The sequence below is a fragment of the Empidonax traillii genome, unplaced genomic scaffold, assembly GCF_003031625.1.
Source record: "Empidonax traillii isolate 1590-97213 ecotype Southwest subspecies unplaced genomic scaffold, ASM303162v1 scaffold325:size649781, whole genome shotgun sequence".
Lineage (NCBI taxonomy): Eukaryota > Metazoa > Chordata > Aves > Passeriformes > Tyrannidae > Empidonax > Empidonax traillii.
The window spans coordinates 181,269-305,781 of NW_020955518.1; the positions used below are offsets into that span (position 1 = coordinate 181,269).

The 124,513-nt window shown below is 43.7% G+C and overlaps 4 protein-coding genes across 10 annotated transcripts; 3 read left to right on the forward strand and 1 right to left on the reverse strand.

Annotated features, from left to right (window-relative positions):
- Positions 1–8,095: 8,095 nt before the first annotated feature.
- FBXO32 (F-box protein 32) lies at positions 8,096–32,758 on the forward strand. The gene is made up of 9 exons (XM_027891660.1): positions 8,096–8,265; positions 11,291–11,403; positions 13,123–13,172; positions 13,834–13,926; positions 20,924–21,017; positions 21,870–22,054; positions 25,511–25,693; positions 26,816–26,959; positions 27,640–32,758. The coding sequence occupies exons 1-9, from the start codon at positions 8,150–8,152 to the stop codon at positions 27,727–27,729; spliced, it is 1,068 nt and encodes a 355-aa protein (XP_027747461.1). The 5' UTR covers positions 8,096–8,149; the 3' UTR covers positions 27,730–32,758.
- A 13,059-nt stretch (positions 32,759–45,817) lies between these two features.
- Positions 45,818–58,504, reverse strand: WDYHV1 (WDYHV motif containing 1). The gene is made up of 6 exons (XM_027891689.1): positions 58,402–58,504; positions 58,115–58,214; positions 57,359–57,409; positions 55,216–55,364; positions 54,767–54,891; positions 45,818–46,124 (listed from the first exon to the last, which is right to left on the reverse strand). Exons 1-6 carry the CDS (start codon positions 58,473–58,475, stop codon positions 45,991–45,993), a joined length of 633 nt encoding a protein of 210 aa, XP_027747490.1. The 5' UTR covers positions 58,476–58,504; the 3' UTR covers positions 45,818–45,990.
- Positions 58,505–58,836: 332 nt separating this feature from the next.
- ATAD2 (ATPase family AAA domain containing 2) lies at positions 58,837–88,889 on the forward strand. Its single transcript, XM_027891677.1, has 28 exons — positions 58,837–59,046; positions 62,603–62,742; positions 63,260–63,309; positions 64,656–64,809; positions 65,850–65,946; positions 66,726–66,774; positions 67,112–67,222; positions 67,707–67,785; positions 68,645–68,740; positions 69,638–69,746; positions 69,965–70,080; positions 70,841–71,015; positions 71,630–71,718; positions 71,960–72,119; positions 73,532–73,622; positions 74,021–74,335; positions 74,982–75,087; positions 76,458–76,641; positions 78,151–78,336; positions 79,544–79,679; positions 79,818–80,014; positions 81,613–81,772; positions 81,991–82,113; positions 82,210–82,350; positions 83,498–83,845; positions 84,531–84,655; positions 86,366–86,494; positions 87,984–88,889. Exons 1-28 carry the CDS (start codon positions 58,849–58,851, stop codon positions 88,020–88,022), a joined length of 3,903 nt encoding a protein of 1,300 aa, XP_027747478.1. The 5' UTR covers positions 58,837–58,848; the 3' UTR covers positions 88,023–88,889.
- Positions 88,890–90,090: 1,201 nt separating this feature from the next.
- Positions 90,091–118,311, forward strand: ZHX1 (zinc fingers and homeoboxes 1). Of its 7 annotated transcripts, none has more exons than XM_027891667.1 (4): positions 90,091–90,324; positions 91,116–91,221; positions 107,632–109,979; positions 117,449–118,311. In XM_027891667.1, exons 3-4 carry the CDS (start codon positions 107,859–107,861, stop codon positions 117,503–117,505), a joined length of 2,178 nt encoding a protein of 725 aa, XP_027747468.1. In that variant the 5' UTR covers positions 90,091–90,324; positions 91,116–91,221; positions 107,632–107,858; the 3' UTR covers positions 117,506–118,311. The 7 variants fall into 7 exon arrangements, with proteins under 7 accessions (XP_027747468.1, XP_027747469.1, XP_027747466.1 ...); XM_027891668.1 differs by lacking the exon at positions 117,449–118,311 and adding an exon at positions 114,478–114,802; XM_027891665.1 differs by having other exon boundaries at positions 90,092–90,324; positions 117,944–118,311.
- The last annotated feature ends 6,202 nt before the right edge of the window (positions 118,312–124,513 follow it).

Below are 124,513 nucleotides of genomic sequence, written 5' to 3' on the forward strand. Positions count from 1 at the left end.
GAAAACAAAGCTGAAAGAGTGGTGATGCTTTTAAGTCACAGATGCGAGGGATAAGGAATGGATTGCATTGGGTAGAAAATGGCAAAAAGACCAATAGTTATGATACTTCTCTCCTGGTCTGAGTTCAAACACATGGGCCAAGTGGACCTATTCAATTAAAGATGTATTTGGGAGAGGTCCCACACGAAGTTGCAGCGCTATTCCTGGCCACGCTCTGGGTGAGCTACGCTGGCAAGGAATGTGTGCTTCAGGAATGCAGCTGGACAGGCTGTGTTTAGGAAAAGTTGTGTATCCTACCAACAGGGTGGAGGATCGGAACTCTCTAATAACCACGCTCCTCTCTCCACAGGAGGTTTCACACAGCAGATCACTCTGCTGCCCTTTGCAACAAGCTCCTGTCGCTGCACTGAGCACTGGCCACCCACAAGGTCTGGACACCTCACAGCAGCTTTATACAATCCCCCCTGTCAGGCAGGGATGCTCAGTGTGTCTCATTGATGTTGCCAGGGTGGTGTTGAGGCAAGAAAACTGTAGAGTGACCCAGGATGGACTGGCAGACTCTGCAGACACAGAGGTGAGCATCCTGAGAAACTCCTGTGGGCCCTTCACTGAGACTGAGCATGAAAGCTCTGGCTTTCATGGAAAGCAGCTGCTGGTGCAGGAGAGGGTTTTCTCACGTATGAAAAAACAAGCTGTTCTGTAAAACAGGTAGTTCTGGGTTAGAAACTTGTAATGGTCAGCTAAGGGGCACCTTCAAATCTAGCCAGGAATAACTTCTCAGGCTCCTTCCCCTGCAGTGTGTCCTACACCATGAAATGTGCATTTGCACAATGAGAAAAACTGCTCCTTTCAGAGCCCACGAGTGAGGGTAGATGTGCTGTGTGGTCGAACAGCAAGGGATTACCTTCAGATTTTCTCCCTCAACATGTTGAACGGAGGCCTGGAGGGGGCAGCATGCCTGATGGGCAGGGCTGTAACCCCCTGGCACCTTCCCAGACCTCGCCTGGGGCCACCTCTCACCTTTGGAAACTGCCCTGCCCAGGGATGGCTCTTCACACTGTGGAAACAGCTGCTTTCTGCAGGCTGCTGAAGGGACAGAAGGGTGGAAATTTCACACTCCATTCCCTCCATCTGTGTTCATACCTTCTCTTCCAGGGACATCCGTCCTCTGCAGCAGGCTTGCCCTTGGACTGCACCATCCTTCTACCTCTGAAGGCTCTAAATCACTTTAGGAGACAGGAAAATGAAGATGAAACAAGGCTGCAAAATGGAGTGCCTGGCATTAACTATCTCCCTGCAACAGGCATCCAGAGAACAAGAGGAGTGGGGGGAAAAATGGAAAATTTGGGTCAACAAACTGGGTCCCAAGACTGTAGGCTACCAGGCAGTGATGCTTGTTACACAGGGGCCACAAAAACCACAGATAACACTGCAGCCCCAGGAACAAACTTCAGACTTATTCTAAAAGCCATAACTGTGATGTGCCACAAGGAGGATGGAAGAGATGAAAGGCAAGGCTACATGATGTCCCAGGATAACTACAGGAGCTCACTGATTATTCTGGGAGGTCAGCCATGACCTGCAGTACAAAGCCAGGCCAAGACAGCGCCACTGCTGACTTGATCTTTGCAGGTGTGATACCCTCAGAGCTCAGTGGCATTCAGAGCCTTCTGCTTTCCCCAGCACTGGCAACACACGGCTGTGGACCTCAGGGAGGCCCTGACAGTGATCCAGCTCTTGGCTTGGTTTATTGCTGTCCCACAGAGAAACCTGTGTCCTGCGGGACTGTTGCCACAGCCGGTTCAGGCGCCGCTGGCTTCATGCCCACTGTAGCTCTGTACTCCAGCTCTTCTCCGCTGTGGAACTGAATGTCCAGCACTAACGCCTGACTGCAAATGCCTGTGCTTAATGCAGTGGGCAGGAGGTGGAGACACCCTTTGACATGGAAAATATATATTTTCTATGAAATCATATCCCCAAGTCTGTTGTCAGCTACACTGTGCACAGTTTATTTACTAGAAGCAAGAAATAATTTCCAGATATACTTCCAATTTGACAAGATACAACTCCCTCAGGCTTCTCCCCTTCTCAGTTGGTTTGCTGCCATTAGTTTGCTGCCAGCCTCCTGCCTTCTTTAGATCTACCTATGGCACAAGGATGAGGGAGGATGGGCTGGCCCATTGCGTGCGATGTATGTGGAAGTTGGCTCGCAGACAACATCCTGCTGTTTGTCTTTTGTGCACAGGGAACTGCCAGTACTATTGTGGCTTTCTCATCTCTGTTATCTGTCCTAAGCACATCACCTCACATTTAGGAGTGTGTTTCTGTGAACTGAGGTAAATCCAAGGGCATCATTTTACTTTTCCTAAATATTTTTTATTTTTACACTAAACCCATTTGCAGGTATTTGCCCAGGAAACTATATTCCTCTCCCTCCGGTTCCCAAGAAGCCACTGATCTGCACTGCTCCCATTTCTGTGTGGAGAAGGCTTCTCCCTGCTGAGATCAAGTAACTCATCCAAGGTACAGCATCAGCTGGCAAGACCAAATGACCTTAGGGGCCAATCTCCTGGCTCCAGTCCCCACTAGTGATTAAGGCAAATGGCCCTCTTACCCCAACATCAGCAGCCAAAATCCCATCCAGAGGGTTAAAAACTTAAGTTCAGACTGTCAGAGCAACCAGGAAGAAGTCTGGTATCCCAAACCTGCCCACAGCTGCTTCCCTCAGCCTTTCAGCGTCATTTACTGGGTGCCCTCGTACTGCCAGACCCTGAGACTGAGTCATTAGAGGATGCACCCTGCAACTCTTTGACCTCATGCAGCACTAGAACCTGCTTCCAAAGGTGAGTCATGGCCCAGCATCTTCCCGTGGGCTGCATAACTTGCCTCCAGAGCAGAGGCTGGCTCCTGCACCTCCCTGCATGCCAGCTGCCTCCTTGATGAGTACATAAGGTCTAATGGTCACGGGATGGGCAGGCAGGAACTGCTGTGATTTCATCGCAGCTGTGACCTGATTGACCCTTCATCACATCATTTACTCTGCTTCTCTGTGGAGCGAGAGTCATGAGACTTGCCTGCCCGGTATGAGGATTAATTCCCACCAGCTAATGCTTTGAAGATGAGAACAGCATACATCGCCAAGTGCTGCTGCTCTTGCTGTTAGACCTGTGCTCTGCCCAGGCTGCAGTAATGCACAGGTCAGGAGTCCACAGTGAGAGTCATTTATGTCATTGGTGTCTGTGTGACATCCTTCTCCTAGGATCCCTTTGGGATCCACTGTTGGCTGCCTGGAGGGACCCATATCTACCTTGTAGTCACCAGGAAGCTGATGGGCATGGGCTGGAGGGTCCCTTCCCATGCCTATGGCCCATAGAAGGCCTGATCCAGGGTAAAGCTACTGAATTTTTTGAAAGAAGGCTTTAGAGAACACCTATGAGCATCCAGAGAGTCCCAGAGTAAACCAGTTCCCCTAAAGCATCCCTGGAACGCATGGGCCAGTGAGTCAAATTTATTTCTGGTATTTGCTCTTGTTCAGCAAGTTGCTGCTTTCAGGGAACAGAGGGGTAGAAAAATAAAGCTTGGGACACATCACAACTCCCTGTTCCTGAAGTTGCTTTTCATCATCATTGTGTGGTTTTTACAGATGGCAAACCCTCCTGCAGTGGCATGAGCCACAGCACACTAACTCTACTGCTGGCATGTCTAGCTGGGGATGACGGGGGCATGGAGGCTACCAGATCTGTCTCCCTAAGAAATATCTATCATCTGGATCATTTTTTAGATAAAAAGAAAATGTTTGCTTCTGAGGTTTGAAAGCACCTGCTGCCACTGCCAAACACGAGCTGCTTGCCTCTTCCCATCAGATGGACATCTGGGATGGCCTGAGTCCGTGGCACAGGCAGGATCCTGTAAGATGTGCCAAATGAGGGTTTGCTGCTCAGATCTGGTCTGAGAGAGTGTTTGTCTTTATCCTCATGTGGGAAATGCGTCCTTTAATGCAGACATTGACAATGCAATGACCACATCAATAATTCTCCAGATGACCTGCGCGAACCCAAGAGGGTCACAACATCACGCATTGCCTTTCTGTAAATCAACACTGCCACTTTTGCCCAGTGCAGCACCTTTCATGCACAGCATCAGGGCCCATTTTCACTACCAGAGCTGATTTTCAGTGTTAGCTTTTACCTGCAGTATCTGTATGTACTGACTGTAAATGTCCACAGATTGAAGTCGAGACATTGCTGGAATAAAGTCCTCACCATCCCCCATGCAGAGTGGCAGCACCAGAACTGTGTCCTCTCCCCACTGCACCCTGTGGCCACTTCGCAATGTCACTGTGTACTCAGTTTGACCCCAAAATACAGTTTTTGCCTTTGACACTGTGCTGTGGTGAATCCCTCCTGGTTCCAACTAGCAATGGGCAATGGCAGAACCACCCTCCATTGTTCCTGTGTGCCTTAAGATAAAATTAATTCTTTGGCATTAAAAGCCCAGCCTTGAAAGGATTCAAGGCTAGGGAGGAGGCTTATGTCCTGGAGCTCCAGGAGGGTGCATAAGAGCCTGCTTTGATGTCTGTGCAACACACATGCACACGTTCACACCAGCCAGTTTCGAGTACTGCCGGCTGTGACGGACATGCTGCAGGCAAGGGCCCTGCAGGATCCACCACACTGGTGTAGGGAGGGGAATGTTCTCCTTTCACAGCTAAATATGCCACTTTTAACCCTTCTGCTGCCAATTTCCAGATCTGCAAACACGGAGCCACAATCAGTTACAGATTTACCGGCTTTGGACAAAAACAAATCCAATGCCTCCACCAGTTCCTTTGCAAATCCCTGCACCTTCTCAGCCGTCTGAATGGGTTTATCCCTGCTTCATTAGCCCCTGCATATCAATTGCCTGTGGAGGACTGAAGGCAGAGTTTAAGCACCTGTGGTACCTGCAAAGTAAAGGCTGAAGTAAAGGCAGGATGCTGCTGCCCCTCAACACCCCAGTGTGGCAGCACCTGTGGGAGAAGCCCTCAAAAAAGCCCCCTTGACCTGCTGTGTGCAGACCATTGCTGCTGCACCTGGCCAGTAGGAGCTGAGCAGCTCATCCACAAGCAGATCTATTTTGGTCTCTGGGGAAAGGGTCCATGCTCTGGAGCAGTAGCTCTGTCTGTGCCACCATTTCTAAAATGTCAGTTCCTGCAGCTGGTCCAGCTTGGCTAACCCTGGCTCTGCCTATGTGTTTCTGTGCCACGAGCTTCACTCTTGGGTTTTTTGTTGTTTTTTTTCTCAGTCCTACAATTTTTTAGCTTTGATACAGGCTGTGCTACAGTGCCAATGGTGGCAGCTCCTGCCACACCATGTTAAAATCTCCAAAGGTTTTAACACGCCATGAGCTTGGCTGAACCCACGGCTCTTGCTGCATTATAGTCTGACACAGGGCTTTCATTCAGCAGGCAACCACCTACTGCAGCCCACTGGCAGCTCCCTAGCTGCTCATGAGGTCTGACAGTGTTTGTGGGTTATCATGACAGATCATGACAGCTTTTAAAAGAGAAAGGAGAAATCGATCCCTGTGTCTGCCTTCCCTAGCACTCAGTTTTCCCTTCATCCCCTATTGCAGACCAAACCCAACTGCAGTTCAGAGTTGCTGAGTGATCCTCATTAAAAGGATGAAGGTATTTTCAGTGACATGGATCTGCCTGGCTTAACCCACTCTGCAGGGCAGGACGTGGGTGACAGGAGACTGCAGCTGTTCAGGGACACGCTGAGCTCAGTGATGCTGCTGGGAGATGCCTTACCCCAAGCAGTTCCACTGCTGCAGACCCGGTCCCCTCTGGAGTCTCCTGACGTGTGGAGGGTGGTGTCACCTGCAGTGATGTTGTTGAAAGATGTTCACTTGTTGAAAGCACGGGGCACTTAAACTGCAGAAGATACACACCAAAGATGATTTTGCAGCTCAAAGCACTCTTACAGATGAAACAATGTCTCCTGATTCTCAAAAAGTAGCTATCACTGCTTGTAAGAGAAGGTGAGACCACTGTCCTGTAGGGGTGGCTTGTGAGGAGACCTCAGCCCCAGTGTCCTTGTACCTGGATTTTAATTTTTGCATGTGCTGTGGCTCACCACCTCTCTCAAGCACCTTCTGTCCCCAGAGGCTGCAAGAACCCTTCACATATGACAGCTTTTAGCCTGTGGGTTTTCACTATCCCTTCCTCCTGCTGACCCTGCGTAACACCCACCCAGGGGAGCCACGGCAGGAAATAGAGATGGTGTGGCCAGGGACAGACCATCACATTCCTGATGTGGAGCTCCTACCATCAGCAGACACTGTCCCTGCAGCTCTCCTGCCTGCAGGGCTCTCACTCTGCCCTGGTGGTGCTGCACCTGCACGTGCAGCCTTTCCCGCACTTCCAGTGCTTGTTTTCATGGGGTTTTTTTGATTTTTTTGAGGGTGAATCCATAGCACTGTCACTTGCGAGTGCCAGATGTTGCCGAATGCCCCGTGGCAGGCGGTAGCACAGACAGGGAACGGCTGGCAGCATGACCTGGATTAGGACAGCTTATCCCCCTGGCCCCGCAGCAGGCCCCTCGCTGTGTCTCTTCTCTGCAGCCCCCAGCCCCAAGCCCAGGCCAGGCAATGCCGCTGGCTGCCTGTCCTGACAGCCACCTGCCCCCTCCTGTGGGATTGGAGCTGCTCCCAGACACCCAGGGATACCCCATGCACGGTGTCCCCAAGCAATGTTGTCTTGGCAGAAAGAAAATCCATATATTGAGGTACGTACACCACAGCACAGGGCAGATAGGTACTGATCCTAATACAAAACGTCCTATATTTATGAAATGAGCTTATATTTATGAAATTAGTGCATTCCTGGCTGGGGATGTACCCCTTCAACCTGGGCTTGGATGCAAAAACCCTGTGTTTTTAATGTTCAGCATGTAACAGTTTTACTAACAAGTGCCAGTGCATGCACTATGTTATACAACACATATATTTTCATATCTAATACTGTCTTACATATATTTATATAGCTTTCAATCATACATATTTATCTACGCAATGTGAAAATAAATAGAATTGAATATAAAACCATACATAAAGCGTAGATACAAAAAATGATATACATAAAACATTACACCAGTATAAAATGTACACATACAAAGCATACACTTAAAAAATTCTATTGATAATATTTTATATATATAGTTTTCTCCATATAGAACAACATGTAACATTATTTCATGTATTCTGTCTGTTTTCCCAAGGTTCTAAATTGATGGCTTTTAAAAGAGACAGGAGAAATCAATCCCTGTGTCTGCCTTCCCTAGCACTCAGTTCTCTCTTCGTCTGGTCCTGCAGGCCAAACCCAACTGCGCTTCAGAGTTGCCAAGTGATCCTCTTTAAAAGGATGACGGTATTTTCAGTGACACGGATCTGCCTGGCTTAACCCACTCTGCAGGGCAGGATTCAATTCTATGTTTCTATAATGGTAATTTTGCAATGCATATATTATTATTACCCTATTATAATATTATATTATGTCCTATTGTATTATATAAAATTGCAGTACACAAATATCTAAAACATATTTACAAGCCTACAAACCGTGCCTGTATAAATATTTCTATTGTTTGTGTCAATAAATCGAACATGGGAGCTATATATGGCATCAAAACGTGCACAAAACATTATTTTTATGCATGTTGGTGTTCTACATTCAATGTTTTATGTACGCAAGGCAGACACACACGAGAGCTGTCACGCACAGGGCACAAATTCGGCACATGCCCCTAATTTGGGGGGAGGGGGCGCTGGGCCGCCAGCCAGGCCACGCCCCCAGTGGACAGACCACGCCCCTTGTGAGCGGCTCACGTGGCTTGTCTCTAGGCCCCGCCCCTACTGTCTGGCCCCGCCCCCTCCTGCCGCGCGCAGCGGGCAGTGGGCGGGGCCAGCGCCGATAAACACGGCCACGTGCAGGGAGGCGGGGTCGGCCCGCGCTTCCGGCAACACGCGCCCGCCGCCGCCGCATAAATAGCGCGGAGCGGCGCCCGCAGCCCCGCCGGTCGCTCCCGCCTCGCCGCGTCCGGCACCGATTCCGCCACCGCTCCCGCCGCCTCCCCCCTCCCCCGTGTTGCTCCAGCTCCGCGCCGCCGCCATGCCGTTCCTCGGGCAGGACTGGCGCTCCCCCGGGCAGAGCTGGGTGAAGACGGCCGACGGCTGGACGCGCTTCCTCGACGAGAAGAGCGGCGGCTTCGTGGGCGACCTCAGCAGGTACCGGCGGCTCGGCCCGGCCCCGCTCCCCGGCGGTGCCGCCAGGGGGCGCCTGCGGTGCCGGGGGGGGTTGTGGGTGGCGAGCGGGGCCCGGGACGGGCGCGGGGGTCGCCCCGGGGCGGTGTCGTCAGGATGGGGGGCGGTGTGTGGGCAGCCCCGGGCCTGAGGGGATCGACCACCCCCCCTCAGACCTGCAGTGAACCCCGAAGGGGTCTCCCATGGCCCCCGGTCGCGGAGAGTGGCTGCCCCTGCCCAGTGGTTGCGGGATGGGGCGGAGAAGCGAGGAGAAGGTGAAACGCTCGCTGCCCCGCGGCCTGGGCGCTCCGTCTCCGGGGAGCATCTCCTGGGGGCCACGGAGGTGTCTGCCCACCGCCCTCCCAAAACAACCTTCCCCGAGCATCCCGACTCCCCGGCTGAGGAAGGATGATTTATCTGAAGCCATAAATCTTCCCCAGGCCGTGACTAATGTACCTTCCGTGCGGCTTGACTAATCCGGCTGCACAACATCAACAACCCCCCCAGATGGTGCGGGCAGGAAGCTTTTGCAGCGCGTGGGTGTCGTGGGCTCCGGCCAGATCGCTCCTGTCAAAACCCAAACTTTTCTCACAGAACTGCATCTATCTACTCCTTTGCTGTGTGTCAGAAATGCTCATGACAAAGGAGCTTGGAGCGGGCAGGGATTTGCTGTGAACCACTGCTGACATGTTGTTGTGCAAGGTGGCTTATGTAGCAGGTATCTCCTGCTTTCTTTCGTGCAAGCTGCAAATAAAAATCAAGCATAGGCTTGTAAATATGTAGAATAGGTTTATAACTTGTAAATAGGTTGATTTGTAAATAGGTAGAAAAGCATCTGGCTGCTGGTAGTGTGATTGTTTTGGGAATACTGAGTTTGGCATGTGTTTATACATCCCTTTTCCCATTTAGAAGTGAGGAGGTGACATATTGGCCCTGGGCGGAGGTCCTTGCAGTGCCAGGTCCTGATGCCCAACTGTTCACCCTGTCAAGATGCCCTGGAGAAGTGTGTGGAAACCTGGCAGTACATAAACAGGGGAATAATCTGCCTCCTATGGTGGAGTTCGTTTACTGCTGCTGTTGTGGTGGTTTCGTATTATAGAGTCATTCAGTAGGAAGTCAACAGGCCAGGGTGTGCTGTTGACATGTGAGATTTAAAGCAGATCCCTCTTGTACTCTTGGGCTCAGATTCTGCCCCTACATGGGGCATGTTAACCTGACCCCTGTTGATTTTGTGCAACCATGATAAAATATGAGCTTGAATGTCTCAAAACAGCTTCTTCCTTACTACCGTATTCTGTTCTCAGGTTTTGGTCCCTCCAGCAGAAGGCAGGACATGAGCAGCTGAGATGTTCTGCTCTTAGGTTTAGGTGGTTCTGAGCTGGCTATATCTGGTAGAAGTGTCTGGTTCCCCAAATTTCTATTTCTGTGAGTATTGTCCATCTGCAATGCTGCTGCTGTTCCCCTTCTGCAGTGTTGTGGGGGAGCCCACAGGAGTGGAGCTTTTTCCACAGCTGTGCTGCCCTGTGAGGAGGATGTGGAGGAGGAAGGGGGAACTAAGGCTCATAGTTTTCTGAGGATGGAGGAGCTTTCCTCCACCTCTGGGGCCGTGTGCAGGTGCCAAACCAGAACATTCACCTGGAGCACACCAGAAGGGATCTGGGTCCCTCATGGGGCCGAAACTCTGACTTGGCCACTTAAGTTTTGCATATGCTGGTGGTGTGGCCAGCCAGCAAACAGAGGAAACGAGGAGGTCCCACAGGTTTCATTCCTTTGCGGGAGCCTGCGCTGAATAGCTGTGAGAGGTGTGTTTGGTATGGTGCTTGGGTTATTTTTTTTTGGAGGCTAAACAGTGTAAACACTTGGTCTATAGAGGAAGCTTCCTGGCTGTGTAAGGGTCCTCATGGCTGTCACAGGGGAAGCTTCCCCAGCACAGCAAGCAGCAGCGTGTTTTGGCACCTGTCAGAGCCCCAGGGATGCCTGAGCCACAGCAGCTGAGAGGTGCAAGGATGTGCCTGGAACCCTTCTTTGAGATTAGGCCTCCAAGACAGCCGTACTTCATCCCTTGTGAGCAGTGCACAGTGTGGGCAGCTCTGTTTCGCTCTCCTGGATGCATTGCTTGTCTTCTCCCTGGCACCTGTGAGGCATCCCTGCAGCTCTGGGCAGCAGGTTGTGTGCTGGGGCAGCTGCTGAGAGCCCCCGCTGGGTGCTGCCCTGCCCTGCCACCCCCAGGGAACTTTGCAGCAGCTCTGTGGCTGCCCAGGGGCTTCTCGGTTTCGCGTTGTGGCTTGGATCTGCTGATTTGCAGGTCTGCAGAATGTGGAGATGTTGATGCACAGCCTCTGTATAGATAGTCTGTCATTGCCCTTGAAGGAAATGAGGGGTTATAGTTCCCTTCACTAATAATATAGTTACATCAGAGCTCCAGCAAAAGCAGATGATGGGCAGTCTTGGACAAGAGATCCTAGCTGTTAACTTGTATAGTCAGTACTATGTGGGGTTTGGAAAACCATTAGCTAAGTCTGAACCTCAGCTGAGCTTTTCCTGTAAGCTTGAAATAATATTTTGTAGGGACTCTTTTGTTAATAAATATTTTGAGTGCATATATATGTCCTCAGGCATTTCTAAATATGTCCTTCTGTAGCAGTCTGACTGGCTCAGAGGAATCTGCTACCTACAGTAGGCGGACATGGTGTTACTTAAGGATAGAAATATGGTTAAGGGAGGAGAAGAATACTGCCCAACAGTGTCCCAGCACTAACTGTGCAATCTGTGTTGCCTGTTCCTGTGTGTTATGGGTATCTTGGCTAGCCCAGAAATGAGGCACCATAGGTTCATTTAAAAATACCATTACTGGATGCAAAAAACTGTGTGCAGACTTCTCAGGGGCAGCTTGCAAGGAGGCAGCTTTGGAGCTCACAATGAAAACCTGTGTATTTTCTCTCCTTGCAGGAAACATAGTGTTCAGCAGACTGCAGAAATAAACAGAATCCTTGCTTTGTGTCTTTCACAGCTTTTGTAAAAAGGATGATCACAACAAAGAGAATCTCTTCAACAGCCTGAACTATGATGTTGCTGCCAAGAAGAGAAAAAAAGACCTGCTAAATAACAAAGCCAAGACACAATGTAAGATGTATTTTTTGGGCCTTTTTTTCTTTAAACAAAAGTTGCTGCAGAAGAATGGAAAATGGTTCATATCTATGGCTTTTGCACAATGAAGAGTCTTCTAGAGTCTTGAAGGGCTTTGCGCCCATGTTTGACCTAAGCAGACAACTTGGATACAGTTTAATATGAAGATTTATGCCCCCGTTAGTAATCTCTGTTCTGAGGAGCTGTGCTTGTTGTGTTCAAATTTTTGTCATTTGTGTTTGTCAGAAGGAGGGTAATTTTTTCCTATGGTACATTCAAATGAACCAGTTCCAGGGTTTTTTTTTTCCCCCTGTAGACTTCCTTGTGCACAAGAGGCTAAATTTATTCTTCCTTCCATATGCATTTTGAGCACTAATCTACATTACTGGAGGCTACAGTCCTGAATGTAAGCTTTGATCCTATCTCTGTGTGCGGAGTGCATGAAAAATGAAATAAGATTTCAGCTCACTCGAAACAATAGAAGGCTTGAAATCTTTCTGTAGGCACAGCGAGCGGCCTTGATCTCAGATGGTGCGCTGTGGGAGGACCCAGGGGAGCCTGCAGGGACAGCAAGGTCTGTGTTGGGCTGATTTGCAAGCTAGGTACTGGAGTTACATGTGAAGGCTACAAATGTAAACATACACAGAGGAAATGAGTTACAATTCCCACACTACTATTAGCTCATTGTGCATCCCCCAGGATTTTGGAAACTGATGCCAAAAGTTGGCCCCTCAGTGTATTCGGTTCTCTGAACAAACAAATGTTACCATGACAGTTTTTGGCCAGATTCTTCTGTGACTTGCCATTAAAAAGGGCTCGATGCAGGGTCAGTGTGCCTGTAACTGAGACTGGGTCTGTCCTCAGGTTCACAGTACCAGGCAGTAACCTCAGTTCATCAGTTCACAGGTTGTTCCAGGAGCACAGTATTTTTTTTATGGGGAGGAGTCGAGCAGGATGGGGAGAACTTTTTTTTTTTTTACACTGGCTCTTGAATTGCCAGTGTGTGGAGGAAGTAGGGTCAAAAGCCCGTGTGAGAATGGAGTGGGAGAACGACTGAGCAGCGAAACTGCTTAGAGTTCAGGCTCTTCTGCAAACCGGGTTAGCAGCATGTGGCGGGTACAGGGAAGTTATTTTGGGGAGTGGATGGGACAACTCCCATTCTGAGGGAAGGGAGGGGCAATTAGAAATAGGAAAATTTTGGTCCCAAATAGTTTTTTCTTTTTTAGCAAGTTAGCTGCAAGCACAAGCATGTTGCTCTGAGCCTGATCTCACTGCTAAAAGCTCTCTCCTACATGCCTGGTGTCTCATGACATTTTTGCTCAACTTCAAATTTGACATACAATCCCAAGCCTGTAACCAAGGTAATGAATAGTTAATAAAATCAATAACAACAAAACCTGGCTGTCAGCCACACTTACTGTCTGGGACCAAAGAAGAGGAGGTGCTATGGTATATCTGTGGCTGGCAGATTAAACATTTACAGTCTTGAGCTGTGTCAATGAAACAGAAGCCCTTTCCAAGGCTCAGGGCCGCAGTCTCAAATGAAGCTATATGGAAAAAAAGCAGCCCAGCAAGTTGCTAGATTTGGTTTCAAGTGGGGTGGTGTAAACAAAATAACTTCATTTGTACTAAAAGACAGTGAATGTTATGAGCAGAACAGAGATCCAGCCCTCTGAGGTGCAAGATCAACTGAGCAAAATGTCTTTGCCCAAACAGATTTCCACCAGGAGAAGTGGATCTATGTTCACAAGGGAAGCACAAAAGAGGTGAGTACCTTCATAGGTTCTTTGTTCTCTTTTCTACTGGTTTTTACAAGCAGTGGAAGATCCTGTGCTGATATAAATCAGCAGAAGCTCTTAAGAGATAAGTGGAAGATCTGGCTTGTGGTTGGAATTTCAGTAATGATTTTAAGCCCCTATCAGGGGATCCAGGGCTTGCTGTACAATGCTTTGTACATGTGTTTAAAATATGACTTGTTTGCTTCCCTCAGTTAAAAAAACCAGCCATTTGCAGGCCAAGCCATAATACTGTTCTTGGCTTTCACCCAGTACAGTCCTAACATGGAATATCATTGGAATTCACCACAGTGGCTCGCTTGCACTCATGGAGAGAAGTGGCTGTAGGAGACTGCTCTGAACTCACACCATATATCGAACCCCAGGAATGTGTGGCTCATGCTCACCCGTAAATTCATGGGTCATGAACAGAACTTGGGTCACTCTTGGGAAACTACCATAGTCTCCCTTGGGCCTTGCCCACTTTTGACGTCAGTGAGTGCGGCTCAGTGGGAGACAGGCCTGCCTCCTCTGGCTGTGAACGGCTCCCATGTTTGTGCAACTCAATTTGAGGTGCCCTGGGTTGTGTCTACCTGGTGCTGTCTGGACTCAGGGCTGCCAAAACATGACCCAGGCTGTTTTTCCTTCACAGCGCCATGGTTATTGCACCCTGGGAGAAGCCTTCAACCGGCTTGACTTCTCCAGTGCTATCCTGGACTCCAGGAGATTCAACTATGTCGTGAGGGTGAGTGAAAGGCCAGGGTTTCTTTCACTGTGAGGGTGCTGGAGGCTCTGAACTGAACACTGGTTGGATGATGGGAAGCACTGGCAAAGAAGAGATGTCTGAACGTGCAAGTGCATGTGTTGGGCTTTGCTGCATGAAATAATTCATGGAAGTTGAGTGGATAGGTACCTAAAACCTTGTCTTTGATCTATTAAAATGCAGGGGGGGAGAGAGTGGTGATAACATAGATGAGCTGTCTAGCATTTCTACTACTTTTCAATTGTTTAATTCATTTCTAAAACCCAGAAAGCTTGGCTGTCTAATTCCTGATTTTTCAGTTCAGCTTCTAAATATGATTCTGTAGCCCCAGAAGGTCATGGGCTGTCTGCAGAGGCCATAGAGCAGTGGAGACCTCTTTGCACAGGAAGCTCCAGTGAGGGCTGTGGGGTTTTGTTGCTGTTACGGTGACACAGGAGAGACTCAAGGGAGCTGAGCATTTTGGGAACGAGGGAATGGGCTGAACCTCTTGGAGGCACTGATCTGAACTTCTCTGTTAAGGATCATGGTTGCTCTTAATCCTGTGTGACTGTCAGTGGTTTCAGTGGGTGAAGCATTCGGTTAGTCCTGACACCATCAGTTGGTAAGAAGGAGTCATCAGCCTCAGATTCCCCATGCTCTGGCTTTGCATAACAGGTCAGGGCTTCTGTTTTGACCTGGGGTGGCCTAGGAGGAGGTCATGGTTGGGGGAGCTACTGTCCCAAGGGCTGTGGGTGCTTGTATGTTTATCTGCATGTGATCTGCAAATTGATCTTGAGTTTCAGAATGCTTAGCAAGATTTGGAATTCAATAAGCTTTAAAAAAATCTGCTATTAACTTGAGGCTGTTTATAAACAGCTCCTTTTCACATCTCATGAGCAGCTGATCACTGGTGAGGCAACAGCTGTTCAGGTTTTAGGTTCTGGAGCAGGCAGTGCTGGTATTGCTTTCCCTTTGAGTCAAATGTCATGAAAAGTGTCTGAGGAAGAAGTGATCTGAGCAGGTTCACCTTGGTTTGTTCACCTGTTGTCTAGGTGACAAGTCACCTGTGGAAACTTCAGTCACCCTGGGAAGGGTACAGGCACTGGGGGTGATGACCCACCTGCCGTGCAGGAAGGACAGTCATTAGATGTTCCAGTGCAGGGGTGGTGGGAGTGAGTGGGGATGCTGGGGGAGGTAACACATGATCCAAGTCCATGTGAACTCAGTCCATGTGATCAGCTCTGCTAGTCTGGGGACAACTTGTTTTCCTGCACCCTGTGCAGAGGTGATCAACAGTGCTGAGGTACTCGGTGTTTCCTCATACTGGATATACACATATACACGCACAGTTGTGCCATCTTCAGGGGGATTATTGTGGAAGAAACAATCAGGCCAGAGCCACAACCATTTAGTCAAATATGAAGAAGGAACATAAAATAAAACTTGGTTTTGGTGCTGCAGGTATCTCTTTGGCAGACTTTGTCTTGTGGTAGTGAAGAACTCCAAAGACTCTGCTAAGCCTGGCCTCGGATCATGCTGTGCCACATGATTGGCTTCTGCTGCTCAGCCCAGTGTGATGGGTATCTCATATGGGACTGCAGTGGTTGAGCAGAAATCCCATTTTTTTTTTGAAGAAAAAAATCAAATTTCAGTGAAGTCGGTGTGGTTTGGTGTGGGAGCTCAGGCTGACCTTCCCCCTTGACCTCATGAGGATTTCATACACAGCAGATCTGGGATGCTTTTATCCAAAATAAGTGTTCTGTTAAGGAAATTGACATGTGTCCTTGTTTCTACAGATCACCTCTCTTCTGAGCTTTTAAGAGTAGCTTTCCCCCCGCCTCCTGCCTCTCCCCACCAGTCCCCCCCTCTCCCCCCCCCGTAGTTTTACAGATACAGCACTACTGAGAAGTATGAAGCTTTCTAATTGAGGCTGACTTGTGGTTTGGCAGTTTAAAGAACATATTAAACCTGGTACCATGGATCAAATATAAAACTGACTTCTTAAAATGAAAGGCTTGTATCAGCCAAGTCTCCGATGGATAGTAGCTCATACAACGCCTTATATGCCGCATTTACTCATGAAAAGCTCTGCCTAGATGTGGATCATGTTTATGGTCCTCTGCAAGTCACAGGCCTCCTAGATATCACAGACAACCGGTCTGTCACATGGAAAATGCCCTGAACATTGGCAGGCAAAACATTTTTCCCTTCCCTCCCTCTCCTTGTTCTCTCTAGTTCAACCCGTTGCTCGGGTATCTGATTAATGTCACACTACTTAATTCATCAAGCAAATGCTTTTCAAGGAGGGAAGTTTAGAATTGGAGGCTTGGAAAGAATATTAGGATGTCTGTAGGGGAAGAAAGGAGAGAAACAGCTGCAGGCTTCAGGTTCTGTTGGCTACACCCAAGTTTGCCCTGTAGAGAAATTTAGCTGCATCACTTGCTGAGAGCAAAATGGGCTTTCAGGCTTAACATCAACTTGCCTTCCTTTCTGAATTTCTCTGAACTTAAGTGCCAAGGTGTCTTCAGTGCCGACTTCCTTGTCACAGAAGTGTCTGCTTCAGATACAATCAAACTAAGTGCTTGGAGTTTCTGATAGTGCACTGATAAAAGGGGCATCTCCTTCGAATGAGGTGGAGGTGTGAGCTGCAAGAAGCTTAGTAGGTATTTTTCATGGGCAAATACCATCAGCTAGAGGCAGTGGCAGTGAGTTCACGTAACTGAAGCGAAAGAAACTTTCCTCCAACATTAATCTTGTCTTAATTGTCTGCTGATATAGTGCTGGAAGTGCCACATATTTTTGCCATAAATTGGTCCTTGATCTTTCAAAACTAGTGCATCCGTCTACATGTTACAGGATAATCAGTGTTCCCTTTTCAGGGCTAGAAAGGAAGTGTGTGGTTGACCCAGAGGACCAAACTCTTGTTGGTCTTTGAAGCAGCCCTGGTTTCTCTGGTCTTAAGGATTTAATGAAAAGACTGGAAGCATTCTGTAAGCATAATTAATGGGAGCAGAGTCAAATTGCCTGTAGCCCAGAAGTTGTTGGTTCTCCTTCAGGAACACTCTGTTCAGATGGCAGGTTTTGCAGGCTGTTTCATTCAGAAAGATTTCTCATGTGGTGGTTGTGTAGTCTCAAGGGAAGGTGCTGTTTCTGATCATAAAAGCTTAGGTCAGGTTAGGCTGCATGGGCACAGCTCTTCTGGAATAACATGATCTAGGTTGTCTGCAGCCTTCTAAAGTAGTCTCTTAAGTTTGTTAAGTTTTAATAGCTGTTAGCTCTAGGAGTCCTGGATTTATGCTGTCCTGAAAGAATATCAACTGGATGCTAGCTCATGGAGATCTGTCAGCACCTGCACTGTAAATCGTTATAACTCGCCTTGCTCTTGCTCTACCTCTCAGCTGATGGTCAATGTGACATTTCAGCCACAGAAAGTGAAGGGCTGGGAGAGTAAGGTGGGGCTGGAGGAGGAATTTTTCACTGTGATACTTTTCTCTAAGCAGTCTAGATGTGAGGAGCCACATCCCCAATCTCTGGGACCTTATGGATCCCCACAGGGTGCAGTCCAGCTTCCCTATAGCTGGCTTGGGGTATTCAGGGGGGGATTTACACTTCAGTAGTTTGAGATTCGTAGTTTCGTGATTTTAATCACTACGGAACATTTCCCTTTTTGAGTCAAGGTTACACTCTGCGCAGTGTAGCAGGACTGCTGAGAATTTTTTGGCTCTATGTGCTATAAACCTCTAGCAGTGGTTATTTGGGGTGTGGATTGCCTGCACACCCCTGTGTTGAACCCAGACAGTGGCCAAAGTGCCATCTGGCTGTAGCAGATCTAAGCAGTGCTGCACACACTAGTCGTGGGTGCACAGCAGTGTGTTTTCATGGCCCTGAAATGGGGGCCCTTGTTCCCTGCCACATGGCACTGTTCTGTTTGCTGTTTTCTTCCTCTGCTTATAGGAGGAGGACAACCTGCTCTGTTCCTGAAGCTGAAAGGCTGTTTGCACAGGCTGCTCCAGACCAACTGCTGGTGGGGTTTGAGCAGGAGCCTCATCACACTCATGGGGAAGTGAGCAGGTTATTGCCCTGCTGTGGAGGATGCAGCCTCCTGCCCACTCTTCAGGGGCTCTGTGATAGCCCACTGCATCTCTTGCCTTTTCTCTGTAGTTCTGGTACACCTCTGATAGCAAACAAAATAGGGGCAAGGTGTAGGAAAATTTTTTTTTTTTATTCTTTTAAAGGAAACTACCAAGTTATCTTTTCTCAACTTCTAAGTAGTTAAAAGAATGAATTGGAATTTAATGCCCTGTTTTCCAGAGGTGTTGCAAACTTCCCAGCTCCAGTTAAAATCAGTTGGAATGCAATTACTTGGTGTTTTTGAAAAGCAGACCTTTTAAAATTGCTCTTAACCTTTCCCTGCGCACTCTCTCCTACCATCTGTCCCTCTCAGTTGAGCGTGGACTGGACTTAATGCAGCTGCATCATAGCACATGCTTGCAGCTTTCCAGCCTTTTTACCCTACTCAGCATTAATCTGAATTCATCAGTCTGCTTTTAGTCTGTATTATGCAAGTGGCAACACTGATTTACTTTTTTTAAAATGCTGTAGACCCCAATTTGGCAGTCCATTAACTGAGACTGTACTCAGGCCTGTGCCAATGCTAACAGACCCCCAATGCACAGATGGACTGTATTGCTTACCTGTTTTTTGTGTATGAGTACAGAAGAATAAAGACTGTCTTTTGCTTTGGAGGGCTAGCTAGTCGCTTCAGCCAGCGGTCCCTGGGGAGTGGAGTAGTCCTGGAAGTATTCACAACATAGTTTTCATATGGAATTTCATCCTGTGTTTATTGCTGCAGGAGAAGGGAGGTAACACACGATATCTGAGCTGGTTCACTGAACATAAATTGAACCTTGATAAACACAGACAAGGCAAATTTGAATCTGTTCCTTTGGCTAAATTAATTTTTTTACCAATTTAGCTCTTCAAGGAACTGAGATTTTTATCCTCATTCTTCTAGAGGAACGGCCCTGGCGTCTAACCCTTGTGGTGTTACATTACATGCTGCTTATCATTGCATGCATTTTGGTGTTTTTAGTAGTGGGCACAGTATTGCTAACACCCAGCCTGGAGGAAGCTGTCTCCATGCCAGTTCCAGAACGGTGCAGTCTGGAGACAGCAGTTGTTTGTGCACAGAGGGGCTGATCTGGGTGCATGTGTGACTAATGTACAGATGGAGTCTGGCAAATTGATCACTATAATCAAAGGTCTGAAGGCTAAACAGTTTAGTGTAAGCAGAGTATTACAGACTATTATGGGACACTGGTTGGTTTTTTTCCACTTATTTCTCTAGTATTTCAAAGAATGAAGAAAAGACTTTTTATAAACTTTTCAAACATCTTGGAAGCTGCCTTGTTTTTAAGAGTATTTAGTTGTTATGGTTTCATTTAGCTGATATAGCAAGAAGATCCACTGATGCCTGTGTACCAGATATTACCCAATTCTCCTCCATCTCTTGTTTCCTCCAAACAAGCCAAGAAAACAAGCAGCCTGCCCTTCACAGGAGTTAGAACAGGTCTTTTTTCATCTTGGGATTTTTTTTTTTCTGGTCATGTGAGGGGCAAGATATTAATAGAATGTAAACTCAAAGCCATCTGATGATGGTGTTGGCCTGGATATTAAACAGAAGAAGAGATCGGTCACTCTAGGCGACTCCACTGCTCCTAAGTGGCAGTCACATGCCAGTGCCCCAGATGAGCAGAGCAAGCGAGTGGCTGCAGTGATAACTCTCCCTGAGCTCTCCCTGAGCTCTCCCCGCTTCATGGCAAGCTGCCGGTGACTTTTTGGATACGTTCCTGTCATTCTTACAGCAGGGCAAACAGTTCAGCTCATGACTTATCAAGTCTTGTCAAAAGCCATCTTAGTTACTTGACACAAGTAGTTGCACCTTCTCTGGACTCCCTGTGGTGCCAGCAATGGGACACTGGAGCTGCGGATGATAAAGGATTAATAAGCCAGTCATGCGGTAACGTGTTGATTGATTTGTAGCATAAAAGGTTTTTCCTTTCCTTTCTAAATTAAAACAGAAGGCTATGTACATCCAAAACAAATGGACTGACACGTGGACGGTCTGTGCATTTATATAATGCTGGGGGAAGGGAGGAGGGCTTGTAAGATCACAGGCCACATGTTCTGCAGGGCATGATCCATAGGAAACTTCCACAGCTGTTCTTGAGAGGGCATCCTTTCCCATGGGAATGCTTCCTTTAGCAGCCCAAATTCAGTGTTCAGCTTGTACATGAGTCAGGAGGTTAGTGACGGGAAGCAAATCCTAATCGAAAGTAAAAGCGAGATTTCCATTAGAGGGGAGGTTAACAAGTAAACAGGACAGACAGGGAAAGGTGGTTGGGTATTGTAGCTGTAATAGCTGAACAGGGGAGGAAATGTTGGGGGAATAGGGGCATGTTGCAGGGAGAGTTTGTTTTTCCTACAGTACTTAACCTTTCTGTCGTGGCGACAGCATTCTGACAAAACCCATGCAACCCTGGAGTTGACGTAAATTGTGGAGTCTGATTCTCATTAATGCTCCATCAATAATATCCCCATCCAAACAGGCATTTGCTCGTGTTCCCTTATGACATTGCTTGTTTGTGCCCCAGTGAGGGATGGTGACGTTGGCTGTTCATTGTTCCCTTGGTGTGAGTAGCAGCTGTCAGTCTGATCACTGCTCTGTGGTTTCTCTGCATCTCTGAACGAAGAAATCAAGTTTCCCACCCCCCCAAGATAATTAAAATACCTTTTCTTTTCCCCCACCTCTCTTGATGTGAGTTTAAATCTTTGACCTCTGTTCTCCTCATGCTTTGTGTTACTTTGCTCTGTTGTTCTGTGTTTATATTCAAGCAGCAAACAAGTCTCTGGACTGTTTTGCTGTGTCATGTGACCAGGAGTCAAGATTAGAAAGGTATCTCTGTGCTCTAAGGCTTGCAACTTCTATTTTTATCCACAGCTGTTGGAGCTGATAGCAAAGTCTCAGCTGACGTCACTGAGTGGCATTGCCCAGAAAAACTACATGAACATTTTGGAAAAAGTGGTGCAGAAAGGTAAGAAACGGAAACAGTGAGGGGGAGTCTGATTTAATCTGATGTACTTTGTGTGAAACCACATCCTTGAGAACAGTCAGGCAGTGCACGATGGGTGAAGAGGGGCACCACTGCTTCTTTCTGTGGTGCAGTTCTGCTTTCTTTTCCCTCGATGAAGGACTTGAGCAGAGTGGAAAGAAATGTCTGTAGGTATCTGAGAGGCGATTCCTCCTTCTCCAGCTTCCCTTGCTGTCACCCCTTCTGCATCCTACTGAGTCCTATTTCTGACTGCAGAAGAGCTGGCTGCTCCTGCCCCCGGCTGGGCATATCTGCAGTCTCTGCTGCTGCCTTGTTGCCAGTTTGCTGTTTCTAGTGCTCCCACTGCTCTGGAGGAAAGGACAGCTTGAGGTCTATCCTCACCTGTTTGAGGGAATGAATTGTGGCTGAGACGTGGCACTTCCCGCATGGAATTTTAGCTCTGTCGGAGGTCTGGGAGTTGAGCACACTCTGTTAGTACATGTGATGAGAAAGGAGGTCCTGAGCTGTCTCCCTGCACATCAGCTGGGGTAGATGGGGAAGAGCACATAGATAACCTTTTGCACAATATTGGAGGGGAAAACTGGCTGGTTGCCAGTGGCTGGAAGTGGGAAGTGCTGCAGAAATGGCAGATCTCATCTGCTTATCCTGGTAGGATCTCTTTCCATCTGCTGTCTAACCTGGCTAACGTTTAAGTGCTTTCCACTGAAACAAAAAGCACAGGCTGGCTCTCTTGGCCTGTGAGGTTAAAGCAAATAACTTGGCTTGCCTGAGAAATGTGGATTCAGGGAAGGATTTTGACAGTTCCCGTTTTTAACCTTTCCTGTTCTTCCAAAGTCCTTGAAGATCAGCAGAACATCAGGCTAATACGGGAATTGCTGCAGACCCTCTACACATCCCTCTGCACGTTAGTTCAACGAGTTGGCAAGTCTGTCCTGGTTGGAAACATCAACATGTGGGTGCACAGGATGGAGAGCATTCTCCACTGGCAGCAGCAACTGAACAACATTCAGATCACCAGGGTAAGCACAAACCCTGAAAGCTAAAAATATTGTGGCTCCTTCATGAAACCTTCTCATGTAGCAGCTCTCGTTTGGGTGACTGCTTCCCACTGTACTCCCAGTGCAAGCACAGAGTTGCCAAAATAACTGAATGCATTCCTAGCATTACTTGAGTCCCTTAATTCAAACTCAATGTACATAACCCAGGATCATGCTTGAGGTTACTGGTCACAGACTGTAGCTTGACTCTGTACTGGCTGTGAAGTCCTGTATGATCAGAGCTGGGCAGGAAACCATCTCCCCCTTTTCAGTCTTCAGAAACAGGGCCTCAGTATGAAGAGTCAACTCAGTCTTTTTCAAATTGAGAAACTGACTTCAAAACTTGTTTATCAGATAGTTGAGGTTTTTAGATTTGTTTAATCTGTAAATTAAATGCAGATTTCTAAATAGGTGCATAATTTCATGCTTCCTGGCTGAAAATATCAATTATTCTTCCAGTAGTCTGGAGCTACCTGTTCCAGCTGGACGAGTCCTGCTTTCACAACATGTGTTTTTTTCAGCAGCATCTGTGGGGATGGGAATTATGTGTTAGATAAATTCCTAATGTGGCTTTGCACGGGAATCAAATTTGAACTCACTCCATTTCACAGAAGGTTTGATCTTGGAATAGACCATCTGGTCCAACCGCCTAGCTCAAGCAGGGACACCAACAACATGTTACCCAGGACTACTTCTAGACTTTTTTTTTCCACCTCAAATGGATACTTGATGAGCACTGAAATGCTAAAGCTTCCCCTCAGTGCTGATACCTGTGTTGGTGTGCCCTTTTGTAGGTTTCTTCTGCAGTGAACTGAACTGTGCCATTCCTGTTTAGGCAGACCAAGGCATAGCCCAAGGGAATATAAAAATTACGTCTTTCCCCAGTGGCTCAAGCAGAAAGGCATTCACAAAGGATTAAACAAAGGGCCTGCTTTCATAATTTTACATGATTGTGTTCTCTGGGAACACCAGGGAACAATCTTCAGTCCTTCAGTTAGAGTAATGCAGGGAACAAGGTGTAGAAGGTGAGCTTTGGGAGGTCCCAGGCAGTTTGAGGAGCTGCAAAAGCAGGAGTGCGTTATCTGATGGTGATTTCTGCCCCACCTCTGCTGTCTCTCCTGGTGTCCCTCTCTTGAGAAGGGCTGCAGCTCCTTTTGCCTTGCAGGGGAACCACTGGCTCGGTGGTGGGGTGGCTCCTGGGGCTGTGAGCTGGGGAGCCATGCAGTGCCTGGACACTGCCGGGGCAATTCCACCCAGGTATCTGCTGCCCTGAGGACATCAGAGGTCAGGTTCTACCTCCTGCTGGTCAGCTCAGTAGTACAATGTGGGGATTTCCCTCCTGGGATTCAAAACACAGACAAGCACCTGAAAGAACTCTGCCTATCCAGACCAAAGTCAAAATATTGCTTGTGAATGAAACAGCCTTTTATACATACTTACTTATATATAGGTTTACAGACACTCGGATGTAGAGCTTGCAGAAAAAGAATTCACACCTCTGAAGATAACTTCAGGTCAAGCTAGAACAAAACCAGCTGAGTTCAGAGAAAGGAAGAAAAAGCTAAGCTTTGTGCAGCCAGTTACTTAGAGTGCACTGAGTGCTTGTGGTGTTTATAGATGGGGAAATGTCTTGCAACACCCAATACCTAAACCATTTTTAAAAAGAAAAACTTGCAAAATATTGTGTGTGCTAGAACTGCTTAAAAAAAAAAAAAATTAAAAAAAAAACACAAAGGACAAACCTTTGTCCAGAAAGTGACAGCATACCTATCTGCTCTGATCTACTCTGTGTTCTTTCTCCAAAAAAAGTAATGTTTGAAAAGTTCTGGAAAGGAATAATGAGAGAAACCAAGTAGCAGATAAGTTTTTGGCCCTGACTCAGAAAACCTGTAAGGATTTGTTTGAGTCACACAGGTTTCTCCAGAAAAAAGGCAGAAGCATGAGCTTTGGGGTTCTTCTGATCCAAGAGTTTCTGAGGTTATTCTTGCCTGTTGTGCCCTAGCAAAGCTTATATGAGAGAGTGCAGGAGAATGCAAAATACAGGCTGGCAAGGGAGATTATTGGGAGGTGGACATCCAAGGATCCAGCGCATTCTTCCCACCCCAAAAAATGGCCCAGGCTGTCATGGGAGGAAGTGTCCTCTGGAGATATTGAAGACAGTTCAGTCCTTCTGGAAGGGTTGTTTCAGGTCTGCCTTGCTGGTGGAGATGGCCAGAACTGACGTCTTGGTTGAAAAGCCGTGGTCGGTGCTGTGTGGTCCAGGCAGGAGGGAGCTGCTGGTGCACGGACATACTTGTTGTTCCTATGGAGTCCCACATGCAGTGGGATGTCTGGAGATGGGACTGTATGATCAAAAGCAGCCTCACTGAGTGTTCCCCTGCTGATGGCAGTCGATGTGCTGCTGGTTTAAAATAGTTAATAGCTCTGCCAAAGGCGAGGTGGGTGCTGTGACTCTGCAACTTAAAATAGCAGCATTTCTGTGCAGGGTAGATGATGATGAACTTGGCACATCTATTTAACATTGTTTCTTTGTTGGGGCCCAATCCTAGAAGCTGCTGTTTGCCTTAATAAGGCTGGAGCTGATTTTGAAGCAGCTGAAGCCTGTGTTGTGGTCCTTGCTGATGCCTTGTTCCTCTGTATGCCTTGGATTTCCCATGAGTGCAGGACCTGTAGATTCATTGTGGTCGATTTTTCCTGGAGCTGTGCCCCATGTGGGGTTTGTAAAACAATCCTGGATCTTGTGTAGACCAAGCAAAGGTGGATGGGAGTGGCTTTTGTCTCTTTAGGCTAGGATGTGCTTTGGTGTGACTGAACAGCGTGGATAAACAGGGCTGCAGCTGATGGGAAGGGGGCAGGTCCCTCAAGTGTTCCCGGAGGAAAAATTAGCCTTGACAGCAGTGATCTGGGAAGCCACACAGGGAAAAATCCTGCTGTGGGTACTCACCAGCCACTGCTGTGGTTACAGCAGGATCCTGTGATGACACAAGCTAAAACACGTCAGAAAATCATGAGATTCCCAGCAATGTGTGTTAACTGGAGCTGCACTTGAGAAGTACTTCCCATCTCCCTCATGGTGGAGAGATCTGGATGATGCCATGATGTCCTGCTGTAGTGAAAGCTGATGGTGGTGCTTCTGGGAGTAGAACTTCATGAGTATGGAGGTGGGGTGGATAAAAAGGGGAGAAAGAGACTTGGACTGCAACTCTGCTTCTGACTACTGTAATACAGATATGTGTCCTGTTCCTTGAAGATCTCAAACTGTTCTGGGGCAGAAGGTCAAATGGTTTTGTATAAAATGCCTTCTTTATTCAGAAGAAGGAACTGCTGCTTTGTTCTTTGTGTGAGGAACAGTGCTTAAAAAGCAGTACCTCTACTGCAAGCTCGTATTTCTTGGTTTTTCATCTTCCTGGGAGCTCAATTTTTGTCTGTCTATTCCAGCCTCCCTTTAAAGGAACCACTTTCACTGACCTGCCGTTGTGTTTACAATTGAACATCATGCAGCGACTGAGTGATGGCAGGGACCTGGTCAGCCTTGGTCAGGTGGCTCCTGACCTGCAAGTCCTCAGTGAAGACCGGCTGCTATGGAAGAAACTCTGCCAGTACCACTTCACAGACAGACAGGTACAAGGAGGGAAGCATCAGGTCCTTGTTGTACCCCACTAGCAACCAAACACACAGGGGTAGGACACTCTTACTTGACTATGGATCTAAGGACTGTGCTGATAATACAAGCTGGCATGAGAATGGCTGTGAAGATTTATGTAGAGGATTTTACATGCCACAGCAATGATTCCTGAAATAGGAGCTTGAGGAATTAATCATACAAGAACTTCAACCCTAATCCAGGTGGGAACAACTGCAAGTCATGCAGTGGCTCCTCGCCCCACGTGTGCAGGGAAAACGTGCAGGCAAGCTCCAGCAATCACCCTGATGTCCCAGGAACCTCACAGAGGGTGGGTGAGATCCATGAGCTCTCTTGCCCTTTAGAGCAAGAAATCCCCTCTGAGCTGTTTTGTGAGTGACAGAACGGTATGTGGAAAACAGTCCTGCTGCTACCCACGTACCTGTGTAAACATCTCTGGCCCTTTGCAGGCTGGTTATCATGTGGGTTTGTCTAAACTTAAAAACAAACAAAAGTCCCTCTCTGTTTATGAGTGAATGTCTGGGGTGTTTATAGGAGACCTCTGCACTTGAGGGGCCATGTGCCAGATTTCTTTACTGACGTGGTTTTATTTACTCACTCTGGATCTGACTTTGACTTTGGGGAAGTTATTCCTATTAACAAGCAAATTCAAATCCAACCTCTGCAACTAATGAACCCTAAAAGAAAGATAGGTGTCTCCCAAGCAAATGTAATAAATCACTGACTCATAGAGTCAATGAAAAAGCAAAATACTTCAACTTCTAAAACTGCTAAATACAATTGTAGTTGCTGTCCTGCCAGCTAGAAACAGTGGCCAGAGTAGTATGAAATAGCTCCCAGGGTTTCAGGCTTCCTACAGTAGAGTTCATGAAATGGGAACAGACCCTCATAATGGTATTGGGTGAGGCTGTTCCCATCAGGAAGGTGCTTAGAGCTGGATATTCAAAGTAAGAGCTTTCTTGGTGTTGCCAGCAGTTCAGGGAACTGTTATGGGAGTGGCAAGGATGACATGTGAGGGAAGGGGGAAATGCCATCAACTGGAAAGAACAAATAATTTTTTTTTTTGATCTGCTACAATTATGATTATCTTTTCTTTTAAGATTCGCAAACGGCTGATCTTGTCTGACAAAGGACAGCTGGATTGGAAAAAGATGTACTTCAAGCTTATAAGGTGCTACCCACGGAAGGAGCAGTATGGTGACACACTGCAGCTGTGCAGGCACTGCCACATCCTCTCCTGGAAGGTAAGAGGTGCTGGTGGGACAGACTCAACTGGGACAGGAGCCACGAGGCACCCAGTGCTTCCTCTGATTGCAGCTGGTTTAGGGTCCTGCAGTTCCTTTGCCTGCATAGCCTAGTGAATTCTTACATCTTAGTCCTCCCTCAGCTATTCAGACCGTTTCTCTGTTGTGCTTCACAGGGGTCCCATCTCTGTCTCAAACAAGAGTAGTGCCCATTGGGGCTGGAGGGGAGGAAGATGGGCATGCTGTGGGGCTGCCTGCAAGAAATCATTTTGGCACTGCCAGCAGCTTTCTCCACCCATGGGAGGTGGAGGTCTTGGCAACAGGATCAGCTGGAGTAAAAGCTGATGGGCTACAAAATGGCCCAGGACAAAACTGCTGGCCACTGTGGCCACATCCAAGGCATGTCTCTGGAGCTAAACTCCTGTAGCTGATGGCAGGCTCTAGCTTCTCTTCCCTTAGAAGAGAGGAAAAGAATGAATTGGATCTTGGCTTGTTTCTTTTTTTTTTTTCCATGACTTGCGAGTAGCCCCTAAAATATGAAGCCCAGTTCTGAGTCTATTATTCTGGGCTCTGCTCTGTTTGCACATGGGATGTCTGGCAGAGGGGCAGTGCTAAGCTGGCTGATCCTTTGGCACCCTTTCTGCAGTCTCTCTAAATGGAATTGTTTTCTCCTTTCCCAGGGTACTGATCACCCCTGCACAGCCAACAACCCAGAGACTTGCTCCACCTCTCTTTCACCACAGGAGTTTATCAACTTGTTCAGGTTCTGAACTTGGGTCACCGCAGCTTATGTGATTCTTACAGGACACTTTATGCCGCTGAGCTTGGACACTCCATTTGTAAATAGTGTAAATATTCGTGTTTGTTGGAAGCTCCTGAGTCAAGGAACAAGAAGATCTTGGAGGTGAAAGGTGAAATTGCTCACTGACATGCAGCACTTAAAGAATACAGACTTCCACAGGACTGGTGTATAAATACAGCGTGTTGTACAGAGTCCCTTTTTTATCATCAGAGTACAATATACAGGGCAAAAAACTTCTTTTTTTTTTGTTTTTTTAGAAGTTAAAAATGAATTTGCCCCACAACCATTTGAGAACTCTTTTGGTTTGTTTCTAATAGAAAGAAAGCAATACTAGGCTAGGACTGTTGAACTGTTCCTCCATCTGGTTTTATTTAGCATACATATTTATAAATATGACGTTTTAAAAATATTTATGAAAATATCCCTGTGACAAGTTTAATAATACTTTTATGCTTTTAAAAGGACACATTCTGAAATACTTAGGATAGAACTCTAGCCTACTTGCAAGACAGAATCGCAACATACCACGTTCTACCTCTAACAGATTGAGTATTTTCAAACAAAAATCCAGTGTACAATGTGAACTTTTGTATTTTGTACAATGATTTAAAGGGAAATGCTTGTGATAGTAAGCATCTTTTCTTGTATTAGTGCTTACCTCTTTACATTAGTTTTCTCGCTCTACTCAGTGCTTGAATGCCTAGATGATAGGCACCGTATAAATACCTAAGACTTTACTCCATCCTCTTTTAATTTGTTGGCTTTTTGAAAGACCAAGCAAAAGGGAAAGGAGAAGCCACAAGGATGACTATTATCTATAAGGGAGGAAGTTCTATAATAGGGGAAACAAAGGACTGGATTTAATCTCATAAGGTAAATTTGTATCAGCTCCACTGGGTTGATTGCACTGGTTGAAATCCCAAGTAAGGTTAGAATCTGGTTTTTTTAAGCCCATGTTTTCCAACATAAACACTGCTCTGTATTCCCACTGCTGTCAAGTGAATTCAGTCATCCTGGAGCTGGTAAAATATAGGGAGAACTGGGCCATTGAATCTTGTGAAATGATGCGGTTTTTAGTCACTGGAAGACTGGCAACAAAATGTTTAGTTTCAGACTGTTGGAGTTTAGGGAGTGATTATTTAGTAGCCAGGACTGGGTTCAGCAAGGGATTTCTGACACAGCACTTGACACATCTTTGGTTACTTCTCCACGCCGGTGGCAAGGACCCAAAGATCCTAATACCTTCTGCTTCCAGTGCTAAGCTGCTTTATGGGATCTTCTAACCCTAAACTAGAGCTAAATTTTCAGTCCTGCAGAGTAAGGGGCTTCACTTTTCCCCACGGTGGAGCTTGAAGAATCCAGCTCATACAGAGCCATTTGAAAACCTGCAGTGGAAAGGTTTTGCTGTTTGCCAGTAGATTTCCTGTATAGCACTTTCTCTGTGCATGATGTAAGCAGGATACCTCGGAAGGGTAAATACTTAGTGGGTTGTGTGTGACTATGTACGAAGAATTGTGAGGAAGAGGAGTACTCAGGACAATTCAGGAAGAACTACTTGAGTTAATTATTGTTAAATATTCTGTTCCTTTTTTTACATTTTTATAACTGACTTTCAACACTTTTCTGCAGCTGTTTGTATTTAAAAATAATAGTATTTGCATTTTTGCAAACTAAATCACTTTGCATACTCTTGGAAGAGACACGGAAAGGGAAAAAAGCTGCCTCTAGATGGAGCAGTGGGGAACAGGGGAGAAAAACAAGGAAAATGCTGACAAGAACTTCCCTTCTCCTGCCACCTAACAGCAAATCCAAGTTTTTGCTCTTTCAGAGAGCTCTGTGAGTCTGTGCCACCCTTAGCCATGGCCCAGAGCTCATCAGCCTCCAGAGCTGAGGAGAAAATGTGCAGGATAGGGAGCTTTATCTTGATGTTGATGCCCCTCCATCAGTTTGACTGCTGGTGGAAAGCATAAGCCTGTGATCATAATCATGTCAACTGAAAGTGATTTAAAAGCTGTTACCTTGGAAAAATAAACTTGTGCTTGTCTTGGGGGATGTTCGTGAGTGAAGGAGGCCAGTTTTTGTTTTCATTCCCGCATTGATGGTGGGTAGACAAGGCTGAAATCTGGCTTGCTGAGCGAGGACACTAAGAACAGAAACTTGCAAGTGAAGTGAGTGGAGCATTGTCACTGAATTGAATTTGAAGGGTCCAGTAGCTCCTTTTTCCAGCAGTGAGAGGACCTGTCCCTCTTGACATCTTCTGTTTCCAGCTCTGACTTGTGGTTGGTTTGTTTCACAGTTTTGTCTCTGCCACCCATCATGAGCCAACTTGTTGTGATGGGAAGCAAGAGTATTTTGGTATGAAATGCTGGGGGGTTATGCCCAGTCTGCATCTGTGTTGAGCAGATGACACCCACTGTGTGAGATTGTGACACTGAGTGAATGTTAAGCTCAGGTTTGAATCTGGCCTGCTGCATTCCCTGTACAGCAAGACTGAAAATCCCAGCATTGAGCTGCAATTGAGGAATGTCTCAGGTGGAGCCATTGCCTCTATCAACTCTTCACTTGCCTTGAGCGAAGAGTTTATTCTGTCTTCTGCCCAGAGAGCGTGGATCATGCTGACAATAGATTTACTGTGCAACTGAGGCTCCTATTTATAAAACTTATTTCAATTAGTGTGTTTTTTACTTCTTAGCATTGGAAGGGTCGAAGTGCTGAAGCTGATTTGTTAATACATAGACACGTGTGTTGCTTGTGTGGGGTCTTAAGATATTGCTGTTGGTGTCCAAACCAGCAGAACACCAAGCAACTGCTGTACTGGAGAACAAAACAGGCTAAGCAAAAAGCAATATAATAAGGCTTATTCAGTTACTGCCTCAGTCATTACTGTCCTGCTGCAGCAACTGTCAAAGAAGACCTTGGTCTCTTTGGAGGCTCATTGTTTCTCAAGTGGCTGGTACAGGGAGATGTTGTGGTGAATTCAGTCCTCTTGGTTTGTATTTAGAACAAAATGCTGTTGCATCCAAATACCTTAGTCTAACCATTTATAAACAAAGCAATCAGTATTTTAGCAGTGCAAAGGCATCTGCTTGGCTGAGGATGGCAGAGTAACAAAACTGACAGTGATAACAGGGGCTTCCAGGCAGGATGGTTTTAAGGCTGCTGTGATGCAAAAAGGACCTCTTTATTTTAAGACAATTGTGGCAAAGCTGCTGTTGAAGGGAAAACAGACTTTTGCTTGTATTTTGGAAATAATAGGATGTTCTTTTCAAATGACATTTCACCTTCCAGTCAGTTGATGCATTCCCATTAGACATGCATCAGTTCTTATACTAGGAAAGGAGAGTTTTTTCCTCTCTTTGGGGTTTTCTCTTGCCAGCATATCCAGAAAAATCTCACTGTCTTCAGAGGATGTGTTAAACTAGTACAGCAACATAGAACATGGTGCTGTGAAGAGAAAAAATATAGATCCATGCTAGGGAGTAGGCTTAGGAAGGGAGAGATCTCAGAGATCTGTTTCAGCTTTCTAGAGGAGGGAGTTGTTTGGAGTTTGTTTTGATGTGATAGCCATTTCAAGAGGCACAGTTCCAGCTGTACATACCTTAAGCCATTTATACTAACTGCGGTATGCTAAAGTTTGATCATAAAGAGTGTGTACCTCCTCTTATGTTTTTTTGTTGTTTTGTTTTTTTTTTTTAACTGTGGGAATTTCTAGATCCTTTTATTATGTAAAGTGATTAGGAAAATATGTATTGCTCTGAAGACATTGCTTTGTATGTAAACATTTAATTGCACCCTGCCACTTTCTGTATATGGGAATATATTTTTTATTATTTGCCCCTGGCTTTTGAACTGTTTGTATTCCCATTTCTGTTTGACTTCAATTTTTCTTGTGAATCTGTCACCTTCTAGAACATATGCAGGTACTAAACCAGCTTCTCCTGCCTGGAAAATTCCTTGGCCTTCAGTAGCTCAAATTTCATTTAGAGCAGGAACGTTTCAAATTCTGTTGTGTAGCAAACAAATCAGGTGTGCTGTTTCACACTGATCTCCTGGTCGGTACAGCAAACCAGCGTTGTCCTCCTTTAGTTTTTACAAACCTGTTGCACGGCTACCCTGTAGATCAGCACCTTGCCAAAAAGACATACCTTTAAATTAAAATGCCTCTCTTTCTAGCTGGCCTGTTTGCACAAGCATAGGCCCTGTGGAGCTGATGGCTCATCAGGTTGTTACAGACTCCCTCGTACAAGGTTTGGGACCCTGGTGTTCTGCTTGTACTGTGTGTCTCAGCCCCCTGGTTATAGTGATGCTGGTTAAAGGCTCTGAAGCTGTGATCAGCCATCCACACAGCTGTCAGCACGTGGCTGCTGGGCTCCCTGAGTGTCTTTACCAGCACCTAATTTCTATTCTGTGTCTTCCTCCAGTGATTTCACTGGTGGCAAATCGGCTTTGCAGGATCTGGCCCTAGGGAGAGCAAATCCATTTTGTCCTTGACACATGCAGTCTCTATTACATAAATACCTGGAACACCAGAGAAATTCCCCCTTTATTGACCAAGTGTTACTGCTTCTCCTCCTGGGAGGGCAACTGAGGGTAGAACTTGCATTTTTTTAGCCATCATGTGCTGCACAGAATGCTAACAGCTCTGCTATCAAGAGAGCATTTTAATTTGAAATAGCAAAGACGCTCATCTTTAGGAACTAATCTACAGTAATTATAAATATGTACTTATATATGGAAGAGAGCGTGTGTTCTGTTTTGTTTTTCCTTAAAGTTGTAACTAGAGATGATATGAAGTGAAAGGCATCCCTTATATAAGACTTCTGTTTAATATTATTGTGTGGTTAAAATCCTTCCATTATGAATTTGCACACTTTTTTTCCTCTTCCCTTGCATGTTCAACTCTGATTTTTACAGCTGTTCTGTGCAGACAGTAATGTATTTTTGTAAAACATTTTTGACACTGAATTGCAATAAATGTTCAAACAATGTGAACCACAGAATTTGTTGTGTCATTGCTTCCAAGTTGGTGACCTTATCAGCCTTGAGCTTTTGGTGACTGTAAGCAAAGACTCTTCTGCGGGAACATCCAGAACTTGGCTTGTTGTTGCAGTAGAACATCCCAGATAGAGCTGTTGCTTCATCGTGCCTCAAAGGGAAATGAGCCTTCGTGTCTAACAAAAACTGTGCTCACATGGAGCTTGTCCTCGTGAATCTGTGCTCACCCAAAGCACAGGAGTGATTGCTGCCCCCGAAGAGATTGCCAGTGCTCACAATGATCTGAGACCTTCAGCTCCAGCTTCTTGGCTTAAGAAATATTTTTTTCTGGATGTGTTATCCAGTAACGTTGATTTTTATTACTTTAATGTTTCTCTGGGTTTTTTTCAGGTACAATTGCATCTCATTAGTGTCAGGACTGCAAGCAGTCTGACCCAGGCTCCTGCTCAGAAGGAATGTGAGTAGGAGCCCCCTGAAGCAACACTCAGTAAATTGTGGAAAAGCAGTTGAAAAGGCAAATGACACATGTCTCTGTTTGAAACAGGAGAAGTTATGATGGTAGAACAGGATTACTTGCCTTGTGAAAGCTATGCCAGCTCTGAAAATAAGTATGAAATGCAGATGTTTTGTTTTCAGTCTCATTTGCACTGTCAAGTAAGGTATGCTTGAGTGGTTCCCTAAGTCTTTCTGTAGTTATGCTGTGACTCAGGTCTGCAGTTAGAGGGTTGCACTCCCCAGACACAAGTCTCTGGGAACATGGGATGGCACAGTTGGCAAGAGCCTTTTAAACAAGGGGATGAGAAAGCTGTTGTTAAGACACACTTCTCACTTGAACTTTCTTGAAAATACTGAATTCTACTTATTTTAATAGACTAAATGTACAAAGACTAAATCCTTTAAGGGGAATATGGGATCTTAGGAATAGGTTGGATTGCTGAGGTCTGGCTATAATTTTTCCCATTTTCATGCTAGTGCTGCTAACACCTCCATCCTTTTAAGAGTACTCAGGGATAGATGGAGAGGCAGCCTGAAGCATGGATTAGGTCATGCCCTGCTTAGCGATAACAAGTCACCCTGTATAATTCCTTGGAGTGCCTTCACTTTCTGGCTTAGAGCCTAACAAAGCAGTACAGTTTGGGCAAAATGCATTTTGAAAACTACACAATGAATATTATAATTTTGACTTTGCTTTGCCTCACCTTTCCCTAATCCTCATTTCTGCTTTTCTGCTTTATGAGGTGGGTGGAGTGAACCCCAGTGAACTACGTAGGGGGTTGATTTATTTTTGACAAAACCGGAGCTGCTTCTGTGATCCAAATTGCAGACATTGGAGAGAGCTGTTTTCTAAAAGGCTCTATAAATAACTCATGTGGGTTCAAAGGCCTTCCCTAAGCTGGAAGGACACCAGTTCACCCCTCACCTTTCTTGATGTGTAGTATACTACACTTTCTAGTTGAAAACAAATTAATGTCTTTTTTAATACGTTTTCCTTGGACAGTTTCAGTCCTGGCCAGAGCAGGCCTTGAATGCAGAAGGCAGCACCCACAGGTTTGTGACTGAGGTGGCAGGTCCATCCCAGCCTCCCCCAGAATTGCTGCTGCTTCCATGTGACAGCTGGAAGTGGGTGGCGGGACAGGAAAGACACCCACTCCCAGCTTCAGGGGATAAATAAACAAACCACCCCACAGGGTGTGCGTTCATAGACGGACAAACGCACTCAGCACAGGAAATGTGAGTTCCTCCTCGTCGCAGCACACCAGGAATTTGTACTTATTTTAACAGGGCTTTTGAGGATTGGGTTAAGCTAATTCTTACCAGTGTTTATTTTTGTTCTAAACGTACATACAAAATTATGTCTCTGTGGGTAATCTCTGATGTGAACGGTGTGTGTGTGATAAACTGTCAGTCGAGGAGCTGCCTCGCTCCCTGTCTGTGCCTGCACCAGGCCAGGGTGGGCTACAGTTTTGTTTTCTCCTTGCTTTGCCTGCACAGGCAAAACTCACACTTTTGTGAGGCGTTTAGCTCATGTTCTAAACCAGAAATCTCATTCTCTCCTTCCTCCCACTTGCTGTGGCAGCCCAGCTGGCGAGGAGTGTCAGAGGAGGATACACACCCACAGGGGGCAATTGCCTGGCTTAACCTGGGGCCAGCCTCCAGCCCAACCATGACCCAGCCTAAGCTGCTGGGAGCCCCTTTGGGTCTGGTTGTGACTGTACAAGCATTTAAACGCTGTGCTAGGCTGGGACACAACATGCTGTGGCCTTGCCTTCCCAGCGTGAGGTGCTTCTTGGTACCACAGCCATGGCATTTTCCCTGGGGGTTTGGGGCGCATTTTGTCCGTGGGTTTCCCACCAGAATCTGACCATGGTTTTCAACATGGGTTCTCTCTGAAATGACTTTCTCCCGATCTTTTTATAGCTCTCTCACTGAAGTGGAATTTATTCTTTCTTTTTTTAATATAGCAGGAGGTGTAAATCCAGATAAATATAACTCCTGAGGGGGGATCAACCTGTCCGTGCCGTGGCTCAGCAGCGCCTGTGTTGCTGCTGGTGTATATAAAGCAACCAGGAGCCTTTTTAAACTTCTGAAATTGAAATAATTTTTATTTTCTTACTTATAGAAAATTAAATGGTTCTCATTTAAAAGAGCTGGCTCCTGGTGGTAGGTAGAAACCTACAATCTTACCACGCACTTTTATATTTAAAGCCTCTATTTTTAACCCAATGGTGGGATTCAGGGTTAATGCTCGTTAGATCTGTGTCTAGACAGTTGTGAAAAACAGGAAATGAATTACATTATAGTACGAAAGGAGAATTTAACCTTTTCTCTCCTCGCTAACACATGTGACTGAGGGAAATATGTTACAGCAGAGTATTTTGGAAAGTTTAAGGAAGTAGAAAAATGTGAAGGGGAAAAAAAAAAAAAAAGCTGGGTTTCCACAAGGCCTCGTGGGAATTATTTCACAGAAAATAATGTGCCAGACTCTGCCCTCAGCTACACCCAGGCAGTAATTTGTTTCCTCTGGTCCCTGTGGAAAAATTGCGTTTTATTATTCCCTGCTTATGCTGAGTATTCAGAAGGAGGAAAAGCCAAGTGAGCCAGTTTCACACACATGCACGAGCACGTGAGGCAGCTGCCAGAGAGCAGCCACCACGCAGCACCCGTCCTGGGCACAGGGAGCCAGGCTGAGAGCTTTGTAACACCCCCGGCCATAACAGCACCTTGCACCCCTTCTCCTCAGGCTGCCTAAGGCCTCCAGGCTTTTAAAAAATATTTACAAAGTTGTTTATGCTGCATGTGAATTATAGACTGCAAAAATGCAAAATTCCCTTGCTTGGCCCTTCAGGAAAGTAAGAGCCTGAAGGCTCATTGGCCTCAGGCAGCAGCACAGTGATACTGCTCTGGCTGCTGACCTACAGGGTAAGACCCCAGCTTGAAAGGGCTGTTGCAATGAACCCAGAGTGTGAATTAAGCCTGAACCAGAGTGGACAGCTGGCCTGCTTGTAAAGAGCTGGAAAGCAGGGCCTGGGTGCTCTTTATCCACTTATTCCCCGGCTGGCCTGCTCATAAAGAGCTGGAAAGCAGAGGGCTGGGTGCTCTTTACTCACTTAGCCCCCATTCCCTGCAAAATGGCTGTTGTTTGGACTTAACAGACACCACAATCAAAAGTCCAGCAGGCACCTTCCATACTGCTTCTGAGCTCTTTCCTCAGCCCCCCAGTGTGCCCCCAGTAGTGTATTTTCAAGGCATTCTCAATCCTCCTCAGGCCCCAGGAGGAGGCAAAGGTACCAGGCAAGTGACTGCTCTACTCCAAAATCACTGTCCTCCCCCAGATCCTTCATCTGCCTCTGTGCTCACTTTTCCCCAGGGATGCTGCAGGCCCTTGCACCTGATCCCACTCCCATCCGCCACAGGCAGCCCTTGCCCAGCCAGCTGCTGTCACAGGGGACCCTCTTTTTCTTGTGCCCAACTTCCCTCCCTTGTCTGCAACTCTTTGCTGGAGCCAAATGTTTACGCTCACCACACACGCTGTCAGCTGGCCAGAGACATCAATATCTCCACGGCAGAGCAACAAAGCCTTCCCAAGGATCCGTCGCGCTGCTCAGCCTGGGCTTTCCCACCCCTGCCCTCCTCCTGGGACCCCCACTGGCTTTGGAGGCTGCTGGGAGCATGGAGGAAAGGGATTAGGTCCTCCTGGGGACTGTTTGTTTCCCTAGTCTTATCGTGATTCCTTTTAATTTTGAAGTCGCATGAATATGAAGTGTACAAATCGCTGGGATAATTCTGTAGCTAATTTTATGGCGTCTTTAGCACCATCCAAAATGGAAAAAAACAACAACCTAACCAAGAAATAACCCTCCCCACAATGGTGCAATCTAAATAAAGCTTTTTAAGCAATGCAATATTTGCTTGTGTAGCTGTCAATGTTTCCACTGACAGTTTGTCTTCCTAAAAGGAACCAAGCTTTGGCACAGCTTATATCAGAGGAAAACAACATCTCTAAGTGTTTCCAGGGGTGAATGCAATGAGGGGGATTATGGGAGTTATAATCACTAGAAGTGTTGGCCTAAGAGCCCCATTAGAAAGGAAAGAGCCTCAATTTATCTAGGTTTACTCGCCCGTGCTTGAGCCAGGGAGGGAGGGAGTGCAGCAGGAGCTCTCGCAGCATGTGCACCTGAGTAGGTGCCAGCAGCCCAGGTGTGGGTTCTCCTCAGGAAGAGCCAACTGATAACGGGATATAATGTAATGTTCCCATTGCTAATGCCAGGGTGAGCTTAGCAGGCATGGGAACTGATACCCACTGTCAAACACACTGCGTGGAAGGAGCCGTCCATATCCGCACGCGTGGAAAGGCCCACGGACACACCATGCCGACAGGCACCCCAAAAAGCTGCCTCTCAGAAGTCCTGCTCTGTAGTGTAAGGAAGGTAGACAACTTTCTTGTCAGCAGCAGGTCTGCTTGAAGGAGAGGCTTTAGGACACGGCTCATCCGATGGTAGGGAGGGAACGTTTCTGCATTAATCACAAATCTCTTTTCTGTTTTTTCATTAATATCTTATGCCTGATGTCAGTAGAGCCTGCTTGACAGTCTAACATGGCCAGGAATGGTATTTGATTTACAGAAGAGGTGGAAAGCTGAATAGAAAAGGATTCAGGTATTCCAAGGATCCTCATCCTGGTATCTCTCCATGACAACACACATCACCCCTGAGGTCTCTTGGCGCTGGTAGCTGATGGAGGAACCCCAAAACTCCTCTTGCTGGTCAGGATGGATTCCTGTAGTACCTTCTCAGGTATCTCAGGAAGCCACTTTTACCTCCATCCCATCCTCAGGTTACTGGATGAACTGCATCAGCTAATATCTTGCATCCCACTTAATATTTAATCACCCTTTGTCCTCATTTTCTTAAGTAGTCATTGAAACCCTAGCCAGCCTGTGTGCCCCAGCACAGCCGTATTTTATTACAGAAAGCTCAAAACAAAGCTTCCAATTGCTAATCCAGCCGTTCCAATGGCTGTGCCCCTGGAGCTCCACAGATCATTCTCCCAATGGCACTAAGCAGCAGTTACAGTGTTTTTTGGGCGCTCTGCGGGCTGGGCAGAGGACCTTACAGACAGATACAACGATGCCAGCTCAGAGGAGACCAAGTGTAGGTGAAGATGGTAACACCTGCTTTGGACCCCACATGTCTGCTTTTGTCACATGTTGGGCCTCAGATGTCCTAGGCAATCTCCATGTGTGGTTTTTTGCCATGGACTCACCTGCTAAGGCAGGGCCTTTGCTCACTGAATGACCACAAATAATCCCCATTTCTGAGGATTTCTGTAAGCCCAGCAAGCATCCTTGCCAGGTTGGATGGGGCTCTGAGCAACCTGGTCTAGTGGATGGTATCCCTGCCCATGGCAGAGGAGCTAGAACAAGATGATCCTTATTTAAGGTCCATTCCAACCCAAGCCATTCCATGATTCCATGATCCTGAGTGGGGTGGTAATGTCCTGCCACCTCCACTGTCTGCATTGCCTGCAGGGAGCCAGCAGTGGGGACACCATGGTCCCTGGCAAGGGCTGGGGACCTGCGCCCGTGCAGCCAGGGCTGGGCTGAGCCATTCCTCAGCCGTGCATTTCCACAGCAGCTCAAACAGCAAAGCCAGAGAGAACACTGGCAGAAAGGTTCCCTTCAGGCTCTGCACCCTGGGAAGGGCAACTGCTTTGCCCCTGCTCACACAGCCCTTGGCCTCAGCTCGGAGGAGACTGGGGCCTTTGCCTCTGCACAGTGTGAGCACGGAGAGGCTGGTGAGCCTGGGCTGCTGGGACTGTGCTGGGAACAAAGCCCCTAACCTGGCCTTTCAGATATCAAAAATACCCAACCTGTTGTTTTTGTTTTTTTTAATGTAACAATTATCAAAAAAATGAGAATGACAATTAAGTAAGCAACCCACCTGGTAAAGCACCTCTAACAAATGTCACAGAGCCACAGAATATGCTGAGTTGGAAGGGACCCAGAAGGATCATTGAGTCCAACTCTTAGCCCTGCACAAATATGGCAGGTAGGGCACTGCAAATCCCCTCTGAGTCCCTTCTTTCCAACTTACTGCTGGAAACAAAGCAGGGGGAGCACCTTGCCAGTGATCCCAGCCGGGAGTAAGGCTGGACCCCACAGCACTGGTTAGTTTGCATTTCGGGGCTCAACTGTTTGAGCTCCACTTACTTTGTAGCAACTCCTTGGAGGATGCATTTGAAAACAACTCCTGGCCAGACACATACCTTAGCATATTAAAAGCTATTTTTAGTATCTCTGGCAAAGCAGATCAAACTCTGCTTTTGCTGTACTAAGACAACTCCATGGACTTTGCTGGCAGCCCTGCAAATTCATACTGAGGTAGCAGCTGGTAGAGGTTACTTGACTAAATAGTTGCATTTACTTCATGCAAGACAAAAACACAAGTGCATATAAACTCTGGTGGGATTCCTGACTTACAGTGGGCTGTTATTTTTTTCCTAGGAGAGTGACTCTGCCTGATAAATGTTTGAAATGCAGAAGAAAGAGCATCACGTAGCAAGGAAAAATTACTCTGAATGTCGCCTCCTCCATTTGTGATTACTTTGTTTTTGTACTGGTATAAATATAACTGTGACCATTTCATACAGCAGAGTGCTCTGTGATGATGAGTACAGTATAAATAGTCAGACTGATTACACTTGCCATAAACAAGGACTGGCAACCCTTGCTTCACCCCAGCAGTTAGAAACGGTGGAGGCGGCAGGACTTTACAGCTAAATGGTTAAAAGCCACAGCAGAGCATTTTCTCGGGATGGCTCCAAGCTGGTGCTCTGCCATTTCAGCAGCCAAGCTGAGAGAGGGGGGAAGCACGCCACCACAATTGCATACTAAAAAGAAGGGAAGGCTGAGATAACTACCAGCTTCTTACTGTGTAGGCTGTTCGAGAAAAAAAAAACAAAACATATAATGATTCCTGCCTTATTGCAGTGTTTGGGTTCCAGATATAGCCCTGCATGGGAAGGCCGGTATGACGCCAAACCAGGCCAAATGAGCATTTCCTGCTTTTAAGTAATATAATGTCAGGAATCCAGCTCATTGGAAACACCCTGCTCATCTCCCTCTGTGCCAGCCAGACATTTGTCACGAGTTTCAGGTGAATAATGCTGCTTGACTCGGACTTTGTGAGTGACAGTTCACAGCTCAGGCCCTTAAAGCTTGTTTTTATCGCTATAAAATGAAGCCTGGTACAGCTCATGCCAAGGAAGTGGCTTAGCTTGCTCAGAAACTCAGGGACTTGCCAGAGGTCTTAGATAACTAAGTAAGATTTGTTTTAACTGCCCTCAGTATCCAAGGTATTTCCTACTGTAAGTATAAGGAAACATTGAGGATACTTAAGCAACCATATTTGTTTATCTTAGGTCAAACTGAAGAGATTTTCCAGAACCATTACTGCAGCTGCACTTAACTTATTGAAAGGCTGCATTTGTACAGAGTGCTTTACTTCTGACTCCAGGGTCACAAACGAAAACCTTCCCAGAGAGCTGAGCTCCACAGGGATGTGGGCACAAACCTGGGCAGAAGTTTCCAGACAGTCCCTCTTTGGGTACACTTCATTAACCTTGATCTCAACTAGGCCAACTCCTGCATGAGGAGGAAGCCAGAAGGGAGAAGAAAATCACCAGCACTCCCTCCCTCAAATCTCTGAGTAGGTAATTACCTGAATGCGTGTTTTACGTCCAGACAGGTTTCGCCTCGAGAGGAGATGAGATTCTCCAAGCCTGCGAATCCAAGGTGTCATATGAGGGCAGCCCCACCAGACCTGGAGCCATCTGCTCTGCCAGGTGATGTGTGAAGTGATGTTCTGCAGGTCCTCCCCTCCAGCAGCGTGGCCCATGCCAGGCACAGGGGACAGCCACCCCCTGGGTCATCAACAGTGTCTCAGTAATGGTTCTGCAAGGCACTTGGTGGGAGGTGACTGTGACTACTCTACAGACACAGTGGGACTCTCACACCTCATTCCCCTTCCCTGGTACAGCTTTCTCAGGTCATTCAGTCTACAACCCTGGTTTCCTGAAAAGGTGGCTAAAAAAACCATGGAAAACGAGAAAACTTGGACCAAACTCATCCTAACAAAAAACCACAACCAACCAGACCCCAGAGATGGCCATTTCACTGTAGATGGAGATCAATGGTGCTTCAGAGCACGCATGAGGCTCTAGTTGGGCAATGAGGGTATGAGGAGGTCAAAATGTCCCAACCAGGGATCTCATCCTGGAATTTGTTTCATACAAATGCACCCTGGTGTGTCCCTTTGCCTCCTGAACAGTCCAGATCGGTTTGCTGCATCCCAGGTACCCAAGTTTAGCCTCCAAAGTCCGTAAATTGATAGCAAAGCAATTGGTCTGACATTCTATGGTGTCACATACCCGTTTTGGTAGGGATCGTGAATACCCCCCAAAAACTGGTAGGTGTTTTGGATGCTGACACATAGCCCTTGAGGCTCAGGAAGAACTTGCACTGACCTTACAGGCTCAGGCAGGCAAGGGCAACAGGTGCAACATCTGCAACATTGTGAGGTACAAATCACCTCTGCAATGCTGTCAGAATTATTTTTTTTAACTGTAACAGCTACTGGCAAGGCTGAGTGTGCAGGAGATCACCTCTGGCCAAGTGTCCCGACCTGCACATCCACTGAATGCTGACTGCTCTCTCTGCTGGCCAACTGAGAAATGGGATTTTCTCAAGACAGACCTGGTCACGTACAAGTTTGCAAAAATGCATTGCCCAAGCAAATGCATGCCAGAAAAAAGCAGCCTTTCTTTTTCTAAAGTCCCAAACAGGTAAATAAAAGAGGTTAGGTATCACATAAATTATATTCTTAAGTAAAAAGCAGCAGCAAAGAAGAGGAAGAAGACAGGAGAGATGTGGGTGTTCCATCTCATGCTGCAGTTTACTGCTGCAATAGCCTGATAGGGACCTGTGAGACAGGATGTGCCCCTCATTATAAGGCTCTCAGGGTCTTGCCCTACGATGTGTAGAAGTAAAGGTGTTGGAGAATTTCTGGTGGCCAGATGAGATGTGTAGATGAACTGAACCCAGAAACTGGGAGACCATGGGATTGGGAATAACTGACCTAAAGGCAAAAGGTTTCTCCTTGCTTTGTTCAATCACCCAACTCAAGAGTCACCTAGTCCAGAAAGCCACCACTTAAGGGCTCTCAGCACATAAATACTGTAATAACTGGACAGCAGAAAGACATCACTGTGAGAAAGGACGAAGTAAAGAAGGCTGAAAGGGAATGGAAAGCTAAACTGCATTTAGAAGTCATTGTACTGAAAGTGCATAAGCAGCATATCTTTGTCTTGGACACACTGGGACAACATCTGGACACAGGAAAGATTCAAAGTCTCAAGGGCTATGGACAGCATGGACTGTAGGTGTGCACGTGCTGATCCTGCAGTGCCAGTGCACTCCAGCCAACCAGCCTTGCAGTAACGTCAAAGCTTTCATATTATTCCGTATCTCGTAGGGCATAAGCCCAGCCCCCCTGCATCAAGAAGTGAGGCTCTCCCCAAGCACCACATCAGCGGGGTGGCTGCACCAGCCAGCCTGGAGCTGTACCCGAGGACCACCAAGTCATGCCCTCTCGTACAGCGCCCCCCCACACATACACCCACCTGTGGTATAAAGTTGCTTCAATCTTAGGTGTTTAAATACATCAGCGATCACAGAGATGATAATTAGTGATGTCTGGCAGCAAAGCTGAGTCCTCGCCATCAGCTTCACAGTGGCAGTTCTTTGTACTCCTGCAGGCCCACAGTCAAGTGACTCTCATAAAACTTTGCTTTTCTTTCTGCAACTTACTGAGGTGCTCAGTGGGAAAACACCTCACACCTCAATATGAGGTGACAGCAGAGAGGTTAAACACAGCATGTTTCACAAAATAGGCAGGATTGGGGTTATTTGAAGAGAGAAGGGACATAAGAGGGGAGGGAATTCACTTAGTCCCTCTGATGGGACACTGGAATTAATCAGCATTAGAAAAGGGCTGTTTTCTGATAGTTACAGTTAAGCAAGTAGCTTTTCTTTGCATTTGGGGCCCTAAATGAGCACTTGATGTATTCCTGAATTCTGTCCTTCTGATAGCACATCTCCTGAAATGCTGATGAAATGCTCCCAGGCTTGAAGGGCTACAGAGGCAGCACCACAAAATCACCATCCCCAGCACTGAAAGAAATCATTCTCTGGCTTCTACCGATTCCTCTGGAATGACAACTTTTTACAAGAGCTACAAAAAGGTTGTTAATTATAGAAAAGCTATCATCACACATGCACAGCCTTCTACATGTAAAATTAAGCACCTGTTCAGAAGGATGTGAGAGAAAAAGAACACATTGATTTTTATTTTTTTTTTAACTTGCGTATTCTGAATAATGGTTGTGACTGTTCTCCTTCTTAACAGCCTCGATGCTGAAACTAAATTAAACCAGGCAGACTCTTGTGTCTGATCCCCACTAAAGGGAGAGTGTCACAGATTTCAGGCACCGGAAATCAGCTGAGGTTAAACCAAATGACACACTCAAGTAGGGAGGGATGAGAACCTAATGTTCTGTAACAACTTAAAGGGTCTGTTGAGCAATGCACAGGAACTCTGTGTGTATGACAATCAGTCACCTGAAGGGTAAGAAGCGCTCATCTAAACCACAGATCTTTGCATTCTCACTTCTGCCACGTCTCACCCGGGCACTGGGTTGGCATCTGCACAGAGCTGAGCAGGCAAACTGCTGCTGCTCTGCACAGTCACAGTCACAGTCACAGTCACAGTAACATCACTCAAAAATGGCATGTAACAACATCTTCATTCACTCAGAGCACGTCTGCCACATCAGTGTCATGCAGAAAGAGCTGCCATTTCATCCAAACATGGCTAAATCAGATCTTTTACTCAGGTGTGTCTGGTAAAATCCAGAGCTCTCAGGAGGGTTCTGTGCAATAGTTTGTCAGGAATCCTGAGTTTCATCATTTTAATCTCTTCTAATGAAGCTGGTTCAGAGTGACAGAAACTGCAGATCAACTCCCACTCCACAGGTGAGTGCCCCAACCACCAGCCTCCTATCCATAGTCTGTGCTGGCACCCAAGGAATCCGTGTGGCAGCAGTCTGTCCGCACAGCCAACCAGCTGTGCTGCACCTGGCAACAGAAAGTTTCAGTTCCTTATTATTAAGTTAAGCAGCCCTTATGACACAGAAAGAGATGTGTGGATGAAGTGAATCAACTCCCCAGAGGTTCAGTCAGCTGTGCCCATTGTTAACACGCTGAGTGAATTCCCTGGGGCTGTTGGGACATACAGTAATACAGTATGTGGGTAACAATACAGCTGTGTAACAGTAATATACGTGTAAGTTTCTTTGTGGTTTTTATATTTTTCTGTACTTACAAATAAAACAATCCCATAATACTTAAAAACTTCCCTGTGCTTTTCCTCACCAGGACTGAAGTCCATCACAAATATTTACTGTAGTCTCAACCCCAGTAGGTTTCCAAGGCCTGACTGCATAAAGTCCTGACCAGTCTGGTCTGACCTGATTTCAACAGGAGATCGGACTAGAGACTGTCTGACCCTTCTAACCTGAATTATTCCACCAGGCTGTGATTCTATAATGTGCTGCTGTGCAAAGTAGAGCAGGTCCAAAGCCAAGAATTAAATACCCCATCTTAGCCTGTTTCTGTAATTCCATGTTTAGAGCACTCTTTTAAGAGGTGGGAGACTGCTCCAAACCCCTGATTAGCATGAGGGTTTCCTGGGATGCCCTGCAGGGATGCAGCTTGGTATCACCTCAGAGGATACTCAGCAGCAGGTGACCCCAACGGGGTAGGCTTTCTCATTCCCTTCCCCCCAGCCATATGGCCCTGCAGATTTCCTTACCCCAGCAGGAGCAGCTGTTTGACCTCATGGCAGGCCAGCTCAAGGAGCTAAGGTTCAGGAAAAAAACCAACAAACTTTCCTGCTTTCTGTCAGTTGAGCTTCCTACTCTGGATTACCACGGGGCCAAGCTAAGACCAAGCGCAAGGAGATGGGAGCAGGTGAAAATGCACAGCCAGCCTGAGAAGCAAAAATAGCAACTGCATCTTCCAGTAATGTCAGCACTGGAACATTGAACTGAAATGGCAGGATTTAATCCTGCCCTTATACAGCACAGAAACCTGGACACTCACCTGGTTTTACACAGTGCATGGGAGTTCAAGATTGTGCTACTCCATCAATGTTCCCTTTAGGCTTCTGCTAAGTAAGGACTAATCAGTAAAGCCAGTGAGTAAACTGAGATGCACCCTCTGCTTACATAAGTGACAGAAATCATAACACAAAGAAAACACATTTTATCACACTTCTAAAATGTGTCAACGTGCAGCAATATGAGCTACAATGTTCAGTATTTTATGCACATATTTTTCCAAAAGCTTTTCTTACAGCTCTTCATTTGGGCACAGTGGATGGAAAAGCAATATGCTTATGGTGGGATGTCTGCCTTTGATTTGACATTAAAAACCAAGTTCATTCTTACATAATCAAAATAAAAGTTTTTATTCGGTTCATGATATTTCTGACTGGGTATTCTATTTTTCCAAGTACTTATTCCATGTACAGAAATGTAAACCATAAACACAATGTAAGAGCAGCAAAACAAAATGCATCCACTCAAAACAGAAGCAGGGAGAACTTCTTTGTTCACTTCACTGTTCTTCCAGGGAGTAGCTGTAATCAGTCTGTCTGCCAAATCGATGCACAAAGTCTGGAAGGGGGAACACTGAGCCCCATCCCACATTTGGATTCATACTGATGAAATCATCCAAGTTCATCTTGGAGTCTAAAAAAGGACCAGAAAAGGGAAATATTTAAGTTCCTGATGCAGGTTCAGCAGCACAGGTATACATCTATCAAGAAAATGCCCCAAACCCCTCTTTGATAGTTCAGCTCACTATGGAAAGATACTCTGCAAATTGTATGGTGTTACAAAACCTTCTATTTCCAGGCTCTGAAATGTTGCTTTTGCCCCGATTCCTCTTTCTGCCCATGGCAATAATCACATTACCAGATCAGTAAGCATCCTCAGTCATTAGAAACCACTATATGTAGGAAAGGGTAAGATTTTTCCCTACATCAGCAGTCTAGAAGGGTCAAGTAGGGTCACAGAACTAGAGTGCAAATAACAACCAACACAGGGAACTGCAATGCAACAGGTGCTCATGGTCTTCCTGCGTTCACACAAATGGGATTACTCAAAATCAGGGGACACACTATTCCCTCTCCTAAATTCTGAACTAAAGTCAATGGAGTCAAGTTTTGCACTGACCACAAAGGAACTGGATCACAAACTGCCGGGGGTGGACCAGAGAAGGCCTACAGAGCGTGGAGAGAAATGAAAAAGCACTGCAAGGAAGGCTTAGAGGAAGAGATCTCTCTGGAAGATTTCTAGTAACTTCAGCTGTGCAGAACTGCCTGGGAACCAGCTCAACTACAAGGCCGCAGCACTGCAGCTTCAGCAAATTCCCTTGTTCGTGCACCCAGGACAGTTCTTCCATTGTTCCCCTAGCTCTTCCTTCCCCCTAAGTAACCTGACATACCCCAGTAGCCTATCCCTCCTAGTCCCCATATCAGTAACCCTCAGGATTTGATGTTCCTAGTTGGGTTCCTACCCCTATTCCTGAAGCTTCTGTGTTCCCCTGTATAAAAGCTGTCTTCTTGTTTCAATAAACTGCCATTTTGTGGGTCACATATCTCGTGTGTGTGTGTCCCGTCTCCCAATGCAAAATGTGCCGCTGGGTCTTGTAGCAGGTACCCCCGTAACCTGCTATAACAAACAGCAGTCATAACTGGGATTTGCTTATTGTCTCTTAGAATTGACAAACCCCTTGTCAAACCTACAATTTGTTACTCCCAGATTACAGTATTTGCTTTCCCTCCAGCCCCAAACTTTGTCCTTGCTGTACACCAGCCCACTGTGGGGCCAGAGTATGCAGAGGGGAGAAAATGTCTGACCTAACACAGCCCAGCCTAGAGGGATGCTCAGGCAAAGGAAGGTATAAACCTAGGCTGTGGGCAAATACTTCAATTTATTTTTTGGGAATCCTGAACAAAAAAAGAAGTCAGAGGGGGAAAAGCTTAACTGCCATGATTTCAAGAGAAAAATAACCATGACTGCTCTTTGACAGGAGTTTAATCTGCTCTGTCCCCCGCAGGAGAGGTAGAAACCATTCTGTCCCATTTGTGGATCCCAGGGAGCACACTGGAAAGTGCTGGTATGAAGTTTTGGGTTTAGGTGCCTTATCCATCCTTTTCCTGGAGCTGGCCTGGTATAAGCTTTGCTGACTCCGAACCACACTGGTCAGAGGTTCAGCTCTGACTACAAACATCTGAGCGCTTGTTGTTTTATGTTCTCACTGATGAAGTGTGCAAATAATCTTTCCAAATGCCTATTAAAAGAAAACTGGAAGGGAAAGAGTTTAAGGAACAGAGTGGCAAAGCCACTGTTACAGCTTTACTTTACAGATTTACTGTAAACAGCTTTTCCACTGTATTAAGTATTTATTTTAACATGGATGTGTGCATTTAAGGATTAAGAACCAAACAAGTGGAGGCTCTAATGAACAGATTATAAAATCCAAAGAATGGAATTTGCTTCATCTGCAAAAAGCTTGTGTAATTAGGATTACCATTATGGACAGCATAAACAAGGAAGGGAAGATGATGTTCAGGAATCCCAGACTCGGGAATCCCAGACCCAGGAGCCCCAGCCATAATCCAGCCCCCAAAGGCCTCTGTTTGCACCACATCTACACTACAGCACAGCTTTGTGATTTGACTAATCTCCACTCTCACCCCTTTTGAGGTCTGGCTTCTAAATCTTTTACTGTTAACCTGTTTGAACTTTGATATGGAAAATCCTTATGTCCAGCCATTGCCCTACTGCTGAAGTGAGTCTGGCAGCACATGGACAGTTTCTGCCTGACTGTGTGGGAATTTAAAACAGCACAAGCTCAGCAATTTGCTGTCATAGCTCAAGCACAATTAGCAGTGGATAACAGCTCTTGCTTGCTGGTAGACTGGTAAGTCTGTTTTCCAGTTCCAAACTTGGAACTTGACTTTTCCTCACAGATGGTGTTGTTTTAAGTAATCTGAGTCTTCATATACTTTAAGATTAAATAAATAAATAATTTTCTGCTTTATGTGCATGAGCATAGTAGAATAATTTCATAGAACTTTTCAGTGACTGGTAAAGCAGTCCAAAGGGGATTGTTCAGTACTTACAAACACAGATCTGTTAGCAACTTCAAAGTTGCTGTCACAATGCCTGTAAGAAATGAAGTATTTTCTTAAATTCAGAAGAATTGTGGCAGAGCATAACACAGTCCATCAGAGAAGTTTAATGAAAGGAAATATTGTTTTACCAAAGCAAACAAGCCCATTCCTGCGAAGAGCGATGGCCTAAAAACCAGTCAATAGATGGCACTGGAGCAGCACGGGAGATACCCATAGGGAAAAACTCAGTGAGACCTCTCCCGTTTTATTCGTGCAATAACAGCCCCTCTGTGCCACTCCTCCCTCATGGGCTCTATCTGAAGGCCGTGCCTGTCGGGTTACACCTTACAGCTTCAGAAAACAGCTCGGCAAAAACGCATGAGAACACCACAAAGTCCTCTTCCCTAAGCAGATGAAGATGAACGTCAGTGATGTACAGTGATGAACATCAGAATTTGCAAAAGAGACCTCTGGATATTGCAGCTGACACACCAAGAGGATTTCTCCACAAAAGCAAGGAGCATGTGTTATACAACATTTTCATAAGATCAAGGGCAGCACAATTATTTCTTTTAAGATTTACATTACAGTTGCAGTTCTCCTCAGGTGCTGTGGCTATTACACTAGCTTGCATTTGTGTATGCTCAGAGCTCATCTATCTCTTTTCCCAAACACACTTGGTTACACACATCCCATCAAAAAGACCTATCTGGCAAATTATGAGAATCCTGAATAATTTTACTTTTGCTTAAATCAAGTCTGACACTTTTATCCGGAGCAAGGATGAAATAAAAGGCCATGCACTATCCTACGGTGTTGTTAGCCACCATACTTGTGGCTTCTGCCAGCAGTAGTTAGAAAGCAACGTTTCAGCCAAGCCTCAGCTTGGCTCACAGACCTTGGACTAACTCAGTGTAACGACAGCTGCCGAAGGGCTGCTGGAAGCGGGGAAGTCTGGAACAAAGCCTCCAGGATCAGTTCTGCTGATGCCTAACCTTGGGGGCACCTAAAATACTTAGAAAGTTGGGCTCTTCACAGACTCGTGTAGGTGTCTACAGTTCTCTGCAGATTCCCTTCCCCTGTCTGAGCAGGGAGATGTCAGACAGACTCGTCCCACACTCAGCTGGAAGGTGCTGTCCCCACAGCTGAGATACAACTGACTGTGCAGACCATTCCTGGTTGATCTCAGTGTAAAACACAGCTCATCGCTTTAAATTATCTTTCACACTAAGTTCAATAAGCCACTCTGGGAATTTAAATACTTCTATCCTCAGATGTGTCTTTATTGCCTCTATCCAACTTGATTTATTACTTCCACAAAAGCTTATGAAGTAAGGACCTAACTTAACAGACTGGAGTTTTATTCTCAGATGAGAACAGCAGAAGGTTCCCATTAAGTGCAGAGGAGCTACTTTTACCAGTATCAGTGCTTTCCTTTTCACTTTCACTAGGATCCTACCACCATCTCTCAGAGAGAAGATACAGAAAGCAACTGCAGACATCTGCCCTGGCCTCGTCTAGCAGCTTTCCTGTTACATAGATGAGTAAAACCCAGTGCCTCCAGAATTTCTCAGCTGTCCTACCCACAAAAAAAAAAAACCCAACCCAAGTAAAACCCCATAATTATTGACTATCAGGGATTTTAATAACAATAAAAAGAACAAAAAGTCTTTATAAGTCAATCCTGTGAGTGTGCTACCAAACACCTTGGGAGAGCTGAAACTCAAACCAATGCTTTTCAGTGCTAGAGCTGCTGCTAACAGTTGTCTGTAAGCTGATGGCCATCTGTTCTGAGTAATTTTGAAATGCACTGTGCAGGCTGTATTTTACATGGGCTTGCAGTAAGGAGGGCTGATCTCATCACGACTCATATACTAAGCAGAATCAGACCTCATTAATTTGTGGAAAGAAGATTTAAAAGAAAACCCCAGGCTCACCAGCCCTGGAATAATGAATCTGTGCACCAAATCTCATTTTCTTAATTTTCACTGTTTGAACAAAATACCCTGTTTTCTTTCGACAGGAGGTCACTGGCAATCAGGTGGGACCGGGAGAATCTGCTGCAGCTCAGGTATGATTATTGCAGCAGAGCTGCTTTGAGGATAGGGCAAGGTGAGAAGGCACCAAGCACCCAGTTAGGTTAGCCAGCTTCTCCTGGCACACATGGCAGCAGAGCAGAACAGAGGCCAGAGCAATACCAGTAATAAATAGAGAGGCCTAACTCTGGGAAATGGCTAGAGCAGAGCACGTTCCAAAAGGCTAATGCTTAGCATGTGAGTTCTGAGGAGATACTGAGGAGTTTGAGGGAGAGTTTCTTCTGTTCATTGGTTGGACTGGGGTTATTTGTGTTTTAGAAAATGTTTTTAAAAAAATTTTGAAATCCCATGAGCGAGACAAATACAGTTTTAAGATTTATTCCCTTTGAGTTAATAGTAGGAAAAAGTGCTTAACTCGTCACTGACAGGTTCCTCAATTCAATTCCAAAAGTTCTGGAAGCAGGAGGGCTACACGGGTGGCTTCTCTGAGAAGTTGCCAGAAGCTTCCCCCAGGTCCTACAGAGCCAGTGCCAGCCAGCTCTGCTGCTGCCCAAGGCTGAGGGAGTAGCACCTCTGGGATAATATATTTAAGACGGAAAAAAAAGCTCTTCCACAGGTGTAATTGTGGCCAGAGAAGACCAGAGCGAGAATCTGTGACAGAAACAACTCTGCAGACACCAAGGTCATTGAAGGAGGAGGGGGAGGTGGTCCTCCAGGCACTGGAGCAGAAATTCCCTTGCAGCCCATGGTGAAGACCATGGTGAAGCAGCTGTGCCCCTACAGCCCACGGAGGAGCCTCACGCTGGAGCAGGTGGATGCCTCAGAGAAGGCTGTGACCCAGTGGGAAGCCCATGCTGGAGCAGACTTGGCAGGGACCTACAGACCCATGGAGAGAGGAGTTCACGCTGGAGTAGGTTTGCTGGCAGGACTTGTGACCCCACAATGGCCCCACACTGGAGCAGCCTGTTCCTGAAAGACTGCACCCTGTGGAAAGGGACCCCTGCTGAGCAGTTTGTGAAGAACTGCAGCCCGTGGGATGAACTCACATTGGAGAAGTTCACAGAGGACTGTCTCCCGAGAGACTACACAATGGAGCAGGGGAAGGACTCCTCTTCCTGAAGAGAAAGCAGTGGCAGAAACAAAATGTGATGAACTGACTGTAACCCCATTTTCCATCTCCCTGAGCTGAGGGGGGAGGGAGGAGGTATAGATTTTGAGCCTCTGATTTTGATTCAACTAATTCAATTAATTTCTCCAAGTCGAGTCTGTTTTGCCAGTGAAAGTAATCAGTGAGTGACTGAGTGATCTCTCCCCATCCTTATCTCAACTCATGAGTCTTTCATTATATTTTCTCTCCCTTGTCCAGCTGAGGAGGAGAGTGACTGAGAAGCTTTGGTGGGTATCTGGCAACCAGCCAGGGTCAAATGACACAAACATCAAAAAAGACATTAAGAAACAGAAGTAATTTAAAAACCTTACATCTTCTCAAGAGAGTAGGAATTTGGCTACTCTAAATGAAGGCAAAAAAAACCCAAACAAAACAAACCACTCTAATACAAATGTGCCTCAGAAATAAATTGGTATTAAAACAATATTGGGTCGATTCTGTCAGCCATTAAACTGCAGTCACCTCTGACGTGAAATATGCAAGCAATTTAATCTTACACAAACACAAATCAACATGGAAAGCAGAGCACTCTATCGAAGTGAAACGGCGGGGAGAAAACAGTTATCTGCAATGGAATTTGGCACAGACACGAATATTAATACCCCAGGCTCATCTGTGATAACAAAAGGTCTACCACCCACTTCTCCAACAAGTTAAAAATAAGGCACTTTTATGCCCGATAAAACTGTGCTGAGACATTGCAGCTAAACCCAGACTCCTCGCAGACTTACAGCACCATGCACATTGAAGCACACACCATAATAAAGTATCCCCAGTGAATACCAAGGGAAGACAAAAAATAAAGCTGGAGGAACTGGTACTAAATTAAAGACAACTTGAACTAGACATCCTAGATATGAGACAATCTATCCCTGTTCTGACTCAGGCCTTGAAATTCCCTAGAGAATGACCTTCCACCTTCAGTGGGGTGCAGGGTAACAGGTTTCTTTCAGCCACCTGACCAGGAGACCAGAGGCTATGAACCCAGAGCTGGAACAGTGTCCATTTGGAGCTCCTCAGTACAAAAAAACCCCAAAACATGGACATACTGGAGTAAGCCCAAAAGAAGAACATCAAGTTTTTTAGGGCAGGACAACATTATATTCAAGGAGAGATTGAGAGAACTGCGTCTGTTCAGTCTTAAAAAGAGAAGACAAAGGGGAAATGTTACTGCTGCCTACATCTACCTGATCAGAGGACACGAAGAAGATGGAGCCAGAGCCTTCTCGGAGGAGCCTGGCAAGAGGACAAGAAGTTAAAAAAGCAAGTTGGAACATGGGAAATTCAGATTATGTATTAGGAATTTTTATTTATTTACCACAATAGTCATCAAAGATTGGAACAGACTATCCAGAAAGGTGGTGGAATTGCCATCCCTGGAGGTGTTCAAGACTACACTGGACAAAGCCCTGAGGAATCTCTGTTTTGATTAGGTGTTGGACTGGATGACCTATGGATGTTTCCTTCAGCATGGTAAGATACAGAGCAAAGAACTAACACATAGGAGAAAGGAAGAGCTATGTATCTTTCACTGTCTACCAGCATCACAGAGACAATCTGGAGGTTGGCTGAGACCTGGGGCTGCTGCTCCTCAGTGAGATAAAGCTCAGCCAAACAAGACAGGAAAGAGCAAGAGTTACAGGGTTTGCAGCTATGGAGTCATTCACTTGAGCTACATATTCATGTACACATCCGCAACTGTTTGAGTCATTCTGTAACTTACTATCCACAAGTAAAGGGCTTTTACTCTTTTGATTTCAGTAGAACTTTTTCACTTTCCTGGACTGTCCTCATCTATATTTCTCACACTTTCATTATCTCTCAATTATCACAACAACGTTTCTATAGGCAAAATGTTCTTAGCCCCTAGGAGGTTTCAGCTAACAGTGAACCATCCACTGTAGTTCAGGCATTCTATACTCCCTATACTACCTTCACGTAAAACTTTACTGAACGTAACAACCAAGACCTAGAATTTAAGGCACTTCGTAACCTGGATTGTCAACAAAACGCCTGAAGTTTCATAACTAAGGCTGTGCTCCTGCTCCTTCTCACAGTTCATTTCTACTCCCGTGTGAGACATTGAGCTTCCCTAGAAGCCAAACCAAAGACTGAGAGTTAACTTCTCAGCAACTTAAAACTGCAGGACACTCAGACCTAAACACAAAACACGTTTCTTTGACCCTGCCTTCTTTAATATAAGCACATAGCAGTACTGCATTATTAAAAAAGCGACAAAATCAAACATGCAGAGGCGTAGCATGAAAACTCTTTCAAAGCAAAACTTCACCGTGCTTTCCTTGGAAGAAAATGAGAGAATAAACAAGCACATGGCAAATGTTAGTCAGCTTGCCAAACACATGATTAGAATAAGCTCAAGTGCTGTGTGATAAGAATGGTTTAAGCAGTTCTATAGAATAGATGGCAATAGATCTTTACCTCCCTCTCTCTGCCTGGCCCAGAGGCTGTTAGCTAGACTCACCACCCAAAAGAGGCTTAGGGAAAAACTTGCCAACTTGCCAGTGTGCCTTAAAGCAATCCTCAGGTCCATTCACCTGGTACAGAAATCTCAAACATCTCATCCAGGCAAAGCCATCATGCTGAGCAGAGCCTGAAAACCTCCTCCTGCCAGTATAATCTACTCTGCCAGAATGGGACCTGCGAGCTAGAGCGTGGTATAATCAGTGTGTAAAAAGTTCACTTTGTGACCCCTAAGCAAGTTATTTGGCCTCTTTGATTCAGTCCCCTGCTGTAATGAGAGAACGGTATTACCTACCTCTCACTCTCTGCTCAGTTTATGAAGATTAGTAATTAATGTTTGACAATGGTAAATGCCAGAAGGCATGTTAGACTACACATCCAGAAAAGGGAGTGCCAAATGTTTTTAAGCCCTATTTTTTCCCAGCTAGCTGGACAGATGTTCTGGAAGTATATTTATTTGTGGTGTACATCCTTGACTATGTTATTCAACGCTGTAAGCAGGAATAAGGAGTTCTGGGGGCTTACCTGCAGTTTCAATGCAAGGGTATGGAGGAGGAGGTTTCTGCCATTTCCCATTTGCATCCTTCATATGAGATCTGTCTGAAGCAAATGTCTTCAAGTACAAATCTGCTCGAATCATTCTGATTTTTCTAAATGAAAATGCAAAACTGTATCAAAAGATGCGTGTATACAATATTGCTTTAGTCACTCAGAACAAGAGTGCTTTCCTCTCATTAAGGAGCATTAATTTCATTAAATACACAAATCAGCAATATTGTGCCAAGCAGTTAACAAGAAACTACAGTAGGAAAGAAAAGGGCTTTTGATGCCTAAGGTAAAGAGCTTTAGAAAAATAACACAGGGCATTTATTTTACTGGAGTAAGCAAGAAACCCCCCCTGTCACTACACATACCCAAAGAGAACTTCGAGTTCACAAAATACCCTTCATAGTCTTTATATTTTACATCATCACCTGTGAAATTCTGGACGAAGGCTGTCATCCAGCCGAAAGGCCTCCACGCTGTACATGTCAAAAGGACATGGAAATGGCAACACTGTGTCAAGATCATAAATGAAGTTCTGCTCCCCGCTGGTAACATGAAGTAGAATAACATGGTAGTCCTGGGAAGAAGGGCAATTGCCATTAGTTAAACAGCCATTAACAAGAAACTAGAAAAGGAGTGAAAAAAAAAAAAAAAAGTTTCCTAAAAGCAGAAGTTCAGATCCATTTTTTAAAGCCTGCTTTCTGTCCTTGAATATTAAGCCTGTAACATTTCTGGCACCAGGAGAGAGATTTTTTTTAACACCTGTCTTGCCCATCATGCTTTTCCAGACACCTCGGTATTTCCTCCATTTCTTTGCACCCTCCTTTGATTTAAGCCTAGACAGCTAAACTAAAGTGTACTCTACTCCTAAGACAGCAAATCTCTTTCGTGTTCCACACCAAAACACAGAACTTGAATGGGATAAGGATTTTTGTCTCAGACCCAGTCCTGAGCAAAAGCTCACAGTAAGATATGATGATAGCTTAACATTAAAATTTTCTAGTGATCTCTTCTAATAAGAGATTTTGTACCTGCTGCAACAACACTGTGAATTTCAGTGCTGCTGAGTGTTCAGTGCCAGAAGCACCTGAAGAACCAGCAAACAGCTCAGATCAAGAGGACTGCAGGAGTAAGACAAATTCCTGTAGCAGCTCTTGAAGCAGGGAGAAAACACCTATGGCACACTTTTTCAAGGGAACTATTTTGCCTTGACACTTGGGTTATGGGGTACAGTTTTATTCCTTAACTTGTAAGAAACACGGGTGTGGTGGAGGTTTGGGGACACTGCAGTTACTTATGTCAGGAGTCAGGTATGTTCACTGATGTTTCCCAAAATTAAACTGAAGGCAGCTGTTAACAGCTTACTGAAGTTTACACTGAATCCACTCACAAAAAGGGTTTGGAGCACTGTCTTTCGACACTTTAAATATTAAAACCACAAAGGGATTCGAATGAAAAGGATTTGGGCAAGATATTTCACCAGGCCAATATTTACAACTGTATCCAACAGTATTTAGAAGAATCTCTTAAAATGTATACGAAAAAGTACCCACAAGCTTTATATATCCTACAATCCACTGAAACAAAGTTAAAAATTCATGGATTGAAAGCTGTTTTATGAGAAATCCACATTCTGCCATGGCCTTTCCAGACTCTCCTATTCCTTTTTAAGGTCATCCCTGTAACACGTGGATCTCTTTTTAGACTGAATCGTTTTTTGTACTGCAAAGAGACCAACATTTTGGGAGAGAATGAATGATTCAGAAATCAGAGAACTACAGAAGTTTGCAGATTCTTTCACAGAATTTCAGAAATGGCAACTGCCAAAAGAAATAGTTTTTTCTGTGCCATATAACTGAAAGGACTCTGTAATGATACCAAGGACTTCTGTAGCAGCAATTACTGAATTACATTAATTGATCAAATGACACTCCAAAGCCACCATTTATGGGTCAGATTAATTGCTGACACCTGAATACATATATTGCTTATATTTTTCTGTCATCTAGCAAGCCTACATAAATATTTTTATCCATCTACTTCTTACAAGTACAGTAATCTACTTATAATTCTACAAAGCTGGCAGCCTCGATACCCAGAGAATAATTTTCACTAATCTGTATTCTTACCAAAGTAAGGCTTGTCATCTGTAGATTTTACTGATTGTCTTGCTGTTAATTTATGATGGATGGTACAAAGGAGCACCACATTTAAGCTACCTATAAATCTTTTGTAAAAGAATCATAAAAATTAATACCAAACTATACAATAGTTGAGGTTGGAAGGGACTTCAGGAGGTCCTCTGGTCCAACCTGTTGCTCCAGCAGGCACACCTAGAGGCAGCTGCCCAGGTCTGTGTCCAGACAGCTTCGAAATATCTCCACGGATGGAGACTCCACAACCTCCCTGGGCAACCTGCTCCAGTGCTCCATCATCCTCACAGCAAAAAACCTGTTCCTTTACGTTCAGATGGAAGAATTTCTCACAGTGAAGATGCCCGTGTCTGATCCTGCAGCTATTAACTACAGAGGCACACACTCGAAATTACTGAGAGAGAAACAAATGCCTTACCCAGACAACAGGCTCATCTCCATGTCCAGATTTCTGCTTCCAGAGAGGAATCTGCAAGTTATAGGTGAATCTGAAGTAAATAACATCTTTCAGAGTAATACAGATTAATTTCAGGTAAATTAGTTAGTTCCTTGCTAAACTATCAACTTCCTCACTTTACATCTGTGCTGCAGTCAGACTTTCTCTAGTTTCTCCCTCAGAAGCATGAAGTTGGAGATACTATTCTGGGCCACATTAGAATAGTCTGTCCAGAGAAGTGGTGGAATCACCACTGTGATTCCAAATCACCCTTTTGATTCCAAGTGTCCAAAAGACATGAGGAGGGAGCACTTGTGGATTTGGTTTCATGGTGAACGCAGTGGTGCTGGGTTAACTGCTGGACTTGTTCTTAGAGGTCTTCTCCAACCTTATGGTTATTAATGGCTCTGTGATTCCACAAAGGTAACCATTCTCCTAAACTGACAGATTACAGGGAAGAATTACCCCACAGCTCACAGGGACACCACGCCTCTTTCCCACTATCCTCAATGCCGTGCGCAATTAAAATATCTCAAGTGGTGTGGATGGCACACCTCTGAGCCAAAGTGATCTACAACATGGGTTTGGACTGCGTTTCACTAAGAGATTGGGCTAAAGGCTCACTCACCTACCCTGGGCTGTGGCTGAAATCGCTGGGGCCACGTCTCACCTACTCTGGGCTGCGCTCTGCAGGCCCGAGCCTCTCCAGAGCCGACCGATCACATCCCATTGACTCACCATCCTCCTGTCATTGGATATGAAAACAGCGTAAAACTCTTCTAAGGGGTACCGATCCTGACTCCTGATGTAGTCACAAAGCTTCCAAACATTTTCTTCGCTGCAAAACACACACAAAAAAATGGTTTTTTTTTCCCACCAGCTTTATTTCTGGTGCAAGGAAGCGAGCTGAGAGCAGATCTGAGAGCTGTGAGACCAGCCCGCAGCCGCGCCACTCCCGCCGGCGGTTCCGGCCACCCCCAGCGCCTCCCCGGGGTGCGGGGAGTCCCCGTCCCCGTCCCCCTTACCAGTAGCAGCTGGTGTAGGTGCAGGCAGAGCGGGCCGGCACCGCCGCCTCGTAGGCGGGCGCGGGCCGCGCCATGGCCCGTGAGAGCAGGCAGCGCTGGGCCCGGCGGGGCAGCCCCTACGCCGTCCCTGAGGGCGCCGCCGCCATCCCGGCCCGGCGCGGGGACCCCTCTGGGGGGAGGGGGCGGAGCCGCCGCGCGAGCCCCGCCCCGCCCTCGGCGGGCGCAGCGATACGAGTTTTTGGGCGCCAAACGCGCAAGGCGGTGCTGCTGCTGCACGCCCCGTGTCCTTCCGCCGCGCGCGCCGGGAGTACCGGCCGGAGGGAGAGCGAGGCGGGAAGGAGCCGGCGGAGCGGCCGCTGCGCCAGGCCAGGCCGGGCCGGGGCCGAGCTGGTCTGTCCCCTCCCGTGTCCGTCCCCCTCCACACACCCACCCACCCACCCACCCACCATGGTGGTCCTGCGGAGCAGCGCCGCTCGCCCAGCACGCGTGGCCGCTCGCGACAGCCGCTGCCGCCGGCCCCCCTTCGACCTGCTGGACTCCAGCTCCGACTTCATCTCCCTGGAGGGCCCGGCCCTCAGCAGCCGCGGCGTCTGGACGCGCTCCGGCTCCGCCAAGGCCGCGGGGTCCAGGAGAGCCGGGAAGGCCGTGAGTGCCGGGGCCGGGCAGCGCTGGACTGTTGGGCCCGGGGGGGAGGGGGGGGTCGGGAGGTGTGGGGAGGAGCTGGGGAAGCGGCGGGGATCAGGTCCCGCGGAGGGAAAAAAGGGGGGAAAGGCATGTTTGGGCCAAGCGCCCGCGGCCGGGTGCGTGTGCAGGAGCAGCCGGGCCCTCCCGTTCCGGCCACCCCGCGGCTGAAGGGGGCTCGGCACTGGCCTTGGCAGGGGCCTGAGAGCCGGTTCCTGGGGAACACAAACCTGCGCTCTGCCTCTCTGCCCGACTCATCTCGTTTTGAGATGTTCAGAAGTTCACTGTTTTTAACGTACCCTTCAAAAGCTAAAACTCTTCTCTGCTCTTTCCAAGTCAGGCTCTTCTCTGTAGGCTCTCCTGCATTTCTGTGACAAATAAAAGCAGACCAGATCCAGCTTGTAAGTGGTCTGCCCTTGAGGGGAGCCCTGCCTTGCAGTGATACTTCTTATGGACTCTGTTTCCTTCCAGCAAAAGTCTTTCAGGAGTTTCAGTTATATGGATTAATTTTATAGTTTTTTTTTTTTTACATTTTTTTCCATTATTTTCAAGATTACTGAACTAAGAAGGAAGAAATCCTTGGGGTGGTGGGTTTTTTCTCTCCCCTTGCAAAAGCTCATGGAATATGCTTTAAGATCACTGCTTCGTTTTTGCAGTCTTCACTGGCAGTTGTTGTCAGGGGCTGCCTTCAGCTCTTTTGCTGCCCTTTTGCTCTGAGGGGAAGGTTATGCAGTGTTAAGCAGATAGCACAGCTGGCATGCGTTCTCAGTGTGGAAAACAGGAATGAGGAAGCTAAATGTAAACTTATCCCTGAAACAAAAGCAGATTCATTGTTATGAAACAGGTTGTAAGGTTGTTCATTGGTTTGGTTTCTTCCCCCCCCTCCTTTTTGTTGACCTTTTCCATGTTTCAAGGCACTGAGTCATTACCTCATTTGTAGGATGCTGGGCTCTGCTGGAGGTTTTAACTGCTGAGATAATGCAGAAGTGCCCCAGCTGACAGAGGTCATGATGCTGGTGCTGGTTGCGTGTTGCAGCCTTAATGCCTCTTTCCTGTCTCATTGATGTGTGAGGACTTGCTGTTGGCAGGTTTTGCAGTTTTTTCTGATGTTGTTTTGTGGTTATCTTTAGTTATACAGCTCATTGCATCCACAGACAGTAAGGAGCGTGCAACAGAAAGTGAAAGGTAAACCAACATCTGCTGGGTTCACCCTCTTCCAAGTTTCCAGTCTCAGTAAGTTTCATGAGTGAGCTTCCCAGGGAGATCCAAAGTGGCTGCTGTCCCTCGAGGTCTGTAGCCCTGGTGTAAGTCCCCGGGCTGACCGAGCTTGTTGTCTGGTGACCTGTATTTGAGGACAGTGTGCTCCTGAGTTCCCTTTTTGTCTGGGCCTCCTGGCCTGCATCGAAAATGGTGTGACCAGCAGGGCAGTGATTGTCCCCCTTTAATCAGCACTGCTGAGGCCTCACCTCACATGCTTTGTCCAGTTCTGGCCCTTCACAACAAGAAAGGCAGTTGAGGTGCAGGAATGTGTCCAGAGAAGGGCAAGAAGGGTCTAGAAAGTAAGTCATATAAGGAGCACCTGAGGGAGCCGGGGTTGTTTACCCTGGGGAAAACAAGGCTCCAGGGAAACCTTATTACTCTCTACAACTATCTGAAAGGAAGTTGTAAGGAGTCGGCCTCTTCTCCCAGGCAACTAGCGACAGGATAAGAGGATAAGGCCTCCAGATGCGCCAGGGGAGGTTCTGGTTGGATATCAGGAAGAAATTTTTTTGCGGAAAGGGGGGTTAAGCCTTGGAACAGGCTGCCCAGGGAAGTGGGGGAGTAGCCATCCTTGAAAGTGTTCAAGAAACAGCTGGATGTGGCACTTAGTGCTGTGGTTTAGTTGACAAGGTGGTGATCGGTCAAAGGTTGGACTCGATGATCTTGGAGGTCCTTTCCGGTCTTAATGATTCTATGAAAGCAACTTGGCAAGCTGTTCTGCCAGCTCCCTCAGCACCCTTGGGTGGATCCCATTAAGGCCTGTAGAATTGTGAGTGTCCAAGTAGCAGGTCACTGACCATTTCCTCCTGGATTATGGGGCTCCCCATCCCTGTCTTCAAGCTCAGGGGACTGGGTATCCTGAGGACTGCCGGTCTTACTGTTGAAAGCTGGGCAAAGTATCTTTGCCTTTTCCTGTCCTTTGTCATATGTTTGCCTGTGCATCAAGTGAAGGACAGAGGTTCTCCTTAACCTTTCTTTTGTTGCTAATGTATTTGTAAAAACATTTTGTGTTGTCTGTTATGGCAGTAACTAGATTAAATTCTACTTGGGCTTTGGCCCATGTAATTTTCTCCCCGTGTAACCTCCTCACATCTTGTAGTCCTCATGTAGTCCTTCCTCACTCTTCTGTCATCACCTCCATCAACAGGTAATGGAATTACCTCTTGGTAACATTAGTGTAAAGAACTAGAAGAATCTGGTCTGTTTTCTGCCCTTTTCAGTGTGAGATTTAGTTTGAGTATTTGTAATGAAACCTTGGGTTGTAAACAGAACAGGCCCCCTCCCGTGGTCATCATAGCTTTCCTCACATGGTAAAAGTCAATACTATCATCTTCCTTGCAGAAACACCGATGCGTATCTTTGGTTCCCTTTGGTTTTCTGTGGATAAATGCCATGCTCCTGAAGCAATTCTTTTAATGTCCCTCTGAATGCCATAATAAATGGAACAGAGACAGGAGAAAAACTCTCCCAGGACAAGCCATTTTTTCTGTTGCATTAAAGATATAGAAATTTGGCAGAAAACGAACCCCTTGCATTCCAGCTGGTCCTCAGAGATCAGAGGGGCTGGGTGCAGCTGGGCCTAATTTCTGACTGTAGCCAATTTGGCACTATCAGCCCGGCCAAGTTCAGTAAGAATTTACATGATCCGGGTTTGTGACTAGCCACGTTCACTGAAGCAACTGGAAAGCAGATCCTGAATTGCTGGTGGTAAATGCAGCAACTGCAGAGTCTTAGTATGTGCTCCTAGGAAGGAGTAGTGACAGATCTATTAGCAATGTGTCTGTCTATCTAAATGAGTATTCCCGAATCTGCTCCAAAACAGTTGGGAGGCACAAAGCTCACCTAAAGGCATCCCTTCAGGGAGGAGGAGAAACACAGTCCCTCAACTGATCTAATGCAAACAGAGAGGCTTCTTCACTCTCTGTTGTTTTGTGGGTTTTTTGACCCCAAACCCCTCCTTCTTTTATGATATAATTTTTGACTCTTCTTAAAGGAGTGGAAAAATTACATGTTATAGGTGAGCTTTGGTTACTGTGGTCACTGTACCAAGTTTGAAATCAAAGGTTTTGTTGGTTTTTTTTCTTTGAAATCTGGTGTGGTTTTTTTTTTTTCCTGAGAGCTACTTCTTGGTGCAGAAGTGGTTCAAGGCTTACCTATGATCAGTCACATCACTCTTGAGTCAGGAGTGTAACAGAATAAACTTGCCCAAATGAGGCAATATATGTGATTCACATAAATACATTTATCCTTCTTTTCCTAGGAATTTTCCTCTGGCAATGTTGAATGTTTCAATGGACACTCTTTAAGATCAATGAGAAAAAACATGCCACCCTGTTCAGACTCCAGCTTTGACAAAAGTATGGAAATACTGAGTGAAAATGTCAACCGACACTTCTCGAGGTATCGTTTTTCTGGGTGTTCAATCTCTGTTCAATTTATACAATGAAAAGTGAAAGAATGCCCAGTGAGTCTTCTCAAAATAAATCTACAGCTAAAAATCCTCAGGGGAATTATGAGTATGTTAGTGCCACTGTCTTAAAAGTGGAATCACACTTCTTAGTCAAAGTAATCAGCTTGTATAAAAAGCATTGTATCTCAATCTGTCCTTTGAGGTTTCTCCTCCACTTTACTTACTGAGATATTACTTGCCCTACTGAGACATCCAGACAAGCAAGTTAGGAAATGTCTGTCCTTAGAGAACTGTGTGCATATGGTGCACAGCAGACTCGGGATCTGAATCCTCCCTGGGGTCCACAGGCTTTTCTTTGCATGATGTGTAGCACCAGATTATAAACCTGGAGAAGTTCCCCAGTGTTGAGGGATGACTGTACAATGCAGTGCAGTATAATACTGCCATACAATACTTGTAATACAACAATTCTGTTCTCCTTTTTCTCTGCCCTCTTTCTTAATGTAGGCAGCTGGCAAAGCCGAAATCAGATGCAAAAAAAGACGACTATAAAGAAGGTAAGTAGTGATAACGCCTTAGGATTCTTTTTTCGTCTAGTTTCTGAGAAGGATTGCATTTGGTCACTCTGTCCATTTAACTTGGCCCCAAAAACTTCTAAATTCATCAGCCAAAATCAACTGAAGTCATGAGAATAGATATCTCAAAGATAACAATTTCCACTGAGTTCTTTCAAAAGAGGTAGGTGCAAATAGGAGGAGATGTTATTAATTCCTTTCAGGCTTGGGAAGAATGCAGTGTGAATTCCTGAATTCTCAGGCATTAGAGAATCTGTTCCTTAGCTCAGGTTTCTTTTGTGATATGGGTTTTCTGGAGTCTGTAGAACACAGGTTAAGTGTAAATCGGTCTTGTAAGTAGGAATGAATTGCAGTATCGTAATACAGGTGAGTTAGAAGTAATTTAGTCATGAGATGCACAAAACCATGGGCGTGGAAGGTGTCCCTGACGCTGAGCAAATTACCTTGGAGCTGAATTGCCTTGTTGAGTACACAAGTGGACTTGGTGGCAGCTGGAAAAATCTATTAGGTCCTAGCAACATCCTGCTGACTCCAGGCTGAACATGGGAAGGGACCCAAAATGCACTTTGGGTGTAGTAGCTCAAATTCTACTTGTGCAATGTAAAATACTACTTACTGAGCTCAAAGATAGTTTTATAATTGGTGATGATGAGATCAAACCCACCTATATCTAAACTAACATGGTGATACATCTATTACTCTCTCGCTGACCTCTTTAACTGTTTCAATGATAGTGCTAGTATCCAACCTGTGGCAAAGGATGCTGTCTGGTAAATACTGGGCAGGTCTCTTAAAACAAGCAAGCATTTTGAGTTCTTTTGTATCTGGGAGTTTATCTTGAGGCATTTCTCATCTTCTAGGGCTTTTGTGTCACAACGCAGAAAATAGAAGAGATGCATGCTTAAACAGTGTGCTAAAATCATGCCTCTTTAGAGACTTCCACGTGAGCAATTTTTAGACAGACACAATTTTACGTGAATGGAGTAAAAACACTTTAGAGGTAGGTAGTTGTTGTTTTCACTTTTCCAGAGAGAAGTAACTGGAATAAATTTGCCTTCTGCGTGGAACAAAAGCTAGGTGTTTGTTTTCATCATATTGGCTTCCCAGTCTATGAAGAAGCTGCTAAATAAATCACACTTCTAAAAAGGTAGTTTAAACATAAGTATTTTAAGTTGAATGCTGCGATCACAACAGTAACTTTTAATTCAGTGAATAAAGGCAAAAATCAATTAAAGGCAGGGGATTTTACATTTTGCTAGAGCAACAGTGAAATAAAGGGACTGACATGTTTTCCTTCCTAGGAAGTTTTACGTATTATTGCTTTTCAGTGACCAGAACACTGAAGACCAGAGCTGAGGCAAAAGCTGCAGAACAAGTCCATGAAGAAAATGGGGATTTGGAGGTCCGCCGGAGCTGCAGACTCCAGCAAAGCCGTTACACGTCTACAAATCAGTCTGTTTTGTTTGACAAACTTGTAACAAAGTAAGTAGTTTTCTCTCATCTTGCAAAGGTGCTACAAGGAGCCTTGTTAGCAACCCCTTATCCTGTGGCAAAATACTGGCTAGGGACTTCCTCCTTTTGACAAGAGAAAAAGGTATTGTTGCTCCTGGCAGCAAGAGCTAAATGCACTCAGTGGTTAGGCTGAGACTTCCCTATGTACCACTATGTATATGTTACATCCTAGTGATTAGATTTTAGGAAGAAATTGTTTACTGGGAGAGTGGTAAGGCTCTGGAACAGGTTGCCCAGAGAAGTTGTGGATGCCCAGTCCCTGCAAGTATTCAAGGCCAGGTTGAATGGGGCTTTGAGCAACCTGGTCTGGTACATACAGGTCGGGTGGGTTTTTGTGTTTTCCTGTGAACCAGAACAATCAGTTTCTGTTGTGACCTAGAGTATATTTAGCTTAAGACGCTAAGGAAAGTTGGATATGGGCAGAGTGAAGCAGTCCTGGTGTTTCTGCCTGTCTGTCTGTGGCATAATTCTCTCTGTGAAGCCCAAACAGACATTGCTTTCCTTGAAAGGTTTGTGAAGTGTAACAGCAGTAGGGTGGTTTCTCTAGCATATACAGTCATGGAAAATCAACGCAAAACTTAAATTGCAATTTAGAGAAGAATATGCAACCTGTTTGTCTGAAGAAGGCTGTGAACCAAAAGTGACTTAATATTATCATGCAGAGCAACTTAAGTGCTATGAAAACCTGCCATAATATCTGCTGTCTTACTATCTGCAGAATTCATTTTTTTAACTCCTGGGGTTGGGGTTTTTTTATTGTGTTCAGCAAGAGAAGAAAATAAACCTGAGCAGTGTATGTTTGCAAATCCTCAAACATTTGTCCTTAATTCTGTAAAAAAAGTAAACATTTGACCTAATTTTTAAGTATTGTAGAAAAACTTGGCTAAGGGTCAATGACTCTTGCTTTGTGCACACTATATTAAAATGTCGTGATGATTGCGTGCGCTGTTTTAAATGGGTTTTTTTGTACTTGCCTATTTTTGCTCTTCTATGACAACTTTGTATCTCAGTACTGCAGAAGCAGTCTTGCAAAAAATGGATGACATGGAGAAGATGCGTAAACGGCGAAGGATGGGAGACCTGGAGGTGTTCCACGATACAGAAGAAGTAGATACTAATTTATTTTGCTGTTTTTGTATTAGTAGGGTATTTCACATAGGGAAATTATTTAGTTGTAGTTTTACTTTAGCAGAAAAAACCTTCATCCAAAGCATAGTGTAGTCTAAAATAACACTTGTTTTTGCTCTGTGATGATACAATTTAACATCTTAGTGTTACGGTCATGCTACAACTGTGCTGTAAGGGTGGAAGAAGTAACTTCTTCAGAAGACAAGAAATAGCAGTGAAAGATAGCAACAGATGTCTTTGCTACACTTTCTGAATTGTCTTACGATTTTTGAATGGATACTGTTTACAAACAGCTGTTTCAGGGCTTGGATTTTCACTTCAAATCTTACTAAAACCTGAATTCACTGATACCTGCTTTCCCTGTGTGTTCTTGTGCCAACCTTGCCTGTGAGCTCAACTATCCTATCCTGAGAGGAACTACTGTTAAAATGATAGACAGCCATCATATTTCTTCTGTCTTAATTTTGCTCTATTAAATTAAGTTAATCCAATGTTATTTTGAATGCCAGTCACTTTGTTTTTTAAACATCTTCATGGTCTACTTTCACAAGTTTTTGTTTGGATCTGAATTCTTATTTTAGAGCAGAAATCCTTGTTATTAATCCTGGATGACAGAATGATGTTCCTCTTCTCTCCTGCCATACAATAATTAAATCTTTTGTGTATATGGAGTGCCTTGATAAGGATACTGTATGGGCACCAAATATGCCCAAAGGTTTTCTGCATATCTGTGACTGGTGTTCGTTTCTTTTATTTAGGAAAGCCTCGATACGGAACGGACTGACGAAGAAACAGCTGATAATCAAGGTAGCATTGTGGGCTAGTTCTGTTTTTAAATCTTCCTGACTGTGCTATAGCCAAAAACCTTGTCCTAAACAACTGAGATGGGGCAAAATTCTGGGTAATTTTCATCTATTAAAAAAATCTGTGCTGCTATTGACATTACAAGCCATAGTCACAGACTCCAGGACTGTACTGCTGTGAGCTCTGAGCAGGTATTCAGAGGGAAAAAAAAAGTCAGTGTTTTTCCAAAACATAAGATAAGAGGTTGTGGACATGTGGGAATACATGCTGTGTAGTGCACTTTGAATTTATTACCATTTGCAACAGTACTTAAACAGTCTAATGTTTCGTTGATGTACAGATGGTTCATCAGAAGAAAGTGAAGCAAAAGAAGACGACGGTGGAGACACGCGGAAGCGTTACTCCTTTCGGCAGAGGAAAACTGTTGAGCGCTATCAAGCGCCACTGCAAAGTAGGTTATAGGCACAGCTTCTCTTGGGAACTAATGTCTTGCATGGGAGTGAGAGTGTTGTGGGTTTTTTTTAAAAGGAAAATGCATTTGGACACGCTCAACTTCTATTTAAATGTGTTTCCTTACCTGCAAGTGAATTTTATTAAATGCCTGTATCCTCTGCACATTCTATTTCTTTGCCATTCGGCATCTGTATTGTTGTTTTTCAGGATAAATATTATCTATATATCCTTGAAAGAACAGTAATTGAACAGACTTGATGATCTTACTCTTGTGTTTTTTCAGTTCTCCTTAATATCATGTGTGTGGTTTTTCACTTTTATTGTGCATTGATTAAAAGAAAAAAAATCCCCATCCCTCCACCCTTGAAACTTCCCCTCAACCTAAAGATGGGTGATACACATCCAATTTTCTGCCTCTTTCACTATCCTGCTTTCTCTTAAACTTGTTTGTAACATTATTCTAAATTCTTTGCTTTCAACAGAACCAGGACAACGGAAGATGTATTTTTCGGAACGGGCTTCACCTGTCAGACAGAGAGACTCATGCAAAGGAACGAACAGGTGTGTGTACAGTTAGTGGTAGCTCTTCTTTCTCAGCAGTGCTGTCAGTCACATGGCTGAATAAAGCTTTCAAGGGTTTTTGGACTGGTGGTAATTAGAGATTAACAGTATGGTTACTGCTGGTTATTAATAGTCTAGTTGTTGCTAATTATTATATGGCTAATTATTATTATTAACCATATTTTTAATTTATTACTATTAATTATTAATAATTATTATTAACCATATTGTTAATATGTTTATTAACAGTGTGGTATTGCTGGTTATAACCCATCCTTTTTACTAGCCATTAGATTTTATTTGAAAATATGCTTTTTTCAGGTCACTCAAAAGGTGACGATGAGGGTTGTGGCTGAGATTGTGTAACTGAAATTTGTTTGTTCTGGACTTGAAACCAGAATCTCCCTCTGAAAATCACAGACTATTTAATCTTGGGGGATACAAATTATTTTTTTAAAACCAAAGACAGTTTAGTTAAAAGAGGGAACCTGTTTTAAGGATGTAATGATTTTTTTTTTAGAGATGATTTTTTTTTTTTTAAAGATGCTAGTTTCTCTTTGGAATAAGTTAAAAAGGTTGATGTTTTACAGAGTGGATATATAATGTTAAGTGCAACTCTGTGTATAGTCTGTGTGAGGGAGTAAGGAGACAAAAGGAGTAACTTGGTTAGAAAATTTCTTTGCATGCTGGTTCCTGAGGAAATCAAATTTTGCTGTCATGAGGAAAATCACATAATGTACTTTGAAATGAGATTCATAAGGAGTACAATGATCTGGAAACTTAATAAATCTCACTTTAAACTTTGATACTACTTACTGTGTATTTTAATTTTTTCGCATCTTTGTTTGAATGTTTGCAGACGGAGACACACAGTCCCCAGCAGCAGTGATTCCTCTTCCTCATCTGATGATGAAGAGGATTTTGAGAGGCAGCGGAAGAACAGAAATTTAAGAAGGTTAATGAAATTGGAAAATAGGGGAGGGAAGAGTCTACTTGGGAGGGCTTTACATCTGCCTAACTGTGAAGTGTTGCCATCTTCACCTTGTATGCTTTGTAATTTCTGGCAGTCCTGTCTGTTGGTGCTGCCAGCTGTAACTGGACCCTGCAACTGGATTTACACAATTGATTTTGATAAGCAATTTGATTTCTAGGTGGGAATGGGTGTAGGAACACTTTGATGTAATATCCTAGTGTAAAATTCTACTGTTCCTGTGCTTTACAGTAGTTGATTCATAAAGAAGCCACCATAACAGAGAATGCTATAAATAGAGAAAATGATGGAGGTTTTGTTACTTGACAGATGCTCTAGAAAAATTATTTTAATAACACTCTAACAAATGAGTTTTCGGCCTGACATCTTTCAGACATCTTCTGGCACTCACATTCCATAGGCCTTGGGAAGGACCAGCAGTGCCAGGCAGCCTTTATAATGTTAATCCTCACTGAAACAAGTATTGCCTTGGGCTGTAACTAATAAAGTGTAGAAGCTAAATGAATTTGAAAGGTGATAGTGTGCTTGGGGGAGGCAGTTTCTTCCATCACACAAATCAGTGTCAGTCCATGGTCTACACATAACAGAATAAGCTTGTATTCCTATATGTGTTTTGTTGACTGGCATGGATATTTGTAAGCACTAAGAGCTGTTAAAATAATCAACTGAGTTTAATGTCTGGAGTGACCATTTTTCTTTATTTACTCATGGCCAGTAAATGTAAAACAGATTAAACAAATATTTAACTATTCAGGAAGTTTATGCTCATTTATAAGACTGTCTGCATTCACTTGCTATCATTAGAAAATCAAAAATCTGCATTGTAACTTAGAAAGCAGTTTTCTCTTTAATTCAAATCAGGTCTCTTCCTGGCAACTTTCGGAAAGGTGACTTAAAGGGAGCTCACAAGGACCGCATGAAAATTGGAACAAGTCTGGCTGATGTTGATCCAGTGAAAATAGATTGTTCAGTAAGCATTTTTACTTCATAGTAAAAATGTTTTCAGTATTTATGAAAGCTTTCAGTAATGGGCTGTCTACACCTACCTTGGCTTATACTTTTCTTTCAAGAGATTTGAAAATTGGCACGAACATTTCCTTTGTGCTGACATCTAATTCTTGATGGAACCTTACAGAGGTTGCAGCTTTCTTTAACCTACAAAACGTGTTCCGTTGACTTCATCTTTAGGTACGATTTGATGGCGTGGGTGGTCTTTCTGACCACATTTCAGCTTTAAAAGAGATGGTCGTTTTTCCACTGCTTTATCCAGAAGTCTTTGAGAGGTTCAAAATTCAACCTCCAAGGTAACAGATGTTGTTTATAACTGTAATATAACTATACATTTTCAGGAAAATATTCAGCTGAGGTATAATTATGTTTCCATGCTTCAAAATTTTAAGCAGTGTTGATGAGGCTTTTTTTTTAGCAGTAGTAAAAAGTAATTTGTAAAAAATGTATAGAATCCAGTGTACACGTAGGTTCAGAGATTTACTGCGTGGCAAGACTATGCTTTAAAAGTGTGTTGCCTTTAAAAGGGGGGGTTGGAGTGTTTTTATTCTGAGCTCTATGTGCAAGTGGACTTGATCAGTTTGTAAGCAGGAAGGAATTATCTACTGGTAGTGAACTGCAGTTTGTTTTGTGGAAGTCCAGTTGTCTCTCCCCCAGCTCTGCTTTTGTTCTCAGAGTTCCAGGATCAGTTTTACAACTGATTGAACTTGCAACTAGAACTTTGCAGTGATTTTGTGCTTGAGCTAAAATAAGAATCTGTCCATTTCTTACGAGGCTAAATTAGTTCTGTGTTACGAAATTAAATTAGAGAGATTTAATTGTTAGCTTTATATTTTCTTGATCAGCAAAACTCAGGCATGATATATTAAAATAGGACTTTGGAAAGTTTCCTTTCAGTAACTTTAAAAATATTACAAACAACTGAAAGGATATTTTACTTAGGCAAGAATAGTTCTATGTTTTAGGGATGAAGGTTGTAAAAGGTACTTTTCCATGATGTTTTTTTTCTTATATGAATTTTCTTTTTTTTTTACTTTTTGTTTTTTTAAATTGCAGAGGTTGTCTATTCTATGGTCCACCAGGGACTGGAAAGACACTGGTTGCTCGTGCACTTGCTAATGAATGCAGCCAAGGTGACAGGAGAGTAGCCTTCTTTATGAGAAAAGGTGCCGACTGCCTGAGTAAATGGGTTGGGGAATCTGAGCGACAGCTTCGTTTGTTGTTTGATCAGGTAAGGTTGAAACGTGCCTTGTGTTCTATCTGAGCTGTAGCTAATTTTCTGTGGTCAAAAAGAACTCATTCTTTTTCATGTTTTGTCAGCTCCTTCCACTGAAATGGGATTGTCAGTGTTTCCTTTGTCAGTGGGGTTTTTAGGGGCTTGAAGTCTTGAGATGTATTGTGAAAGATAAGTAAAGCAATCAAGAAAACCTTGCAAAGCAACACACGCCTGCCACTCCTTGCCTTACAAAAAAACCCAAAAAAAGGCTTCAAGAGGCAAGAGATGGTGGCTTTTGATCAGAGGGAAACAGAGGCAGGCTGAAAGCATGATCATTTAAATTGGTAAAACAGGTTGCTTCCAGAACCTGTAATTAAGTCCCAGCTCTGCTATTGGTGGTTGCCAAATAGCTGTAAAAGCTGCTGGTGTGATTTGTTTGCTGTTGCCCAGTGTCGGTGGATTGACATAAATTGCTGCCTTCTTGTGAAGATCTTGGGTGATCTTAGTAGAGATCCCTGATGCTGGCCTGAAAAAATCTAGTTCCAGTGACTTTACAACCATAACGTTGTTCCTGCATTTCTCCTTCAGATAGTTTTCCTGGTGTCACTATTCCTATGCTTCCATTGCAGGCCTACCAGATGCGACCTTCAATTATTTTCTTTGATGAGATCGATGGCCTTGCTCCTGTACGGTCCAGTAAACAAGACCAAGTTCATAGGTAGGACATGTTTTGTATCTGTGTAGAAGGCTGCTTGATCTCTGTGGAAAGCAAACCTATTTAACTTAATGTGGCACATTAATTTATCCTGAAAACTTGTAATTCAGTACTACTGAATTTCATATTATTTTTAAACACTAAAAAACCGTTTGATAGCAGCACACAAGGTCTGTTACCTGATCTGTGTGGAACTCAAGATGATCTACTAAACTGCTGAATGAAAATTGTACTTTTCTGTTAGCTCTGTTGTATCGACACTTCTGGCCCTTATGGATGGCTTAGAGAGCAGAGGAGAGGTTGTGGTAATTGGAGCCACCAACAGACTGGATTCTATAGATCCTGCTTTGAGACGACCGGGACGCTTCGATCGAGAGTTCCTCTTCAGCTTGCCAAACAAAGAGGTCAGAGCTTCAACTCCACCTTAATGCCAGTGGGGCAGAGTCCATCTTAAAACCCAACTCCTGTAACAGGGCAGCATTGTGGAGCAGTGACAGTCTCTGTCAGTGTTGTACGACTTGGACAAACGAGGGGCTGTCTGGAGAGACTGTGCTGTACCATGGAGGGCAGACCTGGCACTCAATATGTATCAGTAAGATGATTCCAACAGGCAGTTAGTTCTCTAGTTTTGGTTTTTCTGTGACCAGCAAAGACTATGGGGTGCTACTGGTCACTGAAATGTTTAAGAATGTATGTGCAGATTAGTTACAAAGTATTGCTATAGCACTGTGAAAGTGAAAGAAATTGTGTACAGACAAGAATTCCTTTTTGGTAACAAAAACTTTGATCAAGGCTGGTGCTGGAGCAATTGAAGTATGTTGGGATGTAACACTTTCACTGGTACTTAGTAATAGGGGCTTGGACAAAAATGTCAAGTCACTGCACAGGGACAGGGCTTGGGAAGGTTCTAGTTCAATGGCAATAGCTAAGCAATTAAAAACCCCATGTATTTAGCAACCAAAAAATATTGGAGGGGGGCAGTGGGCAAAACTGGAATACTCTGGTTTTTTTTCTGGCTCCAGCTGATATTTCTTTTCCTTAGCACTTTTTGGAAAGACAATAAAAGCCATATTGGTCTGAAGACTAGTAAAAGTGCACTAAACAGTGCATTTAAAACAAACATTTGTCTCCAAATTTTATCTGCTCTCAGGAACAGGAGAAAAGGTGCCATAAAACAGATCTAATACACAATTCCTACTGTGAAAGAATTCTAGAAATCTGCTATAATTGGTCTGTATACTTGAAAATACTTAAATAATTCAGTGAAAGTCTTGCTAAGATCAGAGATGGGGATAGGAAACGTTTGATGTTGTCTGGATGAGTGACAATCGTTTGAATCATAATTATTGTTCTTCTTGGTAGTAACTGTAGCAATTGGAAATAGAGTGCTAGTACTGTTTTCCTTGGATGAGCTGGCAGAAGAGCAGATTTGATGAACTAATGAGACTGTCACTGTGAAATTTTGCTGAATTTGAGAGAATTTTCTTTAAAAAATCTGTTTCCAGATAAGTTTGGGGGGTTTTACTACAAATTTTTCATCGGGATTATTAGGTCTCACACTTGTGAAAACTCACTTTTTATGGAAGATGTAAATGCCTTTTATTTCACTGCAGCCCCCAGCAAGAGTTTAATGTAACAAGTTGAAAATACTGAAAATTCCTTGTGGAAAAAGAGAGCATATTACTGACCTTAAGCATTTTAAAGTTTAGCAGACAAGAAAAGTATTTGTATTAGTGTGAGGGTTTGTGGGTTTTGTGTTGTGATTGTTTTAAAAGAAAACTTAGGGCAAACTAAAATGCAACTGTTTTGTTTTCAGGCGAGAAAAGAGATTTTCAAAATTCACACACGAGACTGGACCCTGAAGCCACTGGACAAGTTTCTTGAAGAGCTGGCTGAGAAATGTGTTGGTGAGTTTGAAAACAGTGTGGGTTACTGCACACTGCACACGACTTGAGCCATAGGGAGCCAGAGCTTGTACCAGGCAGTGCTCGAAGGCAGAGGGGCAGCTGGCATGCCTTGGAAGCAAACAAAGTTCTCTTTTTTTCTCAAAACACTTGATGGGGTTTGGGACACCTTTCCCAGGAGCAAAGTTTTGACTAGGAAGCTGCTGCTTAAGTGCAGGATATCAGGCTGTGAGCCACATGACAAAACTTCTCTGCAGTGCAGTAATTCTTTAAATTACTGCTTACCCTGTTAATTTTTGGCTGCATGCAAAGTCTTCCAGTGTTGCACTTTATTAGTCTTGGCCGTGACTTTGGTGTTGCCTGAGACTGCCCCAACATGTGACTCATGTTTTGTTTATTAGGGTACTGCGGTGCTGACATCAAAGCCTTATGTGCTGAAGCTGCTCTCTGTGCTTTGCGCCGCCGGTACCCTCAGATATACGAGAGGAGCGAGAAACTGCAGTTGGACGTCACTTCGATTAAAATAACAGCAAAGGATTTTGTCACGGCCATGCAGAAAACTGTTCCAGCTTCACAGAGGGCTGTGGCTTCACCTGGGCGAGCGCTATCACCTATTTTAAAACCCCTGTTGGAAAAGACACTGGAAAGAATTTTACAAGGCTTGCAGAGAGTATTTCCCCACGCAGAACTTGCACTAAAGAAGGACCAACAGCAAGGTATAACAATAACATCCATTTGTTTAAAATTCTGCCAATGCAAAAACTTGTGATCTGTGCAATAACATACACAAACCCCTCAGCCATAAGGACAGTTCAGTTTTATATCTGCATGTGCACGGTGCTGGGTGGGAGCTGTGAGTGACTCACCATACACAGTAGAGAACTGTGTTCTCTGCTGGAGCACCCTGTTTCTGAGAGTAGCTAACATCACATCATTTGTAGAGATGGATCGAAAGTTTAATATATGAGCACCTCTTTCCAAATAAATGCTTACATGCAGGGAGAAGAGTATTGTTACATAAATGCTTCTACTTCCTGTCTGAAGAATGTCAGAACCACGGTGCAAGTTGTTTAAGCTAAATACAGTTTTAGGTATCATGACTTTTAACCATTATGGTCTCAACTGAAATATTTGTGGATCACAGTGTATGCTTGCATATGAGATAAGAATGTTTTAGTAGTGTGTGCTTTGGGGTTTGGCTTGCATAGCATAGGTGGGCTCGTGGTCCTGACTATGAAAATAGCATTCAGTGTGTACTCTAAAATGATGGAATACAACAGAATGGTTTCCTGCACTGATTTCAAAGGTGAGATTTGGACTATTTAGGAATGTTAACAAAGCTCTCGTGTCTTCCTGTTTTAGGAAATGATGTGATTGACACTGATGAGGAATCACCATCAATTTTTGAAGAGAGGCCAACTCATAAAGTGCCTGATCATGAAAAGGAAGAATTCCTCACTTTTAACAGGTCCATGTTTGTCCCCTTTATCTTTACGTTTTTAAGATGTCCAGGTCTGTAAACTGTTTTGTTGTGAGGGGTGCTGGGTGAAGGAGTGATGGGTGTGGAGGAGGTGATCAGTATTTGCAAGAAGTGCAAAGATCCAACCAGATGATCATGTTCTGAGTGCATTGCCCTGACCCATGAAACTGAATGGCCCAGCCCTATTTTCCTAAGTCAAAGTGATCCACTGATTATTAGAACATGTTGATTTAATCAGTGATTTTCCTTGAAAGACTCAAGACCCAAAAAATGCACTGTCTCCCCTTTCAGTTTAAAAAAAAACCCTGTGGATTTGTGTAGCCATCTTTTGCCCTTCTGCCTTCCAAGCCTGTTAAAGCAGTAGCAAATTATGTAGCGGAAAAAAATTACGAATGAGAAATAGTTTGTTAAAACACTATGAAAGAAACTGAAACAGGGTCTGCATTTTGTACCTTTACCCTACTGAGTTTGTTATTAATCTTTTGATGCTTTCATTTTGGAAGTCAGTCATGTAAGCCGACAGTTGAAGCGGTAGATTATTGTCGTCACTGTTGGGTCAGTTATTCTTCCCCCTTTCTATAGCTGTGCTGTCCAGAAGACGTGACCTGCTGAGCTTGGTTAGGTCTCTAGGACCTTTGACTTCAGCAAGTAAAGGTACAGCAGTATTGTGGTGGAAGAAACCATAACCCTGTTCACAAGTGTGTTTCATGCTACTAAAGCAAGATTATTAGGGAATTAATAGGCAATTCGAAGATGAAACCATTAGAATGATGGACTAAAATAAATGTAGTGCTGTATTTTAACCAACTCAATTGTGTGCTTCTGCAGATACAGCTAACATGTTTCAGTGCCCACATTATTTTTTTTCCTAGAAATGTTGTTCTGTTCTGTGCTTTCCACCATCTCCAGGAGGTATGGCCAAATTTTAGCTACACTTGACAGGTGCAGAGTTACTTAACGTCAAGACACACTGAAAATGGTTGTGTATGGGCAGTGAAGAGACCCAGACTGCTTTATGTTGAAAGAGATGTGATTCTGTTCCATATCTGGTTAATGACCAATTGTTATGTGTGTATTTGGCTGGACGGTCCCTCTGTGGGATTTAAGAGTTGTTACTTAACCCAGCCAAAGGAATAACAGACATGCTGGGGACTGGCAGGATTTCTTAGCAGAGGTTTGGTACCAGTTTGTGAGAAAATAGGCTTTGATAGTCTTCCTGATCACACACCACCTTATTATTTGGTGGAACGTGAAGCGTATTTACAATTAAAAAAAAATCCAAAACCAAAACCCAACTTTAACATCTGTGTGCTTATTAATCACTTGTTTTTCAATGTGTTTTCTTCTTGCTGTTGTAGAAATCCTCGTTGCCAGCCAACGTCTTTCAGACCACGGTTCTTATTAGTTGAAGATCCAGGGTGTGGGCAAGCTTTTCATTTGGCACCTGCAGTGATACATGCCCTGGAAAAGTTCCCTGTTTATACGCTAGACCTGCCTGCTTTGTTTGTTAGCACCACGTCCCCAGAAGAAACATGTGCGCAGGTATCTGTTTTTCTCTTTATTCTTGTAGGATTCATGAACTGTATAAAAACTAGTGAAATAAGCAAAATTCATTGTTCCTGGAGGTGGCCTGACTTGAATGTTCTGTTTACTTCTGTCTGGAAATCCACTTTTCTTCTAGATGAAATGATACCCTATAAAGATATTATACAAAGCCACGTTTTCCATTTGAAATGAAACAGGGAGCGTGTTGCTAGCAGCTCAGCAAGAAGGGAGGTGGGTGCTGCTAATAAAGGCCTCTCTGTGGCAAGAAATCCTGTTGATCTCTGCGGGATGCAGAAAGTTTTTATGGCTTTTTAAGGCTCTGTGCTCCCAGTAGATGGCACTGCATCAGCCCGGTAACATTATGCTGAAGTCTTATCTTTCATTATGTTTGTAGGGCAGTCAAGGCTTTGGGGAAAAACTTGTTTATTTTTTTACATATACAGCTTCTACTGCTGCAGTACATGCAGTAAAGGCATTGAAATTCATGTCCACTGGTGTGCTTTCCTTAGCTAGGAAAATTAAATATAAGCAGATTAGTGCTGTTTTCTTCTTTTCAGTTTTAAGTAGGAAATGTTTTGTTTGTATTTAAGTATTTTGACCTTTAGTAGCAGTGTTTGGGAGCTGTACGAGTCAGGACAGACACATTCCATGACTGGATACTCGTTTGTCACATAGGAGGAATAATTCCTTTTCTTGTTATGGGATCTTTGGAATGTAAGTACCTTCTCTAGTGGACATACCTGGACTAGCCTGGACATACCACGTGCACTTCCCACCTTGCAACGGGAACTCCCTGAATATTGTAATCTGACAGGACCCATGGAGAAGTTTGTTGTGTGAAAGGACTGTTGGCACTTCCCTCATGTGGTAGATACATGTTGTCTTCTGTGACTGAGGTGCCATCTGAAAGCAGTGGCTTGTGCTCTTCCAAAGCACATCATCTCGTCTGGTGGATCCTTTGGTGATGAGAAGTTGAGTGATTTAGCTCTTCAAGGGGGGCTAAAGACTGGTCACCTCTTGGAAAATGTGCTTGAAAATTTGCATTGTAACCAGGGTTATTGTACCGTGCCAGCCCTTGTCGTCTCACATAGGTCTTTGTTTGTTCAGTCTGTGCCCCTTTCTGTCTTGGGCATGTGCCTGCTCTGAACTGAAAATGCTGTAGTTACAAGTGTGTGGTGATTTCCCCAGGCTAATGCATCTTGCTGAACGGTTAGTCCTGTTTTTTCAAGCACACCACCACATTGGCTGAGTTCTGAGGCTCTTTAGGAGTTACACCTAAGTAGTTTTGAAATCAGGCAGAGATTTAAGTCAGTTTCTGTCTGCACAACAATGTCTGTATTTAACTCAAAGTGAAAATTCTACCTTATTGTTAAGGAGTTATTTTATTGTTTTGTCTTGATGTTTTGGCGTCATGTACTCCTCTTTCATAAGATAGTTTGACTGGTAGTTATCTAGTATCTTATTTTACATGATGTAGTTTTCTTAACCAAGCTTTCATTTTACTAGCTAATGCAAGAAGCTCAAAGAACAGCACCAAGTATCTTGTATATCCCACAAATCCCTTTGTGGTGGGAGACTGTTGGACCTACAGTGCGAGCTGTTTTTACGACGCTACTGCAGAACATTCCAACGTTTGCTCCAGTTTTGCTCCTTGCAACATCTGATGTGCAACATGAAGATCTCCCAGAAGAGGTATTTCCATTGATACTTTTCTTCCTTTTTTTTTTTACTCTTTCTTTTTTGCTCGTTAATTTATAACTTCTGGAAGCCTGAAGTACTGTGCCTGTCTGTTATTACTTAGGCACCCAAACCCAGTCTCTTGAAATTTGCTTAGACAAAACAATGGTGAAAGTGTTTGTCTGAAGTGTTTTCTGAGTAAAGAGATAGACTTTGGCCCAACTCCTTCACCCTTCTCACACATTCATGCTTATTAGACAGATGTACAAATTTGCTTCAAGCGATCATTTCAGTGATTCAGTATGGTTAGGTGTGTACTTGGTGCTTGAGATGTGACTAGGAAAAAGATTGTTTTTCTGAAAACATTTTTACTGATAAAGTACGGTAGTCACACTGTTACTGATAGAATATAATTTCAAATTTAAATAATTTTGTAAAAATTTTGATTTCTTTAAAGGCTAGAAAGCCAGGATCCAAATTCCATTTCAGTAGCTTGGGAATCAATTTTTAGTCATATTCCTTAACAAAATTCAGCAGGAGTACATGCTGAGCTTTCTATAAACATCTCTGGTGGTACAACTGCACCCCCCAAGCTGTACTGTGATCTCAGAAACAACACCTCAGAGTGTGCATTAAAGGAAAGTGTTCAAAATGTGGATGTGCTGCTCTGATAATTTTGTCTTGGTAGTAAAATTTTTTATACTGTTAAGAAATGCCTTCTTAATTAAGGAATAAAATTCCTTCCATACCTTCTGGTAATAGAGATGGGAAAATGGAGTACAACTTGGAAGTATGCAACTTTGGACTCCTCAAATTAATTAAAAATGAAATTTATAAAGCCATCTTACCAAAAAGCTGGCACTGCTCTGCTGAACCTTGCCCGTTCCCTCTATTGTTGCCATATTCAAGCTAAAGGACAGCAAGGCAGGTAAATACAAAATAAGCAGCCTTGGAGGTGGTGAATGTGACCCCTTTCTTAGTGGTTTATCATAACCTCTTTTTCATGGAGCCTAACCTGTAAAAGGTGTTTCTCAGAGCAGGTGTTTTAATTTGCAATGTTATGAAAATCTAACCTTTTAAAGCCAAGAAGAAAACTTTCCATAGCTTGTTTTATCCAGATGAATATTCAGTTAAATTTAGAAAGGTACTCATCTTTTTGGAATAGAATATAAAGAATCTGTGTGGCCTTATATCTGAAATACTTTTTCTCCTCATGCTTCAGATAAAAGTATTGTTTAATAATGACTGTGAAGAAGTTTTCAAAATCCAGTGGCCTACCTGTGCTGAAAGAAGAAGTTTTTTTGAAGACTTAGTTATGAAGCAAGCTGCTAAACCTCCTGCATCAAAAAACAATGCAGGTGAGGATACTCTAAGTGTAAAATTTTGCTAACTGTAAGTTAACAGTGCTTGCTTTGGGGGTAATTTTCTATCAACCATTTTTCATGGCCTTGTATTTGAGTGCCACCAATTGACTACCATCTTCTGATTAATTGAAGCTCGGCGGCCACTGGAAGTCCTACCTGTGGCACCACCACCTAAGCCTCGACAGCTGACAGAGGAAGAGATGAGACAGGTGGAGGAGCAGGAAGAGGATACATTGCGTGAACTTAGGATTTACTTAAGGGACGTGACTCACAGACTGGTCATTGATAGACGTTTCAGAGCATTTACAAAGCCTGTTGACCCAGAGGAGGTAAATTATTGTTGATCTGCAATACTGTGATAGCTGTGTGTATTCACAGTTTCTCTGTGTCTGTGTTCCTCGGTGTTTGTGTGCCCCTTCTAGGAAGATTTATGTGTTTTTTTTAGGACTGTAATATTCTGAATTTCCTGGAAACTGGAAGTGAATTTTGCTTTTACTTTTGTTAACTCTGTGGGGCTCTCCAAGGTCTTTGAGTTTTCACTGAAGTCCCTGTGTTCCTTCTAAAACCTCTTTAAAATTATGAGTATTTCCATTAGAAGGGACCAACAAGGATCATCCAGTACAAGTCCCATTTACACCAAATGCCAACACAGTTTGCCCATGAAAAGGCTTTGATATATAGGTGTGTTACAGCACTGAAAAGCAGAAATCTTTCCTTTCTCTTGTAATCATAAACAGTACCTCTAGGGCTGTTTTAATAAAGCTTAACGCTCTTTAATTATCTGTCAATAGTTTCTGCAAGAACAGAAGTAGAAGCAGCAGTTTTATCAAATAAATTTTCAGATCCTATTCTCAGGGGGCTTTCCTTGGTATGAGATCAACCCATATGGGCTTGTATGGTTTTCTCTTCCTCTGTAATACCCCAAGCCTCGAGCTACAAGCTCACCAAAGGGGTTTTACTTTAATAATATTCAAGGCTTCTACAATATCCACCCTCCAAATATATTAGAAGAGCCCTTGGCTCTTTTAACATCTCAGAGAGAATGCATAGGAGAAAAGCTGTACACATTTTCTCAGAGTATACTTTTACTGGTACACTTTAGAAAATAAGGGAACTTGGCAAAAGTTGGAAGGGTAACATCTCTAGATCCAGCTACAGGAGTCTGGAAGATGGTTGTTCACCATTCACTAAAAGGTGTGTCCCTTCCCCACACACACTTGAGTTAGTCCAAGCCACTAATTAATATAATAATCCAGTTTCTTACATCCTCCCATCTACTTCTCAGTTTACTGAATAAGTGTAAGCTGGGGCACATACTTCAAAGTCAGCTGTAGTTTAGAGATAGCTTTGTGTTTCAGCAAAGTCCTGTTCCCCTAAGCCTCCAGGGACTTGTCATTTCCTTTCCTTGTAGCTTCTGAGATGTGAATAATCTAAACAAACAGAGATGTCCTCATCTAAACTACCCATTAAACTTCTTTTGTGGTCTGAATAAAGAAATTGGCACCTCTGGGTCCAGTTATCTCATTCTAAAGTAGGTGCCTAGGACAGGTGCTTGAAAGGTGCAATTCCTGCAGCCTTTTTCTTGCTGCCAACAATAAAGACTCTCAGGTGACTTAACTGAGAGGTTTCTTTGTTGTTATTTTCTGAAAGGAACTGAAATGAATCCCACTCTGGGTGCCCGTTCCCTTCTCTGCCTCACACATGCTTCTGACCTCCCTGCTTCTTTTTGCACTGCTTTCTAGTCTGTCTCTTTAAAGCCAGCTGAAATAGCACTTCTATTTCCAAGAAACTAACTGGGTAATTTCTGCATCTTTGGATGTGCCATATTGGGGTTTTTCAGAAGTTCCTTATTTCACTTTATTACAATAATTACTCTTGGTAGCTACTGTATTAAATCTACAAGTGCTTATATTTATTTCCTCTGTAGGTACCTGATTACAATGCTGTTATTAAACAGCCCATGGACCTCTCCACAGTTCTCTCCAAGATTGACACGCACCAGTACCCAACTGCAAGAGATTTTCTAAAAGACATTGATCTAATCTGTAGCAATGCTTTAGAGTACAACCCAGTAAAAGACCCTGGAGGTGAGGATGTGGTTTTATCCCTAATTTGTAAAAATTTTAAATGTGTAAGTTGATAACTATCATCTGTGGACAGTAGACATGGGATTAGATAATTTTAAACATCCTCAAGGAGAATTTCTTGCCAGGATGTGAATGCTGTGGCATTAAAATCAACTACTTGGGAAATTGTAATAGACGTATTGATCAGTAACTGCTGCTTTTTGGCTGTAAAATTTCAGATCGTCTCCTTAGGCACAGAGCTTGTGCCTTGAGAGATACTGCATATTCCATAGTGAGGGAAGAAATGGATGAAGATTTTGAACAACGCTGCCAAGAAATTAAAGAATCTCGGAAGAAAAGAGGTATGTTTTGTGACACTGAGGATTTAAAAACTTGACTTGGTATTTGTAACCAGCCACACAAGACATAATTCTTTGCTCTCTCTTATTTATTGCAAGGTTCAAACTGTGCTTCCTCTTACTTCTGTGAAATGCCAGAGGAGGACTCTGTTCCTGCATGTAAGAAAACAGACCCAAAGTGTAATGAAAAATCAAAGATGCCAGCGGTGCCTGTGGATGCCAGTACCCCCTGCTCCAAAGGCAAGATGAGTTTTATTCAGAGTTTCATGGAGAAGGTGCTGAAGGGACTGCTACATTCTCCGTTCTTGTGACCTAACATGTTCCTGTGATGCTTGGTTCTTCATGCCAGAGGCATTAAATTTATTAATATGCTTCAAAACATGGGATAAATCCAGAGGTCATTCCTTCAGGGTGGTTATGAGGTTGAAGTGGCTGGTTGAGGTTGTAAGGCATTGGATCGGTGGCCCAACTGACACTGAATGGCTCTTACATTGCTGCCTCTTGAAGTCAAAAATGTTGTACATGGCAGCTTCTGAATACTTAACTCATTTTTAGTTATATGCAACAGTGTTTTCCCCTCCCCTGCCCTCTTACTGTGATTTCCAATTGAAGGGGGAAGGGTTAAAAAACAGGTGATCAATAATCATTACTTCTTCACTTTCCCTGTGAAAAGGACATGAAAAAACAAAGGGCCTTGCGTCTCCTTCGGTTAAAACACATGACATAGTGTGAAGTTTCCTGGTCTTGCTGGCATGTCTGGGAATTTTGTCTCTGACTTGACCCATAGGCTTTGTGTGGTACTCCATGAGTACAAAGAATGGTGGGTTTTTTTGGACGACAAGAAGCCAAGTTTGTTTTGAACAAGGTTAACTGAGTCAGAAAGTGCGTGAGGCATAAATCTTTATGGACAGGTTTTTTTTTTTCTCCAGCACATATTCCTTTAAAAGTGTCTTTTCAACTCTTCCCAACATATGTATAGCTTTTGAAGTTTACAGATTTAAAGATTTTGAAGAAGGGCTCCTCTCCAAATGCTTTTCTGTTGTTCACCTGTATTAGATCACATACTAAGTCACTTAATAACCTTGCTTTGCAGTAATACTTCCTAACTAAAGTAAGAATTTTCTGCTCATAACAGCTTCTTGAAGCTGATAGTTTTATGCACAAAATTCTGTAGCTGACTTTTTTTTTTTTTTTTTTTACATCTAGTAGCAAAGTGACCCCATTAAATTGCAACTTTTTCTCTAGCTATATGTAGGGAGACAGACAATGGTACTTGAGCTCCTTTGGTCGTTTTCCTTGTAAGTCAAGTAAGATGAGGATGCTGGATTTTGAAGAAAGAACTGTTTTGGTAACGTTTTGGATGACTTTTTCTTGTATCTCTTTGTAGATAAGTCAAGAAGAAAACGCAAAAAGAACAGAAAGTTGAGTATTGCAGCGAAGAGGAATGTTCAGTTCAATAAAGAGAATAAAATTCCTGAAGACCAAACTGATGAGAGCAATGAAGAGTCTAACACGGATTGCACTGAATTTGCATCCTCCCAGGATGCTTCTGTTGAAGAACATGAAAATGTACTTCAAGAACGACAGAAAAACGGGACAGAAAATGAAAGAGAGAGAGTTCTCCTTGTAGCTAAATCTACTTCTGGAAAGAAGAGAGAACATTACGACCTAAGAGAGCAGAGTGAAACGTCAGATTGCCAAAAAGCCGGAACTTCGGAAGATGGAGGTTCAAATGGTAAGTGAAAGGTCAAACAGGTCATTTACCTCCTTTTTCTTCCTGAGGAGAACCACTTACTAGGTTTTAGCCTTCTTGAATTCTGTTCCGTCTGCTGCATCTGCATCTCTCTCAAATCAGCACGCAGTGTTTCTTGCATAATGGTGCTGCCCCTCGAGTTATGCCGGCCAAACTTGTGTTTTTCTGCAGCTGCTGGATTTCTGATTCTGCAGTTTTGTTTTTCAAGTGGTACCTAATTGAAAAACAATTGTTGGCTTTCTTTTATTGCGTGAGGATCTTCCCAGCAACAAGCAGTGTAAGTTAAAAAGCTGTACTTCAAGCAGTGAGGATCCACGGTTGTGTGTGAAATAGAAAAGATGAACTGCTGCTTGCAGTGTAAGATCTGTTTCCCAACCTAAATTACTTTACTGTGCAGTGCTATACTGGCAGTGTGACTGGTTTCTTTCCTGGTTTTACCTGCCTTTTTGTCTAGTGCCTTTTTTTTTGTGTGTAAGTTTCTAGTTTTTATGGAGCAGTGACTTTTGCAAGAAAGAATGTAAAAGTCAAGCATTTATCAGTGAAAAATGGAAGCAGTTCTGTCTTTGTTATTGCAGAGAAGTACTCTTTTCCAGGTACAGGATACTTCATTCATACTATGTATTCCAAATAAAGAGAAATCCTTACTTAGGAATCTGTGTTGTTCCAGATTTATGGGTACAGCGCGTGACTCGTGCAAGATGTTCTCAGGTGGAGGAAAAACAGCTGGTTTGTGTCGGGAAAGCCGTGAAAATTGGCACACAGAGCATGTTAGTGGATTACTGTGAGCTCAAAGTAAGTCTAAATTTCAATTTTATTAATACTGAAGTAGAACATTTTCTTGCTACATATAGAATTGTAAGTGAAATCAGTTGTTAATCAATGCAATTTCAGACAATTTATGGGCGGGATATGTAGCTTGTGAAATAATTCAACCTGTAATAGACTATGACCATTTCTTCCACAGCTGGTTAGACTGCTCTTCTTGCTTTTGGTGAGCTGAAATTCAGGAGACTGGGTTCTCTCCCTAGTTTAATGTAACAGGGCTTGTTAAATTTTAAAATATCCCACTGACACCCACTGCTAGTACTATTGGTTATTAATGTATTGGCAATTTTTATGATGGATTGGGAGTTGTTTTCGTTTGCTGTTTGCACGTTTTCATTTATTAGGAATTGGAAAAGGACCTTGATTTTTAGCAGTGATGACTTTTAACCTGAAGTTAACCTGAAGTTTGGGTTGACCCAAAGCTCATCCTGGATAAAATACTAATTCCTGCTTTTCTCAGATGCTTTCAGAATCCAGTGTTAGAATTCTGCATTCATACAGGCACAGTGTTACAAGGCTTTTCCAGTCCCCTGTAGCAGAGAAGGTGCTATCCTAGGATACACCTGGGGAAGGGTCAAAAAAGGGCATAGCTGTAGGTGGTAAACAAAGTTCATTTGCATGAATTGGAGAGGGTAAGAAGAATGACCTGGCCTGCTTCAGGAGATGTTGCAGTGAGGGAAATTTGGGAAGTTGCTAGGTTGAGGTCCTGAAGATTGGTCAAATCAGGGCAGCTGCTGTTTGCCTGCCATGATGAGAAATGGAGTGAGAAGAGGGAAACTAACTTTTTAAGGCTGACTTCCTAAGCAAGCAAATTTCATGAGATTTTGTTCATAGAATCATAGAATATGCTGAGTTGGAAGGGACCCACAAGAATTATCGAGTCCAACTCCTGGCTCTGCACAGGACACCCCAAGAATCACACCATGTGACTGAGAGCATCATCCAAGCACTTCTTGAACTCTGTCAGGCTTGGGGTCATTGCTGCTTCCTGGGGGAGCCTGTTCCAGTGCCCAACCACTCTCTGAATAACTTTTTCCTAATATCCAACCTAAACCTCCCCAGACACAGCTTAATGCCATTCCATTGGGTCCTGTCACTGGTCATCAGAGAGCAGAGATTGGTGCCTGCCCCTCCGCTTCCCATCGTGAGGAAGCTCTCGTTGCTGCCTGCTTGTGTGTGTAGAGAATCCACATAGGTTTCTCTAGCACCAGGGTGCTAATAGCACATGCTAAGTTGTTGCCCACTGGATAAGTTGTATTGTACAGCCCTTACAGATGTTTCAGCTGTGAGGACAGAGCTACAGTCACGAAATATGTCTTTTAGAAAACTTGTTTCTGTAACACGGATGCCACTGGAACTTGTTGCTTTTGCCAGAGACCCCCTTTGGAACTCAACTGCAGTCAATAAGCTGGGTGAACCTCCAATCTGTGGCTGCTTGGTTTTGTTTGGGGTGATTTTTTTTGTTTGAGGTTTCGGTTGTTTTGGGTTTATCACTTATTTGCTTGGTAATAGGCCTAGAACTTGATGAACACTCAGAAGAGCATGCAGTCCCCTATGTAGCAGCAGGTAGAAATATTTTCACGTGGAATGCTGGCTGTGCACCTGTGCCACATTCTACATTTTCTGTTTGCAGTTTATATTGTGCTATTCTTAACTCACTTCCATTTTTCTCTTCAGCAAGTGTTGCATTCTATCGCTGTGCTGACCGAGAATGTCAGTATATTTCGCATGGAGAAACTATACGCTGTTCTTAGCCAGTGCATTTACCAGCACCGGGAAGATGGCAACAAAAAGGAATTAGTGAAGGTAATTTCTCTTGTCTTAGAGCATTTTCTGCCGTTATTATGTGTGTGTGTGTGTCTTACATATGTGTATGTGTGCCCTGTGAACATCACACTTATTTAGCATTACTCTTTACTACTTTGTTGCCTGTGTTACAAGACTTGTTCATTTCAGTCTGGAAAACATTTATCCATTGTTGCATTTGGCTTCAGTGTTGGCAGTTCAGCAGGAAAAGGCTTTAAGATGATGGGTCCCCTCAGAGAAGCCCTCTCAAAGCAGTTGACCTGTCTGTCACTAGTCCTGCTCCAGCACCTTTTTAGGGGTGGGGGGCTGGGAAAGGAGGGTGCTTTTCTCAGTCTGTCACTTCTTCTCCCCTTGTGGGCAGTCACACATGGTAACACTTGTATAGCAGTCATTCCATTCTTGAAAAGAAATTTATTTGTTATGAAACATAAGGAGAATTAGAGACTTTAGTCTCTAGCCTCACCAGACTTTCTTTTTAACTAGCATAGCTCAAGCATCTTTAATTTCACATAGGGGGAGCTTCCTGCCTATGATGGTTTAACAATGCTATTGAGTCAAACTCTCTAATCTCATCCTCCTCTAAGAGAGGATTTCCAACATGTCAGAACTTGTCAGAAATATTCCATAGGGACCCATGGTCCCAGTCAGGCATTCTCAGTATTGAGTTGATGAAGATAGGTTGGATATTCAGTCTTCAGCTTCAAGGTTCTAGAATTCATTTGTTTCAGATGGTTGTGCCTAAGAACAGATGAAATTCTTTATGCCTCTCAGTCTTCCTTAAAAAAAACCAGGAAGCCTCTTCTCTTTAGCCCTGGTCATCTTGATCTCTTCTTCCATGCCCAGTAAGGAGTTAGAACAGAGACTCCACTCTGATTGTGCAACAGCAAGGATTATTTGGATCCAGGAATGCCGTTCTTGAAAATGGCACCCACCTCTTCTAGAATAATGATGTGTTTTAGCATGACAAGGGATTTGTTTGTTACTTTTGGGGCTTGTGAGCTTTTGTGACAGGACTGGATTTCTTTCTTTGTTTTCTACTTTTACTTTGAGCTTTAATGAAAAAAATATCTCCTATTCATAATGAGTCACAAGTCAGTCCAGGAGTGAGTTCTACTGTATGAAGAGAGAGACTTTAACAAACTATTTATTCAGAAAAGAACAGTTACAGCTTTTAGTTGTGGCTCTTTGGAAACTGTCTCGTTTCTGTTTGTTAAAAGCACCCTTGATCTACGCACCACTGAGATCCACAGCCCCTTGATACAGATCCCTGCAGTTTTTCTAGCCTACACTATTTTGGGTGCGTAAGGATGTGTTTGAAGCCAATGGGTATAGAACAATGTTGTGATGGCAGAAGCAGCTAAATTATGACTAACTATTAGATAACTATTGTATGTATATACAGATTCTTGCTTCTTTTGATGAAGAAGTAAACAAGGTTCTCAAGCCTGTATTCACACTGACTTCTGATTTGTCTTTTTTTTCTTTTTAGGCAATGAAGAAAGAAATTACAGCCTTCAGTTATCCATGATACTTGATTTCAGACACTTGACTTCACATACTCTGTAATGTTTCCTTCTGGTTGCATGCTCTTTTCTTTGCATAGCTCAATAAATACTAGTTCTACACATATATTTATACATATATGAAACAAATATATCTTAAAATTTATTAAGAAAGCTCAAAGTAATTTAATCATTTTTATTTGATATTTCCCTGCTATCTGTGTATATTTTTACGTGACGTACTGCTGTGATTGCCTTTGGAATGCAGATCTGAGTAGATAATTTCAGTACCTCTCTTTAAAAGAAAAACTAACTTGAAACAAAGCAAGATTTACTACTGTAACTTTCTAAGGTAAAGTTTAGTTATGTTTGTAATAATGACAATCTTAATACTGGAGAAAAGCATTTAATATCACTTCTAGTTGATCAGGTGGCCTCTAGTTAAATTAAGTTGTAAATAGTTTTCTAGTTACCTGGGGAGATTGAAATCTGTTTATTACATAAAAGTGAATATATTGTTTGCAATAAATATATTGAAGTAAAAGCAAAGCAATATCCTGTTTTGAAGATGTTCCTTCTCAAACCAGCAGAGAAAATTTATCTGTTAATTTGACATTTATATTAAAAAAATGAGACCAAGACAAAGTTTCACTATATCACAACTTATACAAAATTTCATTGTCATAAAATATGTGGCATGATCCTTTGCTGTTCACACACAACGTATGGTGATACTGAACGCCGAACTGTGCAATTCCTCTGTGTTTGGTTTCTTGCCAGTGTCAGTAGTGTTCTTTCTTTGTGTCCTTTTAGTGTGATTCTTCAAACATTTGTGTGTTACGCACATTTTCTTTTCTCTGTTTGGGTATTAATAAAAAATTAATCTCTTTTTAGTGGTGTGTAGTGTCTGCTCTATTTTAATCACAGAGTAATTTTGATCATGAATAACCTTGCACTTATAAACCAGCACAGATATTAAGGTTTTAAAAGAAGAGGTGAATGTGAGCAGCTTCCTTTCCACTCCTGGTGTATGTTACACAACAAAGGCAAGCCCAGCAGAAAAAAAAAAATTACATTAAAAATTTTAATGTATTACATCGGAAATATAATAAATGGTTACTTTTCCTTAACTTGATCTCTATCTTGGCTCCTGTCACTGCTTTCCAGCGTGCCTGGGGGCGGTTTGCTGACTGCATTCCCCAGGAGAACTGTTTGGAAAACTGAACAGGAGTGACAGGGTTGAAATGAGGAAGCAGAAACATTCCTGGGATCAAGACTTTTGCTCTTCTGAGATTTGATCAAATGCTTTCCTGTCACTAGTCTTGACAGGATACTGTACCTAGGCAGATCTTTAAAAAATGTTTCCGCTTGTGTAGATCTTCATCTTCCCTGTCGAGCGGTGAACGGTTAAAGGCTCTCACAATCCATATCTTTATTTTTCTTTCTCAGGGAAACGGTCACATTTTAGTGTCTGACCCAAAGCAGCACACAGTGATGAAAGAAACAGTATATGGAAACAACGTTTTTCAGAAGGGTGCAGCGGGAGTAAAAACCAAATATTGACTAAAATATTTTGTATGGACTAAAGTGAGAGAGGTCTCCTTTCTCGAAGTTCTGTAACTGGGGGAAAAAAACAAAACAACAACAACAAAAAAATCAAAACCAAAAAACTCAAAGAATGGGGTGGACTGCCCTTTTCCTCAGAGCCGCTTCTCTTGTTTGGGGCTCTGACCCTGTGTCCTCCGTCGGCGGCACCTCCGGGCCGGCGTCGCTGAAGAGCCTTCCCGGGGCTGGAGGCGCCGCTGCCCTGACAGCCCGTCCCGGGCGCGGCGGGAGGGCCGAGCGCAGAGCCGAACTTTGCCGGCGGAGAGGCGGCTGCGGGGGCGCCACCGCCGCCCCGGAGCTCCGGCCCTGCCGCTCCCGCTCCTTCCCGCCCGGCCCAGGAGCCGTCGGTGCCCCCCGGGCCGCGGCGCTGCGGGGCCGGGGCAGCCCCCGCGCCCGGTGTCCACCGCCCGACGGGCGGGGCGGCGGGAGCGGCTCCGCCCCCGCTCGCTGCCAGGGCGGCTGAGGCAGCGGCCGCGCTCGCCGCCGCTCGCCGCGCTCCCGCCCCGGGGCAGCGCCGCGCCGGGAGGATGCGAGTGGGCGCCGCGGGGCGAGGCGAGGGCGCGGGCGGCCGCGGCGTTGGGAGCTCCCGGCCCATCCGCCGCCCCCCCGCCCCGAAAGAAGTGCAGTAGTTTGTGGAGCGCAAGATGGCGGCGCGGCCGTGAGCGCAGGCGGCGGGCGGGCGGCGGCGCGGGCTGAGGGGGCGAGGCGGAGCAGCGCCGGCAGGTAAGGGCTCGCTGGGGGGGGCTCTCGGCGCCGGCAGGCGGGAGGTCGAGCTCCGCTCCCCGGGGAGGCGGCGCCCTGCGCCCGCCTCCGCTTCCCCCGGGAGCGGCCCCGGCGCTCCCCCGGCGGGGACGGGACAGCGCCGCCGCCCCGGGGCGAGGGCGGCTCCCGCGGGCGGGGGCGGGCGGGCCGGGCCCGGCAGGGACGGTGCCCGCGGCGTGGGCGCGGTGGGGCGGCCGCGCCCCGCCCGCCTCCCCATTGTCTGGCGGCGGTGCTGCCCCCCTGGCCGGGGGTCATCGCCCGTCGGCGCCGGCGGGCTCCGGGCGGGCACGGAGAGCAGGGGCATCCCTTGGCAGCGGGCGGTGCGTGTCCCCCCGGCCCGGCGCCCAGCGGGGTTAAACCTCTTCGAGCTCCTCTCCCCGTTCCTCCCTCCTCCGCCCTGTGCCGGGATTTTGCTCGTCACAGGGTGGGGGAAGATATGTCTGACTTGTCAGTCAGAAAAGAGAGTCAAAGAAGTTCAGTAATCCCGGTGCGCCCGGAGGAGCCGGCGAGTTCCCGCCCGGTGTCAGCGCTGGGACGGACAGACTGACAGACAGACTGACGGCAGCCAACGAGCCATGAAGTTCTGGCTGCAGAGTTGTCTCGCATCCCGTGGCGTTGCGGTGCGGGGGCGAGCGTGGAAGAGCAGCACAGTGTATGTGCAGGCAAAGTTGGGGAAGATGTCTGGTTTGCTCCTCCGGGGGTGTCTGGGTTTTTGGGGGTGCGTTCTCACGCTCGGCTCTCCTCTATACCAGGATGTGCAGCGCTGGAGATCAACACCGACTTCAATAAACCATGTAATGGAGGCAGTTCTAGATCTCTGAAAGGGCTCAGAGAACCTGCAATAGTGAACGTCATCTGGTAGGTACTTGTGCTTTATTTGTTTGTACAGAATCACAGATTATTCTTGAGTTGGAAGGGACCCACAATTTCTGAGCTGCTTGGGCAGGTTAAATAGTGGAAGGTTGAAGAAGTTTACTGTGCACTCAGTGTCGGGTAAAATAGTGAAGGCTGAGGTGGCTGGGTCTGCAAACTGGAATAGATGCTACTTTTTAAAATAGAGATGTACAGAGAGCATATTGTGCATGTCAAACTGCATATGAGCATATCAATAAAAAGTGAATTTTGTTACGAGACTTGTTACATGAAAACAAATATTCACTCAAATGTAAGAAAGAGGAATTTTAAAAGCTGTGCTGATGGTTTTCACTAGTGGTCTGTTTGTTGTTTGTTTTAGTTCAGAAGGCCTTCAGGCCAAAGAAAAGCTTGTGAGTACTTACAGAAACTATGTTTAAAACGACCTGCGTGATACAGACTAGAGGACTGCCCTGAATTATGACCTCTTTGAGTGAGAATGCATCATTTAGAAAACCCTTTTGTTGCTGTGTTTAAACATTGCCAGCAAGGCAGTCTATTTTACTTGTGCTGTTAAATGAATTCCCATGAGCCGATTAGAAGTAGGTGCCATTTTGTATAACTGAAATTACTTGCTTTTAAATTCAGGCTAGTGGTTCTTGTATCTTTGCTAGACTGAAAAGCCCTCTGCTATCACATCTGGATAATGCATGTATATACTGTGATTGTGCCCAAACTTGGCTTTGTAAAACATTGTACTTTGAGGTAGAGCTTGCTTTTGTGAGGCTTACTTTTCTACTCTCCTAGTATTTCTTATGACTCTCTTCTGGATGATTTCTTCTCTTGCAGTACTCTTGATGACCTGTGAGTGGTTTAACAGTGTCCTGGTGTCTAGCTTTAATTGCTGTCATTTATAACTGTAGGTTATTATTGGAATAGACAATATTTATCACAAAGTTTGTCACAATACTTATTGTTGGAGACTGTCAGAGCTGTGAATCGAACCGTTCTGCCTTTTGTAGATTCTCAGTACTGAAGAATTCCTATCAAATAATGGACTTCATAATAACATGAGGATTCCTTTTGTTCCTAATGCACCAAAAAGACTCCTTCTTGTGTCTTCTGCTTCACTGAGTAGTTTGTAGCATTTTAGTTAAGCTTATTGCTATCCTGAGGTGTCTCCCCTAGTTTCCCCTCCATTTGTTTATATGTAGTCTGAGGGAAAGGTTTAAGTTTTTGGTTAATTCTCATCTACTTGTGACCAGTGACCCTTTTCTTTGTATGTGACTTTCAAAGAGTCTTACTTGATAAAAAGTCTTTGAAATCAGATTCTTTCCTCAAATCTGAGTACAGGATTTTTTGCAGCTTTATGAAGCTGGAACTTTAAAAAAACCAAGTCTGTATGAACTGGGTTTTATTCTGTTGACGCATAATAAATATAAGCAAGGCACAATCACTTGTAGATAAGCTCTGGCTCATCTTTATTTTTGTGATCAGTTTCTCTTACGTGTCAAGCTGAGGTCTAGTCCAGGTTTCACAGTACCAAATTCAGTATTTTTCTGTTTCCTGATTTTTATAAATCCTGAGCCTGCTGTAAAATTTACAGGATGATCTGTACATTTGCAGAATGATCAGTGTCTGTTAAATTAAAGTCCTGTGTGATAACAGTTTTGGGGGCATGGCGTGAGGGAATGTTCTGCCCATTTTTAGCTGAATGCACGGACGTGCTGTTCTATTCTCTGCGTTAATGGTCAGTATTCCCTCTCCTTGTGCTTCAGATGCGGGGTCATTGATCCATAAATGTCCAAGATGGTTTGCCTCTGAGCTGTCAGGGACTTGTTTACAACTGGTGCAATTTTCAGTATAGTACCATTTTCCCTTTTGTTTTCTTGCTGTTTCCTAAATAGACAGCAATACTGATCTTAGTGTTCTACTCGTGTAGTTCCCCACTACCTGTCAGTGGCATGACCTTTGGTGAATATACACCTAAGAATACAATTTTGTTGTTATTCTTTAAATTTCTTATATTGTCAGCATCATTAGTCTTATTAACTCAAAATTACTGTCTTTATTCCCATTCATCTTCTCTCTCTTTTTTTTTCTTTCTCTCTTTTTTTTTTTCTTTTTTAAATTTTCATGGCTAGTTCAGGATCTTTCCAAATAGTCAAACTATTTTGCTGCATAAACAGTTGTTTCTTTTTCTGTGGAGGTGGAAGCCAGCAAAAATGATACATTTCTTTATCCTGAGCGACTTAGATGGCATTTCATAATTCTATGCCTTGCATCACTTAAACTGATGGTGCATTCCCAGTTCTGTGGTCTTGCTGTCAAGGAATCGGAAGGAAGTTTAGAAGGTGCTCTCAAGTCTTTTTCATATCCTTCAAAGTTCAGTGAAGTGGTACATATTTCTTAGAAGTGTCTCTACTACCAGTGGATTGTTTCTAACTAGCTTCAGAGATCAGCCCAAATAGAGCAAAAGTCTGCTGTTGTCACTTGTTAGAAGATATGTACCACTCTTTTATCCTCAAAAGCTTTGAGATCATAGTAAATGTTACAGTTCAGTAGAATCCTCTGAAAAGGAATATGATCTAAAAGGGGCAGAAACTTGAATGTAGTGTATGTTTATTAAACTATTAAAATTATGAAAAGACACATTATCATGTTAAAGCACAGAAGCTCTGCTTGTGCCTGACAGGTCTAAAGGAGCTCAGTGTATTCTACTTTGAAAGAACATGATTCACATCATGTTTGCAGCTATTCAAGAAAGTGATTTTGGTATTTTAGGTTCACTCTGTGCAGCTTGGCCTTCTCCCAGTGGTGTTTTGCAGTACGCTCCTCACCTTCCTTGTCCGTTGAACTCCCTAGGAGCTGAAGGAATTTCACATGCTTCCAGGGACCCACAGTTTGAAGCTGTTGCTCAAGCAAGGCCCAAAGGCTGGCAGTTTTGTTTGAAGAATGGGCAGCCAGGGCTGTGCAGCGAGGCGTGTCTAACGCCAACCCTCGCTGCTTGGCAAAGCCAGCGTCGTGGGGTGAGTGCCGAACTCACTCCACCAGGCAGCAGGACAGATAGGAGCTTTTGAGCTTTCTGATGGAGATGGTAAAAGTTCCACGTGTCCAGCACTCTGAAAATAGCTGTTACCTTAATGAATTCTGTGAACTGGGCAATTATTTTGTACAGATTTTAAGGCTTGAGTCACTGCTTATAGGTTTGGATGTGATTATCTTAACATTGTCTTAGCTTAGAAAGTTGCTGAGAACTTCATAGCTGGAAATGCATGTTTGCATAGTCCAGGGCAATCTTGGTAGAGGTTTCTAAGCTTGCCTTTCCTAAAAAATGAGACACACTAATGTAAACAAAACATGGTACTAATGTGGTTACTTTCCTCCCTGTGTTATAATGGAAAGACATGCTTTGTATGTCAAAATGCTGTTGATTGTAAAACTCTCCTGCTGGCTCTGTGCATGGGTGTTAAGGTTCTTGCTAATCAGGTTAGTTGATATCTAGGAATGTTCTGTGTCCAAAAAAGAGTAAAAGAGACACAGTGGGGAAGGAGTCAGGAAAGAATAGTTATTAATACCTCAGCTGTAGAAGACTGGTGGTAATACCTTAGTTACAGTGTGTGCTTTTTCAGAAAGTCCAGATTTCTAGTTAATATTTAGAATACCTTCAAAGTAGAAAAATACTGACTCTTACGCATGGGTCAGATGCCTTCAGCAAAATCAGTGGGAGCTGAGGGCTCTCTGAGGAGCTGGGCACTTGGCAGCAGTTGCCAAGTGAGTTAGATGGAGCAAACGTGAAGGCTCAGGTGTTCGGTTCCTCAGTAGGATTCTCCACAAGGTGAAACACATTTGTAGCTTTGCTGGAGTTTTTGGAGCATTCAGCACTGCATGATGTTCAGCCCTGTTTGCAGGGTTCAATACTTAATGGCTCTCTGTCCTCCCAGCTTCTCGGTGGGGATCTGTCTGACAAAGGGTTCACCATACCTGGAGTGTTGCAAGTTCAGGTTTTTTGTGCATGGATCAGTGTGAGGAATTGATGCCCTTACAAGATCCCTGCTGGCATTGCAGGTATCTGTTTAAATATGATGCAAACACACACAACTTTACTCCTTGTACCTCGTGAGTGTTTTTCAAATTTGACTTCTTAATATATTTTACTTAAATTTGTTGGAGTTTGTTGGTGAGTAGAGAACTAATTTTTTTTATTTCATTAAAAGAAATAATTTAGCATGGACGGAGACTGTTTTCGTGAGGTGATTACAACTTTGGGTATTTTATCCTACAGTCCAAAACCATTCATTTTAACTCTGATTCTTGATAAGAGCTTTTTTTTTTTTTTTTTTTTAATTAATTAATTCTCTACTTCTTTGGTTCTTTCAAGGAAAGTATAAGGTCTCATTAATATCAGCTATTGTTTTTTTGGGGGATAGGAGAGAAAGAGGTGGGAGAAAAGAGTAATATTGAAGTAAAGTAAGTTTACTCTTTCCACACGTAGTAAAGAAATAATCACATGTGCACATCCTTAGCGAGATATATTAGTCATTGTGTGTAATGTCCAGAGAGGGAGAAGTTTTACATTACTGAGTATACTGAAATTTTAGTTAAGAATCCTTTGCTTTGAAAGCTTTCTAGTATATTAATATTTTCATGATGATGATGGTGTGAACACCGTACTCTAATGTCACACGTGCTTACTGGCAGAGTGGGAAATACTTCTACTGCAGTTTAAGCCAGATGCATATAGGCACAAGGTAGTTCTAAGGGCAGAATTTGCAGCTATATGCTCCTTTCTATGAGTGAATATCCTATTTCCAGATGTCATGCTCAATTACAGATAGTAATTACTATCTGTGAATTACTGAGCAGGAGCCCTCTTCCTCACCAGGCTACATTTAAGCCCTGTTGCTGCAGAGAGCTGGCAAGAGAGAGAGGCAGGCAGAGGGTGAGAGCTGGCTGGAGGATTGGGACTGGAGATTGCTTTGCACCAGAGCAGCTTCTTCAGCACTAGTGTGGAAAGATTCAGTCATTTCCACCCAAAGCAGTGAAATAAAAAGCTCAGTCAGCCATTTCATCTTGAGATACCCCGCCCTCCAAAACAAATATTAAAAAGAAAATGTAGGTTTTGGCCCATGCATATCCTAGTAATTTCCACTGATTAAGTTGATGCTTGTAATTGGGGTCTAGACAGGCCATGTTTTGCAAAATATCTTTTTTTAATTTCTGTAGAGACAGTTACAAGATTTATGTAGTCCCTTTGATATTTTATTTAACCCCAAAACTGCTTTAAAAGGAGACTGTTTAGTTTGTCTTCATCCTAGATTCAGTTTTAATATCTAATATTTAAATGAAAGGGGGGTTGATCTTTATTCTTAGTGATTCGTGCTGCCTCAGAGCACAGTGGTTTCTAGTTGTGTGCTGCCTTTCCCACTGGGGGATGCAAACAAAAGAACAATAATTTCAGACTCCTCCTTCAGTTTCCAAGAGAACCTTAGCTGCTCAGGGATAGCTTTGAATTTTAAAAGCATTTTTCTTCCAAATTATGTATTGATTGCACACAAAATAGCAGTGCTCTAATATGCAATTTAAAACAAGTGCATGATGGTGCTCATTTGCTTTTAATGCTGCATTTTCCAGCAGAAAAACAAAAAGTGGATTCTGTTCCCATAAACCAGTCTTGCAAAATCCTTACAAACATTTATTAGTCTAGACACAAAATATTCTCACCCGGCCTGAGCTTGGCGATGACAAAAAAAAAAAAAAAAAAAAAAAAAAAAAAAAAAAAAAAAAAAAAAAAAAAAAAAAAAAAAAAAAAAAAAAAAAAAAAAAAGGAAAAAAAGCAAGCTAATATTGTACTTGGCTGTCAAAAAAGGAAAAGAAGGAAAAAAAGAAAAAGCTTGCCCCAGGCTAGTGAACCAGTAACATTTTGCTGGGGCTGCCTACAACAACAGATGCATCTTAATCCCATGGGGGTTCCAGGCCTGCCTATTCTCCGCGTTTAACTTGGACACTCTTATAAACATTCTCTTTGGGTACCACACCCCAGTCATATCCTGGGCCCTTCTGGTTTGGTTGATTTAATAATAATACTACACATGTTCATCTTACCTCTCCTTACTGGTATTTGTATTCCCCTGTCTCCCCCAGTTAACATTTAACTAATGCATTATTTCAGAAACAATCCTGATGTATAGGAACTGGAATAATTAAAATTTGTGATTTTATCACTGCTCAAATCTGCATGTAGGGAACCTCAATATAAATGGTTTCTGCTTGGCTTGATTTGGATTTGTGCTTCTGGTAACTTTAATAAATGGCGTCTGATTCTCATTGTGCGATATTGTGGTAGTTTGCAGAGTTTTGGTTTGTAAAGGGATACATTATATCAGGGAGTGTTTACCTGATCAGTCTTTTATCTCAACATACACTCAGAGTATTCATTTTTGCTTTTGTCACTTTCTTAGAAAACACTGAAGTATGCATATCCTGTTTTTCAGTTAGTGATTAGTTCCTGTTATTCCCAATTTATGTCAAACTACATTTGATTGGAAATTAAAATTTAAAATTCACCCCAACAGCATAACATGTCTGTATTATTAAACTATTGTAAATATAGCCTATCTAAGAACACATTTATTCAAACATGACTTTTTTTTAAACCTATGGTTTTGTGGGACAAAATACCATACTTTCTTATACTTGCTACATTAAATTTATTGTTTCTGTGATGATGTATCCATGTCTGTTAAGATTTTAGCCCTGGCAGAGCTTATCCCTAAGCCTGAATTGGAGATCTTACACACAAAAAACCTGTCCTGCTTTTTAAACTTTGAGGCAGAACACTTCTCTCATTCAGAAAGTAATTTCTACCTTCAGTGTCTACCAAGTGAACGTCTGTGTATAAAGGTTAGTCATAAACTGCCATTAATTCAGTGTTTTCACCAAGAATTTCCAACTTAGTTAACTAAAATGGTGATATGAACTAAAACCGTTGTAATTCTGATTTTCTTTTTTAATTCTGTTAATAAAACTGCTTACAGTTAGACCTTCAGGCAGTCATTGGTGCTCTTAATGAGTGTGTCTGGTTTAATGTTGGTAAATTAAATAGGTGTTCCTCATATGAGAGAATGCGGTCTTGAAACATGAATGTAAATGAACAAAGTGTTTCTGAGTAAAACTTAGTTTGATTTTCCTACTCTAAATAATAGGTGGTTTAAACACAATACTTATTATTCTCTTCCTTCCCCCCCAACCCTGATGCTGTTTTGTGCTGTCTAATGTTTTTTAAGCTTTTCTGTTGCCTCTTAAATGTGTTTTTATCAACCCATGCAATATTTCTTAATAAAATTTTACTGCTCATTCTCACTTAAATCAGTGAGATATTTATGAAGCTTTAGGCTACCTATATTTTTTAAAACAGAACTAATCCAGTTTTTGATGGTGTTTAAATCTAATGCAAGAAGAGAAGAAAGCAGGTCCACAGCTATTAATTTTAAGCGCAGTGTTTTAGTTAACTCCGTATATTCCACTTCAGTCCTGTTCTGCTAATTTTCCACCATTATACTTTGTACTTGAGAGACAAAAAGTGAAAGCGGGTAGTCTGTTTTCGGAAATCCACACTGTTACTTCCCTGCCAGGACTGAACATCGGAGGTTTGTGTTTCTCTGGCAAGAGAGACTCACATGACAGGCAGCTCCAGCAGAACGGGGCAAAAGGTGCAGCCTCTGACCTTCCTCAGCCGGTGGCTCCCAGAGTGGGAATTGTCCTCTCGAGCAGTCTCTGAGCAGTGACAAGAAGGGTCACGGGTCTGGTTCAGAGGAAGTCACAGAGATGAGGATCACAGGCAAGGTTTGGAGTGCCAGCCTGGAAAATAGTGGAATAGGGAACCAGCCTGGTGAAAGACTTGTTGATTGGTGCTGGGTTACTCTGCTGCTGCGGTGAAGGCCTTCGTTTAGGTGAGCCAGGAGCAAGAGAGACTGTGGGCTCCTGGTCCAGGAGAGCCTGTGGGGTGGAACATGTGAAACACGGTAACTTCAAACCTCCTGCTCCCTGTGCCGTGGGCTGAGGTACTTGTTCTGTTCTGCTGACTCTTTAAGACCCTTGTTACTCCATGGTAACTTGAGTATGTGGTCACCTCTCTGACTTCCGCAGTGACGCAGAGTGTGTTTGAAAGGCTCTGTAGTCCGCTGTCTTTTACTTTTTTATCACTGGGTTGATGGGCAGTAAACAACGTTTATCCACTCTCTGAATGCATGATGGGGGGGCTGGGTAGGGAGTGAGGGAGTAGGTCTTGTGTCACACATGGAGTAAGACATTATCTCCCACAGAAATCAGCGGGAGCATCCAAGAAGTACAGTACAGTACTCAGCAGGGGGGTGGAGTCAGGTCAGTGTTGCAAATAAAACCGCTTTGCTTTTCACATAGGTTAACTTGGTACACAATGGCATTTTACTAGATAGTTGAGACCTGCAGAGAGTGTTTATGCAGGCAGCTGGCCTACCCTCCTTCCTCTTTGTTAGAGGCTGAAACATCTCAAAATCCTGAGGAGAAACATTAGAGTTGAAGAGACTTTTGAAGACCACCTAGTTCAGCCTCCCACTCCAAGCAGAGTTACCCTGAAGGTAGATGGAGTTGTTCAGGGTCTTACCAAGTTTTGAATACTTTCAAGGGTAGAAATTCCTTAGAAGTTCCCAACAGATCTTTACTGACAACTACTGACAGTTCCTTGCCAGTGCTGAGGTGCTGTTGCTCCACCACCCCACACCCCTAAAGTTGTCTGCAGCAGACCAAGAGTATGTTGGTGTTGCAGGGAGAGACAAGCCTGAGTCACCTTGACAGTCTCACCCTGGTGCTACCCTAATTTAGTGCTGCACTAGGAATACTTGCACTTAGTGGCAGTGACCAAGTACCCTAAATACAGAGGGGGAAACCTATGTGCTGTATTTGAGTTGTGAATGTGCTGTTCTCTGACCAGCGTTGGTTGTTTCAGGTCAGAGGATAACATCCCAGAGAAATTCTGTAAGATCATCTGTGCTTGCAAGCATGAACACAAAATTCTTCTGCATTTTTCCAGTACAGAGGAGTCTGTCAGTAGGGACTAGATCAGTTCTTTGTTTTGTCTGTCCTTAACTTGCATGATTCAGCTTACAGCTCTAAAGCTGTTATATGATACTGGAAATATTCTGGAGCCACATTAAAAAAACCTCCTAAAATACCAGCTCTGAAGTTGCATTTTTTGCTTCATAAGTGGAGATGCAAATCATGTACCAGAGAACATAAAGGACTTCTTATGCACTCTGCACTTGACCTTCTCAGAGTGGTAGCAGACCTGTGAGGCTGGAAAAGGCTTTAAGGAGGGCGTGGAGTGGGAAGCAGGTGAGTCCAAGGCACGAAGGGAGGGTTCTTCTGCACATGTGAGCAAAAGCCCATGGTGGACCCAGTGGCAGAGGAGGCTCTAAAGAGCAGTTGAAGCCTTGGTAATGTGCCTTATAGCCTTCACCTTGACATGGTGTTACCTAGGTCAGTGCAATAGAACTGTGGTCTTTTTTGCTTTTCAAGTGACGCTCCAAGTCCTTGCTTTTGCTCATTCATAAAACACTGGTTCATGCAAACACTGAGTTTATACATTTATTTCAAGTATTTTGGGATCCTTTAAAAGTTACTTAAATTATGGGCCTGTATCCTAGTATATGCAAGTCTGTGTGCGTATGTGGAGCACGTAGCAGTGTGTATTAGTGTCACCTGGTGAGCCCACTGTAAGTCCTTGTTTTCAGTTTTGTGTGATGGTTGAAATGGGAATTTCTCACGCATTGTTTCTGTCTTGAGGCTGCTTTTGCTCTCTGTTCATTGAGTTTTAGAGGAATATTTAGCTGGTTCAAGAGCAAAATTAACAGAGAGAGGAGGGAAGCAAGGAGAGGAAGAGAAGCAATCTCCATGTAAAAGCCGTATTATCTTTTTCTGAGCAGCTCTGTGCCTCAGGGATTTGACATAGGAATTTGAAATTTGGCAAGGATCTAGCCTTGAGGTCTGAGAAATGCATTCCACTGTTTAAAAAAGAAAACAAAAACAAAAACAGAATTATGAGACATAATATTTCACTACCTTTTTGTATCCAAAGTAGAATTTGCAGGATGTTTTATTACCTGCTCTTGATCATGCTTTTATGCCTGTCATGCACAAGTGCAGACTGCTTTAAAGCACCTATATTAAATGGATTCTCCCTCTCTGTCTATCTAGGTTCTTGTATTGCCATCATATATATATATGTGCATCAGTGTAATCCTTAACCTGCAGCTGCTCCTCGGGCTTCTGCAAACACCACTGGCTGAGCAGAAGGTATAAAGGTGCTGGGAGCTGGTCAGCCCTGAACCGTAGTCCTACTTTTTAAGGGTAGAGCGCTTCTAATACTCTTAATTACTGCTGAGAAATATGTTTTGAACGGTGACAGCCAAACATTAATGAAAGCCGAGAGCAGCCGATGTGAAGTGTGGTTTCCAATGTGACAGGGGCGCGTACGGATAGTGGGAATGAGTGGAGGAGGGGGAGAGGAGAGCGAGACAATCTGTGCTGAGCTGTGTCACCTTCAGAAGCGCGGGGGTTCCTGTGCAGCACCAGGGATGATTAGAGAATGAGTCGGGCTCGGTAGCGAGGACACCATCTGTGGGACTGCAGCTTCGGGCTCTGGAGAAGCTGAAAGGTGTCTGGGGATATGAACTCCAGGAAGTTAAAGGAAGGTCTTGTACTTGCAGTACTAAACAAGGGCCTGGGAAAATGAATGCCTCTAGAAATTTTTCTTCTGGGGGGAAAAAAAAAAAAAAGAAAAAAGAAAGGCAGAATCGTGTCGAAAGAACATTTTGTGCAATCATATGTGTGCCAGATTGTTTCGTTTTAAAGAAGGAAATCCCATGAGAATAAAATCTTTTGTTTTGATGTTTTAAGGAGAAACCTTTTTTTTATAAACAATTTTTAAAATAAGTAATTTCTTACTGGTCTGGTTTTTTTAAAGCCAGTATGAAAGATTTTGGGGGCTTGAATTAAATGTTTAAAATTAAAACTTCATGTCAGTAATTTATTTCTTTGTCCTTTATTTTTTCTATGTAAAAGCAATCAAAACAGAACTGTAAATATGTAAAAAAAAATTTCCCAACTCTGCTGCCATTTTATTGGGTATGATAAGTATTTACACAAGTCTGATATTCACTTTTAAGAGTAACCATGTAGAGATGTCTGATGTTAAAAGTTCTGAGTGCTCACAATTTGAATTGGATGCTGTAGAGCCAACAAAATAAGCAATCTGCCTGTGTGAGGTTTAGCTGCTAAGGTGACTGTCTCACAGAAAATACATGCTTACAAGACTGAGGAGCAGAGACATGCACCATATATGTTAAAGTCATCATCATTTTCCCCCTGACTATTTAAGTAAGTGGGATATTTGATCATGATATACATGATGAGGTATAAAATCTGGTAATGGCTTTCTGTATCAAAAGCAGTGGCAGAAGTTTCTGTGCTCACTGTAGAGGTAGCTGGAGTGTATTTTGGAAGAGAAAGATAATCTAGGTCATTAAGTAGTCACTTCTGGCATGAAATTCTGAAATTTACTTTGATGGAACCTGCTTGTTACCCATTAAACCAGTGTGGAGAGGAAGTAGCTGAGAAAGTCTGGTCACATGCCCTGTGGCAGGCTCCCTTCAGCCTCTGCTGGGCTTTGTGTCAGCTGCCCAGTGCTCCATCACGGGGCTGGCTTTGGCACACCCTGGAGCTCTGCGTGGGCAGCACAGTCGATTTTGGTACTCGGTTCCCTCATTACCGATTGTGTTGGGGCAAGGCCCCCAAGTGTGCCCTTATCTTTGTAGCACACGTGAAGTCCTGCTAGAATCAGTGTGACTGGCTTTGCTCCCATGTTGAATTAGTACCAGACCTCATTGTAAAATGGGAATCAAATGTGAATATTTCAGGATTTATGTAGAGATGTGGCTTTGTTTTATAGTCATGAGCAGTAACCTTCTGAACTTCCCAGATAATGAACAACTGAAGGAAATGACACTGTACAACAAAGTTCTTCACCCTTCTCACTGACAGACAGCACAAATCAGAGCATATTAGCCTATTCTGAGCTCTCTGCAGAATAGTTTCTGACATAGATGCATCTACTCTGAATAAATGGTAATAGAAGGAGACTAAACAAAGGATCAACAACTGCACGTTGTCGTGAATTATAAGGAGAAGGCAACATTTTCTGTGTTGGGAGAGATCATGGACAAATTGTAATGTAGTTGGATTTAAAAGTTAGAAGCACTTTCTGTTGCTTCATCTTCTCCTGAGCCACTCTGTGTATGTTCTTAAAATCACATTACATGGGTTTGGATTTTTTGTTGGCATGCTCTTCCCGCACGCTGGATGGAAGAGCTGTACAGCAGGCAGGAAGCAATGCCTTTTCATAAACCATACACCCCGAACACGCAGCGTTTTCTGTAAACTCATTTATTTTCTTGCTGCATCAGCTACTCCTGTTTGGGGGAGGGAAGGAAGAAGTGAGTGAAAAAACTGTGCTGGAAACAGGTGCCTTACGTGTGTCTTCTGCTGTCAACTCTACGTCTTTTTGTTCTCAAACTGTAATCAAATGGGCAGAAGGTTTCTGCCTCCATTTAGAAAATATTTATGTAAGTCTTCACCTAAAACTGCTATAGAGACAACTTTAAATGCTGAATTCCACTCTGGAGTTAATCTGTCTTAATATAATCATTAATTAATCAGGATTGCTAACTTGTTTTTGAAGACCAATTTCTTGCTAAAAAAATAAAATACCAGATCGTGGACCTTCAAAAAAATATGCCTGCACTTACGGTTTTTATGTTCCCAGCAAAATGTCTGTTTGTGGGCTGATTTGCTAGGAATATCAATTCTGTGAAAATCTGAGGTGAAATTAGAGAAGGAGATTGCAGTGATGAGTGTCTTGAGAAATTGAGAATGTAAATGATTTTTCTTCACGTTATTTTATTAAAAAATTCTGCTTGTGACATAAAGCAAACACCTTGAAATATTTCATTACAAACCAAATTGCACAATATAATGTCAATATTAACAGTGAGGGATAAAAATACAGTCCAGATCAAAATAGAAAATCTTTAACAATATTAAGTCACGTATTGGACCCTGATTTATGTAAGGGACAAGGGAACACAATCTCTGAGCCATTAGTGATGATGTTCAGGAACTCATGGAAAATGGGAGGAGGTCTCAACAGACTTCAGACAGAAAGCATAGTACCGTAGTACCTACTCTTAAACAAGGGAGACACTTAAGCAGAGGAGGAGAACACATAGCGCGTCACAGATTGGTTAATGGGATCTTCATTCCTGGGACAACACAGGAAGAATTTACTAAAAAGCAGTCTGTAAGAACCTAAAGAATTGTAACAAGGTTCTTACAAAGGTGGATTTGTCAAAACCACGCTATGTCGAGCCAATCTGATTTAATTTTTTCTTGGAGCCATTGGCCTACTGGAATGGAATGTTGCAAACATTACTGAAATCAAGATACGTGGCAAGGTCCCAACTGACATTCCTATAAGCAGTACAGGAGAGGTGTTTTAGAGGAACTGTAGGTTCCAAGGGTGATGCATAATTGGTTTGATAAACTACTCAAGTGTGAGTTTTCATAATCCCCTGCTAACCTGAGCGAACATGTCAAGCAAGGTACTGCAGGTGGAATAATCCCATAAGCACCAGGGAGAAGGGAATGGAGGTTTCTGTAAAGTCTATAGAGGAGGGAAGGCTGGGAAGGGTTGCAAGCATCTCTCTTTGTTGAGATTTTAGTGAATGCTGTCGTAGCACTTCATAGCCATGAATTAAGCAGGGTTTTGACACCGCCACATCCTTTAAAGAAAAAAAAATCAGTGTAATCAGAAGAGCACAGATGCAGCTTTCTTTTTCTGAGACCTGCTTGCATCAAAGAAACGTGTTCCTCTGTTGGTAAACAATAGAGGAATAGAATAATTTGCCTATGAACTGTGAGCAAAACTGAACCCAGCAGAGTTGTGATACAGAGGTTTAGCTAAAAGGCTGCAGGTGATGCAGTTGCACGTGGACCTCTGTGCTTGCAGACTCTGAATGCCATTGGGTACTGGAGAAAAATGTTAATTGATAATTTTTTTGGACAGGTTTCCCATTTTATTCCTTATCTCCAGCCTTATCTCGAGCATGGCTCAACACTGCACGTCAGGTCAAATGTTGCTTTCACTTGCACTCTGAGCCATCCCAGAGCGGGACCCTTGGCAAGGCCCTGGGCTCACTCAGGCTGCCCTGTGCATGGATCCTGCGTGCTGTCCTGGGAGGAGGCCCTGCAGAGCACCACAGTCCCTTCTCAAAATGCAGCTTCAGAGAGCAGAACTGGCTGTGCAGCCACTTCTGAAAATGGGCATTTCTGGCATTTCTGAAATTTTACTCAAGATCACAGAACGATTAGGTAATACCACCCAGCTCTTCCCCCAGAGCATTGCTCAACACTGTCTTGGCAGTTGTCTCTCTTTTGTCAAGAACCCTCCAGCCCCACAGAGAAGCAGCACGGTTAGTAATGGTCTACCTCTTGTCCCTCAAGCTGCTGAAACAAATGGATCCATTTAGTTTTGCTTCATGGTTCTCTCATTGATGGGAGAAATGAGGTGGCCAGCAATACATACTTTGTATATATATTAAAATAAATGTCTTTTGCACTTCTGTGCTCAGTTTTACAGACTGCCACTATTAACATGTGGAAGAAGGGTATCTTTCTACTCCAGTACCATTAAGTAATTGTCATCCTGCAATGATGATTACCCAAGATTTATTGAGCATTGTCAGTGTCCTTAATGCCATTTAACCATATCCTTGGCATAAAAAGCATATCATGTGAGGCTGTGCACTTTGGATGTAGTCACAGAAGTAGTGCAGAGAGTGACAAAAACATTTGGGGAAGATATTTCTAAAGAAGAGAGGTGAGACACATAGTTGCAAAAACAGAGCTTATGGAGCAGCTCTGGGTGGCACCTATGGATGAACACTTGTCTTTTGCCTAAAGAAAAAATGTGAAGCTAAGAATTATTTATCTTCCTTCCTATTCTGCCCTCCCATAATCAAAAAAGAATAATCATGCAGTGAAAAATAGTATTTCTTTTCCCCTTCCCATTTCTTGTAACTACCTTTCTTCCTTTTACACTGTTCCTTTTCCACTTCGTCATGCAAAGATGGCCTTTGTTTTTTAACCTGTTACATGCTGTTCCCTTTCTAAACTTTCTGAAACAGCTACTTGGGGATGCATTCCTCTTGGACTTGAGGATACCCCCACTTAGGGAAGTAGATGATGTTCCACTGTCTCAAAGTTCTTGTACCTGTAGGACCTTTGTTATGAGAAATCAGTGTTGGATTTTAATTCAAGAAGAAAACTATTACAGAGTTTATAACCCTCTGCAGAAGTTTGTGCATCCCTTCCAGCAGACTAGTTGTGGTCTATGGGATAAAATTCACCTCAGTCTATGCTAATATAAGAATATATTTCTGAATTTCTGTCAGCCTCAGCTTTATTTAGTGGTACTTCAGTTTTTCTTAGAAATGCACAAAGAATTCTGAGCAGAGAATATGTAATTTTGTTTGGCTTCTGCTTTCTATATCAGTATTTAATTCTCTTTCTCTGTGGTACGTTCACACAATCAATCATTTCTCTGTTAATGCATAGAGGCATGAAAACAGATTTCAGCTAATTGCCATGTGCTAGCACTCAACTCTTATTGGTTTGGGATTGGTCTTCAATTGGAGAATGATATTTGGGAAGCTAGGAAGAAAGGATAGTAGTCTTTTGTCTGTCCAAGTGCCTTAAAAAGACATTGTTTTGCCTGTTTTCAGACATCAGAGAAAGACCCTGCACATGGTCATGCTTGCATGTATGATGCAATAGTAAAACTCTCTAAACTTGCCTTTTCTGGGACTCCTCACAGCCTCTGACATGAGAGACATGACAGAGTTGGTAGTGGAGGGGTCAGACTGGACTCAAGTTAATGATAGGAAGGACTTGAGCTCACAGAGCTGTGGAGAGAGGTGGTGATAGGTTAGGCAAAGCAATCCAAAGTCAAGAGTGACCCCAGCACTGTGCCAAGAAAAAGGCTTCTGAAGAAAGGGAAACAGTCAGGAAGTTACCTGTTTTATACCATTGCGTTGTTTATGTCTTTCACTGTGTTTACATGAACTGAAACAAATTTCAGCCTGTAATAAACTGATTGGATTTTGCCTTTCTTAGCTTCGATTATCTCCTCTCGGAATGGGTCTGCTGGTTTCAGGGGATAACAATGGAACCTCAAAGGACTGAATAACCTTAAGCCATAATATGTAGCAGAATAGAAGTTACTCTTTAAATTGAACTAATTTCACTGTCTCTTCTTTGCTACAGGTGGTGGATGTGGACTTTAAAACAGCGTGTCTCAACATCTCATCCTCAACTATCTATTTTAAATCTGATTGCACTACAGAAGAAAAGCTGCTAATGGGATAAATGTTGAGACTTTACAAGAACTGACTTGAAGTACCAAAAGCCATTATTACTATTATTATTAATCAAGAAGAACTTGAAGCTAAGTCTGTATCTGACCAGTCAGTATAGTTTTCACAGTAACAGTCATGGCAAGTAAACGAAAATCAACAACACCTTGCATGGTCTTAGCCAATGAGCAGGACCCGGATCTGGAAATGGTATCAGACCTGGAGGAAGGACCACCTGTGCTCACGCCAGCAGAAAACCCTCCAGCAGAAAGTGTAACAAGTGATGAGGGTGTTCATGAGTATGTGGATTCAGACAATCAGAAAAATACAAATAAAGTAGAAGGTGGTTATGAGTGTAAATACTGTACTTTTCAGACTCCAGATCTCAATATGTTTACTTTTCATGTGGATTCAGAACATCCCAACGTAGTGTTAAATTCATCCTATGTCTGTTTAGAATGTAATTTCCTTACCAAAAGATATGATGCCCTCTCAGAGCATAATGTGAAGCACCACCCTGGAGAGGAGAATTTTAAATTGACCATGGTGAAACGTAATAATCAGACAATCTTTGAACAAACAGTAAATGATCTCACTTTTGATGGAAGCTTTGTTAGAGAAGAAAATGCTGGACAGGCCGACTCTTCTGAGGTCCCCTCATCAGGGATCTCAATTAGCAAAACTCCTATCATGAAAATGATGAAAAATAAAACCGAGACTAAACGTATCGCTGTTTTCCACAGTGTAGTCGATGACATTCCTGGTGAAGAAAAGGGAACTGAAAATGAGCCAAACTCCGAAGAAGCAGTAGAAAACCCCCTACCGGCAGTTTCTGAGTCAAAACCAAGCCATTCAGTTGTGTGCAGTGCAGCAGATGTGGCTGGTGCAGTGGTGACCCCGGCACCAGTGCTTCAGCCTGGGGTGGCACAGGTTATAACAGCTGTTACAGCTCCACAGAACTCAAACCTGATCCCAAAAGTCCTAATACCTGTAAATAGCATTCCAGCCTATAATACTGCTTTGGATAACAATCCTCTTTTGCTTAACACCTACAACAAATTCCCATATCCAACCATGTCGGAAATCACTGTTCTTTCCACCCAAGCCAAGTACACAGAGGAACAGATTAAAATATGGTTTTCTGCCCAGCGTCTGAAGCACGGTGTGAGCTGGACGCCAGAGGAAGTGGAGGAAGCAAGGAGGAAACAATTTAATGGCACAGTGCATACTGTGCCACAGACAATTACCGTTATTCCTGCACACATTTCTGCCGCTAGCAATGGTTTACCTTCCATTTTACAGACATGCCAAATAGTTGGTCAGCCAGGACTTGTTCTCACTCAAGTTGCAGGTGCAAATACGTTACCAGTAACAGCCCCAATAGCTTTGACCGTAGCGGGAGTCCCAAACCAAACACAGCTACAGAAGAGTCAGATTCACAGTGCTCAGCCTATTGCAGAAACCAAACAAGTAGCTGCCGTTCCAGCCCCTCAGCCCATCAAAAATGAATCCACGGTGATGAATCCTGACTCCTTTGGCATCCGAGCAAAAAAAACTAAGGAACAACTGGCAGAATTAAAAGTCAGCTACCTTAAAAATCAGTTTCCTCAAGACTCAGAGATTGTTAGACTTATGAAAATAACAGGTCTGACTAAAGGAGAGATCAAAAAGTGGTTCAGTGATACACGCTACAATCAGAGAAACTCAAAGAATAATCATGGGATTCACCTCAACAGTGATTCATGTGCCACCATTGTTATTGATTCAAGCGATGAAATGAACGAGTCCCCAACAGGAGTCACTCCGCAGAGCAAGTCATCATGGAGTGCTTTTCCTGATTTCACCCCGCAGAAATTCAAAGAGAAGACTGCTGAACAACTGCAAGTCCTCCAAGCAAGTTTTCTTAATAACCCTGTCCTCACTGATGAAGAGATGAATAGGTTAAGAGCCCAAACCAAACTGACTAGGAGAGAAATTGATGCCTGGTTTGCAGAAAAGAGGAAATCAAATGTCTTGAAGGAAGAGGGAGCTGACTTGAATGAAAGCAATGCCGGCAGCTCAAAAGAAGAGGCTGGAGAAACATCTGTGGGAGATGGAGCAGCAGGAACAAAATCAGTGTGTTCCACTTCAAGCAAAGTAGGCAAAAAATCACCAGAGCAGTTGCACATGCTCAAAAGTTCCTTTGTGCGTACTCAGTGGCCATCTCCACAAGAATACAACAAGCTGGCAGAAGAAACCGGGCTTCCGAGATCGGAAATTGTGAGTTGGTTTGGAGATACTCGCTATGCCTGGAAAAATGGTGGATTGAAGTGGTATTACTATTACCAGAGCGCCAGTGCAAACAGTCTGAACGGCCAAGGCTTTGCCAGGAAGAGAGGGAGAGGAAGACCAAAAGGGAGGGGGAGAGGGAGGCCTCGGGGGAGGCCTCGGGGAAGCAAGAGGTTAAATTGCTGGGACAGAGGTGTATCTGTCATAAAATTTAAAACTGGAACAGCAATCCTGAAGGACTACTATATGAAGCACAAATTCCTTAATGAGCAAGACCTCGATGAACTGGTAGCCAAATCTCACATGGGATATGAGCAGGTCAGAGAGTGGTTTGCAGAGAGGCAAAGAAGATTAGATCTTGGAATAGAGCTGTTTGATGAGAACGAGGAGGAAGATGAAATGCTGGACGATCAGGAAGATGAAGAAGAAACAGACGATAGTGATACTTGGGAACCCCCCAGACATGTTAAACGTAAACTTTCAAAAACAGACTGATGTACAGTTTGGGATTTGGGGGCCAAAAACCTATGAATTAGGTTTAATGTTACAGTGAAGAGCCGTATGATTTTTCATGGCCTTCAGTTTAGCAAGCAGCTGCTTAGCATCTTTCTTCCACCTACGAGAACATGGGCGAGGTGCTACCTGTGTGGGCAACAACTGCTTGCTTCGTTGCTACAAGAGATGAACGTCCTCAGGCCCAGCCTAGGACAGGGGGTTATAAATCAGATCAAGTTCAGCTCCTTTTCCACATCACTGATGGGAAGGTTCATGTTCATCATACATGTGACTGCTTCTCAATATTTAATTGCCTTACGTTGTTTAATTCCAAAAAAACACAGACACCTTTTTTTTTGTTGATGTTGGAGAACATTTTGCCTGCTCATGAAGGAGGAAAACACAAAAACCTTAGATGTCTTTTTGCAAACATCACTTCATCTGAAAGGTTTCAAGGCCTGGGTTTATTTCTTAAGGAAAGAGTTGGAAACAAAAAGAGAAGGGGAAAAGTGTGACAAAAGGAATCAATGAACCTAGGGGTGAGGATTGATTGGTTTAAGAAAATAAGGTGATACCGGCACCTTTTGCTTATCTTCAGAGTGTTTGGGGTTTACAGAAGAACTTGGACTGAAATGTTCCTTATTGATAATTACGAGCTAACTGAATGAGTCTGATGCTAGAAGATGCTTTTTGTTACAGTTAATCAGTGTATCCTACATCAGTTTAATTTAAATGCCTGACAGACTTGATGCAGTTGATAATAACACTCATTTTTAGCTTGTGCATTCTTTCCTTTGTTGGAAATGGTAAGAGAAGTATATATATTTCTAGCTAAAAAGAATAATTTCTTGAAATCTTACACTGAGTTTTAAGGTAAACATGAGGTGGAAACTGCCTAAAAGTCATTCACAGTTACTAAGGGGTTTGTAAGAGTACACAGATATGTAGATGGAAAGCATCTTTTGGTGCTGCTAAGAAAGGTTTTCAAGTAAGTTGTGGCAATGACGTGGTGTTTAATTCTCAAACAAAATGAAGTTATGTGGCTTTTAGATGCTTAGGAATTATAAACACGGTAGTGTTGAATTGTTCTTCAGTGATAGCCCAGTTGAGTGATTTGTGTGCAGGTTTAACTGTAATTCATCCTAACTGTTGAACTTCCACTGGGCTGATTGCTCTTAGCTCTGCTGGGTGAACACACTTATTTTTAGAGGTGGTTTGAGTTACCTGAACTCCAGAAGTAGTTTAATCTGATACAAAACATCCACATCATGAGTATGTGTATTTAAAAGAGAAGAAAAGAAAGTCACTCAAGACAGTGACATCATCGTAGTACAGTTTGAATTAGGAACTTAAAGGCAGTGGGCCAAATTCACACAAGTTGGTTTAGGCAGGTGTTTGGCATCCTAGAGAATGGGTGCTCTGAGGAAGAGTAGTTTGTGTTCTTGCTACTGCCGGCCTGCAGTTTTAGGGATAAGTTACTTTAGATGTCAAAAGATGAATTGGTGCTGCTGTCACCAGCATTGTCTGCTTTTTACATTGGCACTAATGGAAAGGATACTAGCAGTCTCCTTTTGCACATCTGTCAGCATCTTCTCTGTAGGCTTCTGCATCCGGTGACTGAGAACAGATTAGTATAGAGAAAATGTGTCCTAATGTTTTCCCATCTCCACAAACCTGTTCTAGAACTATTCTTTCTCCCACATTGTGAAAAGACCAAGAAAGCCCTTTTAGTCATGATTTTGTGAGGCAGAGGAGTCTGTGTTACATCTGGTTTTCATACTTGATTGTGAGTGAAGCCCAAGTCAAAACAAGAAAGGGAATGATATCTAAAAACATATTGTTAACCTCCCAGGCTCACCTTGGTCTCTGAACACTTGTAGTTGCCCTTCTCACAGATTGAACAGGCTCTCTGAGCTGCGAGAGGATGTTCTGTATGAAGGTCATTGAAGTGGGGCGAGCTCTTCTGACTGCTTCAGATTACTGGAGAGAAAAAGGCAACAGCTTATGGTGTGTGTCATGAATGTGATGATGAAAATTATTCCCTAGATTGGAGGACTCAAGTTGGTGAGGCACAGAGCAGCCAGTGGTACTAAAGAGGACTAGCCAAAGAATCCCTTCAGTTTAGCATTGGGGTGGGAGAGGAGCAAATCCATGTTGTCGTCATATTTCAGGGGAGTGTTTGTGAGTCTGGATGGGAGGTGGTGAAAGAGAGATCAGGATCTGGCCTTTTCAGCATTGACTGCTGCATGTGGTTGGGAGGGATTCTCGTTTGGCTGGTAATGGTATGGATGGGGCTGTTGTAGATGCCAGCAGATATAAAAAAAGACTCACACTGGCTTTAAGTTCTGCTGGAAATACAGGGTCAAGAATCTGTGCTTGCTGAGTAGGAAAGGAAAAAAACTAGAATGAAAATAGATGCTATTTTTAAGTTTCCAAAAACATTACAACAAATCCTTGGGAATATGCCTCTAGCAAGCAAAATCTGTAGTTGCTTTAATCCTTAAGGTTGACCCAGAATTAATTTTCTTTCAAAAAAACTCCACCAAAACCCCAAACAACAACCAAGCAATGTGTTCAAATAAATATCTCCATTTTTGTTAGCAGAGACTGCATTTAGGTTAGCTGGGAATCTTATCTTCTTTAAAAAACAGGAAAAAAAATAAAGATCCAAGTTAATTACATGATTAAACTGGGATATTTTCTACTTTGGCACTGTTCTGTGAAATAACAGCTACAGCAGTAGGCCTTAGCACATCTGGTCTCAGAAACACAGGAAGAGGAAATACATTGTTTGTCAGACTAAATATAGTTGGATTGGAGGTCTTCTTTCCGTAAAATGGTCAGAGACAGTGGCTGATGTACACTGGGCCAGATTTTCTGTTGCTGTAAATATTAAGAGTTCCATGTATTCCATTGGTTATAGTAGTATTTACAGCTCAGTGAGAAAACTGTGTCTTTGCAGAATGTAAAGTTTAAATTAACCATGTGCTGTGGATCAGCTGATGAGAGATGCAGAGTCCCCACATTTCCTTTGGGCTAGTTGCACATTTTAAGCCTTTCAGTTGTGCTAAGGGTGAGGAGAATCTGGATGGATTCAGCCTGAAGACGGAAGTCGTGTGCATTCATTAGTGCTCATAGTCTGGCTGTTACTTGTTTGAACAAGCAGAGTCCATTAATCACCAGTTTATTTCGTGTTTACAGCATGTGTGTATTTGCACTGCGTGCTGGGAGAGAGGCAAACTCCTTCCGGAGGCCTCCCAGGTCAGGCCTGACAGGAGAAGCATTGAAAAGAGCTGTCAGCATGCTGGTCAGCTGTATTTGTGATGTGTTAGGAACTCAAAGCTACTGGTACCAGTGGTTTAGCCCAGATTCATCTCAGCCAACCTCAGGCTGCTCTGCTCCTTACGTGGGGGCCCAGGGCACACTGTTCAGTCACCTGAGAGAAACAGAAATTGCCTGGTGGGTGGAAAGGATGTGGCACCTTCTCATTCTACTCGTTACATGCAGGAAACTTCCTGAACTTAGGCACATCAGCAGGTGTCTTAATTTATTGCGACAGTGCACCCCTGCAAGACCAGCTCCTTCGTGTAGGTTATGCACACCTGTAAGGTGTTTTGGAAGCCACTTGGACTGAACTGTATTGACAATGGGAAGGGAAGGGAAGGGGCAAGAAAATAAATCTGTCCAGGGATGACTGCCTCTGTGGCTTTTTGTTAATTTTCCTTACTGGTAAAGGACTGTGTCTAGATGAACCTGTGGTATGCTTTCTGTATTTCTATGCAGCTTCACCTCTTGGGTTTGAGCTCATTACGAGTCAGGCTTCAGTGATTGTCATTGACAGTGAGATGAAGAAACCCTGATCTTGCTTTGATCTTACCCCTGGGTGGCTGGTTTCTCAGTATTTGTTGGGACCACTCTTTTAGAATTCAGTTGTGAGCATCAGTTCCTGTAGAGCTAAGCTAGTGCTTTCCTCTTCATCTGCTGTTTCTGCCAGGAGTACCTGCTCTGATGATGCTGCTTGTGCTGTTTCTGGAGTTCAGCTAAAGAGAGAATACACTTAATCCTGAGCCAGAATAGTGAGGGAAAAGAGCTAAAAGAAAGAAAGCAGTGTCAGAGCTGGGTGAGGCATCCCAGTATTGTCCCCTTCATGGCATGTTTCGCCCTTGCTTCTGAGTGCAGTGAAAGAGCACAGTTCCATCTTAAACAGTGCTGTCTTCCCAGTGTCAGCCTCTCAGTGACCCCAGAATTAGTGTTGTAAAAATAAAGTCAGACCTATTCCTCCCTGAAGGTTTGAATGATCTAACAGTGCTGGCTTGTAAGAAGTGGAAAGAAGGGAAAATGCAGAAGCTTGAAGGCTCTTTTGCCTGCCCTGCAGAATTTACTTATGTAGAAGCTGATAAACAAAACAATTTTAACCCTTTCTGTTCTGACAGAAAGAGTAAATTATTTCAATCACTAATTTTTACCACATAGAAATATCTGCTTTGTTTTAAAGCAAAGGAGAGAAAAAGGTATCTAATACCTAATTATTAGAATTTAGTGTATTATCTCTTAATACACTGTAGTAAATGAGGCCATTCCCTTTTTTAACCTTGTCCAGTACAATTTTGAAAATGGCTTTTTCATTACATTATATGTAATATGGTGTCTGAGTATAACTTTGATCATTGGGAAGGAAACTCATGCAATGTCCATACATTACATGAAATAATTTCCCGATGCATGATTTGCTGACTTTGGACAAAAGCTGATTTTCTTTCATTCGCCAGTGAGCTCTGGAGGCAGGAAAATGCACTCCCTTCTCCTCCACAGAGCAGAGAAAGCATTTCTGGATCCCATACAAAGTGATTCATGGCCTTACGCAGTCCCCGTAGGCCAGAAAGCCCAAAGATGCAGACACTCTCCTCCTCTGTTTTCCTCTGAAATGAGAGCACAGCCGTAACTCTGACAACTAGTCAGTCTCTGGCTGCTGAGTAACGAGGCTGTAGTTTAAGGTGGGGAGCATTTTCCCTTTTGCACTTGACAGAGTACTGTGTATTCAGGCTGGATGTCAGTATTTGCTTCTGTAAATATGATAGTACCGATTTTCGTCCTCCACCCGAGTCCCCATACCTGTCTATGTTCATATCTCCCAAGGAGAGAAGATAATCTTTAACCTTCTGTAGTGTTAAATATCCCTGCCCTAACCGGAAGGCACAAAAATAGAGTGCAATGAACTATATAGCTACTTACTTTAATTTATTTTTTCTTTGAAAATATTTTTGCTTGTATTCAGTAGTTATGGAAAGATAGTATCAATGACCAGAGAGCAGTAAAACTGTAGGGAGTTGTTTATAATGCCTGGAATGACTGTGTAAGTTAGAGATGGAATGAGCTAGTAGAGGGCTCAGTTCCCTACACTGAACAGTGCTGGGTTACACCTGTATTCTCCATTAAGCTTGTGATGTCCTAGGATAAGTAGATTTACCCAGCAGCATGACACAGACTTATGGGTGAAGTTACTTGAGGTTTGGTGATGTATTCTGTAGGAAAATATTTTGAAATGGAAGTTGCCACAGAAAGTGAAAAATCCCTTCAATAGCTACTTACACACAATAGATCAAATTTGTGCATTGTTTCCCCATTTCTAAAAAGGGAGATTTTGAAACACAGGTGGGTTATAGCCAGTATTTGTAAGTTTAATGGCTGGAGCTCTTGGGGGAGTTTTCCCTTTCTGTGATGAAGAACATCTGCACTTTTTCAGTGGACAGTCATTGCAAAATGGACTTACACAACACTGTAAAACTTAGAGTGATAACTGAGGATCCCACAGCACTTTTCTTGAATTAAGGTGGGATTCTGATTGCATGTTGATGTTTGCACTGGGGCAAGTACAGCCAAGGAATGCAAACCTGTTCATCCTGGAGCCTGGAGTCGGTCGATGAACTGCTCCCCAGCTCCCCTGACTTACACGTGGCTTTGCAGGCAGCCACTGACACTACAGACACCTGTCACGAGGCGAGATGGATCTTCTGTCTGGATTGCAGCGCTGAGCTTTGTGTCGTGGTTAGCAATGCTGAGCTTTGTGTTGTGGTTAGCAATGGTACTTACCTCTGCTTCCAACCTGATGCTTGTTGAGAAGGGAGGCCTTTTTTTTTCCTTTTTTTATTTTTATTCTAGAGCAGGTAGCACTACAGTGATGGGTAATGTAACTGATCCTTGGTTATAATACTGTGGCATAAAAATGCTTTGGGTTTTCTCAAGTGTTTTAGAGATGAGGTTATTGTGTGAACATTGGACTGTGCATAACCTAGAATGTGTTAGGACACATAATATTTGTGTCTCAGTTGATGAAAGTATTTCCTTATGCTTATTCAATACTAGATACTTATCAGGAAACTCTCCCTAAAGAGTCTGCTAGAACAACAGAAGATTCAAGTCTTCATCTATGCTACAAAACAATGAACCACAAGAGCTCTGCTATGATTTCGGAATGTTCCCCCCCCACCCTCCAGTTTCAGCTTACAGAAGTATTTCCAACCCTGCATAGTTGGCTATCTGCATGTATGCTTACAGTCTGTACAGAAATGCACTAAAACGAGTTGCCCTACCTGGGAAGGCTTTATATTGTATAGAAAATGTGGCACTAGGTACTGCTCTTCATGTGCACAGGAGAGTTAGCAGGTGTCAGTCTCGTTTACAGAAATGATGGCGCTTTGCAATTTTCTATAATATATTGCAATATATTTAAATGTCCTGTTTGACATGTGAAATGAAATTAAGTTAATGCATTGTTATGTATTTGAAGTATGAGGAAGATGATTCACTAACGACCAGCAAGGTTTTTAGAAAGGTGTCCAGTATGTAGCTGTCTGCGTGATCTGTCTGGTGTATGTGATGTTAAAGGAAGCAACAATACTGTTACTGTTTAGAATGAAGAGTTTCTTTTGAATGATGCAATAGCTTACAATGTCTTTCCTTTGTAGCTGCCCAATGTGGTGAAGGGGAAGCAATTCTTGAAAAAGTTCAAGATAACTGGTTAACTGTGAATGGGCCTAATCTTTCGTGAAACCAAGAAAATTTTTGGACACACACAGGACTTGAATACTCAAAAGGATTGGAACTTAGTGTTGTGCCAAAGTTAAACTACTGCAATTGGCAGTTCTGCACTGTAAATAGAAGACTGATTAAAAGACAGCTTGTAAAAAAAAATCAAATTTTAATACAGTACGTTTTTATTCTGATACATGATGGAAACATTCTGTTTTAGACCTTTTTTGAAGAGGCTTCAGTGACCACTAGATTTTGTCCTCTTATATTTTGTTTGGCCTAATACCATATGTTCTAGTAAGATGGGCTTTATTGCCTGTGTTCTTTGATATGTGATTAAGCTTATAGCTTTGAGTGACCAAACATTTTACAGAGTAAAAGTTCTTAGAAACAATATAACGTAACTGATATTTCTGTGTCTTATTTATCAGGCTCTGCACAAACTTGGAAGGTTGTGCTGGACTTGTACAACTCATATATGGGAACGCAGCATACTTCTGGATATTAGAAACCTAAGCCTTTGTGGCCGAATGGATCTTGTCTTTGGATTTATTTTTGTTATTTTTTTGAGGCAAAGAAACAAATGGATGCTGCTGTAAAATATTTGTAATATTGCCATTATTGCTTTCTGTAGCAATTATTGCTTTTGCTTCAACAGATAAAGAAAATAAATCAGAGATAGGAAAATCCTAAAAGACGCTGATAGAAGAAAGGATCATGTGAGAACTTCTGAAAATAAACTTTGTACCAAAAATTTGAAAACAAAAATAATGGAATAAATGTCTCTTTACTGAGTATGTGTGGTTTTAAGAGGTGGTGTGGAAACCAGGAATCATGTCGGTATGAACATGTCACGGACCAGATCTTCTCAAGTATCTTTTTTCCTGTTACACAAAAAGTGAATTTCCCCAATTCCTCAGATGCATTGATTTTAGAGAACTGGCTTGGCTGAACAGCTAGTGTGAGGTCAGCTTCACGTATGAGTCACTACAGCTGCTTGTTGCTGAGCTGTTCTGCCATGTCAGCAGCCCAGGGATGTTCATGGGATTTTTCTCATTAAGGCAGATTGTCTTTATTAAGGCATTTTATATATTTGGGGTGAGAAGAGTAGGGGTGAGTAGGAACCACCTCCTCACTGAAGTCCCTGTCGGTTGGACGTGATGCTTTGTGGGTACTCTAATGTGTGCCTTGTCCTCAGAGAAGGAGGGTCTGAGGCAAGAGCTGCTGTTGAGCTCTGCATTTCTGCCTTTGCCATCGCTCACATCTCCCTGCCAGAGGCAGTGCCATGTCCTGCACTGGGTGACTCATCACACCCATCTCCTTCAGCTGCTGTGCTGCAGCTGGAGGGGCTCGAGACCTGGTTTTTACAGCACGATCTGGCACTGTGCCTACGGACCTATCCCCCAGAAAAAGATGTTTAAAACCACAGATTGGTTCCTGTGCTGTAGCTCATGGTAAGTGTTCAGCATTACGTCCCGAGCTAGAGCAGTGACCTACGCACATTGCTTGGAGCACAAGTGGTCAGTACAGCTTTGTGCTTGGCCACATAGTTTTACTTAGTTCAGTAAAAACAAAAGCTCATTCAAGAATCCATCGACTAATGAGGGACTTATGAGAAGCTCCAGGTTATGTGTGCAGTCACCTTTTTGTAAAAGGTACCTTTTTTGTGTCAAGTGTCACCAGCCATTCCAAATTCTGCAGTTCAGTAGATACTTTCACAAGAGACCAGCTGGCCCTGTGGGTTGTTTCCCCTCTCTCAGCCTCCTCTTCCCAGCCTCTTTTATCTTGCATTTGTTTTCATAACAATACTGTCAACTACTATTTTTACAAATTTAAAATACCAAGCCACTTTGATCACTGCCTTATTTTCCTTTGTATGCCAAAAAGCCCCCTCTATAAATTGTTCCCTGTGGGCTTGGCATTGTGGAAATATTGAAATATTGAATGTTGGCATTTGAAATATTGTTTGTGGTGGTCTTTAGTCTCACATGGTAGTTTCTAACATTTTGGTGGTTAAATGACTTGTTGCACTCAAAATACTGTAAAATGAAACATTTAAATATATGTTTCTACTGCTATAATGCTGAACTGTAAGCATTATGACTAATTCCTCTCCCATGTGCGTTTTCTTTGCAGGCTCAGTGCTGAGCTGATCTTCATTATCTTAAAATATTTGGTAGAAGAAAGAAAAGGCGGAAAAAGGGAATGAAAGTGTGTGTCACACCTAGTTGATTTGTGCCTTTGGGTGAAAATAAAGGTCAGCGTTGGCAGTAATTCTCCTCTTAGTGATTTTCAAAAGTTTTCCTAAATGAAAGCCAAAGAGGGGAAACACTGCAGTGAAGCCTGTCTTAAGGGGCTGATATGGAAGAGGGCCCACAAATAGCCTCTAGTAGTGACGTGTTTTGAACTGAAGGAGATGGTACAAATAGTATTGCAATTGTAACTGCTCTCAGTTCTGAAGTTTCTTTACAGCAGGCTGGCCAGAGGCTCCAGATGAAGTCCAGCTGCAAGGATTTCTGTGCGAGCATCACTCCTGGCACCCCCAAAGTGCAGAAATGGAGGCCCACGGAAGCCCCATGATGGAAGTGGCTCATTACTTTTCTTAGTGACACCACAGAGTTGAAAACTGCATCACTGATGTATTTTATGGTTTTCTTTGCTCTAAATTAATTTCAAGTTCAGTAACTGGGGGAAGGGAGCAGTTGTGGGCAAAGTCCATTCTGGATTTCTGCATTTTGTTTGCCTGTGTTTGTTGAGCAGTGCTTTCCCTCTGCTGCACCTCACACCTTCTGCAGGCACTGATACTTGTATAAGGCAAATGTGAAGCTGTAGAAGCTAAATTTAATAGCAGTTTCCACTAGTCCTCTCCAGAGTGCAAAAGCTACATGGGAAATGAGGCAGTGGAGAATCAACAGTATGGCTCTTTCCCTTGTGGAGGCAGCCTCCAGAAAAGGAGAGTGAAACAGAAAAAGCCCATGGGTTGTGAGGGTCACTGAAGGCCAGTCCTGAAGCTCTGGGTGTATTTCTTCAGTGTAGCATATTTTTTTCTAATTCTTTTGAATTGTTTCTCTTTGTTGCTGCAAGACAGCAATATTGTAGGAAGTCAGCTCAGTTTATTTGATGTTGTTACAATAGAGGTTTTAAATGGTGTCCTAGAGGATTTACCACCAGTGGTACTTAGTCCTGTGCAGTCTCTAAAACCACAGGAGTAAAGTTTTAACCTAGAGAGGTAACGAATCCACTGTGGTCTCCGTGGCCTGGTTTCATCACAAGTAGCAATTAAGCAACCAGCCTAACAGTGGCCAGGGCAAGTTAATGAGTTTTCAGAAAAACTGATAAAACTGAAAAAAGGGCACAGAAGAAGGTATACAAACTTCACCATGCCCAACAGAGAGTCACAGAATCAATGAATATGCTGAGTTGCAAGAGACCCACACAGATCATCGAGTCCAGCTCCTGGCCCTGCGCAGGACATCCCCAAGAGTCACACCATGAGCCTGAGAGCATTGTCCAAACGCTTCTTGAACTCTGTCAGGCTTGGTGCTGTGACCACTTCCCTGGGGAGCCTGTTCCAGTGCCTGACCACCCTCTGGGTGAATTTTTCCTGATATCCAACCTAAACCTCCCCTGACACAACTTCAGGCCATTCCCTTGGGTTTTACCACTGGTCTGTTGGGGTTTTTTCCAGTTAGAGCAGTAGATTGGAGATACCACCCTTCGCCATGACTTTTGCATCCAGCTTGTATCCACAGACCATCGAGGTACAACCTTAGTGCTTGTACAACATGGCTGAGTGAAGCAGTTCAGACAAGACACACGGTCACATCAGTACTGGAAATGTGCAGGCTTGCACAGGAAGATCACTGCTCTAGGATTTGTTCTAGCATTTGATCACCACCACCTTTCTGTGTTTCCAGAAAGCTTTTTTCAGCTTTTCAACAGCTTTCTGGTCAAACCCAGGGGCATGCTCATTCTGCTCACCATTTATCTCACTAGACAGAAAATAGTTGTAAAGCCTGTTAATAGCTGAACACATCTGTGTGCCGAGCACCCTTTTGGCAATAACAACTTTATTGGGTTTTGTGAGGCCTGAGGGGGAAGGATTATGGCCTAGTTAATATGGCTTGCCAGGGATTTGAAAGTGTGCACTGCCTTAAGGTAGAGAAGGCAAATGAACCATCTTTTGGGGGATGTGTCTTCTCCCATCTGTCCTAAGGATCCCTAAAATGCTTTTAGTTTTTGTTAACAACAGTTTGTACTCTTTGGTTTCCATGATGCACAGCCACTCACCTCCCCACTCCATTTTTGTTGTGTCTTACTAGAACTAGAACTTAACTACCATCATAGTAAGATATGCTAGAGTTCATCTAAGCTCATGGGACCCTTAACTGCAGTTTTGCTTGCAGTTTGTAGTTAGTAGTGATAACCTCTGTCTGCCCCCAGCTATGAAATGTTATTTGTATTACCCTCCCAGTTAGTCATGGACAGTATCCCCTTAGGTGTGACATCATGCAAAGAAGACGAAGCTGTAAAGAACTTGCCATCTAAATAAAAGGCATGAAACAAGGACACAGTGAGACAATGTCAGCAAATAGAGCTGCTCCTCTTTTCATGAGTGTGTTTAGGGAAGAGCCTATGTTGTGACTATTGAAAACTAATCTTCCCTCAAGGTATGAATATTTCACAATGTCTGGAAGAATCATCTTAACGATTCAGGAGCCACCCCATCCTTTGAGGAACGCTGCCGTGGGCCTTACTGCCCTCCTCACCACAGGCTCTCTCTTGCTTTGAGGAGGGAAGTAGTCTCTCTTTTGCTTTCTTCCAAAGGCACCTCCTTCCTAGCGTATTCAAATAAAGCTATAAACCATATGAGAAATGCATTATTCCCTAGCCTCTGTGTGTGGGTAGTGCCCACCAAGACAGGGCCCAAGTTGCTGACTGAGGTTTCTTTCTTCTACCATGTGTGCTTGATGGTCTCCGAAACATTTGTGATGTGTGTTCTCCTGGCACAAGAGTGTCTGGGCTGTGGTGAGGACCCACGGAGGCTATCACAATACAAATAATAACATCAGTAATTAAAGAAGCACTGGAGGAGAATTCTTCTGAATTAATGTTTCCTCAGAGTAGACTGGGAAGCGGGGTGAAGAAGGGCTTTACACAAACTCAGTCTTCCATGCTCCATTTTCTTTCCCTGGCCAGAGGACTCGGGCAATAGCACAGCGTGACAAATTCCTGCTTATCACTGGAGTTGTCTCCACCGCCTGGGCTGTCTTTGGGCTCACCCTGACTGCAGGATGCAGCACGGTCACCGAGGCTGAAGCTGGGTCACAGCCCCTCGCTGCTGCCATCACGAGGCACGCTCCTGTGAACAGCCACAATAGCTTTGCTGATGCAGGGACTTGCCTGGAGACCACAACTTACTGGAGCCCATTTGTTTTACTGGTCCGGTGTTTGTGTGCTGAGCTGGTGGCTTAGCCTGGGGTTGGAGTAAGACCTTGGCTGTCTTTAGGAAGAGATTCATCTACAGCTTCTTTTTATTCCTGAAGCTGCCTACACACAGCAGCTGCAGCAGCACAGACTGTTGGAGGGCTCGTGTATCTAAGCCCCCTCAAAGCTGCCTCTTCCAGGGATGATGTTTTCTCCTGTGTGAAGCCAAGACTAACAGCACCATGGCAAATCATGCCACGCAAACTCAGGCAAACAGCTTTCCTTAAGTACAGTGAGAATTTGTATTTGGCAGCTGCACTGATGACTTGGGTCTTAGGGGAGAAATTGGGCAAATCTCTGGTGCTGACAAGGCAGAGGAATGTCCTAAAGCTGCATTTTTTTATTTCTGTAACTAATACATGAGGAGCTTTTTAAACATCTTGAGGGGAGGCAGGGACAGGGGAGAGCCAGGCAAGGGAGAAAAGAAGAAGAGAGGCAATATTATGCCTATGACTTATGACAGTCAGCTGCTAGGCCCCCTGTGTGGCACTCGGGAATCGTGGCTCTCCTATCACTGACTTACTAGACAAAGGCATTCTCTGCATTGCAACACAGAGCCTTTGCAGACCACGTTTGTATCCTCAGAAGAAATGATGGCTGAAACCCCCAGCCCTGGAGGACTCTGCAATCCAAGCTGGCAGCCAACCAGCTGCTGTGGGATTTGCCCCTGGGAGTGCCTTGCTCTTTGTATGTTACTTTGAGCTGGGGCCACATTTCACTTTGATTACTCATGGGTTTTTTTTTGTTTTTCTTTCTGATTTGTTCGCCTTTGTCTTTCTGGATTTTTGAGCCTCGTTCATTAGATTGGTGTGTTGCAGCGTGACCTGCAGTCCTGGGGTAGTGGGAAAGGAATGTGTGTGTCCAGTGTGTGTGAGGAGACCTCCAGGCACTATAACTGTTCAGACACTTGTGCAAACCCCCACAGTCTGACGCCTATGTGCTCTGCCACTCCTGGCCTGTGGGCAGGAGGAAGCCAGCTGGTTTTGGTGTGCAGACACAAGCAGCTCTGTCCTCAACTACCTTGATACTTGTAGAGACTGAAGCATGTCGAGCAAACTCCTGATTCGTTCCAGACTCACTTGCTGAAGAGTTTCCTCTGTTCTGGAGGGCTTTTTGCCAAACAGCAAGTTTAAAAGCAAAAGAAACTTCAATCTGCATTTATTTTTCTGAGCAAATCTACCTGCCAAAGTTGAGTTTCTACCCTGGCATTTATGTCAGGTCATGCTATATTCAGTCATAGCTATGCTGGTATGCAAGGGTATTTTAAGCACATAAAAAGAAAAAAACTCAAAACCCTAACAACCCCAGAGCACATATTTTACATGTCTACTAGAAGGGAACTTTTACAATCATCCATACAAGCAGTGCTTTGGCCTCAAAAGCTGTTCTGGTATAGAGAAGTTTATCTGTCCCTTTTGCAGGTTAAGGAAGAATTTTTCAGCTCACCACATCCAGACCTGTGTGGTGATTAGATGAGATAAAATGGACCTTTCTGGATAGATGGACAGGCAAGT

What these genes read in the sequence shown, in the direction of transcription:
- WDYHV1 (XM_027891689.1), bottom strand. Translation starts at nt 58,475, where the DNA reads ATGGCGCGGCCCGCGCCCGCCTACGAGGCGGCGGTGCCGGCCCGCTCT. An exon ending in TATCCAATGACAGGAGGATG is followed by an intron (nt 57,410 to 58,114) that starts GTGAGTCAATGG and finishes TATAACTTGCAG; the next exon opens with ATTCCTCTCTGGAAGCAGAA. An exon ending in GAGATGAGCCTGTTGTCTGG is followed by an intron (nt 55,365 to 57,358) that starts GTAAGGCATTTG and finishes CCTTCTTCCCAG; the next exon opens with GACTACCATGTTATTCTACT.
- FBXO32 (XM_027891660.1), top strand. Translation starts at nt 8,150, where the DNA reads ATGCCGTTCCTCGGGCAGGACTGGCGCTCCCCCGGGCAGAGCTGGGTG. An exon ending in GGAAAAAGTGGTGCAGAAAG is followed by an intron (nt 21,018 to 21,869) that starts GTAAGAAACGGA and finishes GTTCTTCCAAAG; the next exon opens with TCCTTGAAGATCAGCAGAAC. An exon ending in GCCACATCCTCTCCTGGAAG is followed by an intron (nt 26,960 to 27,639) that starts GTAAGAGGTGCT and finishes CTCCTTTCCCAG; the next exon opens with GGTACTGATCACCCCTGCAC.
- ATAD2 (XM_027891677.1), top strand. Translation starts at nt 58,849, where the DNA reads ATGGTGGTCCTGCGGAGCAGCGCCGCTCGCCCAGCACGCGTGGCCGCT. An exon ending in ATGAAGATCTCCCAGAAGAG is followed by an intron (nt 78,337 to 79,543) that starts GTATTTCCATTG and finishes CTCATGCTTCAG; the next exon opens with ATAAAAGTATTGTTTAATAA. An exon ending in TGGATTACTGTGAGCTCAAA is followed by an intron (nt 84,656 to 86,365) that starts GTAAGTCTAAAT and finishes TTTTCTCTTCAG; the next exon opens with CAAGTGTTGCATTCTATCGC.
- ZHX1 (XM_027891661.1), top strand. Translation starts at nt 107,859, where the DNA reads ATGGCAAGTAAACGAAAATCAACAACACCTTGCATGGTCTTAGCCAAT.